This window comes from Heterodontus francisci, chromosome 14, assembly GCF_036365525.1.
Source record: "Heterodontus francisci isolate sHetFra1 chromosome 14, sHetFra1.hap1, whole genome shotgun sequence".
In the NCBI taxonomy this organism is placed as follows: domain Eukaryota; kingdom Metazoa; phylum Chordata; class Chondrichthyes; order Heterodontiformes; family Heterodontidae; genus Heterodontus; species Heterodontus francisci.
In genome coordinates this window covers 65,083,910-65,205,805 of record NC_090384.1, presented here as the reverse complement: position 1 = coordinate 65,205,805, position 121,896 = coordinate 65,083,910, and the positions used below count along the sequence as shown (strand labels likewise).

The following is a 121,896-nucleotide window of genomic DNA, read 5'->3' as shown; positions in this document are numbered from 1 at the left end:
GCCACACAAGTGCCAGGCAATGACCATCTCCAACAAGAGAGAATCTAACCATATCCCCTTGACATTCAACGGCATTACCATCGCTGAATCCCCCACTAACATCCTAGGGCCCACCATTGACCAGAAACTGAACTGGAGTAGCCATATAAATACCGTGGCTACAAGAGCAGGTCAGAGGCTAGGAATCCTGAGGCGAGTAACTCACCTCCTGACTACCCAAAGTCTGTCCACCATCTACAAGGCACAAGTCAGGAGTGTGATGAAATACTCTCCACTTGCCTGGATGGGTGCAGCTCCAACAACACTCAAGAAGCTCGACACCATCCAGGACAAAGCAGCCCGCTTGATTGGCACCCCATCCTCAAACATTCACTCCCTCCACCACCGACGCACAGTAACAGCAGTATGTACCATTTACAAGATGCACTGCAGCAATGCACCAAGGCTCCTTAGACAGCACCTTCTAAACCTGCGACCTCTACCAACTAGAAGGACAAGGGCAGCAAATACATGAGAACACCACCGCCTGCAAGTTCCCCTCCAAATCACACACCATCCTGACTTGGAACTGTATCGCCATTCCTTCACTGTCGCTGGGTCAAAATCCTGGAACTCCCTTCCTAACAGCACTGAGTATACCTACCCCAAATGGACTGCAGCGGTTCAAGAAGGCTGCTCACCACCACCTACTCAAGGGCAATTAGGGATGGGCAATAAATGCTGGTCTGGCCAGTGATGCCCACATACCATGAATGAATAAAAAAAAAGATTCTTTTTAAAGATGCAGAATATTGCTTGGTGGCTCCCAGGTCCTAGAGGCCGGTTCAGAAAACTAATGAGGCTCTCCTCCACCACCACCATGCCGAAGAACAAATAGAGTACTGGACAGTACTACTTCATGCAGCAGTGACTCAGTCCTATAGATATCTTAGTTGGTACTATATAGAATGAATGTATTCAGTGAGTGTGATTGGATGAAAATATGTCTATAAAGGGGTCAAAAATGGAAGGAATAGCAGCAAATTGGACAGGTATGGAGGATTATTGATCCAGTAGTGCTCATCTGTATCAAAACCAGAGTGCAGATACAACTGCATAGGTTTCTGCAACAAACTGTTACCGAGAGACCAGGGATCCAATTGGTGTCTCTCAAATTAACTTCCTAGCCATTATTGCTTGTTAGGCATTGTAATTAATAACCAGCTTATCATACAATATTCTCAGATAGTATTTAACCCAAAACATTCGAAGAGATATGATGCATCTAGTTGATTTAAATCAGGAGACTGTAATTAGCTTGAGCATACCAAGAGGCGAAGTGAAAAAGGGAAAGGAAAAGGGTAGCAGCAGTTGCCCATGGAATCTGCTGCAAATACAAAAGCAAACTACTACAGATGGTGGAAATCAGAAATAAAAACTGAAAATGCTGGAAATAACAGGTCTGGTAGCATTGAGAGAGAGAGAAAAAAAGTTAATGTTTAACGTCGATGACCTTTCATCAGAATTTGCAGCACATCACTATGCACTGAGCCTTCTGCATATATAGAGTAAGGGTAGAATCAAATTTGACTGAATGGTTTTAAAAGACAAGAGAACCTACCAAGTCATTATGCAGGCTCAGAAACAGTGGCTTTCTAGGATCTCACTGGGGTGGATTTGAAGGCGACCCAGAGGTGGAAAAGATGATGTGCTTATCTACATTACTCAGTTTCCAGAAGTCATTGCGTTTTGCTTTTAAAAAAACTTCCTTCATCTGAGGCGGGGGAAGGGTGGTTGGGTGGCAGTGGGGTAAGAGTTTCACATGCACCTTTTGATATCCTGTGGAAGAAGTGATCATTCATGTGAACCTGGAATACACTTATATATATCACAGCAATCCAAAGACTTCCAGCAGTCACAGGACGGTAATCACATGGTAGAGCCAAGGTCAATTTTATTGCTCTACCAAACTCAACAGTACTGAAGTGTCTAATAGTTAACAGATCTTAACAGCAACTCACCACAAACTAGTTGAATCAGTAGAACAGCTCCCTCATTTTTCTTCAGCTTATATTCTGTAGTTCTATCCTGACTTTATACAAAATGCTTTTCATTATCTACCTCTAAAAATTGGTTCAGAGAATATACGTACCTTAGCTTTTCTTTATAGTGCTCAATAATGAATAATGTCTTCATTATGGCTCAGAATTCAACTGTTCAGTAGTGGTGACATATAACAATGACAGTGATCTCAATGATATAGGCTAAGGCCCTAATAGTTAATAAACTAATCACTGCTAACCCAAAATATTCTCCTGCATTTTGCTTTGCTACATTGCTCACCAATTACTGTTCAACAGTCACGCAGGAATTCACGAAGTGAATTTGTTCAATTTAATGCATATTGTAATAGTCACATTCAAGATACACTTGTAGTGTATTCTGGCATCATCCTCAATTCAGCCTATTCCTTCTGATTGCATATAAAGTATAATTAATTTTCAAGTTTGGTCTTGAATGCTCAATTTTTTTTTATTAAAGTTCGGTAACAGAATAATCACCACAGGGTTACAGGAATCTGCAAAAATTATTAATGCTCTTCTGCAATATCACCACGTGGTTTTTATTGGTAGATACTCAAGGTCCCAACTTCATCATCCTTGGTTCTGAATTTTGCCAGTTTGTTTTTACAATAGCTTCTGTATCAATTTCAGCCAGTTTGGTGTTTCCATCCAATTCCCCAGCCTTCCAGCGTGATTTTCTGCACTCCAAACACCGCTCCTTCATTTTCCCATCTTTGTAGTCATCTGCCACACTACTGCAATGAAGTACAAAATCACCATTGCTCAACCATGACACTTCTTGATCACAACCTATGTTAAAAAAGTGCAGCATAATGCAATATTGATTTTCTGGAGCACATTAACTTAAAGGTTAACCTGTTCTCCAGGTAACGAAACAGAGTAGCCACAACTGTTTTGCAACCCAAGTGAACAGATGACCATTTCATTTTGAACACATCATTTTACACACAAGTCACACTGTGCATTTTATTAGTACAAGTACAACTGCGATCTGCACTGTTAACAGTGCACATTGCAATTCAAATTGTGTGTTGAGAATGATGAACTATTTACTCATGAGAAAACAACTGCCTGGAAAAGGATAACCAGTGTATTTTCTCCTAAACTTGAAGGCCCTTTTCAAGAGAAAGCTTAACATTACACAAGTTAAACAATGACAATTTTTTTTTTTAAACAGCAAAGTTCAAGCCAATTTTTTTTTTAAATAGTTTGTTGCATATACAGATAGCTCATCCATTCTCTCAACCAATTACACTACTTTGCTTTTCTGCTTGGATATTAGAGCTTTCTGTTCAAGTCCAATTTTACATGTTACTAGATTTTTGTTCTTACTGAATTAATCTCACCAATGCTTACAATTTCACTGTATCCAAATTTGTTTTTTTTTAAAAAGACATACATAGAGAGCTTAAAAAAGGGCACTGAGGGCATTGCCATTTTCAGCAGCAATGAAATATCATTGACTCTTGTATAGCCAAAATTCCAATCAAAACCAGTGGTGGTGGCTACAGGCAAGACACCTCAAATTTGAAACTTCATGTCTTCACTTATATTTAGATGATATATCCCTTGAATTTGTCGAACAGCAAATAAACTTGCTATTCAATACAGAAGGCTAGAAGGCTTTCATAATATCAAAGTGCAATTTATGCATTTACAAATACACATCTGCCATTATGTAGTGTTGCGTTCTGTGTTCGATAATCTTCACCTGAATACAATCATTTTTGACCTTGGCATGAACAGGAAAATTTGGAGATGATTTTGAGAGTTATCCATTTGCTGTCTTATTTACATTAAAAATGAACTTGAAATGTGGAAAACCAGACTAATACTAATGTTATTATGGATGTAAACACTGGAGGCACCTGCTAGCCTAAACTACAGACGTGCTGAAATTATCCCAGAAGCCAATGATTTCCTTGCCTGAAATCAAATCAAGGAATAAGCTGTCAACATGACATTTCCCCTCGCTTTTCAGGTTCCTATGGTTTGGAGATATTTATTTTTATTAACACTAGTCTCTCTCTCAGACCGATGCTCCTCTGAAACCTTCGTTTTTCTTTTCCAGAGGGCTCTCATGATCAAATTCCCACTCTCAGGTCATTGTGTCCATTCCATGTAGTAGGAAGTTGAGTGGATTTTGTGGATGATGAGAACTGTTTTTTTTTGTTTGGAACCACTACTGGAAGGAACAACACAAGCTTTCACTACAACCAGTCACACAGTACAATGAATCAAAAGTGAACTCAATTCATTCCTGGAGCAGAACCACCAAAATTAAATGAAGTTGGCACTACTGGAGCATTGAACTTGTATCCACCATGTTTTTCAATCATTTTGGACTCTGCAATAGAGGAAGAAAAGAAAAATTAAATAAGCTTTCCTTTGGAATTAACAGGCCCCCCAAGTTTTAATATTCAATTATAGAAGGGGGAATACGTATCAGATATTTTAAAACAGTATACTTTTTCAAAATTCCAATAACAAGGAATTAAAAGTACAGAAAGTTCAACAATTGCCACTATTTTTTATTGTACATCAGTTCAAACACATTTCCAACTGAAAGGTCATCATTGTGAAACAGTGATTCCGCTTACAAGGATCAAAAATTTCCAAGACATTTTCAATGGTAAAATGATAGGAAATATTAAAATGAGTGAAGAATCCCCTTAAGATCCGATTACATAAATACCTAGAGCAGCTCGTCTCTGATCTGCAAGAGTTCCAATGTCTTGCAACTGCTTCCTATGCTCGTCAGTAAGATTACACGTTAGGGCTTGGTACCAGGTTGGATCACAGTTTTGAATAGCTGAAAAAGAAAAATCAGACTGATGACGCTGTATACTGAGCTACTATATTATTAGAACTGTACCAATACTGTTGCAGTGATCACAAACAGTAATTAAAAGATTAAATTTCTTGCATGTAAATCCTAGTTGCCACCAATTTGTTCAAGCCTGTTCTATTCTCAATTAAGCAAACAGAAGTAAGACAGTACAATTTTACAGTAAGGATTCTTGGTTATAACAAGTCAAAGTAGCCAGGTGATAAATAGTAATTCAATTGTAAGTTTCAAGATTACAAAACAAAATCAAAATGGAATATCTAAATACACTCCGAAAGCACTTTTATTTATTTATTTCGAGATACAGCACTGAAACAGGCCGTTCGGCCCACCGAGTCTGTACTGACCAACAACCACCCATTTATACTAATCCTACAATAATCCCATATTCCTACCACATCCCCACCATTCTCCTATCACCTACCTACACTCGGGGCAATTTATAATGGCCAATCAACCTGCACGTCTTTGGCTGTGGGAGGAAACCAGAGCACCCGGCGGAAACCCACGCAGTCACAGGGAGAACTTGCAAACTCCGCACAGACAGTACCCAGAACTGAACCCGGGTCGCTGGAGCTGTGAGGCTGCGGTGCTAACCACTGCGCCACCCATACTAAAAACAAATCATAACGGTCACAGCACATGGATCCATTTTGTTCCTAAACCTCCACAACACTGAATGAACTAGGTCAGTGTCACAAGTTGATAAACACATTTTGTCTCTCCACATTCCAAGCTGAGAATGTGCCCACATGTCCTAACAGTCTCCAGTGCAGAGGCTTAGTGGGCCAACGTATCACTGGATCTGCTCTAGGGATACTAGTTGTTTTAAACCACGATGGCCAAACTTTTGTCTTTGTGGGCCATATCAGTGCTACCAAGGAACCTCAGCTGCCACATATAGTTCATTTCAGTGTCCCCATTAATTTGCATATCTCTCAAGTTGCTGGTATTACTTGGAATTGTAATTGAGTATTTATCCAATGAGCCAAGATACATTGCAGCTCTTTCCGAATCTCTAGGTCCACAAAATTTTAAAAAAAGGCAAATGGACAGGAAATATGTGCAGTTAGGACTGAGCTGCTTGAGCTTCAATGACCAGATTGCTAGTACTTGAAGGTCACAGGTTGGACTTCCCTAGCTGCAGGTATTTTGTTGAAATAAAAATAAGCATAAAACTTCAGGTAATGAACAATTAAAATGCGTTCTTGCACATTTGATATTTTTAAGTTGTAACTTTGATAAATTCCTATATTTAAGAGCATCAATAGTCTCAAAAAAGCAGTCTAAAAGTTTGAATTAAGATTATTTTATTCATACATATCAACAGAGACATCAATTAAGGTGCTACAACTCGCCTTAATGTCCCTATACGTATAGGCCGATAGAGCCAGTCATTAGTTCTGCTCATGATTATCCACCATCTCATACTGGAAAGTGAATTTGTGAGCACTGACTGATTACAGAACCAGGCTCTCTATCATAATCAAACAGCTGCCAGCATTTACCATCAAGGCTCACACATAGAAAATGAACAAATCAAATTGAAGAAAGTCAAAAGCAAAACCTGTTCATACTTTGTAGTACACTTTTGAATATCTGATATTCATCAATATTGCTGTCTTCATTATCAACAATGGTGCCGTATCCTTCAAGAGCAGTCTCCTCTGCATCGTCATCTTCCCATTCTTCATCATCACCATCCTCCCCAGCTTGTTTCGCTAACATTTCCAGATACTCTTGCCCATCTTCATCAATATCATCTTCATCACTGCCCAGCTCTGTCAAAAATAAAAGTTAGTGGTTTCTCCAACATCAGAAATGAAAATTGAAGGCATAAAATTAATGGATGAGTCAGGAAGAGAGGAAACAAAAGTTAGAAAATAAAGAGAGTTTGGCAGTGCTCAAAAGGTATCTATTTCAATGCAAGGAGTATAGCAAATAAAGCAGATGAGCTGAGGGCACAGATAGACACAAGGCAGTATGATATCATAGCTATTACAGAAAAATGGCTTAAGGAGACAGGAATGGCAGCTCAACATCCCTGGTTACAGGGTTTTCAGATGCGATAGGGAAGGGGATAAGAGGGGTGGGGGGAGTGGCAATTGTGGTCAAGGAAACTATTACAGCTGTGAGGGATGATATGTTGGAAATGAGGCCATATGGATTGAGCGAAGGAACAAAAAAAGGGGCAATCACACTGCTGGGAGTATACTCAGACCCCCAAACAGTCAGAGGGAGATAGAAGAGCAAATATATTGACAAATCTCCAAGAAGTGCAAGAACAATAGGACAGTAATAGTAGGGGATTTTAATGATCCTAATATTAACTGGGATAGTTTTAGTGTGAAAAAAATTTGAGGGAGCAGAATTCTAGAGGTGCATTAAGGAGAACTTTTTTGCCCAGTATGTTGCTAGTCCAAAAAATGAAGGCGCAGTTTTAGACTTAGTTTTAGGAAATGAAGATGGGCAGGTGGAAGGAGTGGTAGTCGGAGAGCATATTGGTGGTACTGATCATAATTCAGTCAGTCAGTTTTTAAACATAACTATGGAAAAGGACAGAGACAGAACAGGAGTTAGAGTTCTCAATTGGGGCAGGGCCAATTTTACTAAACTGAGGAGTGATTTAGCGAAAATGGACTGGAAACAGCTACTTGAAGGTGTCAAGAGCAGTGGGAAGCATTCAAAGGGGCGATTCAGGGGTTCAGAGTAAACATGTTCCCACAAAGAAAAAGGGTGAGATGGCCAAATATAGAGCCCCAAGGACGTCAAGGAGCTTACAAGATAAGGCAGAAAAGAAACGCTCATGTCCAACACAGAGAGCTCAATACTACAGAAAGCCGAGGAGTATAGAAGTGGAGGGGTGAAACCAAAAGGGAAATTAGGGAAGCTAAGAGAGGGCATGAAAGAATATTGGCAAGCAAAATCAAGGTGAACCAATGATGTTTTATCAATACATTAAGAGTAAGAGGATAACTAAGGAGACAGTCGGGCCCATAAAAGACCAAAAAGGTAACCTATGTGTAGGGGCGGAAGATGTCGGTATGGATCTTCATGAATACTTTGCGTCTGTCTTCACAATAGAGGGGGGCAGTGCAAATATTGTAGTTAAGGACGAGAAGTGTGAAGTATTGGATGTGATAAACATAGGGAGAGGAAGTATTAATGGGATTAGCATCCTTGAAAGTTGATAAATCACCAGGGCCAGATGAAATGTACCCTAGACTGTTAAAAGTGAGAGGAAACAGCAGAAGGTCTGTCCATCATTTTACAGTCCTCACTGGATACAGATGTGGTGCCGGAGGATCGGAGGACTGCTAACGTGTACCTCTGTCTAAAAAGGGAGCAAGGGATAGACCAAATAATTACAGGCCAGTCAGTCTAACCTCAGTAGCAGGCAAATTATTGGAATCTATTCTGAGAGACAGGATAAACTGTCACTTAGAAAGGCACAGGTTAATCAAGGAGAGTCAGCATGGATTTGTTAAGGTAAGATCTTGTTTGACCAACTTGATTGAATTTTTTTTGAACAAGATGTGGTCTACATGGATTTTAACAAGGCTTTTGACAAGGTCCCACATGGCAGACTGGTTAAAAAAATAAAATCCCATGGGATCCAAGGAAATGCAGCAAGGTGGATACAAAATTGGCTCAGTGGCAGGAAATAAAGGGTAATTGTTGATGAGTGTTTTAGCGACTGGTGGGCTGTTTCCAGTGGCATTCCGCAGGGCTCAGAACTAAGTCCCCCGCTTTTTGTGGTATATATTGATTTGGATGTAAATGCAGGGGGCATGATCAAGACGTTTGCAGACGACACAAAGATTGGCCGTGTGGTAGATAGCGAGGATAGCTGTAGGCTGCAGGAAGATATTGATGGTCTGGTCAGATGGGCAGAAAAGTGGCAAATGGAATTCAACCTGGAGAACTGTGAGCGATGCATTTGGGTAGGTCAAACAAGGCAAAGGAAAACACAATTAATGGGAAAATACTGAAGTGTAGAAGAAGTGAGGGGTCTTGGAGTACATGTCCACAGATCTCTGAAGGTAGCAGGACAGGTCAATAAGGTGGTTAAGAAAGTATATGGAATCCTTTCCTTTATTAGCTGAGGTATAGAATATAAGAGCAGGGAGGTTATGCTGGAACTGTTCAAGAAGGGAGGGAGACAAAAAGCAGGAAACTATAGGCCAGTCAACCTAACATCAGTCGTTGGGTAAGTGCTACAGGCCATTATTAATGAAGAAATAGCAGGACATTTAGAAAAGCTTAAAAGCAATCAAACAAACAGAGTCAACATAGTTTTTGTGAAAGGAAAATCATGTTTGACAAATTTGCTGGAGTTCTTTGATATAAGCAGAGTTGATAAAGGGGAACTGGTAGATATAGTGTATTTGGATCTCCAGAAGGCATTCGATAAGATGCCACATAAAAAAGATTATTGCACAAGATAGGAGCTCACAGCGTTGACGGAAATGCATTAACATGGATTGTGGACTTGTTAACTCACAGAAGACAGAGTCAGGATTAATGGGTCTTTTTCAGGTTGGAAAGATGTAACTTAGTGGAGTGCCATAAGGTTCAGTTCTAGGGCCTCAATTATTTACTATCTATATTAATGACTTGGAGGCGGCGGCAGAGTATAATATATCCAAATTTGGTGATACAAAAATAGGTGGGAGGGCATGTTGTGATGAGGACATAAGGAATCTGCAAGGGGATATAGACAGGTTGAGTGAGTGGGTAAAAACTTGGCAGATGGAGTTTAATGTAGGAAAGTGGGAGGTCATGCACTTTGGTAGGAAGAATCAAAAGGCAGACTATTATTTAAATGGAAAGAGACTCCAAAAAAGTGCAGTACAGAGGGATCTGGGTGTTCTTGTGCATGAAACACAAAACGTTAGCATGCAGGTGCAGCAAATAATTAAGGCGGGAAATGGAATTTTGGCCTTTATTGCTAGGGGTTGGAGTTTAAAAATAGGGAAGTCCTGTTACAACTGTACAGGGTGTTGGTGAGGCCGCAGCTGGAGTACTGTGTACAGTTTTGGTCCCCGTATTTAAGAAATGATCATACTGGCATTGGAGGCAGTTCAAAAAAAGAGATTCACAATCGGTTGATTTCTGGGATGAAGGGGTTGACTTATCAAGAACGGCTAAACAGATTTGTCCTTTATTCATTAGAGTTTAGAAGAATGAGAGGTGATCTTATTGAAACGTACAAGATTCTGAGGGGGCTTGACAGGGTAGGTGTTGAGAAGATGTTTCCACTACTGGGGGAATCTAGAACTAGGGGACATAGTTACAGAATAAGGGGGACACTCATTTCAAACTGAGATGCGAAGGTATTTCTTCTCTGAGGGTAGCGAATGTATGGAATTCTCTACCCCAGAGTGTTGTGGAGGCTAGATCACTGGAAGTATTTAAAGAGGAGGTAGAGAGATTTTTGAAATATCGGGGAGTTGAGGGCTATGAGGAGCTGGAACGAAAGAAGAGTTGAGGACTGGGGCAGATCAGCCATGATCTTATTGAATTGTGGGGCAAGCTTGAGGGGCCAAATGGCCTACTCCTGCTCCTATTTCTTATGCTCTTATGTATAACTCATTGGTTAGGCTACAACTTGAGTACGGTGTGCAGTTCTGGTCATCTCATTACAGAAAGGATGTAGCTGCACTAGAGAGGATACAGAGATTTACGAGGATGTTGCCAGGACTGGAAAAATGCAGCTACGAGGAAAGATTGGATAGACTGGGGTTGTTGTCCTTGGAACAGAATAGGCTAAGGGGAGATCTGATTGAAATGTACAAAATTTTGAGGGGCCTGGATAGAGTGGAGGTGAAGTGCCTATTCACCTTAGCAGGAAGGTCAGTGACGAGGGGGCACAGATTTAAAGTGATTGGTAGAAAAATTAGAGGGGAGATGAGGAAAAACATTTTCACCCAGAGGGTGGTGGGGATCTGGAACTCACTGCCTGAAAGAGTAGTTGAGGCAGAAACCCTCAACTCATTCAAAAGGAGTCTGGATATGCACCTCAAGTGCCGTAATCTGCAGGGCTACAGACCAACTGCTGGAAGGTGGGATTAGGATAGGTGGGTCATTTCTCAGTCGGCACAGACACGATGGGCCGAGTGGCCTCTTTCTGTGCCTTAAACTTTCTATGATTCTAAGAAATCAAGACCGTTCACACATTTTAAAAATCAATTTGTATCGTAACTAGCATGCTCAATAATAAAGGTTCAATTCATATTTTCTTTTACTTTTTGAAAAGTTATAATTGTAATTAGTGCATTAGGTGGAGTGGACTACCAAGCCAGGGAGACAGAGGCACCAAGATGACACATTAAGGGGATTCTTTCACAGTGAATCCATCACACACTGTTAGGAATTTGGGGACTGCTATGTCAACAGCTTGTTGAAATAATTTATTTTATTCTCTCCCCGCCACCTGCCCCTTCCAACAGATATAAGCTGACTGCACTGACAGGACTGAAGTGGTCGATGCTTGCTTATATTAACTGCACTTATACGGTGACCTCAAATCTGCAAAAACCTGTTTGAATCTGCGCACACAATCTCATTCTCTATTCTGCATTTGTTCACCTTTAACTTTTAGTTAGAACTGCTAACACCAATAAATATTTAAAATTATCCATGTTGCAATTAAGACTGAATGAATAAATTCAATACAGCCAAGTAGATCAACCCACAAGATTGTTCCAGAACTTAGTGTAGCAAGTTGAAGGAATACCCAACCCCAATAGGAACATCTTTTGTTTTTTGGATTCTTCCTGTAAAATCATTTCGTATGTTTCACCTTTGCCTTAAGTAATGCATCACGAGACATCTCCTCACCCCAGAGCAAGATTTGTGTGTGTGCACAGGTTTCACTGGGGAGAAGAGGTGATTGAGCAGATTGATAGGCTTTTCTTTCCAGGGGCAGATGCAGAAGAAAGTGGGGTTGAAGGGAGAAGTGGGATATGAATGTCAACGAATAAGGAAATGATCAATGATGACCGTGTCTGTGATTGAGACAATGGGAATAGAAACACTACGCAAGGTTGAAGGAATACAGTGTTTCTACAACTTAAACATTTTGTAACTTGCTTATGTCTGTATATTAATTGTTCAAATAAAATACTGGTAGGAGTAGTAAGGTATATATCGTGTGATGAAAACCACACCTACCAAGCATGAGGTATATTAATTTTGTCATATGGAACATTAATTTTTAAACTCTTACTGATCTGCACCTGCATTCTAACAGGACGGTGGCTGGAAACATTTGCATTCTAAGAGTCAGTTGCCTGTAGAAGACAATGGAACTGCTCCCTGATTCAATTAACCAAATGGATTTTGATCACAAGACGTTGACTGTGTGAAAGCCAGCATTCCAGCCCTCTACTGAGGATGTCTACTAAGATTGAAAGAATGCACAAAACTCACCGGGCAGCTGTCCTGAAAAAAAAAAGCTAGTCACATGACTGGCCCAGGTTTGGTTTGAATTGCGTTCACAGAACAGTTTGGTCAGACTGCAATTTGAAGAGAGAAGAGAAGGAAAGTCTCTCCCTCTCATGAAAATGAGACTACAACTGGATTTCCAGAAGACAGAAAACCATCGAAACAAGTTTGAAAGAGTGCACTGGGTCCCAATGAGATGGCAAGATTTAACTGCAACGCAAAGACTTTATATCGAACTCAAAGACAGTAAATGAACTCCAGCTATTGCTTCAAATCTTTCCCCTTTATTCTTTCTCCTTTTCGGTCTCTATCTACATGTGTGTTCATCGCATATGCATGCTAGCGTGGTCGCGTCACGTATTTTTAGTAGTTTTAACCAAATTAGTGTTTTAAGGTTAATAAACTTACACCTTTATTGTTTAAATCTAAGAAAACATGTCTGCTTCATTTCTTTGCCATTACAATTGGAGAGCAGTGAACAAGATTCACTGAGGGAAAGCCATAAACACGAAGTTTTAAAAATTAAACCCTGCTACGGCCAAACCAGGAACAGGCTGAGAGGGAACCCCTAGACCCCTTTCTCACCTGGTCATAAACAATTGATATACTGAAGTATAGAAGCTTGTTTTCGAGCTAGTTAGCAAATTTATTCAATGAGTAGCTGTGAGTCATACAAATCTCAAGTTCAATCCTTAACCTATGCTGATTTAGCGAAGACAAGAATACACACACTAGAACTATGCTTAGTGCCCCCCCAAAGAGAGTGGGAAATTCAGAAAAGAAATAAAAAGAAAAGCAGTTAAAGCTACCCATTCATGCTAGTAATGTGCTTTTAGGGACGATGACGCCAAGAGCGATTGGGATGCTCGGTCACTTATGGCCATACAGCCCACTAGTACCCACAAAACCAACTCATGCATAAACAATTGTCACTTGGCCAAGGTACCGGGGAAATCCAGCACCTTTGGATCCATGCTCAAGAAGTAGGGGATAAAAATTGGTGGAGAATTAAAAGTATATTTGGATTAATACACCAAATAATTGTAATACAAAAACTGCAATATTAACCTATAGTTATTTTTCAGTGAAATGCTTTCTGTCAGCTAATGATGTTACTATCCTCCAAAATGGCCATCATGTAACTCAAAACAGAGTTCTACAGCTATAATTAGGGGAAAAAATAAAGAACTTTATTAGAAAATATTAACCAGTAAGCCAGTGTGTAAAGTGCTGAATCACCAAGACTGTTTGCGCCATTCATAAAAATTTCTCAAGCTTGGCTTTCCTGTTTTATAACAACACCCAAACCTTGCATATTATAGCTTTAAACACACTCCAAGTATCTGTTATCTACGGGCCACAGAAACATTTCTATAATCCTCCCTTGTTAATACATTAATGCTATCAGAGGAAAGCAACCGCCTAAGCAAAACACTAGCTTTTTTGCATTAATAGTTCTTGAATTTAGAGGGTAACTAAATATCAGCATGAAGCTGCCACAGTTCGTGATATTGTCAGAATCACTAATTAGGTTAGCCTTACAACTCATTCCAAGGTATTTATTATTCTAAATAGATATGAAAATTCAGGCAGAAACTATAAATTCAGTCATAAATGATAATCGTACCATTCTCATCCTCATCTTCTCCATCATCATCATCATCACTGTCGTTTTCATGCTCTGCACGGCAAGCATACGCTCTCTTTAGTCCACCAAAGAGAAGTGTAAGAGCTGGTAGAATCTGTCCTGCAACCTGGTTCACAATTTGTGGTCTTTGTTCAAGTTCAATCAATGCACAGAGACCAAGGACACACATTTTCCGGTCATGTAAACTGGATAAAAAGAAACAGAATTTGTTGGATGTCGCTCATATTAAAAAAAAGATAGTTCACTATATTTAAATTAAATTAGGAGGGGTGAGTTGCAACTCCTTGAACAGGTGTAGGCTTTACACTCAATAAAAATGTTAATTTAGTTGTATTGTCAAGTCAATCGATGGAGTGCATGGATCTGAACCATTACACACCCCGAATGTAATTCAAAAGCACTATAACCCATTACAGTACTGAAATGTGAGGAAGTGACCTCGGCAAGTTATGCAACTTCATCTATTGAAGTTCAAAACTTCAACTTTTCACCTCCAATGCAGCTGATCTTCCACTATTCTGAGGAAATTTGTCAAACCCCACAAACCATGCTTCCATTAGCATTGACCTTCATTTCCCTGAATTAACTAAAAGCTATGACTCCAATGATAGTCAAATGGCAAGAGGAGTATCAAGTCACAACAGCTGAGGTTCCCAGGTTTATCCTGGATCACATCTCAGCTCAGGGTTCTATAATTTGGGCCATCAGGTAGGGGAAGGAAAAAGACATGGTTACCACTCTAATCACTATTAAGTGATCCTGGTATTATTTAAATGTGCATGAACAGAACTGTTCTTCGCTATAATGCCTCTCCATTGTCAACTGCAACAACAATGCAACAGGATGTGGACGGAGGTTCAGCCCCTTCCACTATGATGCTGCTGGTGTCAATGCACTGAGGCGCAGGAAAAATTTCACAATATATTGACACAAATCCACAGGTGACGCAGGGTGGCACTGCCAAAAGCCTGCTATAGGATTTAGTAAAAAAAAAAATTTTTTTTTAATTGCCATATCTACATAAATATTACTCTGAAGTAAATGATCAGCATAAGTATCATCAATTCTGTTCTGCTGTCCAATGCATTTTTAGTATCCTAGATTAATTTTCCTTGTTGAGTTACACTTTGCAATAAGGAAGGTCAAGAACAAAAGTCTAAACAAACCAAAATTGAGGAGCAAAAATATACAGACACCCAAACTTGCTCAACATGTTTGAGTTAAAGTCGGGACACTGTTTCTGTAAATGCTTCTAGTTAAGTGATTAGCTAATCATATCAACTGGGGTAAAGTGGGACACAAACATTTTTGTCAGTGTCCTCAGGTTTGGACAGATGTGGCCATAGAGCTCCTAATCATTACTATCTAGCAATTCGTACCTAAACTGTACCTGTTTTTGACATTAGAGTTCGTTGCAACCTCTCTTCCTCTTTCTTCCCCGCCTAAATACCACAGCCTAATTCCACCCACTTCCCCAGGTTGAAACTGACTGTGCACAACCTTAATGTCCACTCAATCCTGAATTAATTTTCAAACTCACAGCTGAATAGCTACCAAGATCACCTATTTTCACTTCCAGAACACCCTCACCACTGCTGAAACTTTGGCATCTACATAGTGAGTTTTGCAAAGTTCTTCTGGCCTCTCCTACAGACAAATTCTGATTCATCAAGAAGGCTGCCACCCTACAGCCTGTCAAGTCTCAGTCATCCATGCCCCAGATACACTGGCTTCTTGACCGCCAGCGCATTCACTTAATTTATAATTCCCTCCACAACTTTACTCCTGTTTTTGAAACCTCCAACTGTCTCGCACTGTGGTGTTTCGTTTCTGGACTACTGTACTTTTTCGATATGGTCCATTCACAGTACAACTTCCAGCTCTGCTACATGGAACTCTTCTGAATGTCCTCTTTTCCCCCCTCCACCCTCCTACTCTCCTCCCACTCTCAAAAGCTGAACGACTGAACTAACCTCTCAGTTCCCACTAGCTGCGTGATCAGTCCCTCTAGTTGTTTCCATAAGTTATTTTTCTATAAGCTCTTGCTTAGAGAAAGGGAAAGGAAAATAAACATGAATTGTAAAATGTAAATTTACAAGATCTATGTTTCACTACTTTGCAGACTTCATAACATTCACACCCAAAAAATATCAGTTATGGAAGACTCCCAGTACCACATTCCATCTATGCCTCGACTCTCATGAACTAAACACTATACACAAGTCATCGTGGCAAACCTTCCCTTTCACAGAAAAGCAGAGCACACCCAGAGTGATCTGGCAAATTTTGAAAACTCAACATGCTCCGTAATCCCAGGATACAAATCTAAACCACTTTAACCAAGTTGCACACAAGACCATTAAATCTCTAATTGTAGAGATTCTAATTGCACTATTGTGCAATATTTTCACAATTTTACAGCCTCAATAGAGAGCAAATTGGACACCCATCCTGTTTCCTCTAAACGTTATGGTACAGCAAGCCTTACCCTAAAAAGCAGTCTACATCATTCAGCCACTGGTTAACAAACTGTGTGGTGATTGGCTCGGTGTTGTTGGGAAAGTGGAGGTTTTCCAAGGTATTCAGCAACAGGAGTGGGTTGTAGTATAAAGCAGCAATGGCAACTTGCAGACACATAGTTCTTAGTTCACTGGTCTTGACTTCTCTGGTCAGCCTCTCAAGTGCAGCTTCCACAAACAGAGGTATGCACTAGAAAAAAATAAAAAACACTTTGAAAACCTCAATGATGAATATATTCAAAGGGAAAGAACAAAATTTGAGAAGATCCTACAACTTGACAAGATTGCAAAATATCAAGTTATTGGGGCAACAAATTACTTGAGTTGAGGAATTGGCAAATGGTGACCACTTAGAGCTGAACATGTGGAAATTACATGTCTCTTTAAAAAGAAAATCTCCCTCACACTACCCCACCTCACCAGCTTTCCCAAAGATGCAAACAACTTTGGTATTTTGCCTAAGTGGCCACTCTTTATATGTATACCTTGACAGTGAGCATAATAAGGGGGTAATCGGACTTTGGAGGACATCATCTGCATGGTCTCCAGCAGTCGTCTGCGGTAACAATGGGAGGTAACCAACCATAGAGTCACAAAAACAGCCGCAACATCGTTAATACAGCACAGGAAACAAACCTGGGACTTTGTTAGTCGTCCACACTAGATGCTTTTACCTACTAGAGCATCAGGGAGTTGAGCATGTTTATTTTCAACTGGAAACCAATCAAAATGACTATCCGAGGCAGTGATGCATTAATTTAAGGATTGGTAAAGCTTCTTCATTCTGCCACGATTAGCAGTTAAAAAAAAACTTTTCTTCTGCACCAAAATAACTATAAAAGGCTCATATTTAAATCTGTTTTGCACAAAAATATTAGTTTATTAGTGTTAAAACAAAACAGATTACCATAAATACCACTTCCAAAGTTTTTAACCAGATACCACAGTACAGAACATATTAAGTGGAATAAAGCGTCAGAGCATTTTGTTTTGGAGAAGGAAATAGTCTTCAGCAATGTTTGAAGTCAGATTTATTGAAGGGCTGTCTAAATTCAAATCAAAAATGTAATTTCCATTCTACTTTACTAACCTGGTCAATACCACGCCCTTTGCACTGTAGAATAATCACTTCTAGCATCTTGGCTGCATGGCTTTCTGCATCTTCTCCTGCATCTCCAGTTAATACCTAAAAGCAGAAATAAATTGGACTTTTCTCTGTATAAAATAGCGTAAGGGAGAGATATATTCTAGGATTAGTGCTGCAAAAAAATGATAGGGCACCAGAATGGTTGTCGCGCGGCAGAATGACTGAAGCTTCAAGACAGTCAACACCCAGCTTCACGTTTTGCCTTCCACACTACATATCTCAGTCTGCATACCATTCCTCAGTTAAGACTGCAGCCAGGCAACTTGCGTCCAGGAATTTGTCAAAGTTGCTTTTAAACACTAGGACATTCAGGACACGATGATCCACTCCTCACCCCCAATGCCTCAACTCTACTTCCTTCTGATAACACAGATAGAACTGGGAACTCAAATTTTTGGGAACAATCCATCACTCTGCTCTGTGGCACAACAAATTGGAACCCCAACATATCGGGACTAAAAACGGTCTTCAGCGGGTTGTATAAAATGGGGAACTATGAAACGGTAGCATACTTTACACTTTGCCAGATATCTATTCCCCACTGACTTTGAAGGGCTTGATAATCAGGGAGGATGTAAATGAACTTCTGATTCAATATCCTTCATTTTGCATTACTACTCGAGATCAATTTCAACCTCATTCTTGTTGTCAATGATGGTTTGATTATATCCGAAAGAAACATTTGCAGTGTTACACAAATAATGCTAAATGAGTAGCTATAATATTAATAGCTTTTTTCCCAAATCAAAACCAAAAATTAACACAAGTGTTCATTCCTTTAACCAACACCAGGGTGGGGGGGGGGGGGCACTAAGCCATGATTCCCCTTCAAGGAAAGTTATTCTACTACCTAAAACAGGTGGTTTTAATTTCTTTTGCAAGCTACCCAACTCATAGTATGAAAGCAAGCATCACTTCCCATTATGCTCTCACTGGCAAGTTTGCCCAAGGTGATAAAAAATACATTAAAAAAAAGTTAAGACAACTAAAATTTTTCTTTTTAAAAAAAAACAAATTCTGTCATACCAAGGGCACACTTTAGGGAGCAGTGCTATAGAGAAAACTAACTTGCACTTGCAGCGAGTTTAAGTTATGTGATGAACACATTTAATACAAAGCATGCAATATGAATTTACTTAATTTATGCATCAAGTCATTCTTTAGGCACGAGTTGAACTTCCCATAAAAGTAGACGACTTTTGGGACCAAACTTGATTTTGATCCAATGACAACTTTTAACTGTTAATTCCATGCATCCCTTCGCGTTCATGGCACAACAATGAATGGCAAATTTTCAAAACTGTTTTGAGAAGTTAAACATCCTGGCTAGAGCACCAAGATTAAAAAAAGGGCTTGTTACATTAAAGACCTGCAAATCGTGGAAAGTGGTAGTGGAAATCTGATGTCAGATTAGAAAGATAAGTAGGAACGTTATTGATTGCAGCAAAGCAGGATTGGGACAGAGGGGGAATAAGTGGAGAAAAGTGAATGGAGTTTCTAAAATATGTACAAAATTCCTTCAAGTAATATATTAGATGACCTACAAGATTAGGGGCATTACTGGATCGGATTGGTTGTAGTGACTACGAGAAGGTTTTAGATCCAGCTAGAAAGGGAAAATTAAAGCAGATTGGATTAGAGCAAAGTTGAGATTGATGAGGGGCAAGCCAGCTGAGTTGGAAAGAGAAATTGGCAGAACTCCAGAAAAACTTTTTTTTTCAAAAAAAGAGATGGCAAAGATATTGAATAGGCATATTCTATAAGAAAGGGATGCCATGATCCAATTATATTTGAAGAGAGTCTATGAGGTCTATAATACTAATGAAACAACTAAACAAGAATGAGAAAATAATGGGGTTGAGGAAAACTAAGAGGGAACACGAGAAAAAAAATGTAAAATCAAAAGCAACATAAAGTATTTAGGTTCATCAGTAAAATGAGAATTGTTACGCGAGATGGAACCGGAGAAGATTGCCAATTTGAAGATGGTCAAAAAGGGTGAAGGCATTTAAGTATTTCACACCTATCTCTACTGGAGAAGGATGTCAAAAAGGAGGCGAATCCTGACATGGCTAAGAGCAACATTATGATGGATAAAAGGGAAAATTTAGATAAGTTAGTTGTGCTAAAGGAAGACAAAAGTACCATGGCCTGACAGGATAAATCCTAGGACACTGCATGAAGTAGGAAGAAATTGTACAGACCCTACATATATTTTAGGGTTTTGTTTGAACATCTCTAATCAGGTTTTCACCTATGCCACAGTACCAAAACGGCTCTCAAAGTAAATTACATCCTATGCGACTTTGATAAAGGTGAACTATCCCTCCTCGTCATTCTCAACCTGTATGCAAGCCTTTGACACAGTTGAATACACCATCCTCCTCCAATGCCCCTCCACTGTTGTCCAGCTGGGTGGCACTGCTCTCACCTGGTTCCATTCTTATCTAGCTAATCGCATCCAGAGCATCACTTGAAATAGCTCTTCCTGCTCCTGCACTGTTACCTCTGGATCTAATTTTGGCAGCCTTTTATTATCCAAATGTTGCCTCTCGGCGATATTATCCGAAAGCAGAGCATTTGTTTTCACATGTATGTTGACAATATACCTACCTCTACCTCATCCTTCTCAACTCCTCCACTGTTGGTAAATTATCAGACTGCTCATCAGATACCCAATACTAGATGAGCAGAAATTTCCTCCGAGTAAATATTAGGAAGTTTAAAGCTATTGTTTTCAGTCCCCGCTCCAAACTCTGGTCCCTAGCTACTGACTCCAACCCTCTCCTCGGCAAATGTCTGAGACTAAACCAGACTGTGTGCAACCTTGGTGCCATATTTGACCCAGAGTTGAGCTACCGACCACATATTCGAACCATCACTAAGACAACCTCCATAACAGCACCCAACTTCACCCCTGCCTCAGCTCTTCTGCTGCTGAAACTCACATTCATGCCTTTGTTACCTCCAGACTTGACTACTCCAATGCACTCCTGGCTCCTCCCACATTCTACCCTCTGTGAAGCTTGGTCATCCAAAACTCTGTTGCCTGTGTCCTAACACACACAAAGTCCCCTTCACCTATCAACCCTGTGCTCACTGGCTCCAGGCCAAGCAACATCTTGATTTTAAAAATCTGATCCTCGTTTTCAAATCACTCCATGGCCTTGCCCCTAATTCTGTAATCCCCACTACCCTCAGATATCCGTGCTCATCTGACTTTGGCCACTTGAGCATTCTCGATATTAATCATTCCACCTTCAGTGGCTGTGCTTTCAATTGCCTCGGCCATAGCTCTGGAATTTCCTCCCAACACTCCACCACGCCTTCCTCCTTTAAGACGCTCCTTAAAACCTACCTCTGACCAAGCTTTTTGGTCAAATAACATATCTCCTTATGTAGCTTGGTGTCATACTTTGTTTAATAATGCTCTGTTGAGGTGAAAAACCTTAAGGCATTAAGTTAAAGGTTCTATATAAATATAAATTGTCGTCTTATTGAATATGGATGTGTTTGAAGGACTGGAGAGTATACCAATTTTTAAAAAAGGAGACAAAGCTAATCTTGGTATACTAGACAGTTAGTTAAGCATTTGCGGAAGGAAAAATTTTTAGTCATCAATTATGAAGTTACCAATTATCTAGCTGAAAAGAAAACAGAAGTTGCAAACATACTCTTCAAAAGAGTGCTCGACAAATACCAATTATTGGGGAAGTAATGGTGGAGGTGAAGGGGAAATCCCTCAATGGATGCAATGTACAAGATTCAGGGTAATGGAATTAGAAGTTAACAAACTGGATTAAAAATTGGTTAGGGGGGAGAAAACATTAGAAGCCAAGGGCAATTTTTCAGAATACTTCGAAGTAGGTAATGGTGTTGAAATGTGTAGATATCAAAATACTAGTTAGTTCCTTAGAAGACCAATGGAATCTGCAAAGTGTCATGGTCCTGTAGTTTTTTTCCCCCAGGAATATGCGGTTTGCCTTTAAGGTTTGCAAAGGATCAGTACTGCTTTATGAACCAGCAAGCCTCAGGAGTTATAGGAAGGTGCATTTTGGTTGCCTTAGAAACAGCCATTTGGAGACTGCGATTCAAAGGGTGCATTCACATTACCATAGATACAGCTACTGCAAGTGAGAATTAAGCGATACATTTGTTAAAATTCAATTTTGAACTAGCTTTTTAGTTGAAGACAGTTTGTTCCAACAGAGAGGACACAACTGTGAGGACAGCACCTGAAAAAAGAACTCTCAACCATTTAAGACTGAAGAGCATTTTAGTCTGTTTAATTATCTCTCAAAATTCTAAAAAAAAAGTCAAGCCAAAACGGAGTTCTCTGGTAATTTAAACTGAAGGAAGGGAAGTTAAGACTGTGACAATCTTTTATCCCTCAAAAACTCTAAAGTTAGATCGATTCTATTGAAAGTGTTTAATCTATTGAAAGTTGCAAGTCGTTAATTGTTGAAATTCGCTAGAGAAGGAAAGCATCACCGACTGAAGTTAAACTACGGACTGTTCTACTGTGGAAGAACCTTTCTTCCCGCATCGGACTGCGACGACCGAGCACCATTGGACTGTAAATTTGCAAGGACTCCAATGTTTTCTATTTTAAATGTTGTTTATATCTTCATAGTATTTAAGAATTTAGTTCTTCCAATTAAAGAGTTAATTTAGATTAGAATAGATTAGAGATACAGCACTGAAACAGGCCCTTCGGCCCACCGAGTCTGTGCCGAACATCAACCATTTATTTATACTAATCCTATATTCCTACCAAACATCCCCACCTGTCCCTATATTTTCCTACCACCTACCTATACTAGTGACAATTTATAATGGCCAATTTACCTGTCAACCTGCAAGTCTTTTGGCTTGTGGGAGGAAACCGGAGCACCCGGAGAAAACCCACACAGACACGGAGAACTTGCAAACTCCACACAGGCAGTACCCGGGTCCCTGGAGCTGTGAGGCTGCAGTGCTAACCACTGCGCCACTGTGCCGCCCATTTGTTGATTTAAAGACACCTGGTTTGGTTAGCCTCATTCGGGGATTAATAGATGGTACAATTTGGCTTGGTCTTATAATTTAGAAAGTTTAAATGATGTTAGGCGATCTGTGGAGCGACGGGATTGAATTATCAGTGCATTTCTCCCATCAATCATATATTTTGATTGGGGGCTTTGACTCGAGCGGTCAGTCGTAACAAAAGGAATATTAATAAGATTGTGGAATGGGGTAAACAAATGTGGCAAATAGAATTCAAAGTATGAGGTGATACATTTTGGTTGAAAAACAATTATATTCGGAATGGAAGTATGCGTTTTGCCATCGAAGAGCAGAAGGACTTGGAAGCACGGGTTCACAGGACATTAGATACACGCCTCAGGTTGATAAGATTAAATAATGTTAAACAAAACTGATGGAATTCTAGGGTTTATTACAAGCTAAAGAGTACAAACGAGGTAATGTTGAGCCTGTATGAAACCTTAGGATGTCAGCTGAGGTACTGGGTACAGTATTGGGGTTCACATTATGGGAAGGAGAGTGAGGCTTTAGAGGGTGTGTAATATAGATTCACTTTGATGCTGCTGGTATGAAATAGAAATAGAAATGAAGAATTTAAAAATTGGGGTCTTTATTAGACTGCAGAATATGGTGCAAAAGAGAAAAATTTTTCAATTTTAAAAGGGTGGGATGGGGTAGAAAGGGAGTAGACTATTCTCAGTAGTTCAGAAATCAAGATTGTGAGGTCATAGGTATACAGTTAAACGTGAGGGTTTTAGAACAGAGGGCAAGAGAAACTCCTTTACAGAGACTTGACAGGATGTGAAATTCATTTCCAGAGTTAATGGTTGAGGCAGAAACCATGTCAACATTCAAAAAGTACTGGAAGGAGTACAATCCTTGGAGATGAAATTCCATCTTCACACTGAGGATACCTTCCATCATGCTAAATGGGATAGATTCAGAACAGATCTACCAGCTCAAAACTGAACATCCATGAGGTGCTGTGGGCCTTCAGCAGCAGCAGAATTGTATTCAACCACAATCTGCAACCTCATGGCCTAGCCTCTCACTCTACCATTACGAGCAAGCCAGGGAACCAACCCTGGTTCAATGAGGAGTGTAGGAGAGCATGCCAGGAGCAGCACCAGGCATACCTAAAAATGAGGTGCTAAGCTGAAGATATAACATAGGACTACATGCATGCTAAACAGCGGATGCAGCATGCGATACACAGAGCTAAGTGATCCCACAACCAACAGATCAGATCAACGCTCTGCAGTCCTGCCACATCCAATTATAAATGGTGGTGGACAATTAATCAACTAACTGGAGGAGTAGGTTCCACAAACATTCCCATCCTCACTGATTTGGGGGGAGCACATCAGTGCAAAACAAAAGACTGAAGCATTTGCAACCATTTTCAGCCATAAGTGCCAAGTTAATGATCCATCTTGGCCTCCTCCTGAAGTCCCCAGCATCACAGAAGCCAGTCTTCAGCCAATTTAATGCACTCCACATAATAGAACAAAAGCCATGGAGCCTGACAACATTCCAGCTGCAGTACTAAAGACTTGTACTCCAGAACTAGCTACACCCCCTAGCCAAGCTGCTCCAATACAGCTATAACACTGTTTTTTACCGGGCAATGTGAAGAATTGCCCAGGTATTTCCTATCCCCAAAAAAGCAGGACAAATCCAATCTAGCCAATTACCATCCCATCAGTCTACTCAATCATCAAGTGATGGAAGGTAGAGAAACATAGAAAATATGAGAAGTAGACCATTCGGCCATTCGAGTCTGCACCGCCACTCAATACGATTACGGCTCATTGTCCAAGCTCAGTACCCTGTTCCCACTTTCTCCCCATATCCCTTGATTGCTTTAGCCCCAAGAACTATAGCTAACTATACATCACTGACAGTGCTATCAAGCAGAACTTACTCTGCAATAACCTGCTCACCGACGCACAATTGAGGTTCCACCAGGCCACTCGGCTCTAGACATCAATAAAGCCTCGGTCTAAACATGGACAGAAGAGCGAAATTCAAGAGGTGATGTGAGAGTGACTGCCCTTGACATCAAGGCAGCATTTGACCAAGTGTGGCATCAAGGAGCCCTAGCAAAATTCAAGTCAATGGGAATTGGGGGAAAACACTCCACTGGTTGGAGTCACAGCTTGTACAAAGGAAGATGGCTGCGGCTGTTACAGGACAACCATTTCAACCCCAGGGCATCACTGGAGGTGTTCCTGAGAAACTATAAATACTATGGCTACCAGAGCAGGTCAGATACTGGGAATTCTTTTTTTTTAATTCATTCATGGGATGTGGGCGTCACTGGCCAGGCCAGCATTTATAGCCCATCCCTAATTGCCCTTGAGAAGGTGGTGGTGAGCTGCCTTCTTGAACCGCTGCAGTCCATTTGGGGTAGGTATACCCACAGTGCTGTTAGGAAGGGAACATAGAACAGTACAGTACAGGCCCTTCGGCCCATGTTGTTGTGCAGAACCTTTAACCTACTCTAAGATCAAAGAGTTCCAGGATTTTGACCCAGTGACAGTGAAGGAACTGCGATACAGTTCCAAGTCAGGATGGTGTGTGACTTGGAGGGGAACTTGCAGGTGGTGGTGTTCCCATGTATTTGCTGCCTTTGTCCTTCCAGTTGGTAGAGGTCACGGGTTTGGAAAGTGCTGTCTAAGGAGCCTTGGTGCATTGCATCTTGTAGATGGTACACACTGCTGCCACTGTGCGTCGGTGGTGGAGGGAGTGAATGTTTGTGGATGGTGTGCCAATCAAGCGGGCTGCTTTGTCCTGGATGGGTGCACTCCAACAACACTCAAGAAGCTCGACACCATGTGGAGAGTATTCCATCACACTCCTGACTTGTGCCTTGTAAATGGTGGACAGGCTTTGGGGAGTCAGGTGGTGAGTTACTTGCCTCAGGATTCCTAGTCTCTGACCTGCTCTTGTAGCCACGGTATTTATATGGCTACCCCAGTTCAGTTTCTGGTCAATGGTAGCCCCTAGGATGTTGATAGTGGGGGATTCAGCGATGGTAATGCTGTTGAATGTCAAGGGGAGATGGTTAGATTCTCTCTTGTTGGAGATGGTCATTGCCTGGCACTTAAGTGGCAAATAACATTCGCGCCACACATCAGCCCAAGCCTGGATATTGTCCAGGTCTTGCTGCATTTCTACACAGACTGCTTCAGTATCTGAGGAGTCACGAATGGTGCCGAACATTGTGCAATAATCAGCGAACATCCCCACTTCTGACCTTATGTTTGAAGGAAGGTCATTGATGAAGCAGCTGAAGATGGTTGGGCCTAAGACACTACCCTGAGGAACTCCTGCGGTGATGTCCTGGAGCACAGATGATTGACCTCCAACAACCACAACCATTGTCCTTTGCGCTAGGAATGACTCCAGCCAGCGGAGGGTTTTCCCCGATTCCCATTGACCTCAGTTTTGCTAGGGCTCCTTGATGCCATACTCGGTCAAATGCTGCCTTGATGTCAAGGGCAGTCACTCTCACCTCACTTGTGGCGAGTAACCCACCTCTTTACTCCCCCAGGCCTGTCTACCACCTACAAGGCACAAGTCAGGAGTATGATGGAATACTCTCCACCTTCCTGGATCAGTGCAGCTCCAACACCACTCAAGACGTTCAACACCATTCAGGACAAAGCAGCCCGCCTGATCAGCACCCCATCCACCATCTTAAACAGCCACTCCCTTCACTATTGGCACACAGGGACAGCAGTGTGCACCATCTACAAGATGTACTACAACTCGCCAAGCCTCCTTCAATAGGACCTTCCAACCCTGTGACCTCTATCACTTAGAAAGACAAGGGCAGCAAATGCATGGGACCATCACCACCTGCAAGTTTCCCTCCAGGCCATACACCATCCTGCTTTGGAACCATATCACTGTTCCTTTACTGTCGCTGGGTCAAAATCTTGGAACTGCCTCCTTAACAGCACTGTGGATGTACCTTCACCACAAGGAGTGCAGCAGTTCAAGACGACAGTTCATCACCACCTTCTGAGAGGCAATTAGTGACGGGCAACAAATGCTGGCCTTGCCGGTGATGCACACATTCCATTATCAAATTTTTAAAAAAAAGGATATGTGGATGAAGGAAAAGGGGGTGAAGAGATATGGTAACAGAGTGGGTTAATGTGATTCAACCTATTTGTTCACATGCAAGGTAAACACTGCTATGAACTATTTCTGCTTAATGGCCTGTTTCCATGTTTATGCATTACTATGACAGGAAAAAACTTTACATAATTACAATGTCACAATGTATGAAACTGACTCACCTTTTTACACATACTGTAAATCATTTCCAAGTATTTGGTGTCAGACAGTAGTGTATCTGTGTCCACTGTTATATAATTGTGTAAGAGAGGCATCATATCTGCAAATTTAAAAAAAGCTTTGAACAATCAAATTCACTGAAGTTCATGAGGTTTTTTTTCCTCCTCCCTTGTCATTTAGCTACAAAAAATAAGGAACATTTTGAATAACTACTGAAGGGAAGGTAAGCAAATCAAAACAGAACATTCTGTAAATGCAGAGCAGGTTGATCAGTACCTGAAAGAGACTGATGCATCTGACTTTTATTTCATTTCATATTTCAATTTCTATCTTTAATTTTGAAAAAAAGCAGAATTCTAAAATACCATTGTCTGAATGAAGAAACTAAAAGTTGCATTTGACTTGTGTTTAACTTGTAATCATTCTAAATATTAGGATCTTTGCAGCCATTAGATTCCAAAGCAAAATATAGGATGTGAAAGTACTCAAGCAAGTATGAAGAGACATCTAATAGTTTTACCTCTCAATTCTACTCCCCTCCCCTAAGTAACTCAAGTATCTTGTAATAGGACAGCAGCACATTTGTAGGATTCTTTCAATTCAAAACTGCCCCAAAAGCTGCAAGCAAACATCCTATTAGACATGGTAGTGAGCTGCAGAGACCAGGAAGTGACAAAATAGCACAATGACCATTGATCCAAAGACAGCGCAGCAACTTCTAAAATTATAAACTAATAATGTTTAATACCCAATACTGAAAACATTGCTGTTATACCCACCCTCGTTGGCAATGTGCATTTTCTTTAACCTTTTAGCTCTTCATTCCCCGTTCACATTTTCCCCTCACCTTTAGAAGTTTGGTTATGCTAAGGTACAATTCCCACAGCTACTCAGTGCCCTTTGCTAAATGAGCATGTTATGTTTTTATTGAAAGACAGACTGACTGTGATACAGCCCACTATCGTCCCCATGTCCAATTTCCACATATATGCACTTTCCACAAGAGAAGACTCAGCAACTACCAGAAGAAGCCCGTCTGATTTTCTGCCAACTCTAGCAATCCTACCAAGAACACATATGACCACCCTCTTCTGGAAAGTTCAGTATGACTATCAATCAACATGAGCAGCCCTGGGATAGGTTTGCTTATACTGGTTATGTAACTTCACCCAGATAAAACTATTAAAGCTGCAAACTTCTCCACGGCTACAATCAGCTTACGCACAATTCCATGTTACAGGCTCCTGTAATTGATCATGATTAAGAATTAGCAAATGAAGGTAGGCAAGAATGATTGAGGATGAGAATTATGAACTCATAACTCCCTTGACTAGATGTCAACTGTTCTGAGTTAGTGGGTTATCATTACTCAAACTGATGGTAATTGCACAGATATGCATATCTATTTGCTATCTTTATTTTTTATCAAACTCACTCTGAAAGGCTGTTGAAGTCCCATATGTATTACAAATCTGAGCTGTGTTTTTTCTTACCAGTATAATAGTCAAAACCATCTTGTTGGAAGACCTCAAACACTAGAGGCAAGAGCTGCCACATTTGTAATGACACTTGTTGACAAGTCAGACTATGTGCCAAAGACAAAATTTCCTCATAAAATTCTGAAATAAAAGAACAAGGACTCAGTAATCCACAAATGCACAATCCAATTAACTGTACTACCACTGATGAAGCAAGACATTACATACCCAACACATGCTGCTGCAAGACCGTTCCAATAACCTGCAAACAGATGCCTTCCAGCTGTTGTGTGATCTAAAGTAAAATGCAAAATTTTGAAATCCTATTAGCTTGGTTTAGTAATTGATACCAATAGGGCCAAAACTGTACATCAGGGTGCAAAACTCTCTTTCAAGGGTTAAATACCACATAACCAACCTACTAATCTAACAAATGTTAGAGGTTCTAATAGAAATCCACCATCTGAAGAACTAACCTCCTTGTGATCTTCCACAACACTAAGGAGAGTATCGATCGTATTAAGGATTCCCATCGCAGTTACAGCCTTATCATCACTGCCCTCCTCATCTGGGCCCGTCTGTATGACTTGGTTAAAGGTCATCGCCTAAAATAAAAACAAAGGCTCTAATATTACTACAAATCGCTTTATATCAGCTTATGGAACTGCCTGCTTTTAGTTCAGTTTTATCACAATTGAAACTAACAACTGTCCAACTGAATACAGCAAAGTGAATTGAATAAGCAGTAATGCACTCAAGGTATGCAATATGCAGCAGAGGTGACGTTATCTGGAATTATGCAGTTGTCAGAGACACTATTATTTTATCTACAATCTTATCTAACAAAGTGCTTACCAAATGCTGAGTCATTTCCACTGCGATGGGGGTCACCTCTTCACTATATTCACAGATCATTTTCTGAATCACATTCGTTAAGTCATCATTCTCCGTCTCTCTCACAATGTGTAATAAGGCCTGCATCACAGGTCTAATAAAAGGCTTGATGTACTCCTTGGCTATAAAGGAAAATAATGTACAGTTTAGTTTTTCGCCTCAGAATGATTTATTACTTAGAGGTCAAAGACTTAGACATTTTCATTATTTGTTCCTATGCCTCACACCCTTTCACCTGACAAAATAAAGGTGGACAAGCTGGTTTTAACTCCTTAAACAACCCAGTAGCAGATGCATAATGCAGCTGGAGGTAATTCTACTGCTGCCTATTTTTCTCTCGAAGCAGAACTTAACCTCTTTTTAAAGCCCCAATATTCTCCAACGTATTGTCTGGCTATCTGCATGCTTCAAACTGTACAATTAAAGAAAATGCTCCAGTGCCACAATGGGACAGGTTACACATTTCCCCAAACACCTAGACAGTAATTTTAACTCAGTCTGCCAGGCAAGAAAGAGGTGGGTTCAGGTCAACTGCTTGTTTTACACCCCACCTGATTTAATACTCCATTGAAGCCCATTTCCTGTCTGGCAAGTTAGGTAAGATTACCCTCCTTGGCTAAGGACAGGAGAGGGGAAGGAAGTTGTGTTTTCTAGTATCTTCAACATCCTTGGAATGTCCTACGTCCTTCACAGCTGATGCATTACTTCTTGAAATGCAATCACTTAAGTAGGCAGCAGTCGATTTGCTCACAGCAAGGTTCCATGAACAGAAGAGATAAATAACCAGTTCATTTGTTGAATAGCAAATGTGAAACTCGAGAGAAAATCTGCACTTGCACTAACCACGTGAGCATTGTTGAAATGGTAAAAATTCAGTGTAGCGTTGAGTTAATTTAGAAATGTTAAGGACAACAATTTTAAGGATATTGTACCTGTTATGGCTGTTCACATTTCCCCTGGAAAAATTATAATTTTTTCCCAAGTCATATATGGAGCAGAACGGATAAATACCTCCTTCAATATAGCATTCACCTTAAAGTTCAAAACTGTTTATTACCTTTCTCCTGGTTACTGATGAGGACCTGAACAGCTATAGCAGCTTCCACTTTTACAGGCATTTCTTTATCTTCAATCAGGCATCTTCGGGTCAGCTCTAGTGCAGTCTGCAGGTTCTGGTCATTCTTAAATTTAACCTCACAGAATGAATGAAGGACCCAACAAGCCTGAAATGATAAAATCAGTGAGTTTTACTTTGTGTTATATTCCCTACCACTTACATTACCTGCTTTCAATGTGGCAAGCTGTTTATACTGGGCAACTAACATCAATGACGAGGCCATATTAGATGCTATAGCTATATCAGGCAGGCACAGCTGTTCAAACCTTGTTAAAGTGCAATTACTAGAACCATTATTCTGGTTCTTATAGAATTAGACAATGATTACTGCACAGAAGGAGTCCATTCAGCCCATTAAGTCCATGCCAGCTCTCTGCAAGAGAAACTCAGCTGGGCCCACTCCCCTACCCTTTTCTCGTAGCCCTGCAAATTCTCTCTCTTCAGATAATTATTCAATTCTTTTGAAAGCCATGGTTGAATCTGCCTCTCCCACACACTCCGGCAGTGCATTCCAGAAACTAACCAGACACTCCACAAAAAAGTTATTCTTCATGTCGCATTTGGCTCTCTTGCCACCATCTTAAGTTCATGTGCTCTGGTTCTCGACTCTTAAGCCAACAGGAACAGTTTTCCCCCATCTACTCTACCCAGACCCTTCATTATTTTCAGCACCTCTATCAAATCTCCTCTCAACCTTCTCTTCTCTCATGAGAACAAACCCAGCTTTGCCAATCTATTCAGGTAACTGAAGTTCTTCATCCCTGGAACCATTCTTGCGAATCTTTCCTGCACTGTCTCCAATGCCTTCGCCTCCTTCCTAAAGTGTGACCAGAATTGGACACAATACACAAGTTGAGGCTGAATCAGTGTTTTATACCATAACTTCCTTGCTTTTGTACTATATGCCCTTATGTATAAAGCCCAGGATCCTAAATGCTTTTTTAACCACTTTCTCAATCAGTCCTGCCATTTTCAACATGTATACATCTACCTCCAGGTCCCTCTACTCCAGCACCCTGTTTAGAATTGTATCCTTTATTTCATATTGCCTCTCCTTACCCTTGCTACCAAAATGTATCACTTCACACATAACTGCATTAAATTTCATCTGCCATGTGTCCACCCATTCCACTAGTCTATGTCCGCTTGAAGTCGATTACTATCCTCCTCACAGTTGACAAGACGTCCAAGTTTTTTGAAATTGTGTCCTGCAGACTCAAGTCTAGGTCATCAACATATATCAAGAAAAGCTGTGGTCCCAGCATCCCACTGTGTACCTTCCTCCAGTCTGAGAAACAACTGTTCACCAGTACAGTCACCTGTCATTCAGCCAACTCTGTATCCATGCTGCCACTACCACTTTTATTCCATGGGCTTTAACTTTGCTGATAACGTGGCACTTTATTTAAAGCCTTTTGGAACTCCATGTACACCACATCAACTCTGATACCCTCATCAACCATCTGTGTTATCTCATAAAAATTTAATCAAGTTAGGCTTTCCTTAATTAATCCATATTTTTCCAATTGACTGTTAGTTTGTCGCGGACTATTGTTTCTAAAAGTTTTTCCACCAACGAGGTTAAACTGACTGGCCTGCAGTTGCTGGGCTTATCCTTACACCCTTTTTTGAACAAGGGTGTAAACATTTGCGATTCTCTAGTCCTCTGGCACTGTCCCTATAACTAAGGAGAATTGGAGATATGGCCAGTGCCTTACTTCCCTCAGTCTCCTCAGCAGCATCTCATCCAGTCCCGGTGACTTAACTTTTAAGTCGAGACAGCCTTTCTAATAAACTTTGCTTTATCAATAGTTAGCTCATCCAGTGTCTCAACTACCTCCTCTTTCACTGTGACTTTGACATCATCTTCCTTGGTAAAGACAGATGCAAAGTACTCATTTAGTACCTCAGCCACGTCCTCTGCGTCCATGCGTAGTTCTCATTCAGTCCCCAATTGAACCCACTCCTCCTTTTACCACTTTTTTACCATTTATATGCCTATAGAAGACTTTTGGATTCCCCTTTATGTTAGCTGCCAGTCTCTTATACAATCTCTTTGCCACTGATTTCCTTTCTCACTTCCTTTCTAAACTTTCTGTATTCAGTCTGGTTCTCACTTGTTTCATCAACCTAGCATGCGTCATCCACCCTCTATCTCCTTCATCTCACTTTCTATCGCTGTCATCTGGGAGCTCTGACTTTGGTTACCCTACATTTCCCTCCCATGGTAATGTATCTCAACTGTACCAAACTATCTCCTCTTTAAAGACAGCCCCTTGTTCAACTACACTTTTGCCTGCCAATCTTGGATTTCAATTTAACTGGGACCTGGGTGCTGCTTTGTCAGGCGAACTTGCCTCCACCTAGCAGAGGCTGAATGCCAACTGACACCTTCTCCTAACTCCCCCTGGACCATGATCCCACCACTGAACATCAAGCCACTATATTCAGAACTGTCACTGACCTCATCTCCTCTGAAAGATCCTTCCTCCACAGATTCCAACCTCATTATCCCCCAACCTCGAACTTCTACCCACTTCCCACATCCACAAACAGGACTGCCCAGGTAGACTATCCTTTTAGCCAGTTCCTGCCCTAACGAATGGATTGCTTCCTATCTTGACTATTTTTTTCTCCCCACCTACATTCATGACTCTTCCGATGCCCTTCTTCAACAGTTTCCAATTTCCTGGCCCGAACCGTCTCCTCTTCACCATGGATGTCCACTCTCTCCACACCTCCATCCCCCACCAGGACAGTCTGAGGGCTCTCCACTTCTTCCTCAAACTGAGATCCAACCAGTTTCCATCTACCACCACCCTCCTCCGCCTGGCTGAACCCATTCTCATATTGAACAATTTCTTATTCAACTCCACTCATTTCCTCCAAATAAAATATGTTGCTCTGGGTACCCACATGGGTTCTAGCTATGCCTGCCTTTTAGTGGGATGCGTGAAACATTCCTGGTTCCAGTCCTACTCAGGTCCCCTCCCTCACTCTTTTTCCAGTACATGGATGACTGTATCGATGCAGTTTCCTGCTCTCACCAGGAACTGGAAAATTTCATCAAATTTGTTTCCAATTTCCACCCTTCTCTCACCTTCACATGGTCCATCTCCAACTCTTCCCTTCCTCGACTTCCCTGTCTCCATTTCTGGGGATAGGCTATCAACAAATATTCATTATAAGCCCAAAGACTCCCACTGCCACCTCAACTACACTTCCTTACACCCTGCCTCCTATAAGGACTTCATTCCATTTTCCCAGTTTCTCCATTGCATCTGTTCCGATGTTGCAACCTCCCACACCACGCTTCGGATAGGTCTTCCTTTTTCAACCAAGGATTTCACCCACCACAGTTGACAGGGCCCTTGATCAGGTTTGACCCATTTCCCATACTTCTGCTCTCACCCCTTCCCAGAACCATGATAGGGCTCCCCCTTGTCCTCCTCATCTACCCCACCAGCCTCCGCCATTTCTGCCACCTCCAGCATGATGCCAGCACCAAACACATCGCCCCACCCCTTTCAACATTCGGTAGGGACTGTTCCGTCCCCGACACCCTGGTTCACTCCTCTAACACCCCAACACCTCGCCCACTCCCCTTCCCATAGCACCTTTCCACGAAAGCATAAGAGATGCAACATCTGTCCGTTTATCTCCTCTCTCCTCACTGTACAAGGCCCCAAACATTTCTTCTAAGTGAAACATCAATTAATATGTAGTTCTTTCAATTTAATATCCTGTATGCAGCCTGTTCTACACTGGGGAGGCCAAACACAGATTGCCCTCCGTTCAGCCCTTAAGCATGATCCCGAGCTTTGATAGCCTGCCATTTTAATTCGCCATCTTGCTCTCATCTCTATCCTTGGCCTACTGCAGTGTTCCAATGAAGCTCAACACAAGTTCAAGGAACAGCATCTCAATTTTCAATAAGGCAATTTACAGCCATGTGAGCTGAGTTCAACAATTACAGACCATAATCCCATTTTGATTCCTTTTCTTTGCATGTTTCAGTCTCACTTTTCCCAGATCTGATGAGGTCATTGACCTGAAACTTGAACTCTGTTTTCTCTCCACAGATTGCTGCCAGACCTGCTGAGTATTTCCAGCATTTTCTATTGTTATACTTGGGACAGATCTGTTCTCAACCCACTGAAATTAGCCCCCTCCAATTAAGTATTTTTACTTTAGATTGCTCCTTGTCTTTTTCCATGGCTATTCTAAACATGAAGGCACTATGATCACTGTTCCCTAAATGCTCCCCTACTTACACTTGATCCACTTGACCCACCTCATTCCCCAGAATCAGACCCAACAATGTCTCCTTTCAAGTTGGGTTGGAAACACAAGTAGTTTTCTTGAACACACTTAAACTCTTTCTCCCTCGCTGCCTTTACACGATTACAAATTGACTATTGTGAAATTTATTCAAAATTATTTTCTAGTTTCTCCCCAAGGCTGCTTTTCATCAAAGCCTATATATTTACCATTCCCAGCCTTCACTGACCCACAATTATTTTATGGTCTTTGCCCATCAAGCTAGCCCTCTATTCCATAGTTTACACAACTATCATTCAATGCTGAAAACCAGCTACAAGCTAGCAATGATTCATTGAGAACTGAAAAACTCTGGGCGGCAAGAGGCAGAAGGATGTTGATCTGCCGCCACTTGATTCATGGCTCATCCCTTCCTAATACCAACAGATACCACCTCCTATATCTTTGGACTGCAAATGTAACACCTCTATTCAAGAAAGGAGGAGTGACAGAAAGCAGGAAACTATAAGCCGGTTGGCTAATATCTATCATTGGCGAAACTGCTAGAATCCATTATCGAGTAAGTAGTAGCAATACATTTAGATAATCATAATGCAATCAGGCAGAGTCATCATAGTTTTATTAATAAATTTGTCAAATGCGATTTCCATTTCGAGTTCTTTGAGGATGTAATAAGCTGGGTGGATTAAAGGGGAACCAGTAAATGCTGGAAAACTAACTAGTGGAGTGCCATAGGGATCAGTGCTAGGACCTGAACTATTTAAAATCCATACTAAATGACTTGGACGAAGGGACCAAGTATATTGTAGCCAAATTTGTGGATGATAGATAAGTGGGAAAGCACATTGTGAGGAGGACACAAAGTGCCTGCAAAGAGATACAGGTGGCTCAAGTGAATGGGCAAAATACGAAATGGTCCACCTTGACAGGAATAGAAAAGCAGATTATTTAAATGGAGAGACTGCAAAATGCTGCAGTACAGAGGGATGGGTGTGTTCTTGCACATGAATCACAAAAAGTTAGCGTGCAGGTAATGATTAATGATTAGGCTTGTATTCGCTAGAGTTTAGATGAATGAGAGGGGATCTCATAGAAATCTACAAAATTCTAACAGGACTGGACAGACTAGTTGCAGGAAGGATGGCCCCGATGGCAGGGGAGTCCAGGACCAGGGGGTCACAGTCTAAGGATAAGGGGTAAGCCATTTAGGACTGAGATGAGGAGGGATTTCTTCACCCAAAGAGTGGTGAATCTCTACCACAGAAAGCAGAGGCCAAATCATTAAATATATTCAAGTAAGAGTTAGACATAGTTCTTAGGGCTAAAGGGATGATACGGGGAGAAAGCGGGAACAGGGTACTGAGTTTGGATGATAGCCATGATCATATTGAATGGCAGTGCAGGCTCAAAGGGCCAAATGGCCTACTCCTGCTCCTATTTTTTCTATATTTCTAGGTACAGCAAGCAATTAGGAAGGCAGATGGAATGTAGACCTTTATTGCAAGGGGGACGGATTATAAATGTACAGAGGCCTTGCTACAAATACAGGGCATTGGTGAGACTGCATTTAGAGTACTGCATGCAGTTTTGGTCTCCTTACTTAAGGAGGGATATACTTGCATTGGAAGCAGTTCAGAGAAGGTTCACTTGGCTGATTCCTGGGATGAAGGGGTTGTCTTGAAGAAAGGTTGAGCCTATACTCATTGGAGTTTAGAAGAATGAGAGGTGACTTTGTTGAAACATATACAGTTCTGAGGGGGCTTCATAGGGTCGATGCTGAGAGGATATATTCCCTCATGGGGGAAATCTAGAACTGGGGGCACAGTTTCAAAATAATGGGTCTCCCTTTTAAGACTGAGATGGAGGAATTTCTTCTTTCAGAGGGTTGCTAATCTCCTGAATTCTTTACCCCAGAATTAAGTGAAAGCTGGGCAATTGAATACAATCAAGGCTGGGTTCAGACAGATTTGTGATCTACAAGGGAGTCAGGGGTTATGGGGGTCAAGCAGGCAAGTAGAGTTAAGATCAGCCATGATCTTATTAAATGGTGGAGCAGGCTCGAGGGGCCAAATGGCCTCCTCCTCCTATTTCCTATGTTCTCCATTGCTTCTAAACCCAGCGACCCCCTCTGCTCCCTCTCCCAAATAGAGATCAGGATGTTCCTCGCTAAAGGTCTGCAAAGGAAACCCGACCGAGCCCGAATGCCGGACCCGGAGGTGCGACCCGACCCCGACACGTCGTTGGCTCCGGGTGGGGTCGGACCACACTTCTGGGTCCAGCATTCGGGCTCGGTCAGGTTTCCTTTGCAGACCTTTACCGCACATATAAAGCTATCCAACAGGGCATTGAAGTGCTTTATTCCCCACCACCCCACCCAAGTCTGCCTAACTCCAGGACCCCTACTTCAATGCTGCCAAAGCTCAGCATCCTCCCCTAACACTGCCAAACACCCACCTTGAAACAGCTACATCTTGCCAAGTATAAAAGAAAAATACAATAAAGGCCACAATTAACAGTTTTCACAGAAAACTGACAATCGTGCAGGTTTATCCCTAAAATATTGTTAAAATTTCAAGAATATTCAGCAATAATACAATTGGACTTACTTCAGACCCTGTAAAGTACTGATTCTGATAATAGATCTCTGTCATTATTGATTAGCTTCAGCTGAGTAACCTTAGTCAGTTCTCACCTAAACAATTTGATGAAGCACGACATGGAAGCAAGAGGGGGAAAGATTAAACTTACATTCGCCAGAGTGATGATCAATTGCAAAGGGATGAAATGGGGAACAAAATGTACAAACGCTCACCCTTGCTCTCATGTAGCCCAGCTCACTGCTGAACAGTGGGAACACATGGTTCTGCAACATGAATTCCATCTGATCCTTGTAGATCTTTTTCTGTTTCAGGAACAAACATTGCTGGTTAAATAAATTTAAAATTGAGATTGCATATAGATCATCAATTGTGGACAAACATAAAATAAATATTTTTTTGTGTGAACCTATGCATTCTTAAAATTTGGTGCTCCCGCTCCAACAGCCTCCTTGGCCAGGGGATAGTAGTATAGTTTTAATGTTAATGGATAGTAACCCAGAGGGCCGGACTAATGCTCCAGAGACAGGAGTTTAAATCCCACCATGGCAATTGGAGGAAATTTAAATTCAATTAATTAATAAATCTGGAATTAAAAAGCTAGTTTCAGTAACGACAATCATGAAACTACCAGATTGTCGTAAAAACCCATCTGGATCACGAATGTCCTTCAGGGGAAGAAATCTGCTGTCCTTACCTATCTGGCCTACACGTGATTCCAGACCCTACAGCAATGTGGTAGAACTCTTAACTGCCCTCCGAAATGGCCTAACAAGCCACTCAGTTCTCAGCTCATCACCACCTTCTTAAGGGCAGTTAGGGATGGGCAATAAATGTGTCCTTGCCAGCAACAAAATTCCCAGGAAATAAAAACAAAACCACCAACTGCAATCAACAGATCCTTCACTTCCAGGATGCTGTCACGAGTCAACGTTTGGGAACCATGCAAAAGTGGCACAACGATGATCAGCCTTTCAACGCCTCCCTAGTTTACCCATACAAGTGGGGAAACAACTGATATCTGCTTGCCTCTTCCCCAATGCACATTAGCCAAGGTCATTTAATCTGTGACATGGAGGGCACCAGAGGTACAAACCCATTCCACTGTATCAAATTTGGAGTCACAACATACTGCAAAACACTACCTCACATTTGTAATGTTCAGCATTGAAGTCCACTCTCTTTCTGTCAGGGCGAGACAGCACACAGCAACTATGTAATTATTTAGAGCTTTCCATTATGTACCACTACATTAATCACCTTCAATAGTACTTCTGCTAAGGAGCCAATCATGTGCAAAGCTCCATCTTTCTTCCGGGGGTCAACAGTTGGTTCTGTGAGTATCTGGTAACAGAATCCCATTGTTTTTTGCAATACCTGATTTAAAAAAAAAGCCTTAATTATTGTACACAATATTGTAGCACGAACAATAAATGGAAATAACAAGGGGATAAATACATTTAATTTAAAAGACAAACACAGTGATAGTAGTAAATAGATAATGCACACATTAATTCAAACAATAAAGCAGAAACAAATGCTTTTTTGTGCAAAAGTATTTTGAAGATGAGACTTCCTTCCAAGACATGGCTTTGGAACAGTTTGCACACCTCCAGCTATGCTATGTTTAGTGTAATAGTCCAACAGTTAACTATATTTTCAGTTGGCCAGGAATTCAACAACTGGAAATTCTCGCAGAATTCCAATCCTCTTCGGTAGGGGTCCCCAAAGTATGGCCCGCAGGACAAACGTAGCCCAATTAATTTTTCTGACCAGCCGCGCGCGTGCGCCACCACACCCCCCCCCGACAAATGCTTAACAAAAAATCAACCGCATAAATCAACTTAATAAGCATTAAGGTACGGCTTATGGAAACGGGTATAAATCTGACCACACAGCAGAAAAACGCAAGCCCACGATGCATTGATGTCTCTCTACTCTCAATGGTTCAATTGTAAAGTGCACAACTATTGAGGCCAGCCAAAGGCAAGTAGCGAATAGGCCTATTAAACAGAATGCATTGCAACAGTGCCCACTCTACATCAGACTTCAATATTTTTGTTGACGCCATTTTAAAACACCACATCATTAAGCCATCATGTCAAAGAAATGAAAGATTGATGCAGAATGTCGCAAATTTAGTGAAAAGTGGTCAGGCGAATATTTGTGTCCCTCACATAGATAAAATTATTTGCTTGATATGCCAAGAAACCATTACAGTTTACAAGGAACATTAGAAGACATTACGAGACAAAACACCAGGACAGGTTCTCTCAATATACGGGTGAACGCAGGAAGGAAAATTTGAGCAGCTGAAAAAATCCCTCAAATGCCAGCAAAACCTCTTCAAAAGGAAATTTGAGGAAAACGCTGCCTCAGTTAGAGCTAGCTACCGACTGTCTCAGTTAATAGTAGCAGGCAGCAAGCCTTTTACAGTGGGAGTTTATCAAGCAGTGCATGCTATAAGTAGTCGAGGAAATACACCCAGAAAAGCGAAACCTCTTCAAAGAAGTGAGTCTGTCAGCTAGCAGAAGAATAGTTATTAGAAGAATAGAGGACTAAGGTGACGACCTGTTGATACAATTACAAGGTTATGCCCAAAATGTTGATGTTTTTTCTATTGCTTTGGACGAGGGTAATGACATTGTCGACACAGCTCAGTTGCTTGTATTCATTCGTGGTATTGACGAATCGTTCAACATTACCGAGGAACTGGCAGGGCTGCATAGTATGAAAGACAGTACTGCAGGGGCAGACATTTTTACGAATGCCTGCAGAACACTTGAGCATCTGGATTTGAAGTGGGAAAATCTGAAGTGTGTTACCGCTGACGGGACAAGGAACAAGATGGGGAGAAATGCCGGGCTGATGGGTAGACTTAACAGCCACATAGAATCAATGGGCATAGCAAAACCAATCGGATTACACTGCATTATCCATCAAGAGTCGCTTTGTGGAAAGGCACTAGACTTCGATGAGGCTATGAAAGTCATAGTGTCAACGGTAAATTTCATCTGTTCTCATGCACTCAACCACAGACAATTCCAAAGTTATCTGGAAGAAATTGATGCACTGTACAGCAACGCGCTCTACCACAGTAACATTCGGAGGCTCAGTCACAGCAGAGTGCTCGAAAGATTTTTGGAGCTGCGCATTGAAATCGACACATTCAAGACTGAAAAAGGCAGGCCTGTGAAAGAACTTTTCGATAGCCAGTGGCCATGGAAGCTCGATTTTCTAACTGATCTGACTCAGCACAAATGATCTCAGCATTAAATTGTAGGGCAAAGGGAAGCTTTGCTTCCAATTCATTCATTAAAATGAAATACTTTTAAAACAGAAAAAAGCTATGAATTGGAAACACTTATTACATCCTTGCCCCAGCCTCTTTCATAAGTCTAACAAAATTAAGTTACATACCATTTTAATTTTTATATCAATTCATTTTTCGGAAACTAGAATTATTCTGCTAATTCACAATCTCAAAACCTGTTACTGAACATGCAGAATGCTGGAAAAGCCAACAAGACATTTAGGTGGCCACCAATGCTCCTTCGAAGCTGCGTGGCCACCAGCAACCCAAAAGTTCCTGCGCAGGCAGCTCTAAGTTTCTGTGCAGGCAGCTCTAAGTTTCTGTGCACCTATGGCCACACTAAAAAATTTAAATTGCCCGTGCACTCCAAAATAAAAATTAAAGAGAACTTTGGTGGTCATAGCTACTTAGCTGATTGAATTGGAGGCTGGTGAACTAAGATTACCTTGCAATACTTCAAGACCATATTATGATCTTAAGTTTCCCTGTAGCCAACAGTCCTTGCAAGCTCTGCAATCCAGCTGCAATTAGAAAGCAGCACTCACAAACACAATGCAACCCAATCCATGGTAGAGACCTAAGCCAGCACAAAAAGCTTCACACTTATATTTTTAAATTAGTATACGTTTAAGTTAGCAAGTAAATAATTACAGCATTTCGTGTTGACATTTGCAAACTGTAGGACAAAAAAAAACAGCCAATAGCAACATCTGAAGATCACACTGAAATACTCACTTCTTTTCTCTTACTGCAGGCTGTGAACAATAATGTCTGAGCAGCTGTCGTTGGAGAGATGAAGTCTTCAAACACATCTACACATAAAATACAGCAATTAAAGTACTAGATTGCAATAATTATTAAATCCCCAATTGCAAACAGAACACCTTTTAAATAGTTAAGATTTAAATCAAAACACAGTACTGATCTCCCCATACCAAATTTAGCCTCAAGATAATATATCCCAAGCCATTATTAGATGACCCAAATTCAAGCTGAACTGTAATAACCTTAGAATTTGCACATCTTAGCTTTCTTTTTCAAAGACCGTGTCCAATGGTTAATCGTACCAGTATAAGAAGCTCACTGAAACATTTTCAAGTACATGGGGGAAACTTTTATAAAGCCAACTTAGAAGATTGAGACAGTTGTGGTGATTTGGAAGGAGAAAAAAATGGGCAGATCCCCACTCCTGGTCTTAAGAATCTATATCCAACAATTCCTGCTGCAAATGCATGTGTGGTCAGTGGAACTGGATTCAACTGTAATGCTCTGTGATTGGATAAAAGCTTGCTGCCACCTATTGTCTATGCTAAACATGAACAATGCCTACTTGGATGAAATATCCAAGACCAATATAGTGCATGTGGAACCATACCACAGCAAGGAGTTAATGCAGAAGGGAGCAGGACAAAAAGAACCAAAGTAGTATCGAGGTCATTACATGAGCGCCAGCTTTTTGCTCGAGTAATGAAAAACTAACCACAGAAATTTGGTGGGGAAGTCAAAAGACTGATTTTATTTATAAAAAGACAATTAAAATTTTTAATGAGACTGCTATATCTTCATAATTGAAATACACTTTTAAATCAATGATCCCATCTACGAGCCAAAGTAACAGCTCTTACCAAATTTCATTCGAATATACTCATATGGATCCTCCTGCCAGAGCTCCTCATCTGCATCAGTGTAGCACATCAAGGGGAAGACAACATCTTGGATAATGCCCTATGAACAGCAAACAAATTTGTTTAGATTGATAGTTTATCAGAATAAAATCAGCAGATTTTGCTTCAACTAGTACAAACTCTCTGCAGACTTTCCAACCTTGGGTGCCAACATTTTTTTTTATTCATTCGGGGATGTGGGCATCGCTGACTAGGCCAGCATTTATTGCCCATCATAGCCACTGTTCTCACTTCACATACTTTCCATCAGGAAATACTTGATTCCTTAGCTCAGGGACGTAAAAGTCAATGTAGCAGTTTCTGTTCCCTACCCCAAACCCTCAAGGTTAGCTAACTCAATCTCTAGTCTTCCCAGTTTACATGTTCAATACATTAAGTGATACTGTAACCCAAGATAGCAGGGGTGCCCAGGTTTTTTTTTTGCTAAATTATCCACTACTTTAATTCAAAGAAGTCCTTGCAATATTTCTTTCAAAATTAGTTATGCAATTTTCTGATTTTCCAAATACATGTGAAATCAAATGGAGAAAGTTATGAGCTATATCATTCAACTCAGGATTAATTAGGATTAACCAAAATCCTTCATTTATTTTATTACAACGACCAAATGTAAAGTAGCTGACCGTGATGGAATTGAATTTAAATTTTTCAAAGCTCCCCAATTGCTTAACTGATTAAAGCAGTTGGTACCTGAGCAATTCTCAGACTTTACAAATTAGCCACATGGTGACAGTAGGGAAATTACAATTAGCATCTCTGTCTCTAGGTTTATGGGGGTGGGAGGGCAAGGGGAGGAGGAAAGAGAAGATCTCTGAGTGTAGCATCACATTCCTTTTCATTATCTAACCTTTTGTGCTGTATGATTCCACATCAATTCCAAAACAGTGAAAAATATCTAGCGATATCACCGTAAAGACCCAACTTGGCTCAGCTGAGTTGCCTCAATCAGTTAAAAAGCTGACTGTAATCAATCTCTGGACACATCAAGAACAGTCAGTCATTCAGGTGAAGCATCAGATGACAATGGGCGCCTATGGAACAGCACATTTGCAAGGTGTCAACAGCTTCAAAACAGGCAATGGACAGGGGAGTTCCATTGATTAAGTAGCCTGAGTTTAGGTCTCTACTGATAAGCTCACAGACCATGAACTTGTATGAACATGATTCAAGAGACCTGGGCAGATCCTGATAACATTATTTAACCAACTAAACAACAGAAAAGCAGAACCGTTAATTGCAACAAATTCATTTTTTTGTGTTCTATATGAAAATACTGCGCAGAACTTTTTGGCAACACATGTTGAACTAGGGGGCAATACAAGCAGCCTCACCTGAAAATGAGGTTTAAGATTCTTCCATGTGACAGCATGAGCAACTCCCTGCTTAATGTAGTTCAGTGTTTGCTGCAATACTCGAGGAGCCACATATTGTTTTTCTTTGTATTGATACAAAATTTTCAACAGTAGCTGTAAAAAGATAGTGAGTAAAGGGCTAATTTATATATGTGCACTTAAGAAAATATCAAATACAAACATCTGAAATACAGGGTCTACACACAATCTAAAGATGTTTCAGCACAGTTCCATAGCGTTACTATAGTCAATTCTGGGCTTAAGGGCTCCGCAAGAGTAGTGCCTTCCCACTGGTATCTGTCCTCGCATCCCAGGGTGGTGGACTGGTTGTGGGTTTGCTCACAGCTTGTCCTTTCACCAAGACCGTCCCAAGATGAGCCTGCTACACTGATCTGGGCAGATCTAGAGGGATGACCCTCAAAAACACTTTTCAAGTCCTTAAGGGTGGAACAGGTGAATGAATGAGACGCATGTACATCAATAGCTGTGAAGGCAGATGCAAGCTGCAGTGGGATTGGCACTCACCAATTGTCATGGCTTGCCATGCCATTGTGTTAAGATTGCCATCAGGATTGTGCAGTTTTTGGCTGTGCACTGACTCCTCACTTTAACATGTACACGCCGTCCTCCACTAGGACACCGAAAAGCCTTAGGACGATGGACGAGTGGCACTGCAGACAGGGCTGTGAAACTGGAGGTCTCTCGTCACAAATCTGGCATTAGGCAGTGGTTGCCTGATGGTCACTGAGCTCTTTGTATTAGGACAGAAGGTATCTCTCTGGCAGCAGCATCTACAACTGAGTAGTCCTTTTTAGGGTCCCCTCTGCTCACTTCACTTGAGGAAGAGGCTAGAAAAGGTGCCCCAAACAGTCCTGATTAGGAAACCACATCTGGTGGGATCACCACCCTTGCAGTTGCAAACACACACAAGCAATGAAATGCATGAATTTCTGTACTTGGAATGTGTGCACCCTTATGGACAATCAAAACAATGAATACCTTGAAAGGAGAACTACCATAGTTTCTCAGCAGCTTGCGAGATATAACATTGATGTTGCAGCTCTCAGTGAAACTGGACTCCCTGCAGAAGGCCAGCTTAGAAATGGGGGAGGATACACTTTCTTCTGGAAGGGGAAACCAGAGGAGGATCATTCAGCCATTGGAGTTGGGCTTACCATCAAAAATAGAATTGCAGATATACTTACGAAACTTCCAAATGGAATTAACGAACAGCTCATGACCCTAAGCTTTCAAATCAGTGGCTACCAATTGGCCACAATCAGATTTTAATGCCAGAGTTGGGCACAACTATACCATCTGGAAGGACACCATTGGGAACGGAGGAGTGGGGAATTCAAATGCCAACGGTCTTCTCCTCCTCACCAACGAGGCTGAATACGGGCTCACCATTACAAACACTCTTTCGTCAGAAAGATGCATGTAAGACAATGAGGAAACACCCCCAATCCAAACACTGGCACCTCCTGGACTACGTCGTTATCTGAGCCCAGGATAGGAAAATGCGCACATCATCCGAGCCACGCAGGATGCAAACGACTGCTGGAATGATCACAGACTTGTACGCTCCATCGTGAACATACGCCTGACACCCAAACACTGAAGATCCTCAAAGAAATCCAAGAGAAGATTTAACACCCACATTCTCCAAAACAAGGAGAATTCCAGGTGTAACTTTCTTCCCATCTTGCTCTCACAGGTTCCAATGATGCCACTGTTGAAAGGCTTTGGAACAAAATCAAATCGGCAACCCAAGAGACATGCACCCAGGGATTGAATCTCGCAGCCAAGACTGGTTTGACGAGAATGATAAAGAAATACCCAAAATTCTAGATCAGATACGCCAAGCCTTCATTATGTGCCAAAATCACCCTACATCACAGCAGAAATGAGAATACTTACCACTCAAATCTAAAGCTGAGAATGATTCGCATCAACAATAAATAGTGGATAGAGAAGGCCAATGAAATCCAACGTTATTCAGAACTGCACGACATGCGCAGCTTCTTCCAGGCCACCAAGACGATCAATGGACCAAAAACAAATGGTCCCTCCCTGCTCCAAGCTGAGGAAGATATTCCCCTTCTCAAAGATGATACATTTATCTGAGACCTTTGGAAGGAGCACTACCAGAACCTTCTCAATCAGGAGTCAACAGTATCAGACAAAACCATTAAAACAATCCCTCAACAGCCTGAAAGCATACCCAAATACGATCTATCACCACTTGCTGAGATACAAAAGGCCATCAAACAAATGAAGAACAAGGAGTGTGGTCTAGACAACATTCCTGCAGAGATCCATAAGGCTGGCGGTCATTAACTCTTGCTCAAACTCTCACTTTTTTACTAAAATCTGAGAAGAGGTACTACCTCCTGACTTTCGCAATACCATCAGTTTCACTTTTTAAGAAGGGCGATATATCAATTTGTGGGAACTACAGAGGCATATCACTTCTGTCCACACTGGGGAAGATTGTCACATGAATTCTCCTGAATCGCCTCCTACCCATTAGCGAAGACATACTGCCGGAGACCCAATGCGATTTCCATCCATCCAGGGTAACCACAGATATGATCTTTGTTGCTTGACAAATCCAAGAAAAGTGTCTGGAACAACACAAAGAGCTCTACATGGCCGTTATTGATTTATCAAAGGTCTTTGATTCCATCAGCCATGCAACTCTTTCGAATGCCCAACAAAATATGTTACTATCCTGCAATTCTTGCATGACAGTATGACAGCAACCATCTTTTGTGACGGATTGTATCCGAAAGGGTGTCAAGCAAGGCTGTGTGATTGTGCCAACTCTCTTCACTATCTAACTCAGCCTGGTCATGGAACTCAATCAGGACCAACTTCCACAAGGGGTCATGACTGAGTTTCGACTCGACGGGAAGTTAATCGGCTGACAGCCGAGACTAAAGTGACTCTCCAACACATTCACAACTTACAATATGCCGACCACTGTGCAGCTGTGGCCCACACTTCAAGTGCCATTCAGACCACCCTCAACCTCTTCAATTCTGCATACAAAAAGGTTGGCCTCTCACTCAACATCAGCAAGACCAAAATCCTCCACCAGCCCTCCCCCAGACAAGCACCTATATTTCAAGCTATTGTTATTGATGGGGAGACTTTAGAAGTCATTGCACCCTTCCTGTATCACGGCAGCTACCTTTCTCAAAAGATCACCATTGAGGTGGAGATCCATCACAGAACCGGCTGTGCCAGTGGAGCCTTCCAAAAATTGTGTAACCATGCCTTCAACAACAGAGATCTCCATAAGAGAACAAAGCTTTAGTCTGCAATGTTGTTGTTGTCACCACTCTGATATGGCAGGAAGACTTGGGTCACCTACACTTCCCCCCCCCACAAGGCACCTCTGGTCACTGGAGAATTTCCACCAGTGGTGTTTCTACAGGATACTCAAAGTCATGTGGGAAGACAGGCAAACAAATTGCAGCATCCTCACCGAAGACAGTTCCTCCAGCATCACAACCATGATTATGCAAAATCAGTTCTACTGGTCTGGACATTGGATCAGCATGCCAAATAATCGGCTTTCGAAGCAGATGCTCGTTTCACAACTGAAGATGGTACCCGATCTCAATGAGGACACAGAAAATGCTTTAAGGACATGCTGAAGGCCTCATGAAAAATTGACATTGGTGTGTAGGAGGAACTTGCCGTTGACCAATGCCTCATCCAACAAGCCACAACACAGTCGGAAACTGACCACATAAGCTCTGCTGTAGAAGAGCATCGAAGGCGGACAGAGCGCGCGCAGGAACCTGGCTCGAGAACGCCCCTCCTTCAGTGCAACACTAGTCCTCTCTGCGCAAAGACCTGTGGTTCCAGGATTAGCCTGCTGAGTCAGCTGAGGACACACAAATCATAAACTCTGGCAAACGTCATCTTTGTTTCGAGGGACTGACGACGATGAGTCAATTACCTCTTATGGTCATCTGCTGGCAATAGCCAAGATGACTTGATACTGTTTACATAAATTTCTATTACATTGTAATAACTAGGTGCAGTTTGTTAATTTAATCAATAACCTATAAAAGTTTAAATTTCATTCCCATACCCAGTTTTACCGCAACAGAGAAGTTTTGGACAAAAATACATCCAATTCCATGCAAGTGGACTTTCCATCAAGTAACTAAGAGATATGACAAATCTGTAAACTAGACAATCCACTCCAGCCCACTTTCTTAGCTCAAGGCAAAAGCACAGATGACAAGGCAGTATGGTTCAAAAAGGACAAAAGCATATCGTTGATGAGAGTTTAAAAGAATTACATGGAAATGATACTGTACCTGCTGGATACTGACAGCATAACCTTTGAGGAATACTTCAGCAAATTCATTATATTCTTTGGAAACATTACCCGGACTTCCGTATCTGGTAGATACAAATATATTTCAGTTGCTATTCATTGAAGCATTTCAAGTTTTAGTTATGCATTTGAAAGTTTCACAATTGTGGCTCCCCTGAATGGGTAAGCAAGTAACAGATAGCCTCAATTTTGGCTCTTGAGCATTATCCAATGACTCCTGCTTGGAGTGCTTAAGCGTGGACACTGGGCAAGCTCAAATTGGTTCAGCTATAATAGCCCCATGGTTCAACAGCCAGTCAACACCCAACGTCCAAGCTCACACATGAATAATGGACAACTGAGCAAGGTGCTGGATGACATCTGTTGAACAAAGCTCCAGCTACGAGTAACACTTTCAGAAAGAGGGGAAAAATTGAGAAAAATAAAGTTGCATAACTTATTCTATAAATCTCAAACCACTGAACAACTCTCACCGTTCGAACAATCTGGCCAAGATGTGCAAAGCCCATTTTTTGCACTTCCACCAAGGGAGCTCAGGTCGATCATCTTCATCAACTTGAAGAGTTTCCTTAAAACCAGCACAAATTCAAATTATGAAAGTTTGCTGAACACACTCCTACTGGAGGAGTGCATACTTACAGCATTATGGGTTCACACAACCTCCATTATAGATATGGACAAAAGAATCTATGATGGAAATATTTGGCAGGAAATTGACACAAAATATATATACAGTTTTCATCAGGATCTCAAGCTAAGGGACTGGCAAATGGCCTGATTTGCATATATTGAACTGGTCATCGCTATGATGCAGGTGTGTTGCAATGCTCGGTCTCTTGACTGGGTTATGAAACAAAGCTTTAGAATCTTAAAAGCCAATAACAACAAGCTTATAATATATGCATGCACCAGCTCATTTTCAGAGGATGACAGAGGTAAGGAAATGCAGTTAGGAGCTCTGAAGTAAACTATAGCACTTAAAAAGCTGTTTAATAGTTAAGTATAAAAGAAATAAGAACACGCAGAACAAGAAAAAGTTAAACAAAACATTTAAAATTGCTACATTTTACTCGTATAAAACCAAGTAAAAATGCTATTCTAGAAACAGTATCACAAACTTAATACAGCAGTTGATGCTATTCACTTGGGAGGCAAAAATTTACAGTAGACTTTAAAAATGAATGTTTAATTTTTCTAGCAGTATTTCAAATAAGATTTTTAATGAATTGTAATATCACCTCCCACAAACTCTCATTTCAACTTCCACCTATTAAAAGAATCAATGGATCATAGAATGGTTACAGTACAGAAGGCAGCCATTCGGCCATCATGTCCACAAAGGCTCTCTGCAAAAGCTAGTTCCACACCCCTCCCTTTTCCCCATATTTCTACAAATTTTCCCTCTTCAAATGCTTATCCAATTCCCTTTGAAAGCCACAATTGAATCTGCCTCCACCACATTTAAGGGTGGCACAGTGGTTAGCACCGCAGCCTCACAGCTCCAGCGACCCGGGTTCGATTCTGGGTACTGCCTGTGCGGAGTTTGCAAGTTCTCCCTGTGACCGCATGGGTTTTTGCCGGGTGCTCCAGTTTCCTCCCACAGCCAAAGACTTGCAGGTTGATAGGTAGATTGGCCATTGTAAATTGCCCCTAGTATAGGTAGGTGGTAGAGGAATTGAGGGAAGGTGGGGATGTGGTAGGAATATGGGATTAATGTAGGATTAGTATAAATGGGTGGTTGATGGTCGGCACAGACTCAGTGGACGGAGGGCCTGTTTCAGTGCTGTATCTCTAAATAAATAAATAAATTCTCAGGCAGTGCATTCCAGATCCCAACCACTGGCTACATGAATGTTTTTCCTCATGCTGCCATTAGTTCTTTTGCCAATCACCTTAAATCAGTGTCCTTTGGTCCTCAACCTTCTACCAATGGGAACTGGGCTCTATCTACTCTGGCCAGATCACTCATGATTTTGAAAACCTCTATCAAATCTCCTCTCAACCTTCTCTTCTATAAGGAGAATAGCCCAAGCTTTTCCAATCTATCCACTTAACAGAAATCTTTCCAAGGGGCTTCCAAGTTTTCAATATAACTTAATTCCCCAATTTGTTGTGTCCGTAACGTGAAACAGAAACATTTAATTGTACTTCATCTTCGCTCATGTCCCACTCTCCTTGGTTAAGATGCAAATTTCCAATTCATATGTTTAGGCAATCAACAATGGTAAGAAAGGGAGGAGGCAAATAGTGAGAAAAACTTACAGGAGGAACATCCCTATCAACAACTGTTTTGAGTATTTCCATCCATTCCGTAAGGTTTTGTTGGCTTATCAGCTCCAATGGTAGAGCATACTGTAGGCAGGAAACAAAGTTCATTAAACAAAAAAAAAGTTCCGCCTACACTATTGATTTCATTCAAAATAAAATCTGTCTTAATAAATTAGCACAAAGTAAACAAGAATGCAGTAAAGTTAATTCATACAATAATTAAGATTGCCTAATTCCAATTGCAGTTACCATCAAGTATAGTACAATAACTGCAAACACAACTAAATGGGAGAGAAATTTGACCTTTTAATTGGTGCACTCCAATGTATGGAGCCACGTAATAGCAGATTCGTATAGGAACAATGTGCACACGCTATTTGAAGAATATATCAGGGATGTTGCTTCCTCTTTGCATGATGTGCCCTGTTCAAGATGCTCGTTATTAGTTTGGACATCCTTCTGCTGGCCTCTAGCAGTTAGTATGATTGGTCAAACTCACCACGATGACAGCTTCCCTGATTATACAATGTTGCTGAAGTCTAGAATTTTTTGCTAGTGTTAGAACAAAGAACAGTACAGCACAGGAACAGGCCATTCGGCCCTCCAAGCCTACGCCATGGTTACTCACCATTTAAGCAGATAATCAATAAGCAGTAATCAATTAAGTACATATTATGTAGAATTTTACAGCACATGGAAAGGCCATTCAACCCAACAGGTCCATGCCGATGTTTATGCTCCACATTAGCCTCCTCCAATCTGATTTCATCTCACCCTATCAACACATCCTTTTATCTCTTTTTCCATCATGTACTTATTTAGCTTCTCCTTAAATACATTTATGCGAATTGTTTCAAGCAAACATTAAAAATACCTGCACATAATCCTTGTCATCTTACCATCTTATCAACAAATGAGTAATATGGTTTCCATGTGAATGCAATGAGATCACGTTATCTATGCATTTTTGATTAGTTAATTAAAAAAATGAGTCAAACAGTCACAACTGAATTCCCAATTAGCCACATGCAGCTTGTAGTTAATGCATCAGACAACACCGACTTACATGACTTAAATTAACTTGAACCTTCCCTTGAAATTAAATAGATCCTTCTTGAGTTTAGATTCCATTGCATCTCCAAACATGCAATGGCATCAGCACCAGCTAGACTGACAACCTTCACTGCTCACATCAACCTCCCAAATAAGGAAAGGGCAAAGGCAAGGAGAAAGCAACAACTGACATTCGCCAAAAACACAGGAGATGCAATGTGATGCTCTTAGGAGACACCATTATGCAACATACTGATAGCCTGTGCTGATGCAAGGCTCTATTCAGAGCAGTTCTTCATTTCCGAGGAAACAGAGTTGCAGATCTCCAAAACTATGTGGACAACCTGATGCAAGACAGGGCATTATGGTTGGTATACATATTGGTAATGGCGACACGAATAAATGCTTTCTGTATTGCAGAACTCATATAAGAATCATGTATTTGACTTGCAAAACAAGCATGCAAGGATAGTCATATCACAGCCACTAACAGTTATGACCACATCACCGGAAAGGACCAGCAAGATCACTGGACTCGACACTTGGCTTCAGAATCATTACAAAAGGGAGAAGTAGCACTTTATAGACAACTGACAGATATTTGTCAGACATGAGGGTTGGCCTCCATGTAAACTCAAGGTTGGCGTTGAGCTTGCTTTTAGGCAACATGTAAACTACTTAAGCTTAGGGATAGCACAGCCATATTCAAAGACATAAAACCAAAAAGTGTTGGAAATACTGAGCAGGTCTGGCAGCATCGGTGGAGAGAGAAGCAAAGTTAACGTTTCATCAGAACTGGCAAAGGTTAGAAATGTAATAGGTTTTAAGCAAATAAAGTGGGGGTGGGGCAACAGAACAAATGGGAAGGTGTTGACAGGACAGAGGATCACAGAGAATAACTGACAAGGAGATCACGGGGCAAAGGCAAAGAGTGTGTTAATGGTGTGGTGAAGTACAAAGCGTTAATGCAGAGAGGGTGTTAAATGACAGAATAATGAAAGCCCGAGCTAAAAACAAAACACGAAAAAAAGTGGGCAGGCACATGGTTAAAAAAAAGTGTAATGATGAAACAAACTAAAATAAAATGGAAAAAAAAATACAAAGTAAAACTAAAAAAAGGATGGGGCAGTCATGCTCTGAAATTATTGAACTCAATGTTCAGTCCAGTAGGCTAAAGGCCTGCCACCCGACCCAAAAGGACCCAATGGCATGTGTCGGGTTCGGGTCGCTTTTCCAGGTCTGGCTTTAGGACTCGGGTCGGGTCAGGTCCAGGTCAGACACGCACAGTAAGTATTGCTCTGCTGGGAAGTTGAGTTTATTAAGTGTCAAAAGTTGAAAAGCCTACCTGAGCTGGGAGTCCAGGACGTCAAGGAGGGAAACTCTGAGTCTGCGCAGTGTCTCTATGACATCATCGCGCTCATGCTGCAGCTTCCTACAGATTTGGAATCGCAAAGTAGGTAAAGTGAACATTCCGGTGGTCGGTCAGGCGCCGGAAAAAATGGAGGGACTCGGGCCGGGTCCGATGTGGTTCTGTCGGGTTTGGGTGGTTTTTTTTTTCCTGACCTGAGCAGGCCTTTACAGTAGGCTGTAGCGTGCCTAATCAGTAAATGAGGTGCTGTGGCTAGAGCTTGTGTTGAGGTTCACTGGAACACAGTAGCAATCATAGGACATGAGAGCAGGGGGTTGCGTTGAAATGGCAAGCGGCAGGACAGGGAGCACTTTTTTTCATAGTTTGCTTTTGGCGAGGGTTTTCATTATTCTGTCATTTAACACCCTCTCTGCACAAACACTTTGTATTTCACCACACCATTAACACACTTTGCCCTCCTTGTCAATTATTCTCTGCGACTCTCTGTCCTATCAGCACCTTCCATTTTGTTCTGTTGCCCCACCCCAACTTTATTTGCTTAAAACCTATTACATTTCTAACCTTTGCCAGTTCTGATGAAAAGGTCACTGACCGGAAACGTTAACTTTGCTTCTCTCTCCACAGATGCTGCCAGACCAGCTGTGTATTTCCAGCACTTTCTGGTTTTCTTTCAGATTTCCAGCATCTGCAGTATTTTGCTTTTATGTCATGTTCAAAGACAACCTTACTGGGTAGGGAACCGGTGCATACAGAATTAATAACCTAAGCACGGAATAGAGAAGACACTTATCATGGGATGTGTCTCCTGGCTCTACAAACTCTAGCATTAAATGTGGCCATGTCTTTTGTTTCTAGCACTGTAGAGAAGATACCAAAAAACCTGTTTGTTCAATTTTCCACAGTTTATCGAGGTCAATTTTCCTCCCCTTTCCAAATCAGTCATATAATCTGATGTTTCAAAATCCTAACTCAGAGCCCCAAATTTATTACTTACGGTGTTAAGTGGTGTGGGTGGTTTCTACTTCTCACCTCCCAAGAAATTTCACCTAATGTGAGTCGATGTAAATTAAGAAGTCTGATGAAGGCTCAAGTAGTTTATCAGACCATGTTTTGGTGCAGGATCTGATTGGTTGGGACAAGTGCCAGGCCATTTGTGGATCCTGGTGTTTGCTTTGGACCCCCTGGAGATTTTTGTTTCGATTTGGGTGGTTTCTTAGGTGGCATTTTTAACTGATATCGCAATTTGATGGTTTACTTCTTTTAACAGAGAAACAGATTTGGGACCACTGCTTTTTTTGCTGTATATAGATGATTTGGATCCTGGAACAGAGAGTAGAATCTCAAAATTTGCCATGACACCAAACATAGAGATGTGGCAAACAGTGAGGATATAATGAACTGCCTGCAAAAGGCCATCAACGGGCTGGCATAATGAGCAGACAGGTGGCAGTTGGATTTAATACTGACAAGTGTGAGGTGCCACATTTTCGTAAAAGAATGGGGAAAGGCAATATATACTTAATGGCAAAGTTCTAAAGAGTTTACAGGAACAGTGGGACCTGGGGGTGCACGTGCATCGATCGTTGAAAGTGGCAGGACATGTCGAGAGAATGGTTAGTAAAGCATATGGGATCTTGGGCTTCATAAATAGAGGCACGGAGTACAGGGAAGTAATGCAGAATCTTTATAAAGCTCTGGTTAGGACCCAACTGGAGTACTGCGTCCAGTTCTGGTCACCACATTCCAGGAAGGATGTGAGGGTCCTTGAGAGGGTGCAGAGATCTACCAGAATGGTTCCAAGGATGGGGCGATTTTAGTTACAAGGTTAGGTTAGAGAAGCTGGAGTTGTTCTCCTTGGGACAAAGGTGATTGAAGGTTTTGGGCAAGAGATGCAGGGGGAATATGAGGAAGCATTCTTTTTTTTTAATGCAGCAGGTGGTAATGACTGCAACTCGCAGCCCACAAGGGTAGTGGAAGCGGAATCAATCAATAACTTCAAAACGAAATTGTATGGCCACATGAAGGAAATAAACTTGCAGGGCTACAGGGATCAAGCAGGGGAGTGGATTGACAGCATTGTTCCTTGACGAGCCCAGCATGGACTCGATGGGCCGAATGGCCTCCTTCTGTGCCATTAATGACTATGGCTCTATGACTTTATTTTGCATTTTAATACCTGTACAAGTGCATAGAAAATTTTGAAGATCTGTTTTTGGATGAGGACAGAGTGATCTGAAGGATCAGACAGTACTTGGACAAATCGATCTTTCACCATAGGCAAAAAGTGCTGCATAGCAGCCACCAATGGGCTACGTTCATCTGATTTCTTGTACCTGTGTATACAAAATATATAAAATTACAGGCAAAATATAAATGCAACACCAGAAAAATATTTCTACACTTGAAATGCATATTCCCTAATTGTTCACTGTGAAATATGTTGAACACAATCATATTAGTTTCCCTGGTTTGATTGTTTTCTGCATGGGTCTGAAGTTGCTGTCCTCCTTACAATTTATCAAACCACTTCAGGACACATAGGGCTCTACCCCATCAGTAACATCAGTGAACTACAGGCAAGGCACTGGCAAGATTGAACGCTTGCTTTTTTTAAATGTTAGAAATATTTTAGTGCTTTTACTTTCAATATGAAAATACTCCCCATATACATTCCTTCCCTGTAAATGTTATGCAGGCATGAATTACTACCCTCGATCAAAACATCCGTCTACAAGTGTGTGGTGAGAAGGAGGAAAGTGTTGGTGGTGGCAAAGAGAAGGAAGGGGAGTCTTCAGTACATCTTAAGTATACAGATTTTAAACAAAGAACTATTTGGCTTATTTAGGCTAATACACCCAAAAAATAGATAGGAAAACTATTCAAAACCAAAAATAACTTACTCATAGATCTTCACCAACTGGTAGAGACAGAGGAGGATTCCAAGCCAATAGGCACTGTTATCAGACTGCAAGTAGAATCCAATTTTATCGACAACTGCTGGCCACCTGCCTGGATAGTCATGCTTGATTATTTGCTGAATGCAAGTAGTAAGCTGCACCCTAGAAGAAAAAAACAATATTAATTCAAGATGTTGAGATAACACCAGCTACTCACAAAAATAAACTCCATTACATTTCTATAAATGAATATGCAACAAAATATCTCAAATGCTACTGAATTCTAAAATGTCAAACTTAAACAATTACAAGTTACATTCGAGTGTTAAACTCTCAAACAGTCACAATGCCAAGCCTAAATACAATAGCTTTACTACAGTATTTGCCCACCAGCTAAATGCAAATCATATCTTTTTGCGCTTCATTCCCCTTCCTTTATTCCCATAAGAATTTTTTCATAAAGTTACCCACTCAAATATGGCCTATTTTCTTCTCCTTTTGGTGCAAGTTATCCTAAATTGCCTAATTCAAGCAGTCACTATGCATGCATAGGCCTCAGTACATTGGCTGACTATTGTATCATTAGGTATCACAACCAAGCTCATTGTGCAGTCGAAAAATTTACACTTTCATCCATTAGGGGTTACTGCATAGTGTGGGGTGTGTGTGAATCCCAAAGTGATTTAATCCCTCTCCTAACCCAGGATCACTGTGCAATTTGAATAATGACATTTATATAGCTTATCGTCACCTTTGCAAAGATCAGCTAACACAGCACAGATCAGGGAACGAACCTAGGACCCTCCTTGTCTGTAATGCTCAGGTACCTGCTAGGCAGGTTTGCTTCTTTCCATCAACAGAGGATCAACTTAGCACATCCAAACAAGCTATTAATCAACAAAGGAAAATATCTTATTTCCCCACACTGCTGTTTACAAGACCCAGATTCCATGCAGCACCCAGTTATTTGCCCCAGAACAGGCCGCATCAGGACAGCAAAGCACTAATATACAACAATGTAAACAGCTACAAATATTTGAACAGTACGCCAGAAAGGAGTGCTGTATGAGGAGGCTAAAAAAGAAAATCACCATAGTAAGAAATAGATAATAGACTATTGGTATGAACTTGCCTGCCGGCAGTCAGAAAACCCATATTGTGACTGAACCACATAGAACAGGGTCCCACTTTCAATTATCTGAATGTACTGAGTAATTTGATTTTGTCAGAATGGCAACGGAACTAAAACTGGCCTCAAGGTCTTACTGCACACGCATGTGATACTGAAAGTGGAAGACACCAGTAACCTGGAGTAGAGAGAACAACACGATCACCATCCAGCTACTACTTCAAGGGTATGCACATGTCAACCGGTGATGGCAAGCTCCAGCCTGGCCCCTCACCAAGTAAAATACCCTACCAAAACTTGCTGCCAAAACACACCATATAAGCTCACACTTGGGAAATTTGGTCAGTGAGGGAATTTTACAGGTTGATCACTTTCTAAAATGTATCAAGTTTTGCATTTAACTTAGCTTTAACCTTAACTTGTTTCTTTCACAGTCTTTGTCAGTGCCAAACAAAGCTGCCTGCTAGTGGCAGCTGTATAGTTAGTTAATTAGGTGGCTAGTTAGAACTGATACCTGGTCAGCAGGGGCTGACTCAGGTCTTGGAATTTCTCATACCATAAACGCAGGTTTTTGCTCATGCACAAAGTCCAGTTTGATGGAGTACTGCTGCGACAGAGTATGTAACGTGGGGAATTAAGTCAGTGAGAGAATTCAGCGCAACGAGGGAAGAGGTGCTGTTCTGGTCTTTTACAAAACAAGGAACAGTCCAAGTGAAGGAGCAGGAGATAGCCAGACCTGGCAGAGCAGTGGCGGCTGATAAATCAGAGACTTTTCCAGAAAAAGCAAGGAGTGAGGTCAGAGGATAGCAGGTAGGTGATTGGTTGGTGAGTTTTTAAGGGTTTTTCCCCTCTCTGATCTAGGGTATCTGTTTAAACTAGCATCGGGAAACAATAAAGTACTGTATTAAATTTACAGCTTAGATTAATTAATAGAATTCCATCCAGGGTATGTATAACTAACTAGCTGAATTAATAAGAGTATCAGCAGAGAAAATCTAGAAACATTTTAATTCAAATTTAATAGCTTATGCAAGGTATAAATATAAATAGAATATAAAAGGTAAAATAAATATTTTTGAGATCATGGATGATCTGCTGAGACCTGTTGCTTGCAATTCCTGCACCACGTGTGAGAACTAGAGACTTCATGTGTCTTTTGGGGGGGGGGGGGAGACATGTGTAGAAAGTGCCTCTAGCTGCTTCAGCTCAGGATCTGCGAGCTCGAGGGGCAACTGGAGTCACTGCAGAGAACAGGAGATTCCAGTAGTTAGTCACCCCACAGGCAGTGAGTGTTCAGGATGGTAGATGGGGGGCCATCCAGAAGAGTAGGGAGAGGCAGGAAGTGCAGGCGTATTCGGGGTGTGAGCCACTCTCAAATCAGTACTCAGCTTTGGAGACTGCGGGGAGTGACTACACCTTGAAGGAGTGCAGTCCAGACCATGGCACCAATGGGCAAGAGACCGCACAGGGGGGAATAGCAAAGAGTAGCAATGCAGTCATTACGGGAGATTCCATAGTTAGGGGGACAGACAGGCATTACTGTAACTGCCATTGAGAGTCCCCTCCCTGGTGCCAGAGTAAAGGATATGAAGAGTGCATAATATTCTGCACGGGAAGGAAGCGAGCCAGAGGTGTGGTACACACTGGTACCAATGACAGACAGGGCAGGTATTGTGTTCCTACGGTCAGATTTTCATGAGCTATGGAGGAAGTTTAAAAAATAGGACTTCAAAAATAGTAATGTCTGGATTACTCCCAGTGTCATAGGCTAGCGAGAGGAATAGGAAGATAGGGAGGATCAAGTATGGCTTGAGGCATGGTGCAGGAGGGAGGACTTCAGATTCTTGGATCATTGGGACCAGTTCTGGGGCAGGAGGCATCTATTCAAAAGGAACAGGTTGCACCTCAACAGGACTGGGACCAATGTCCTCGCCTGGAGGTTCAGTATTCTGGCAGGTGGATGGGCGCCAGGATATAGCAGTAGAACCATATTAGGTAGGAGCAGACCAACAAGGACAAGAAGGAATTCAAAGACAGATTTACAATGCATGCAAATGCACAAAGTATGGTGAATAAGGTTGGCTTCAAGTACAAATAGCCACAGAGAAAATCTAGAGGTATTTTAATTAAAATGTAATAGCTTATGCAAGGTACTAACTAGATTATAAAAGGGAAAATAAATATTTTTGAGATCATGGATGAGCAGCTGTGACCTGCTGCTTGCAATTCATGCACCATGTGGGAACTTCAGGACACTTCATGTGTCTTTTCTTTGGGGGGGGGGGGGGGGGGGCGTGGTTTGGTGGGACATGCGTAGAAAGCGTCTCCAGCAGTGGCAACAGAAACATGGCTTAAAAATGGTGAGAACTGGGTGCTTAATACTCACAGATACAAAGTGTTCAGAAAAGATAGGGAAGGAAAAGGGAGGTGGGGTGGCAGTACTGATTAGGGAAGACTTTGCAGTGTTGGAAAGAAAGGGTGTGCTTGAAGGGGCAAAAACAGAATCCATTTGGTTAAAGATGAGAAGCAAAAAGGGAATGATCACACTACTGGGGGCTATTTCTATAGACCTCCAAATAGAGAGCGCAACAGAGGAGCAAATCTGCAGGGAAATAACAGGGGTTAATAAAACATATGGGATCCTGGGTTTAAGTAGAAGCATATAGTACAAATGCAAGGAAGTTATGATAAACCTGTATAAACCATGGTTTGGCCTCAACTAGAATATTCTGTCCAACTCTGGGCATCTCACTTTAGGAAGGATATGAAAGCTTTAGGGAGAGTGCCAAAAAGATTCACGAGAAAGGTTCCAGGGATGGGGAACTTCAGTTACGTAGATAGATTTGAGAAGCTGGGGCTGTGCTCCTTAGAAGAGGTCGAGAGGAGATTTGAAAGAGGTGCTCAAAATCATGAGGGTCTGAACCTGTCTGAGTAGACAGGCAGAAACTGTTCTCATTGGCAGAAGGATCGAGAACCAGAGGTCACTGATTTAAGGTGATTGACAAAAGCAGCAACATGAAAACATTTTTATGCAGTGAGTGGTTAGGATCTGGAATGCACAGCCTGAGTGTGTGATGGAGGCAGATTCAATAGTGGCTTTCAAAAGGGAATTCAACAATTATCTGAAGAGAAAAAATTTTCAGGGTTACGGATTAAGGTGGGGGAGTGGGACTCGGTGAGTTGCTCTTGGAGAGCTGGCACGGACGTAAAAGGTTGAATGGCCTCCTTCTGTGCTTTAATCATTCTGTGATTCTACATGTGGGTCTCTGTAGTGTAGTGGTGATCACATTCGCTTTACATGCAAAAGGTCCCCAGCTCGTAACTGGGCAGAAACATTTTCGACCACACAGACATGATGGGCCAAGTGGCCACTTCCTGTGCCAGAAACCTTCTATGATTCTATGTGCCAGAACCAGAGTGGTGATATTGGGGGACTTTAATTATCCAAATACCAATTGGGATAATGTTAGAGTAAAAGGAAAGGAGGGGGAGGAATTTCTGAAATATGTTTAGGAGAATTTCCTTGACTGCTATGTTCTCAGCCCAACTAGGAAGGAGGCTGGATCTGATGCTGGGGAATGAAGCAGGCCAAGTGGACCAAGAGTCTGTGGGGCAACACTTGGGTAAGAGTAATCATTGTATCATAAGGTTTAGAATAGCAATGGAGAAGATCAGGGAACAATCTAAAGTGAACTTCTAAATTGCAAGTGGGCTAAGTTCAATGAGAAGACAGGGGATCTAGCCAGGGCAAAATGGAACCAAAGATCGGCAGAAAAAACTGTAACGGAGCAATGGGCGATCTTTAAGTGGGGCCTATTAAGGATAAAAAGGGTGATCTATGCTTAGAAGGTAAAAAAATTGACTTAAGAACGGAAAACAGCGAGTCATGGTAAATGGTTGCTTTTCAGATTGCAGGATGGTAGACAGCAGTATTCCCGAAGGGTCAGTGCTAGGGTCACTGCTTTTTCTGATATACATAAATGACTTGGATATTGGAATACACAGAAAAATTTCAAAATTTGCCGATGATACCAAACTTGGAGGTGTGACAGACAGTGAGGATGATACCAATCCACTGCAACAGGACACAGGCTAGCAGAATGGCAGATGGAATTTAATATAGAGAAATGTGACGTGATGCTTTTGGCAAAAGGGATAGGGTGATAAAATATAGACTAAATGGTATAGTTCTAAAGAATGTACAGGGACAGAGGGACCGGGGAGTTCACGCACATAGATCTTTGAAGGTGACAGAACATATTGAGAGAGTAGTTAACAAAGCATATGGGATTTTGTGCTTCATAAATACAGATATTGAGTGCAGAAGTAGGGAGGTTATACTGAACCTTTATAAAGCTCTGGTTAGGCCCCAACTGGAATTTTTTATGGAGGTGGTAAGCGTCCTCGAGAAGGTGCAGAGGAGATTTACCAAACGTTTCCAGGGCTGAGGGATTTTTGCTGCACGGTTAGGTTGAAGAAACTAGGGTTGTTCTCCTTGGAGCAAAGGAGACTGAGGGGAGATATGATAGAAGAGTACAAGATTCTGACAGGTTTGGATAGGATAGACAAAGTAAAGCTATTCCCATTAGCTGATGGTACAAGGACGAAGGGACACAAATTTAAAGTTTTGGGCACGATATACAGGGGGGGATGTGAAAAAGAACTTTTTTAAATGCAGTGAATGGTAATGATGACCTGGAACTCGCTGCCTACTATGGTGGCGGAAGCAGAGACAATGAATAATTTCAAATAAAAATTGGATGGGCACTTGAGGGAAATGAACTTACAAGACTACGGGGATAGAGCCAGGGAATAGGACGAATTGAATTGCTCTGCAGAGTGCTGGCATGGAATCGATGGGCCGAATGGCCTCCTTCTGTGCCGTTATGACTCTCTGACTCAAGAGCGACCAGTTGCGTAAGGTTTCAGATTCAGGATTCAGCATCACTGATCCTCTGGAATGGGAGCAAATTGAAGAATAGGCAGAGGTAAAACAGTTATTAGGACTAGCAGCAACAACAAACTAAGGCTTTCTCCAAGCAAGGAAAAAAAAAATGCAAATTGGTCATAGCTGCTTTTGTAGACCATCATGCAACTGGTTACCAAGCATTAGCAAAGATTTGAAAGCAGGCCACCCATTTGCGTTCTTGCCCTTGGTGAAAAGGACCTCAACAAATCGAGGACAGAGATTGTAGAACTCAAGCATTTAGGGAACATTACAGCAAATTCACATTGGCTGGTAGCATTTGCTGTTCAAAGACATTGATTTTCATTTGCAGTATGGTATTTACCACTCTCTGCGGTAGTGTTTATAAGCAAAAAAGCCTTTCCTATTACAAACCTTATCAACTCAGGTGACTGAATAATAGCCTCTATTATGTTGTCACGGATGAACTGTTGATCTTCCTCTGGGATAGTAAATGGTGGCACATCACTTGAAGCAGCTTCAGGCTCAGCCCAGAACTGTGTAATTGTATTTTTCAAGTAAATTACACCTAAGAGAAAATTAAATCATTAGAACCTGTATCAAATTAGTTAGCAACATTGCTGCTGATTTACAATTCTGGAATTAAAATATATAATTTGGGAAAGATTTGCTGACTGTTATTAGCACAATCAGACCTTTCAGTTTCTGTAAAAAAAAAGGGCACTTTAAGCTCCAGTTGAAATCACTGTTCAATTTAATTGATTTTCAGACTTAGAAAGAGTTGCATTTATATAGTGTGCTTCATGATGTTCCGAAACGCTCTATATCCAATTAAATACTTTTGAAACAGTCACTGTTGGAATGTAGGAAATGTGGCAGCCAGTTTGCACACTGCAAGGTCCCATAATAGAGAAAGGAATAGAAGGACATGTTGACAGGAAGAGATGAAATAAAGTCAAAGGAGACTCACATGAAGCATAAACACTGGAGTTGGAGTTTAAAAATAGGCAAGTCTTGTTACAACTGTACAGGGCGTTAGTGAGGCTGTATTTAAGAAAGGATATACTGGCATTGGAGGCAGTTCAAATGAGATTCACTAGGCTGATTCCTGGGATGAAGGCATTGACTTATGAAGAATGGCTAAACAGGTTAGGCCTTTATTCATTCGTGTTTAGAAAAATGAGGGGTGATCTTATTGAAACGCACAAGATTCTGAGGGGGCTTGACAGGATAGATGTTGAGATGATGTTTCCACTAGTGGGGGAATCTCGAACTAGGAAACATACTTACAGAATAAGGGGAGAATCATTTCAAACTGAGATGCGAAGAAATTTCTTCTGAGGACAGTGAATGTCTGGAATTCTCTACCCCAGAGTGTTGTGGAGGCTAGATCACTGAAAGAGGAGGTAGATAGATTTTTGAAATATTGGAGAGTTGAGGGCTACAAGCTGGCACGAAAGAGGAATTGAGGTCTGGGTCAGATCAGCCATGATCTTATTGAACGGTGGGGCAGGCTTGAGGGGCCGAATGGCCCACTCCTGCTCCTATTTCTTAGGTTATAAACTTGTTGGGCCAAATGGCCTTTTTCAGTGCTGTAAAATTCTATGTAAAATTACCAAAACATCTGTTTTTACGTCTTGGATGAGGGATGAATAATGGTCAGGACCTCGGGAGCACTTCCCCGCTCTTCTTTGAATAGTACCAGGAGATCTTTACGTCCACCTGAGGGCAGTTTACCGTCTCATCCAAAGGACAGCACTAGACAGTGCAGCGCTGAAGTGCCAGCCTAGATTATATTGTCAAATCTTTGGAGTGGGGATTGAACCCACAACCTTCTGACTCCAAGGCAAGAGTGCCACCACCAAGTCACGGCTGACACCAGAGTTGATGGAGATGTGTGTGCGAGCATATTGACACATACATACAAATTTAAATGAAGCAGTCGCACTTCATTTAAAGTTACTCAGTTAAAGCAAATAGTTTCAGACACCCTGGACCAGATTTTATTCTGAGTAGCAAACGAATAGCACCAGCCATTCATTACACTTATCCACAGGCTTACGATGGCATTTTGCACTGGAACTTGTGATTAGAGAACAATTTCAGTGCAGCGCCCTCTACAGGGGATCTGGGACCTTTTTGAACATGGCAACCAACTGTGTCTCCTTAAACCATTCTTCAGTTTTATTGGTTATGTGTACAGAATCTGAACCAGGAAATGTCAGAACATTACATTTTAAATCAGGTACAGAAAGTGTAATAAAGAGAGCAAAAGATAGGTGGGATTAAGAGCAAGATGAAATAACCAGAAAGTTATTTTTTATTTTTGTAAATCTCCCAATAATTAAAATCCAGAAGAATGAGACTCCATCTTTTTAAAAGTTAATTTTCAGTGCCAGAGCAGTTGTTTTGCAGTAATTAAGACATCACAGGTCATTAAAAATTGACTGAAATTGGAATGAACCTTTTCTAGTGTGCTTAATGGGTATATCACGCAAGAACAGAAACTTCATACCATTCCATATACTTCAATGGCACGTCTCTCAGCAAAATACCATTATCACAAACCTTCTGGTAAAGCAGAGCAACTTCCTGACTTCTGTCATTAACTACGCATGTGTGGTCACTGGTGTCTGCAGATCATTTCAGACTTTAATAATGGTGAATGTTGCTAGTTTCACCATTAATTTTACAGTAAAATCCAGTCTCCTACATAATGCACCACTGTTCTAAACAGCTGGTATCAGAAGTTAGAGCATAAAGCTCCCAATAAGAAAATATACCTAGCCTTTGCTAGCAGCAAAATAATGAAAAAGGCTAGCACTTCCCTGCCTCAAATCAAATTTCACATACTGTAAATACCAAAAATAAAGTTTTTTTTTGCAACTTATCAAAAAAGGAAGTCTCAAAACATTCCCCAATTGAATCAGTCTGTTTGAGTTGAAAAATTCTATGTGCTTCTACAAAATAGAAATTCCTTAACTGCAGTCCACTACCAATCCTTAATTGAATAATAATCTAGGTAGTAAATACTTAAAATATTAACTCATTCAAAATACCATGCAACATTTGGCCTCTCTGCAACTGAACAGAAAGAAATGAACTTTTTAAAATTTAAAAACCAACCAACGGGAACAAATTTCTCAGTTGTCAGGTTGCCTCAACAGCTGTCAGTGACCAGCACAATCTTCAGTGACTACTTTGGAGGCCAGTTAGCCTTCAAGAATAACTTAAAACAGTCAGGCCAGAACATCTGCTGCACTGAAAACAAGACTATAGCTGCAAAAGTAAAAATGTACAAGAGAATCTTAAATGAGAGCACTGTGTCCTCACAAATTGCCTTGTGAAGGTCACTACCACTTGTAGTGAATTTTTTTTTGTCTTTAAAGCATTCTTTCTTTCCCCATCCCTTACAACTTTTCTTTCCCTGAAAGCAGCAATGATTCATGTTGAGTTACAGCTCTACTGGCAACTGCATCATTCTAATAGCTTGTTCATTCATGCGAGCCAAGACAGGTCAGCAGATTGTATGACAGTGGGGACATCATAGCTCAGCCCTATCTTGTCTTACCCAACACATACTCACATGCATGCATGTTTTCACAAGGATCATTACTCTCAAATCCACAAGTGCAGAGATCAGTTGTACTGGCCTGGATTTTGCAGTCAGCAGGGCAGCAAGGGTGCTCACTGCTGACCTTGAAGAAAGTTGCTCACAAAGATCTAGCAATCTGTGATGCGGAGTTCCCCTTGCCCAAAGTCAGTTTAAAACTGGTGCCAAGTCAAGGAGATCTCCGTGTGTGCCGAAACAGTGATGTCATCAAGCAGGTAAGCAACCAATCACATTGATATAGTCACACACAGCAAACCAGGAAGTTAAAAACACCTAATATCCTTCACTGGTAATTTAAATTTTCACATAAAATAATTAGTTTTTATTGTAATCCAAAATAAAGATAAACAACGTGTTTTTTTTTAAAAAGTGGAATTTATTATGGAGAAACTTGAGTCAACAAATATAAAATTCGTTTTTCGCCATAATTATTAAGTTCATACTCCGTTAAAAACCCAGTTTCTACTCATTCAACAAGGTGTAATTGATTTCAAGGGTTTTTACAGCACGACTAACAGCATAAAAGAGTGGAAGTTCTCATCAATTCTATTGATTTTTCCATTGAATGCAGTCTGGGGTGCCTCAACAGCACACCTTCTGGAGAAGTATAGAATTTCTCAATTTCACAGAATCACAGAATAATACAGTGCAGAAGAGGCCCTTCAGCCCATCAAATCTGCACCGATGCATTAAAGACACCTGACCCGTCTACCTAATCCCATTTGCCAGCACTTGGCCCATAGCCTTGAATGTTATGACATGCCAAATGCTCATCCAGGTGCTTTTTAAAAGGATGTGAGGCAACCCGCCTCTATCACCCTCCCAGGCAGTGCATTCCAGACTGTCACCACCCTCTGGGTAAAAAAGTTCTTCCTCAAATCCCCCTTAAACCTCCTGCCCCTCACCTTAACCTTGTGTCCCCTCGTAATTGGCCCTTCAACTAAAGGAAACAGCTGCTCCTTATCCACCCTTGTCCATGCCCCTCATAATCTTGTACACCTCGATCAGGTCACCCCTCAGTCTTCTCTGCTCCAGTGAAAACAAACTCAAGCCTATCCAACCTCTCTTCATAGCTTAAATGTTCCATCCCAGGCAACATCCTGGTGAATCGCCTCTGCACCCCCTCCAGTGCAATCACATCCTTCCTATAATGCGGTGACCAGAATTGCACACAGTACTCCAGCTGTGGCCTTACCAAAGTTCTATACAACTTCAACATGACCTCCCTGCTTTTGTAATCTATGCCTCGATTGATAAAGGCAAGTGTCCCATATGTCTTTTTCACCACCCTATTAACCTGCCCTTCCGCCTTCAGAGATCTATGGACAAACACACCAAGGTCCCCTTGTTCCTTGGAACTTTCCAGTGTCAGGCCATTCATTGAATACTTCCGTGTCACATTACTCCTTCCAAAGTACATCACCTCCCACTTTTCAGGGTTAAACTCCATCTGCCACTTTTCTGCCCATTTGACCATCCCGTCTATATCTTCCTGTAACCTAAGACACTCAACCCCACTGTTAACCACTCGGCCAATCTTTGTGTCATCCGTGAACTTACTGATCCTACCCCCACATAGTCATCTATGTCGTTTATATAAATAACGAAACATAGGGGACTCAGCACAGATTCCTGTGGTAAGCCACTGGCTTCCAGTCACTAAAACAGCCGTCTGTCATCACTTTGTGTCTCCTACAGCTAAGCCAATTTTGAATCCACCTTATCAAGTTACCTTGTATCCCATGTGCATTTGCTTTCTTGATAAGTCTCCCATGTGGGACCTTGTCAAAGGCATTGCTGAAATCCATGTAAACTACATCAACTGCACTACCCTCATCTACACACCTGGTCACATGCTCAAAAAATTCAATCAAATTTGTTAGGCATGACCTCCCTCTGACAAAGCCATGCTGACTATTCCTAATCAAATTTTGCCTCTCCAAGTGGTGATAGATTCTCTCCTTCAGAATTTTCTCCAATAGTTTCCCTACCACTGACGTGAGACTCACTGGTCTGGAGTTCCCTGGCTTATCTCTACAACCTTTCTTAAATAGTGGGACCACATTAGCTGTTCTCCAGTCCTCTGGCAGCTCCCCCGTGGCCGCATAGGAATTAAAAATTAGGGTCAGAGCCCCTGAAATCTCCACCCTCGCCTCCCACAGCATCCTGGGACACAAATCATCCAGACTTGGAGATTTGTCTACTTTTAAGCCTGCCAAAACCTCCAATACCTTGTCACTCCCGATGACAATTTGCTCAAGAACCTCACAGTCTCTCTGAGTTCCATATCTACATCCTCATTCTCTTGGGTGAAGGCAGATGTGAAGTATTCGCTCACCACCCTACCAATGTCCTCTGGCTCCACCCACAGATTTCCCTTTTGGTCCCACATTTCCACATTATTTTTCGCATGTATGGACTCCAGAAGTTGTCAATTTCAGTGGAGTAACGATGGCAGAAGCGGACAGCTTTGCTACCATTGCCACTGCAAAATCCAGGCCTGCGTCACCTCAAATCAATACTGAAGAGACAGATCAAACCAAAGGCTTGCATGCTTTACCTTGGTGTGATGCTAAGCCATGTAAAGATGAGCACTTATTGTACTACAAGTACAATAAGTACAATAAGTTCTATGCAATGATTGCTGAGACACAAGCTAGGAAGGTGTGAGGTTTGCCCCTCCATCCATTTTGAACCAGTTTTCAGCTGAGAGGGGAGCAAAGGTGCAATAATGGGCAGCAGTGTCCCAGGTTTGGGGGGAGAAGGAAAAAATGCCTGGGTTTCCACTCCTAAAAGTGAGAGGTGGCAGGTCAGGTAAAGCTATAATGACGCTCAAATTTCCTGCTCACACTCACCACCAAGGCTCCTGCATGCATAATGACCACTTGGTCAAGCACCAGACAAATTGGCACCAAAGAACAAAGATATGAATGTCATCTCTGGCCTAGGTAGCTTTGGATAAGGCAAATGCCAAATTTCCAATACAACACAACATTTGCAAATATTTGGAAATTGAGATCTTTCTGCCTGTACATAAATTTAAAAAAGGAATTAAATTAGTCAGAGCAAAAACTCAATCTAATTCTTTTTAATAAATGCATTAACTGCAAAGGAATGCTAGGGTACATCAATAAATTGTCATTAACAGGGAAGAAAAAAAATTATTTTCAAAAGCACTCTCAGTATCCCCAGGCTTGGTAATGCACAATCAGCAGTAACGGGGAATTCCTTTAAATTGATTTTTTGTCATGTTGTTACTTAGGTACATTTCCATATATAGTCATCACCTTTCAGTACCTTGCCCAAGTATCAATTATTCACTTGCAGTATGACTAGAAGAGAATCCAGATTATTCAATGCCAGGATATCAGACAAGCCCAATCACATCACCCAATGTCCACCAAAACAATCCAAGCAGGAATTGACAGGGGCAGAAACCGTGAATCAATTTTCTCCATCCTAAACCAGATCACTGAGAGCAACCGTATCACTGGTACCACCACCACAACCAAGAGCAGCTACCACAGCACAGACTAGAAACAAAATTGTACGACTCCTTGCATGCTTTACATTTTTCTTGAAAAAAAAGATTCTGATCTGATTAATCTTCCTTGCAGACAAAACATCTTCCTCTCAACAGGATAGAACCAAAGTAATTTCAAAGCAACTGTAACATTACAAATATTCACCATTTTATTTAGACATTTAAGTGGTATCACATTGGTTTTTACCATTCCTTTTAAGAGAGGCGTTGGAAAAAATTACTTTAACACTGGGTTTACAAAAGCATAGCACATTCACAGCATTGATATTTCCCCATAGACTATAAATAATACACAAGTCATTCAACTGTCTCAGCAATCGTAAAGTATTTCTTGCATTTTGATGGAAAGCCTTTAATGTCCTTAATGGTTGTGGACAGCGAGAGATATAACACACACACAAACAAACAGTCAGGAAGCAATGAACACAGGAATACAAAAGCAAACAGATCACGCCAGTACTTTATAATTCACTGGTTAAGACTCACCCTGGAGTACTGTGGACAAATCTGGCACCACACTTCAGGAACATTGCAAGGCCATTAGGAAGGGGACAGAGGAGGTTTAACTGGGATGAGGGACTTTGTTAGTTATGAGATTGGAAAAGTTAGGACTGTTCTCCTTGCAAAGGAGGTTAAGAGGTAACCTAATGAGTGTTTTTCAAGATGACGAGAGGCTTTGATGGAGTAAATAGGGAAAAAATAGCCCCTCTAGCGAGTGGGTCAATAACCAGAGATCATGGATTCAAAATCATTGGAAAAACAATAGAGGGGAAAGAGAGAAACTTTTGCATTCAGAGTTGTCAGAATCTGGAACGGTCTACTTGAAAAAGGTGGTGGGAGATGATTTCATAAATAATTTTAAAAGGAGTTGGACAGGTACTTGAGGATGGGGAACTTACAGGGTTATGGACAAAAAGCGAGGATGAGGGACAAAGCATGATTGCTCTTTCAAAACAGACAACATAGGCACAACAGGGCTAATGGCCTCCTACAGTCTTGTAAGTTTCTATGATTCGATCATTCTTATAAGTTTATAGGGTGCAAGAAAGCAGTCAGAAATTATCTTGTTTAAATCAAGGAAGACAAACCACTGATGTGGGAAAGTACAGTCTAATTTTAGTATTTTGTCAAGCTGTAACTTGTGAGAAAATAAGTCCCATCGTAGCTGCTGCTCTGTATATTCATCTGTGAGACAAAGCAGCTCATAATCAATTTGTATCATTTTTCATTTCGGCAAGTCTATCTGCAAAGGGATTGAGAAAACCACCATGCGAAAGATGTAAATGTCCAGTTCAAGGGGGAGGAGATACTACTCGTATGCCATAGGTAATGCAATCATGCCAACAGATAACAGGCAGTGCAAGATGCTCACATCGCTTGTGGGAATGTAGGGCACCACTGAACCAGAGAAGGCAGGTAGATCTGAATTTGTAACAGGACTGAAACTGATGATGCAATGACAATGGATATTAAATAGGTGCTAATGCCCAATTTTCTCACTATAGATGAAAACAAGAAATTTAATTTTATTTGCTCATGGGTTGGGGGTGTCGCTGGCTAGGGCAGCTTTTATTGCCCATCCCTAATTGCCCTCAAGAAGTCGGCAATGAGCCGCCTTCTTGAACTGCTGCAGTCCATGTGCGGTAGGTACACCCACAATGCTGTTAGGAAGTGAGTTCCAGGATTTTGAGCCAGCAACAATGAAAGAACGGTGATACAGTTCCAAGTCAGGATGGTGTGTGGCTTGGAGGGGAACTTGCAGGTAGTGGTGTTCCCATGTATCTGTTGCCCTTGTCCTTCTAGGTGGTAGAGGTCGTGGGTTTGGAAGGTGCTGTCTAAGGAACCTTGGTGCATTGCTGCAGTGCATCTTGTAGATAGTACACACTGCTGCCACTGTGCATTGGTGGGGGGGTGGGGGTGACTGTTGTGCATGTGGTGCCAATCAAGGGGGCTGCTTTGTCCTGGATGGTGTCGAGCTTCTTGCATGCTGTTGGAGCTGCACCCATCAAGGCAAGTGAGAGTATTCCATCACACTCCTGACTTGTGCCTTGTAGATGAACAGGCTTTGGTGAGTCAGGAAGTGATTCAGCATTCCTAGCCTCTGACCTGCTCTTCTAGCCATGGTATTTATTTGGCTACTCCAGTTCAGTTTCTGGTTGATGGTAACCCACCAGGAGGTTGATAGTGGGGGATTCTGTAATTGTAATGCCAATGAATGTCAAGAGATGGTTAGATTCTCTCTTGTTTGAGATGGTCATTGTCTGGCACTTGTGTGGTGCTAATGTTACTTGCAACTTATCAGCCCAAGCCTGGATATTGTCCAGGTCTTGCTGCTTTACTACACGGACTGCTTCAATATCTGAGGAGTTGCGAATGCTGCTGAACATTGTGCAATCATCAGCGAACATCCCCACTAGTGACCTGATGATTGAAGGAAGGTAGGTCATTGATGAAGCAGCTGAAGATGGATGCAGCTAGGACACTACCCTGACGAACTCCTGCAGTGATGTCCTGCAGCTGAGATGATTGACCAACAACTACAACCATCTTCCAACGAGCAGAGAGTTTTCCCCGATTCCCATTGACCTCAGTTTTGTTAGGGCTCCTTGATGCCATACTCGGTCAAATGCTGCCTTGATGTCAAGGGCAGTCACTCTCACCTCACCTCCAGCTCTTTCATCCATGTTTGGACCAAGGCTGTAATGAGGTCAGGAGCTGAGTGGCCCTGGCGGAACCCAAACTGAGCGTCACTGAGCAGGTTATTGCTAAGAAAGTGCCGCTTGATAGCACCGATGACACCTTCCATCACCTTACTGATGATTGAGAGCAGACTGAAGGGCAGTAATTGGTCGGGTTGGATTTCTCCTGCTTTGTGTGTGCAGGACTTACTTGGGCAATTTTCCACATTGCCTGGTAGATGCCAGTGTCGTAGCTGTACTGGAACAGCTTGGCTAGGGCCACAGCAAGTTCAGGAGCACAGGTCTTCAGTCATTTCTTGCTATCATGTGGAGTGAATCCACTTGGCTGAAACCGGCATCTGTGACGTTGGGGACTTCAAGAGGAGACCGAGATGGATCATCCGCTCAGCACTTCTGGCTGAACACTGTTGCAAATGCTTCAGCCTTATCTTTTGCACTAATGTGTTGGGCTCCCCCATCATTGAGGATAGGGATATTTATGGAGCCACCTCCTGCAGTTAGTTGTTTAATTGTCCGCCGCCATTCACAACTGGATGTAGCAGGACAGCAGAGCTTAGTTCTGATCCGTTGGTCGTGGGATCGCTTAGCTCTGTCTATTGCATGCTGCTTCCCCTGTTTGGCATGCAAGTAGTCCAGGATTGTAGCATCACCAGGTTGACACCTCATTTTGAGGTATGCCTGGTGGTGCTCCTGGCATGCACTCTTCATTGAACTAGAGTTGATCCCCTTGCTTGATGGGAATGGTAGAGTGGGGGATATGCCAGGCCATGAAGTTAAAGATTGCGGTTGAGTACAATTCTGCTGCTGATGGCCCACAGCGCCTCATGGATGTCTAGCTTTGCGCTGCTAGATCTGTTCGAAATTTATCCCATTTAGCACAGCAGTCATGCCAAACAACACGATGGAGGACATCCTCAATGTGAAGACGGGACTTCGTCTCCACCAGGACTATGAGGTGGTCACACCTACCAATACTGTCATGGACAGATGCATCTGCGACAGATAGATTGAGGATGAGGTCAAGTATGTTTTTCCCTCACCATCTGCTGCAGCTATGTCCTTTAGGCCTCTGCCAGCTTAGGCAGTAATGGTGTAACCGAGCCACTCTTGGTAATGGACATTGAAGTCCCCCACCCAGAGTGCTTGCTTCAAGTGGTGTTCAACATGGAGCAGTACTGATTCATCAACTGAAGGGGGGGGGGGGGGGAGGGGGCAGCAGTAGGTGGTAACCAGCAGGAGGTTTCCTTGCCCATGTTTGACCTGATGCCGTGAGACTTCATGAGGTCTGCAGGCGACGTTGAGAACTCCCAGGGCAACTCCCTCCCGACTGTATACCACTGTGCTGTCACCTCTACTGGGTCTGTCCTGCCAGTGGGACGGGGCATAACCAGGATTGGTCATGCAGTGTCTGGGACATTGTCTGCAAGGCATGATTCCATGAGTATGACTATGTCAGGCTACTGCCTGACTAGTCTGTGGGACAGTTCTCCTAACTTTGGCACAAGCCCCCAGATGGTAGTAAGGAGGACTTGTAGGATCGACAGGGCTGGGTTTGCTGTTGCATTTCTGGTACCTAGGTCGATGCCGGTTGGTCCGTCCAGTTTCATTCCTTATTGACTTTGTAGCAGTTTGATACAATTGTGTAGCTTGCTAGGCCATTTCAGAAGGCATTTAAGAGTCAAGCACATTTCTGTGGAGTCACATGTAGGCCAGACCAGGTAAGGACAGCAGGTTTCTGTCCCTAAAGGACATTAGTGAACCAGATGGGTTTTTACGACAATTGACAATGGTTTCATGGCCATCATTAGTCTAGCTTTAATTTCAGAATTATTAATTGAATTCTAATTCCACCTTCTGCCGTGGTGGGATGCGAACCCATATCCCCCGAGCAATCCCCTGGATCTCAGGGTTCCTCGTCCAGTGACAATACCACTCCGCCATCGCCTCCCGTTGCATAGCTGGACGTGCTTGCACACCATTTCCTAGGCCAAGACTAAAACCAGAAGGTGGCTGTGAACTCAACAGTTTCCACCCACAATTCCAACATTAGAAGTTTCCAATTTCTAGTTGGCCTCCAGGAATTCTCTCGATAAACCTGGTCACTTTCAGATCCCCAGAAGTGAACTGTGGTGCAACACAGCTTAGCTAATTAAATTCTATGTCTGCCTTGTGGATTTTCAAACTCTATTCAAGGAGGCAAAACAAACTATCCGCAATGTACAGGCACACATTTGTTTCTGTAACCTCACAACTGAACCATTCTGAACCAGGGGCTTGAGAATGGAAAAAATCAGTTAAAATACCGCTCCTGATCAGCACCCAGTGATCCCTGCTGGAAAGGCTATTCTGCTATCCTACAAGTAAGAGGTGAGTTTACTGCCCTATAATCAAATAGCCTTCTGACATTTAAGGTCTGAGCTCATACAAGAAGAGTAGCCATGTAGGTGAGGTACCAAGGGATGCCAGTGCTATGAACTTCACCTCTGCAAGAATGGACAGCTTTAGGAGAGTAAAGGGAGAAGATAGATTTTTTAAAATACCTGCTTAAATTACTATTCTGTATTAAAAAACAGAAAATAGCTATATTTCTGGTGATAGGAGTTTAAAAAAGTCATCTCTTACCTGCAACTACAAACATTGCAATAGTCATAGAACTGGAATCAAAATTTCTTAAAGCTCAACGTCAACAAACCCAAAAGCACTCTTCTCTACTTGTGCTTGGTTCTGGCTTTGGATTGGATCAAACTGACCAGTTGCTCCTGCAGAGCTTTGCAACTTCAATAGCTTGTTCATCCCAAATCTAATCTTCCAACTGCACAACTGGTTGGTTGCCAAGATTGCTTTCTTTCATACTGTCCACACATCCCTACTGTATCTCTAGTTTTCAAATCCTAACTCAGTCTTTCATTATTTCAATGCTCTCTGTTTTAGAGTGGACCTTTTTACAAACTACAACTTATTCAGAATTCAGCTTTGTCCTCCAGATTACCCTTACCCAGCTCCACTGATGCCCAGCATTTCAGGAAATCAGCATAATGTCATGTTGCTGCACCATGTTATAGGAGCTGTTTTTTTCAGCAATCCTTGCTTCTCTAATAAATTGCACTTGTCTAACGCACCCTATGGAATTATTTCCTCAAACAACTTGATCTTGCTATCCTTCCCTATCTTCAAAGGACTCCTTTTCTGTTTGACTATGCATTAAGTCTCCCCATCCAACCCCAGGTTTTCCTCTCTGCTTTTCTTCTTGGTATCTACCTTTATGCCTTTTAAAGCAGAGACTTTTATATATGCAAAGTGGTAGTTTATTAGATGGGGAGTGCTCTATAAATGAAAGTTGTTGTAAGTAAACAATTTATTCCAAATATCTTCAAATACAAAACAGGTCCCATTTTAGATGCCAGCACGCTCAAAATTACAGTTCTGAAGAAGGGCCACTGACCTGAAACGTTAACTCTACTTCTCTCTCCAAAGATGCTGTCAGACCATTTTTTTTGTTTTTATTTCAGATTTCCAGCATCTGCAGTATTTTGCTTTAATTTCAAACTTATAGTTATGTGGTTGCAACCAATCTGCCCCTACCCACTCCCATTAGGTTTTAAGACTCCTGCTCTCTTTCCTCAAAGCAAAGAAGTGTTAACATTATGTTCCATTAAAATCACATGCAGTACAGAACTACCCCTCTTCCTTTTGATGAAACAGATGGAATGATCTCACCAAAATAAGTTCCTCTCAATAGTTAGCACTATTCTAACTGCAGAATTCAGCATAAAACAGTAAAAATTGACCCAAAATACCAGATAATTTAAGTATGTCGAATAAGGAGCTACACATTAAATAAAACCAAACATGAGAAATTGTTTTGATGCCTTAGAATTTATTAGATGAGTAGTGAGGCCACACAAACAAGAAAATCCTAGGCTCGATCCCTCCACTACTGCTGCTTGTCCAATATCTAGTACCGGATGTCCAGAAATTTCCTCCGATTAAATATTAAGTAGACACAAGCCAATGTCTTTGGTCCCTGCCACGAACTCTGTTCCCCAGCTACCAACTCCATCCCTTGCCCTAGCAACTGTCTGAAGCTGAACAAGACTATATACAACCTTGGTGTCATACTGACTACGAGATACGCTTCTGACCACATATCCACTCCATTATCAAGTCAGCCTACTTCCACCTTTGTAACATTACCCAACTGCACCTCCGCTTCAGCTCATTTGCTGAACCCTCACCCATGCCTTTTTAACTCCACGCCCAACTATTCCAATAGTCGCCTGGCCAACCTCCCATCTTCCACCCAACATAAACCTAGGTTCACTCAAAACACTACTACCCACATCCTAATTCATGCCAAACCCTGTTCACCCATCACCCCTGTGCTCACTGAACTACATTGATTCCCAGTCCAACATCAATTTTAAAATTCTCATCCTTTTCAAATTCCTCCACGGCCTCGTCCTTTCCTATTCCTGTAACCTCCTCCAGCCATACAACCCGCTGAGATCTCTGTGCTCCTCTAATTCTGGCTTCTTGCCCATCCCCGATTTCAACTGCTCCACCATTGGCAGCTGTGCCCTTCAGCTGCCAAGACCCCAAGCTCTGGAATTCCCTCCCTCAACCTCTCCATCTCTCTCCCTCTCTATTCTCCTTTAAGAAACTCTTTAAAACTTCTCTCTTTGACCAAGCTTTTAGTCATCTGCTCTAATATCTCATGTGGCTCAGTGTCAAATTTTGTTTGATAATGCTCCTGCAAAGCACCTTGTGACATTTTCCTACTTTAAAGGCGCTATATAAATGCAAGTTGTTGCTGTTGTGCTCTCCTAATTCTCTGCTCAGTTAGCTGATCTGAGATAGGGCAGCAGTAATGATTATGATTAGATTAGAGATACAGCACTGAAACAGGCCCTTTGGCCCACCGAGTCTGTGCCGAACATCAACCACCCATTTATACTAATCCTACACTAATCCCATATTCCTACCAAACATCCCCACCTGTCCCTATATTTCCCTACCACCTACCTATACTAGCGACAATTTATAATGGCCAATTTACAAAGAACAAAGAACAAAGATAATTACAGCACAGGAACAGGCCCTTCGGCCCTCCAAGCCTGCGCCGATCCAGATCCTCTCTCTAAACATGTCGCCTATTTTCTAAGGTTCCGTATCTCTTCTCTTCCTGCCCATTCATGTATCTGTCTAGATACATCTTAAAAGACTCCATCGTGCCCGCATCTACCACCTCCGCTGGCAATGCGTTCCAGGTGCCCACCACCCTCTGCGTAAAGAACTTTCCACGCATATCCCCCCTAAACTTTTCCCCTTTCACTTTGAACTCGTGTCCTCTAGTAATTGAAACCCCCACTCTGGGAAAAAGCCTCTTGCTATCCACCCTGTCTATACCTCTCATGATTTTGTACACCTCAATCAGGTCCCCCCTCAACCTCCGTCTTTCTAATGAAAATAATCCTAATCTACTCAACCTCTCCTCATAGCTGGCGCCCTCCATACCAGGCAACATCCTGGTGAACCTCCTCTGCACCCTCTCCAAAGCATCCACATCCTTTTGATAATGTGGCGACCAGAACTGTACACAGTATTCCAAATGTGGCCGAACCAAAGTCCTATACAACTGTAACATGACCTGCCAACTCTTGTACTCAATGCCCCGTCCGATGAAGGAAAGCATGCCGTATGCCTTCTTGACCACTCTATTTACCTGCGTTGCCACCTTCAGGGAACAGTGGACCTGAACACCCAAATCTCTCTGGACATCAATTTTCCCCAGGACTTTTCCATTTACTGTATAGTTCACTCTTGAATTGGATCTTCCAAAATGCATCACCTCGCATTTGCCCTGATTGAACTCCATCTGCCATTTCTCTGCCCAACTCTTCTTTTCTTTCTTTTTTTCTTTCTTTCTTTTGGGCCTCCTTATCTCGAGAGACAATGGATACGCGCCTGGAGGTGGTCAGTGGTTTGTGAAGCAGCGCCTGGAGTGGCTATAAAGGCCAATTCTGGAGTGACAGGCTCTTCCACAGGTGCTGCAGAGAAATTTGTTTGTTGGGGCTGTTGCACAGTTGGCTCTCCCCTTGCGCCTCTGTCTTTTTTCCTGCCAACTACTAAGTCTCTTCGACTCGCCACAATTTAGCCCTGTCTTTATGGCTGCCCGCCAGCTCTGGCGAATGCTGGCAACTGACTCCCACGACTTGTGATCAATGTCACACGATTTCATGTCACGTTTGCAGACGTCTTTATAACGGAGACATGGACGGCCGGTGGGTCTGATACCAGTGGCGAGCTCGCTGTACAATGTGTCTTTGGGGATCCTGCCATCTTCCATGCGGCTCACATGGCCAAGCCATCTCAAGCGCCGCTGACTCAGTAGTGTGTATAAGCTGGGGGTGTTGGCCGCTTCAAGGACTTCTGTGTTGGAGATATAGTCCTGCCACCTGATGCCAAGTATTCTCCGAAGGCAGCGAAGATGGAATGAATCCAATCTATCTATATTCTGCTGTATTCTCTGACAGTCCCCTTCACTATCTGCTACTCCACCAATCTTAGTGTCGTCTGCAAACTTGCTAATCAGTCCACCTATACTTTCCTCCAAATCATTAATGTATATCACAAATCAACCTGCAAGTCTTTTGGCTTGTGGGAGGAAACTGGAGCACCCGGAGAAAACCCACGCAGACACAGGGAGAACTTGCAAACTCCACACAGGCAGTACCCGGAATCGAACCCGGGTCCCTGGAGCTGTGAGGCTGCGGTGCTAACCACTGCGCCGCCCTCTGATGATGCAATTGACCCCAGCTCAGCTCAACTCCCCTGAATTAGCAAGAGAGAAAATCAATGACAGCAGCAAAAATTTGAACAGAAGTAAAAAGCCTGGCCTAATTTACTCATTGCAAAACTGAAGCATCTGTTGCTACAACATTACTATTGCATCAAATACCAGAAAGGAGTAAGACTGCATACGTTTTTGCCAATACATAAACTTTCGCAAACAGACACAATGTGAACCAAATTTGTGGTGTTCTTTTCCATCCTCTGACAAATCCATTAACAGGACAACAACCAATTAAAAAATGAATATTTAAAAGTATAAATCTCATGCATTTCTGCTAGGGATTCATGAGACTAAGAACCAGAGTAAGTATAGTTTACTCGAATGCTTCAGATTTTGTTGACAACTCAATCTGGAGCCTAAACTTTTCCTACAATGCCCCCAAGGCAGGGGAATGGAAAGAGGGAAAATAAATAAAAAGGTTAACTAAATTAAGTACCCAAAATGGGGATATGCACAATATAGATTGTTAACCAGGTGCTAGATGTATTTTAATGGTTCCAGGTTTAATGACAGAAGGTGTTCCACAGGGATCGGTATAAAAATGATTTGGACTTGGGAATCCAAAGCACAATTTCAAAATTTGATGACACCAAATTGTAGAGTGCAGTTGATACAGAAGGGGACTGTGACAAAATTCAGAAAAACATTAATGCATTTGCAGAATGGGCATCTGATTGGCAAATGAACTTTAATATAGGTAAGTATATTTTGGTTGAAGAATTAAGGAGGCCATATGTTCTTTGGAAATTAAGTTTCCAAATAAGATAGAGAAACAGAGGGCTCTTGGGGTGCAGATCAAATCACAAAGTAGTGATGCAGATTAATAAGAGCATAAAACAGCAAACAAAGCACTGGGGTTAATTTCTAGAGGGATAGAACTGAAAAGCAGAGAAGTTCTCAGACTTGTATAGAACCTTAGGTAGACTTTGGAGTATTGTGAACAGCTCTCCTCCAGAGGATACAGAAGCGCTGTAGAAGGTACAAAAAAAGATTTACTAGAATGATACCAGAACTGAGAGGTTATATCAAGGAAGGTGAACACACTGGGGTTCTTTTCTCTAGAAAAGAGAAGACTGAAGGGGGAGCTGATGGAGATCGTTACCGTCATGAAAGAGTTTGATAGGGTAGTCAGGGGAGGACAGAACTAGGGCCCATAATATAAGTTAGTCACTAATAAATCCAATAGGAAATTCAGGAGAAACTTCTTTACCCAGAGACCAGTTAGAACGAGAAAAGCGCCATCACAATGGGTAGTTGAGGAGACTAGCACAGAGGCATTTAAGGGGAAGCTAAATCAACATGAGGGAGAAAGGCCTACAATGATATGTTGATGGGACTAAGAGGAGGAGGCTCATATGGAAGATAAACACAGGCATGGATCTGTTGGGCCGAATTTCACCCCACCTGAAACCAGCCAAACCAGAGGCTGGGAACCAAACTTGGTTTGTATCATTTAGTGCTACACTGGGCATTGCACGTACCCAGTCACAGCCATAGGAGTAAGTTTTCTTCCCTTCCTGTTTGAATCTCAGAAAAAAGTGCCCAAAGAATCACCTGCCTTTAATAGACTAAAAAGAGCCTTACCACCAAGCAAACTTTCTTTAAAAGTAGCTGCCACTTCCAAAATGGATACTGAGTCAGTGAGAAATTTAAATAAAGCAACTAGTATTTTCAAAGTAAAAATTGAGAAAAGAAGGATGAGAGAGAGAAAAAGTAAAATGACAATTAGGACAGGAAATGAAAAAATAAACGGGACATGGAAAACAGGGCCAAATTATAATACTTAAAATAATTTTGCAGTTTAATGGTTAAATAATAAAGCTGTAACTGATATTAGCTGAATTACTGTATTTATGCTTATTTCTACTTTCAAAGCTATTCATTTTTGGAGACAGTCCATTTCCCACACTTGCACTCTGACAGATAAAGAGCGAAACATTTTTTTTTTATAAAAGTAGCAGGACGTGGAATGGTTTAGAATCAACTTACTTGTCCACACATTTGGACATATTTTGAATATACAGTAAATTTAAAGCATTATACTTTTTAATATTTCCAAATTATTTCTCGCTATTGACCATACTATGATGCAACATGCAGAACTAAATGTAGCGAATAATCACATTAGATCAAAAAGGTATTACTCAGAAGCTATATACCAATATCTAGGAAAACATATACTCAATAATATGGAAGGGTCTAACTCAGCTGCTTTTGGCTCCATTGCACTTTTTTTTCTAGACAGTTAATCACTTACCTGCTTGCCTCACAGGCAAATCCAGTTGATCTGACATTGTAATTTGAAGCAGAGTTGATACAAAGGTAACAGCTTTGTTGGCCTGTAATGTACAAAGATAAAAATATATTAAACATGCATATTCAACTATTTAAAAGCACAAATGCAGATTGCAATTTCATATTAAGACAAGAGGAATTAGGGCTGAGAAACATTTCTGATTTGATCTGATGGCAAAGAGTGCTCCCACCATGCCTAGATGCAATGTAAAGCTACCTCTGCTCTACCCCATCCTACAATATGCCATAATCTCAATACACTTTAACCCCAATCTTAGATAAGCAGCCCCTACAACATCAGTATGAATCGTTTCCCTCCACTTCCCAACCAGTTATCATTTTGGCTAATATGACTGAGGCAGTTTACTGCTGAATGTTGGGCAGTTTTATGCTGCAAATTCCTTCTCAAGGACCAGACTGATATTGTTCAAACTTATTTCATGCAGGACTAACTTCTACAACCAAGAAGTTTATTTCATTCCATCAGTTTCTCTTGATATGATCCAAACTACAAGGGGTTAAAGAAGAGTGTGCAATATTCAATCTTCCAATTCAAATTTCTGATTTATCTCAATGGAGTGGCAACACTCTCCTGTACAAAATGCTAGGAGTATTGGTAGTCACGTTTCCAATTTTCTTCCTTTCCTAAAAGGTGCTAACTCTTTCCAGAGTACGCTTACAACAACCAGATCTCGTATATCGTCAAGTGGGTATTAGTTATGCATCAGCAATAGCAAACTATTCAACACTGGACAACACTATAGTTAAGTCCAAACCTTTCCTCATATGCTACCCACTTTCCAGTAGGAGTTACTGGAGAGCAACTGGGAACAAGGTCAACAATAGTCATTGCAACGGATATCTTTTTTTTTTGAGAGAAGCTGTATCAGCACAAACCCAGGACCAAAACAGTCAAAGTAAAAAGCAAAATACTATACGGACTGCAAATGAAACAAAACAGAAAATGCTAGAAACACAGATCAGCCAGCGCCTAAGCAGAGAACAAGCAAGTTAGCATTTCAGGAACAGATCTTTTCCAAAATGCAAAAATGGAGATGTGGATAAGCATATTAATACAAGTAGACACTAAAGAGACAAAGGATAAGTGAATAGTCGTGGATGTGTGGATCTTGGAGAAATGTCAGACATGGAAAACCTGAAAGTCATGTTGGAATTTATGCTGGCTTGAAAATAAAGACTTAGCTAAAGTTTGAGGTTATGGAAATCAATGTTCATACTAAATGTGTTCTTAAAATAATCTGGTAAAGTCTAATCCTTCAGAACATATTTCTTGCAAAATTTCTTTCAATACATCCAATAATCCAGGCTGACAACTGTTATATTACTGTTGATTACTAACTTACTTTACATTAGGAAGAAGTGAAGGGAGTGGGGAAGGGACTTGTCCTTTTCAACCTAAGGTGCAACTGCACTATGTCTGATTCCTAGAGTAGTCAGCTCCATCTCAGCCCCATATAGGTACAGTAATCATTAGTCCATTTGGCCAAAATATTTAATCTTTAATTGTAAAGTTAAAATTACTGTTATAGATAAAAATTAAAATAGAATTTCTAGTAGACTGCCAGAGCTAATTTGCAGCCACTGCAGGAATACTGCAATTACCAAGGTAAACGGTTCTTAGCAAGAGATGGAGAGGTTTGAGTTGCATCACAGCTTCCTTACAGAAAATACACTTTGGAAAAGGCAGAAATGAACACTATATGTTGTGTCAGATATTTCCACTAATGTTTTTACTGATTCACATTTTGACAAGACATGAAGATATTTCTTTTCCAATGACTGATTCTCAAATTTATATTTTATGCAATATATATTTTTTAAAACTGTGTTCCATTACACGTTTGAATTTGACTTGTTAATGGCGCTGTCATTGTAGCCATATAATCTGAAAATATTTTTCTGAAATCAGGTTAAAATTGTTCTGGAAGAGCCCAGTTTCCTGTAAGCAGTAAAGCAGCGGCACTCACTGCTGAGTGCACAAAAAAATCCGTACTTACCTGGTCTGGAAGCTGCAGCGAAAACTTCCTCTTCTTGTGCCAGCAGGGCCTAGTGTCAGGAGAAACAGCGAGGGCTTCTAACGTGGTGCATTGCTGGTGAAGCCACGCCCCCTAGTGATGTCATGAGCTGAAGACATACCCCTAGAGGTCAGTCCTCAGCTCAATGACAGGTGATTTTTTTTTAAATTTAGAACTTGACACTTTTTAAAATTGATTAACTTTTAAATAACTTTGAATACTTTGTCATAAAAGTAAGTTAAGCTAAAAGTCTGCCAGGGCTGTCCATCGCCATCCGGATGCTCGCCTTTACCCCACTCCTGCAGCTAAGCTATGGGAATCATAAAGAACATATTTATTGCCAATGATATCAAAACCTTAGATTTTATAGCTGATAATTTCATTTACCCTACCTGACATTTAGTTTCACTAACTTTGCTGACCTATGCCTGCGATTATGAGTCCTAACATTTTGCATGCAAAATAATCTGTGCAAGTTGTGGGCAAATAGGCCAAATTCTCAAATTAATGGCCCCTGTCACTTTAAGAATTGGAACGGCTGGACCATCAGCCCATAGAGGCACGCCACAACTTCTGGATTTGTGTAGGTCAGGTCGCTGGAAATTGCAGTGCCATTGCATCTTTCAATAGCAGTGAACTTCTCAGTGGTCGCTGCTATTGAAAAAAGAAAATCCGGGCCAGTTGCTCATGGCAAACTCAGACAAACTGGCCTGAAATCATAACTACTGTAAGTATCCAAACATATTTGAAATGAGCATGGATTCTGAAACTAGGACTCTGTGTTCCTAAGTTAAGTAAATCAAAACTAAACATTAATAACAGTTATGGCAACCAAGTGTACTTCCCAACAGATACCAGCAAATACTTTATTCAAAAATTGTGAAACACATTCTGGGGCCTTGTTTGATATTATAAATTAACTAATCAATTAATTCTACATAAACGAGATGCAAATCTTGGATCATGATGTGGTGGGGGAAGGGGCAAGAGGGCAAAGAGTAGAGATGAAAGAGAGAAAAAGAAAAACATTAGCCAGGATTCTTACTGATTGCTGTTTCCTGCTAGTCGACAAGCAAGTGTCAGGTGATGTCCCCCTGTGGTTCAAAAACCTAATACTCACTGCCAAGGTTCATATGAATACTGGACAAGTTTCCCATGCCTGATGGCTGGTCCCTATATGTATGTGGTATGTGGAGGTATGTGGGTGACAAGTGATACCCTATAGTACAATAATCTACCAGCATTCACTGCTAAAGCTCATATGTAGAATAGTTGCTTGGACAAGTACCACAGGGCGATAGCATCCATGAGCTGAACTCTGACAAAAGGATAAATGTGTTCAGGAAAGGAGGAGCGAAAAGTAACAAACAGGAAACAAATACATTATTCCCCAAATGCTCCAGCTTTCTTCATAAGTTTTTTAGAACTCAATGTATTGGTAGGAATTCCAAGCTAGATTTGCCCCAGTGCTGATCAGAATCAGGAGCACCAGAATGCTGTCCATCACATAGAATGTACCATCAGGTAGAACGTACCTTGCACTTATCCACCAGCTTGGTCATCAAGCTGTATTTTGCAGAAATTGATTTAATATCTAAATCCAGCTTGCTCAAATGTAACAGCAAGGCAGACAGGAAGTGTTTTGTGATGAGCTAATCCTTGTATTTTCATTTACATGTAGACGAGAGTTAACGAAGATACGGATCTTTCTGAAGGGTCACTGACCTGAAACGTTAACTCTGCTTCTCTCTCCACAGATGTTGCCAGACCTGCTGAGTATTTCCAGCATTTGTTTTTATTTCAGATTTCCAGCGCCCGCAATATTTTGCTTTTCTTATACTTCTCTTTTTCCCTTTCCCTGCCATAAAGTCTGCAACACTCAAGCCAACATTGTCGTTAAGTACTGGCGCATTCGTAATCAGTGCTACAGAGTAGGTTCCATTCTTCACTCATCCACAAAGTGAAGGCATCCCGCTCGACAGTCTAGTCAAGCAGGGCACTAGCAGACGACTGGGTAAAAGCCACATGTAGCAGGAGTTAAGTAAAAAGAAAATGGGGGCGCAGGGTGTGGAAGGGTGGACATGTAAACAAAACTAAAGCACCCTCAAAAAAGTTGGTTCTCAACTTTGACAAGAGAACTCCCTACTTGAACGTTTCAGCCATATTTTTATTTGGTTAACAAATTAGGAAAACGAGATGATTTCCAGCATCTACAGTATTTTGCTTTATTAGGAAAACAAAGGTTATCGCTCAGGGACGAATGCTGTATCCATATTCCAACTATATACGCAGAATAAAGTTCGTAATCCACTTGGTGCATGAAGAAAAACTCGATTGGCATAAATACAAACTCATTAGACATGTTAACTATTCGTCAGTTCATTGCGCCTAGTAAGGAGGAAGCAATAATCTGCATGTTAGAAATTAAGTCGACTCCAAGAACGTTGTGAACCGTTACGTGCGATTTTGGGCGTGAGAAACGCAAAATATTCGTAACATGGTTGCCGGCTGCGGGACACGGCACTGGGGCTAACGCCAACGCCGAGGCCTGGCTGGCAGTGGCCCCAAATCATGGATTTCACATTCGACGCACATCAACACTTGCAAAAAGCCGGCGCCTGGGCTGCAATTAATTGTTACCTCGTTGAGCTGTCGCTCGGCCGCCTCCCTCAGCGCGGGGTCCATGGTCCCCCTCAGGGCCTCGATGATTTTATTCGGATCCATTGGAAGTTTCTCTGTCGCGCTCTCGAAGAGAATCGACGTTCAATTTTTAAAAAAAATTAACAAGTCACGTCTTTTCTCCTTCGTTTTTTAAAAAATATATATAACCGTGTTCTGGCTGCTGAGCCGCCCCACTGCTTACTGCTACTACTATTACTACTACTACTATCGCGGCCTCTCACCGAGCCGCCGATGCGCACATGGAAGCTGCGCTTCAACAGCCGCCGGCGCCAAAGGAAGAACGTCGCGCGCCGAGCCCGGATACACGGGTGCGAGACCTCCCGTCAGCAGCCGGCCGCCCCCTCACCACCTTCCGCTTCCGCCAACAACCACCCACATCCTGCCGGCGCTCCCGCGGGGCCCAGGGAAATGTAGTCCTCACCTTGCGTACTATAGACAGGTGAGCGCAAACGCCCAGAAACGTTATTGAGGGGAAATTATTGGCTGCAGTTCAGGGCTGTTCGCTGACTTGTTACTTTTTGTAAAGAAAAATTGTCTGGACTGTTGTGCTGGAAACCACACTAGCCAAAAGTTCTCGGTTCAATTTCCCATTAGAATCACAGAATGGTTAAAGCACAAAGGAGGCCATTCGGCCCGTCGTGTCTGTGCCGGCTGTCCAGCAAAACCTAGACCTACTCCTCTGCCTTTTCCCCGTTGCCCTGCAAATGTTTCCCCTTCAGGTAGTTAACCAGTTCTCTTTTGAAAGCCACAGTTGAAACTGCCTTCACCACACTCTCAGACAGTGCTTTCCCGATCCTAAATACTCACTGCGTAAAAAAATTCTTCCTCATCTCGCCATTGTTTCTTTTACATATGACCTTCAAACGATGACCTCGGGTTCTCCTTAGTTCCACCACGGGAACATTTTCTCTCTATCTACTCTGTCCAGACCCCTCATGATTTTGAACACCTCCATCAAATCCCCTCTTAATCTTCTCTTCTAGCTTCTCCAAACAATGCACGTAACTGAAGTTCTTCATCCCCGGAACGATTCCGTGATTCTTTCTCGCACCCTCTCCAATACCTTCAGATCCTTCCTAACGCACGGGGCCCAGAATTGGACACAATACTAGAGTTGAAGCCGAACTAGTGTTTTATACATATTTATCATAACTTCCTTGTTTTTGTACTATATGGCTCAAATTATAAAGCTCAGGATCTCATATGCTTTATTAACTGCTTTCTCAACCTGCCCTGCCACTTTCAATGATTTGTGCACATACACCCCCAGCTCCCTCTGCTCCTGCACCCACTTTAGAATTGTACTCTTTATTTTATATTGCCTCTCCTCATTCTTCCTACCAAAATAGAGTCATAGAGTTATACAGCACAGAAACAGGCCCATCGTGTCTGTGCCGGCCATCAAGCACCTAACTATTCTAATCCCATTTTCCAGCACTTGTATGCTAAGACGTTTCAAGTGCTCATCTAAATACTTCTTAAATGTTGTGAGGGTTCCTGCCTCTACTATCCCTTCAGGCAGGACATTCCAGATTCACCTCTGGGTGAAATGAATCACTTCACACTTTTCTGCATTAAATTTCATCTGCCACTTCTGCATCCATTGCACCAGCCTGTCTACGTCCTCTTGATGTTTATCACTATCCTCCTCACAATTCACAATACTTCCAAGTTTTGTGTCATCTACAAATTTTGAAATGATGCCCTGTACACTCAAATATAGGTCATTAATATATATCAAGAAAAGCAGGGGTCCTTACACCAATCTTTGGGGAACCACACTATATATCTTCCTCCAATCCAGAAGACAACGGTTCACGACCACTCCATTTCCTGTCACTCAGCCAATTTTGTATCCGTGTTGCCACTGTCCCATTTATTCCATGGGCTCTAACTTTGCTGACAAGCTTGGTATGTGGCTCTTTATCAAATGCCTTTTGGAATTCCATGTACACATCAATCGCATTACCCTCATCAACCCTCTCAGTTATGTCATCAAAAAACTCAAGTACCCAGTTGTCTGACCTGTGGGCTGGTACAATTGGCCTCAGCACCTCTGATTTCTGTCAAGTGACTCCCGCTGAAAAATGTGTATGCATTGATCTTAACTCAGGACAGGATTAGATTCACCCATTGGTGAGCTTCAAAGTCAAATAAACTGGTATGGATTTATTTTATTCATTCGTGGGAATGTGGGCATTGTCAAAGCGAGCATCCACTACCTCTCTCCAATTGCCCCTGAGAAGATGGTGGTGAGCCACTCCCTTGAACCATTGCAGTTCTTGTGGTGAAGGTACTCCCACAGTGCTGTTTGGTAGGGAGTTCCAGGATTTTGACCCAGCAACGATTCAGCAAGTCTTCCAGCAATAGTACTGAAGACTTGTGCTCCAGAACTCGCTACGCCCCTAGCCAAGCTGTTCCAGTATAGCTACAACACTGCCATCTACCCGGAAATGTGGAAAATTGCCCAAGTATGTCATGTACACAAAAGGCAGGAGAAATCCAACCTGGCCAATTACCGCCCTATCTACTCTTGATCATCAGGAAAGTAACGTAAGGGATCGTCGACAGTGCTATCAAACGGCACTTACTCAGCAATAACCTCACTGAAGCTCATTTTGGGTTCCAGCAGGGACACTCCGCTCCTGACCTCAATACAGCCTTGGTCAAAACATGGGCAAAAGAGCGGAACTCAAGACAGCATTTGACCGAGTGTGGCATCAAGGAGCACTAGCAGTACTGGAGTCAATGGGAATCAGGGGCAAAACTCTCCATTGGTTGGAGTCATACCTAGCACAAAAGAAGATTGTTGTGGTTGTTAAAGGTTAATCTTCTCACTCCGGGGATGTCACTGCAGGAGTTCCTCAGGGTAGTGTCCTAGGCCCAACCATCTTCAGCTGCTTTATCAATGAACTTCCCTCCATCATAAGGTCAGAAGTGGTGATATTTGCTGATGATTGCACAATGTTCAGTACCATTTGAGACTCCTCGGATACTGAAGCAGTCCGTGTCCAGATGCAGCAAGACCCGCACAACATTCAGGCTTGAGCTGATAAGTGGCAAGTAACATTCGCGCCACATAAGTGCCAAGCAATGACCATTTCAAACAAGAGAGAATCTAACCATCTCCCCTTGATGTTCAATGGCATTACTATCACTGAATCCCCCACTATCAACATCCTGGGGGTTGCCATTGACCAGAAACTGAACTGGACTAGCCACATAAATACTGTGGCTACAAGAGCAGGTCAGAGGCTGGGAATTCTGCGACGGGTAACTTACCTTTTGTCTCCCCAATGCCTGTCCACCATCTACAAGGCACAAGTCTGGAGTGTGATGGAATACTCTCCTACTCTCCACTTGCCTGGAAGGGTACGGCTCTAACAACACGCAAGAAGCTCAACATCATCCAGGACAAAGCAGCCCACTGCATCCCATCCACCACCTTCAACAGTCATTCCCTTCACCAACGACGCACAGTGGCAGCAGTGTGTACCATCTACAAGCCGCGCTGCAGCAACTCACCAAGGCTCCTTCGACAGCACTTTCCAACCCCGCGACCTCTACCACCTAGAAGGACAAGGGCAGCAGATGCATGGAAACACCACAACCTGCAAGTTGCCCTCCAAGCCACACACCATCTTAACTTGGAACCATATCGCTGTTTCTTCACTGTCACTGGCTCAAAATTCTGGAACTCCCTTCCTAACAGCACTGCTGGTGTACCTATACCTCAAGGACTGCAGCAGTTCAAGAAGACAGCTCACCACCACCTTCTCAAGGGAAGTTAGGGATAGGCAATAATTGCTGGTCTTGCCAGCGATGCCCACATCCCATGAACGAATAAAAAAAAAAGGAATGGCAATATACTTCCAAGTTGGGATGGTGTGAGACTTGGAAGGGAACTTGGAGGTCATGGTATTTCCGCACACTTGGTCCCACTAGGTACTCGAGGTCACGGGTTTGAGAGGTGCTGACGAAGAAGCCTTGACAAATTGCTGCAGTGCAATGTGTAGATGGTGCACACTACAGCCGCAGTGCGCCAGTGGTGGAGGGAATGAATGTTTAGGGTTTGTTGCGTCAAATGGTCTGTATTTGAGCACAGGCAGCAGCCTTCCTAACAGCACTCCTGGTGTACCTATACCCAAGGACTGCAGCGGTTCAAGAAGGCAGCTTATCACCACCTTCTCAAGGGAAGTTAGGGATAGGCAATAAATGCTGGCCTAGCCAGAGAACCACCCAGAGAGTGGTGAACCTGTGAAATTGTCTACCACAGAAAGCAGTTGAGGCTAAATCATTAATTCAAGAAAGAGTTAGATATAGTTCTTAGGGCTAAAGGGATCAAGGGATATGGGGAGAAAGCGGGAACAGGGTACTGAGTTTGGTTGATCAGCCATGATCGTATTGAATTGTGGTGCAGGCTCGAAGGGCCGAATGGCCTACTCCTATTTTTCTATGTTTCTATTAATAAACAAGTCAGCTGCTGCTCATTGAAGCCATGGCTATAGCTTGACAATTGTTTTATTGGCCAGTTAGACAAAGGAATTATTTTAAAACTGCAGCAAGTGAAACCAATTCTTTAATTACGTTTACCCCGTCTACCTAAAGTTATGTAAAAATACAGATATTTGCCCATTTCACATCGGATGAAAACTGTGCATTTGTTACATGTATGTGTTATTTTCCAGATCCATTTGTGACGGCCTTGGCTCAGTGATAGCATTCTTGACTCTGAGTCAGGAAATTTATGGGTTCAAGCCTTACTCCAGGACTCCAGCACATAATCTAGGCTGGCACTTCATTGGAGTACTTAGGTAATGCTGCAGTGCTCGTTTTACAGATGAAACATTAAATTGCAACCCTGTTCATCCTGCCTTGTAGTAGTTGAAGGAGCAGGGTGAGAATTTCCTGGATAACATTTATATCCCAATGAGCACCAGCAAAAAGAAATTACATGGTCATTCATCTCATTGCTTTTTGGGAACCTTGCTGTACATAACTTAGCTGCCGTTTTTACAAACAAACTCATAGTCACTGCACTTCAAGAGTAATTCATTGGCTGAGAAATATCATGAAATATTGTTTGGAATATCATGAGATGTAAAATGGACTGTATAAATGCAGGTTCAATTTTTTTTATCTTGAATGTCACAAGTTCACACAGTTTACAGGCTAAAATTACTACAATATTTATTTAAGCATTAAAGAACTTAAAAAAGGATTGTGAATTCGCTAATGTCTGTGGTTCAACCTCAGTGAGCTCATGATTTCCTCAGAATTGGCTAACCACTGCCTGAAGGTTCAATGATTGGGAGAGATAACACTATCTTACATATTCTGTAAGTTTGCAAAATGTTGTAATGAAGTTAGATATTCTTGCACTGCAATTTAATCTCTATAGCTGCAGTTAAAATGATTCTCCTGGTGGGGTGCCAGAATGCTACATGCGTCTTTACATTACATTACAAACAGCAATGGTTATGCTTCATAGAAAATGTCATCTAAATGGAGTGAGTTTCAATACATTCTATACACCAAGTGCATCCCAAACAAAGCGGTGAATATGATGTGTGATCAGATGGATACAAAGCATTGGGAGGAGAGTTGATGGGATGAGTATCTCTTTCAACTTGCTTCCTACCAGTGTGGTGGGATGTGAGGGTGTTTTAATGAGCTGATTCCTCTTACGCATTCTCGCCACTCTTCCCAGAAACTGCAGTCTTCTGGTGTCCTGCTCTGCCCCTGCAGGAACCCTATACCCTTTAGGACCCTTTCCATCCTGGATTGGTAGTGGCCCAGCACTTCATTTCTCAACAAGCCTCACTGGAAGATAGAATTATCAACATGCTGAGCTGCACTGGACTCAGATTCAGAACGAACTGGATAGCGCTTTCAAACAGACAGACAGCACAAGCACAATGGGCCAAATGGTCTCCTATGCTGTAAAATTCTATGTTTTAAACTGTTCATTAAAATGCACCAACTATCTCCAGCTCAAATTTATTTGGAGACAACTATCTCTAATTGACACGTTTTATGAAAAAAGCAAGAAAGACTTGCATTTATGTAGAGGCTGTCACAGCCACAGGACATCCCAAAGTGTTTTACAGCCAATTAAGTACTTTCTGAAATGGAGTCACTATTGTAATGTGGAAAACACGGCAGCCAGTTTGCACACTACAAGGTCCCATTAACAGTAAGGTTATAATGACCAGATAATCTGTTCTTTTAGTGATAGGTTGAGGGATGAATATTGGCTAACAATCTCGGAAGAACTCCACTACCCTTCTTCAAAATAGTGACGTAGGATCATTTATGTGCACCTGAGAGGATGGGGCTTTGGTTTGACATCTCATCCAAAAGACGGCACCTTCAACAATGCAGCCCTGCCCGTAGTACTGCACTAGAGTGTCAGCCTAGATTACATGCTGAAATCTCTGGAGTGGAATTTGAACCCACAATCTTCTGACTCAGGCAAGAGTATTACTACTGAGCTATGGCTAACATCTAAAATAACAGTCTTACTTCAAGAAGCTGAAATTATTAGCTTTTGAGTACAAATTTAAAAGGAAACAGATATATTAGAAAATATATTAGAAAACAGAAAATATTAGAACCGAATATCAAAGACATATTATTTTGACATGTAACAATGATGCAGATCCTCAGAATATTACTTTAAAATTAAATTTTATATTATGATGACACCATAGAATATTGAAGAGGAGTTTTGATACACATTGTCCATAATTAAAAGGCAAGCTCTTTTTTTGAGGTAGAAAGTGGCATTCCTGACCTTCCAGCTCATTCTTTGATGGATCTAGTTGATAAATGTCCCAAACCTGAACTATGACCCAACTGATTAGCAGGTCTGTAGTAATCCAGGGGCAGGCTAGAGATTGAAGTCAAGTGAAATTTTCTTTGTATCCTCCCTCCCAGGATAATTGGAAGCATTTAGTGCTGATCTCCTTAAGCCGCCAGAATATCTGATCTTAGAGATCTCTAGCTGTGCTCTGTTTACCTCCCAATTTTTGGATGATTCAGCACCTAGAGTCTGGACCTTAGAAGAAAAAGGTGGACAGGTGTCTCCTCTCGGGTACAATGCATTGGGAAGCCAGAGAGGAAAATCTATGTTACAAAACCCTGAACAACATAAATATTTTAAAACATAATGATACAACCTTAACATTAATGACATACCATCGAGTGTTTCACATTGTTGCAGAAACCATTGGATATTGGGCAGTAAAAGGGGACTCTGGATCATAAGGGACTAGAGGTCTGCTTCCAGGAGTGATTCGTGTTGCCAAACCAAATAGAATGTCTAGTGCAAAATCTGAAAATTGTGACAATTTCTAACAGGCAAAAGGCATATTTCAGGGGTGATGCAACCATGATCTACAAGAGTTATCAGGATAACTATTAAATAATAGTAGAATTGAGTAAAGATGAAAACAAGTGGCAAAAATGAAGTCTAGGAAGGTTTCAGAAAGCAACAAGTCCAGAAAAATAACAGGATTGTCAAGAGGAAGTATGAAAAAAACTTCCAGATGGCCTCAAGAATTTTTGTAAGTACATCAAGAAAAATACACAGTCGTTAAGGAGCAAATTTGGATATTACTTTGGTAGAATATAAGGAATTAAATAATTCCTAAATGAATATTTTACTTCAGTTTTCACAATAAAAAAGGACAATACTCGCGACAGGAGGGACTAAGCATTTTAAGGGAACAACTTTAACATAAATAGAAAAGTTGCAATGGATAAATTAATGGAAGTAAAAACAAACTTATAGGTTCTGCCAGCTTCCTAAGCATATTCAAAGAAATGGGCAAGGAAGTGGGGGATGCATTAGTTATAACCTTCCAAAGATCTCTGGATCTGGGCTACTACCGGGGATTGGAAAACAGGATGCCCTGCACTATTCTTCATAAAGGAAAGGGGAGGGTTTAACCTAACTTGGCAGGGGTGTGGGAACCAGGAGGAAATATCAGAGAGGAATACCAAGGTGCATAGAATACTAGAGTAGAGCATAGTAAGTTATTAGGTGGGGTCAGAATAAGGGAGAAAGTAATAAAGTCTAAATCAGGCTTTATGTGAATGCACAGAGTGTTAATAAGATTGGTGAGTTACAGGCACAGATTGACATGTGGAAATATGATGTGGCTGTAACAGAGATCTGGCTCAAAGAAGGGCAAGACTGGGTATTCCTGGATACGAGGTGTTCAGAAAAGATAGGAAAGGGAAAAAAGGGGAAGGGGTGGCGGTATTGATGAGGGAGAGAATTGTAGTGCTGGAGAAATAGGATGTCCCAGAGGGATTGAGGACAGAACCAATTTCGCTAGAGCAAAGAAACAAAAAAGGTGCGGTTACATTGTTCGGTGTTGTCTATAGGCCAACAACCAGTGGGAAGGACCTGGAGGAACAAATTTGCAAAGAAATTACAGAGAGGTGCAAAAATTATCGGGTAGTTATAATGGGGGACTTTAATTATCAAAACATAGACTGGGATAGTAGTAGTTTAAAGGACAGTGAAGGACAAGAGTTCCTAGAGTGTGTTCAGAAAAATTTTCTACAGCAGTATGTTGCTAGTCCAATGAGAAAGGAGGCACTGCTAGACCTGGTTCTTGGGAATGTGGTGGGCCAAGTGGATCAAGTGTCAGTAGGAGATCATTTAGGGGACAGTGATCATTTTATCATAAGTTTTAGGCTGACTATGGAAAAGGGCAAAGAACAATCCAGAGTAAGAATAATTAACTGGGAGAACACCAACTTCAATGGGGTAAGAATGGAGCTGGAGCAAATAAATTGGAATCAAAGGTTGGCAGGAAAAACGGTAGCTGAACAATGGGCTACCTTCAAAGAAGAGATAGTGCGGGCGCAGTCAAGTTATATTCCCTCAAAGGGAAAAAGTAGGATAAACAAATCCAGAGCCCCTGGATGACAAAAGAGGTAGAGATTAAGATAAAGAAGATAAAGTGTGCTTATGATAGATGCCAGGTAGAAAATATTATTGAGAACCAGGCTGAACATAGAATTCCAGAGGGGAAGTGAAAAAGCAAATAAGAGAAGCAAAGAGAGATCATGAAAAGAGAGTAGCAGCTAACATTAAGGGAATCCCAATGTTTTCTATAAGTATATAAATAGTTAAAGGGTGGTAAAAGAAGTAGTGGGGCCAATTAGGGACCAAAAAGGGGATTTACACATGGAGGCAGAGGGCATCGCTGAGGTATTAAATGAATACTTTGCATCTGTCTTTTCCAAGAAAGAAGATGCAACCCAGGCAATGATGAAAGAAGAGGTAATTCAGATGCTAAAAGGGTTTAAAATTTATAAGGAGGCTGTATTAGATATACTGTCTGTAATTAAAGTGGATAAAGCACCAGGGCAGGATGAGATGCATGCAAGGATACTGAGGGAAGTGAGAATGGAAATCACAGAGGCACTGGCCATAATTTTTCGGTCTTCCTTAGGCTTGGCAGTGGTGTCAGAGGACTGGAAAATTGCAAACATTACACCCTTGTTCAAAAAAGGGTGTAAAGTGTGTTATGACCAAGGCAGGAGTAATGCACTGTTAATTCAGTCCCACTACTCCACAGGTCATAGCATATTAGTAAAATTTTCCATCTACCAGAAAAATAGCCAAATTAAATACTATATTTGTCCCTCAGAATAAAGCACACCAAACCAGGTTTCTGTAAACAACAACAAAATTAACTATTTATTAATAAACTAAGTCTTAAACAATAATGAGATAACGATATGTGAAAGGATCCTTTTCAAACTTCTTATTCTTCCTAGCCCTCGTGCTCACACACATACATTAAAAAGAAATGGTTAACTGGGAGAAAAGGATGTTTTAGTTTTCAACTGTTTCTTAGGAATAATAAAATAATTAGGTTGTCTCGTTCTGGTAGGATATTTCTGGGTCGGTGAGGTGTCCCAGAGTTGAATAGCCAGATGCCACTCGAAGTCTCTGCAGGCGAGGTTGATGAACAGTCTGTGATGGGCAGGCGTCCACAGCACTTCGTCTGCAGCAGGTGTCCCACAGATCTTTCAGCAAAGGGTGTAGTAACAGGTCTACTTGGGTTTTGAAATAGCAGTCTAGCAACAGAAACTTTTTTAAGCTTTCAGGATCTCCCAAAACATAAGAGGCAACAGGAATCACTCCTGAGGCAGAGATTTTTCAGAGGCTGGAGGCAATAAGAATCTGCTAACTTTAAAAAATGCAGGGCTTCCTCTCAGCAAAGCAGCCTTCCTCCACAGAGCAGTAACTCATATTTTCCTGGGTCTTTTCCTCTCTCCAGGCAGACCACCGCCACCACCTTAAATATAGAATTTCTTTTTACAAGAGAGGCAAACCGTCTTTTTTAGAGAGAGGTCTTTTTATCTGGTCTGCAAAAATAGGTTCCAGCTAGGTTGTTCTGCCTCCAGCCTGTCCAGTTCACTGGCCTTTCACAATGCAGAAATGAAACTGAAACACTAACAATCAAGTCATGTGACCTGTCGTTTCCCTTGCTGTTTGGAACAGGTGTCTTGCAGTCTGTCCTACTCAGTTCAAACACCAAGTTTCAGCATTCAATGTTTACAGAAAATCCTTTTTCTTACACGCAGAAACACACAGAATTCTAAGCTTTCAAACAAAAAAAACTCTTGTGACAAGATAAGCCCAGCAACTACAGGCCAGTCAGTTGAACTTCAGTGGTGGGGAAACTTCTAGAAAGAATAATTCGGGATAAAATTAATAGGCACATGGACAAATGTGGGTTAATTAAAGAAAGTCAGTATGGATTTCTTAAGGGAAAATCATGTTTAACTAACTTGATGGAGTTTTTTGAAGAGGTAACAGAGAGGGTTGATGAGGGCAATGCAGTTGATGTGGTGTACATCGAATTTCAAAAAGGGTTTGATACAGTGCCACATAACAGATTTGTGAGCAATGTTATAGCTCATGGACTAAGAGGGACGGTAGCAACATGGATACAGAATTGGCTGAGTGACAGGAAACAAAGAGTAGTGGTTAATGGGTGTTTTTCGGGCTGGAGGAAGGTTTGCAGCGGAATTTCCCAGGGGTCAGTGTTGGGACCATTGCTTTTTCTGATATTGTTACAAAAGTGCCTCTGTGTTTTGTTAAATATATTTTTTGAGGATTCATTTTGAGGGTTTTTGAAAGATTGAAGAAAAGTTAAACTTTGGGTTTTCAAAGGGGGTCATGTAAAGGTAACTTGACTTTGAAAAAACAGTCCCTTGAAATGTTTTTAAAAGAGGCACTGAGGGGTCTTGTGAGGAAAACAAGCCTTTCTGGGAAACCACTTGACTTCCAGCAACAACAAGCCTTTACGGGAAACCACCTGACTTCCAGCTCAATAAACAACAGAGAGCTTTGGACACCTGGAGAAGTTGTTTACAAAGAAGTGACAGGTCAAGATTGATGGAGGTCAAAAGGTTGACCTCCGGCTGTCGGTTTCACTTTTGAATTGTTTTGAGTTGGGGTTGAACTGTATAAAAACGGAGAGAAGTTCCAAGGAGAGAAGAAAAGTCCCAAGGAGGGAGGGAAGACCACAACCCAGCTCAGCTTTCTAGAACCTCACTAAAAGACCCTGAGAAGTTCCTTGTGTCAACTCATCTCGTCTCCTGTCTTTGAAGAAAAGCCTGCTAAATTAATTTTCAATGCCACCTAAAAAGGACTTTTCTAAAAGATCCCAGTGACCCGTCTACATATACTCGGAGGTCAGTATGCCAGTTTTGGAACACAACATATCTCATTTGTTGTTTCTTCAAGAATGAGCAAGTATTCAGCCCAAGTGGGTTTTTTTTTTGTCTGTAATAGAGCTGTAAAAACAAAAATCCTTTTATTTTTCTGATTAACTAGTGTATGTGTGCATGTGAGTGTGAGAAACTAAGGTAAAAAGGGAATTTTAATATTTCAATCTGTGTGTTTATGCTTTACTTCGTTACTGGTTAAGACTTGTTTTATAATAAACTGATAGTTTTGTTGTTTATTAAAAAAACCTAGTTGGTGTGTTTTATTCTATGATTGACCATATCAGTAAGTGGAAAAAACTTTAAATATATGTTGTGATCCATGGAGAAGTGGAACTAGAATAAACTGTGCACTCCTCCCGCCTCATTCATAACAATATATTTTAATGACCTAGACCTTGGCGTATATGGCACAATTTCAAAGTTTGCGAATGATACGAAACTTGGAAGCATTGTGAATTGTGAGGAGGATAGTGTAGAACTGCAAAAGGATATAGATAAGTTGGTGGAATGTGTGGGTAGGTGGTAGATGAAGCTCAATGCAGAGAAATGTGAAGTGATTCATTTTGGTGGGAAGAACATGGAGAGACAACATAAAATAAAGGGTACAATTCTAAAGGGGGTGCAGGAGCAGAGAGACCTGGCTGTATATGTGCATAAGTCATTGAAGGTGGCAGGACAGGTTGAGAGAGTGGTTAGTAAGGCATATAATGTCCTGGGCTTTATTAATACGGGTATAGAGTGCAAGAGCAAGGAGGTTATGTTGAACTTGTGTAAGACACGAGTTCAGCCTCAGCTCAGTTCTGGGCGCTGCACTTTAGGAAAGACATGAGGGCATTGGAGAGAGTACAGAAAAGATTCACGAGAATGATTCCAGGGATGAGGAACTTCAGTCATGAAGATCGATTGGAGAAGTTGGGACTGTTTTCCTTGGAGAAGAGAAGGCTGAGAGGTGATTTGATAGAGGTATTCAAAATCATGAGAGGTCTGGACAGAGTAGATAGGGGGAAACTGTTCCCACTCATGAAAGGATTGAGAACAAGAGAGCACAGATTTAAATTAATGGGTGAGAGAAGCAAAAGCGACATGAGGAAAAACTTTTTCACACAGCGAGTGGTTAAGGTCTGGAATGCGCTACCTGAGAGTGTGGTGGAGGCAGGTTCAATTGAAGCATTCAAAAGGGAATTAGACAGTTATCTGAAAAGGAAGAATGTGCAGCATTATGGGGAGAAGGCGAGGGAATGACACTAGGTGAATTGCTCTTTCGGAGAGCCAGAGAGGACACGATGGGCCAAATGGCCTCCTTCTGCGCTGTAACAATCCTGTGATTCAGTGAAGGCCAAGTTTAGTAACTACAGACCAGTGAGGTTAACATCACCAATGGGGAAATTGCTAGAATTAACTAAGAATATGTCAACACTTGGAAAAGTATATTAGGAAGAAATCTGCATGGTTTTGTAAAAGGCAGATCATGTCTGACAAACATAACAGAGTTCTTTGACATGGTTGAATGAAGAAGGATCAGGGAATGCCAGAAATGTTTTTGTTTTCTTCTTGGGATCTGACATTTTTTCACAATCCGTGGTTGCCTTCAGAAAGTGGAGGTGGTGTAGTCGTTTGGTGATGATGCTCCCAGGATGATAACTAAAGAATTCCATATCAACTCAGCAATAATGAAGGAAGGGCAGCATATGTCCAAGTTAGGATGGTATGTTACTTGGAAGGAAGCTTGGAGTTGATGATGTTTCCATGGCATTGCTGTTCTTGTCCTTCTCTGTGGTACAGGTTGTAAGCAGGGAGGTACTGTTGAAATAGCAGTTACTGCATTTTCAGATGGTATTTCATAAAGTTACTGGCTAAAATAGATTTACATGAAGTTGAATGCAATCTTGTATCATGGAAAGGAATTTGCTTGGAAGGTGGGAGACAGATAGCTGAGATAAAGGGAACAATCAAGATATTAGGATGGAAGGTATAGTATAGCCCACCCGGTCAAACTTTCTCTAAAGCCCCTCCCAGCCACCCTAGTCTTGAACTTGCATCTTTCTGTAGTTTCTCTCCTTTCTCCTATCAAGCCTACTCCAAGCTCGCCTTGTCCATGAGACCCACCTCCTGATTCCTTGACCCTATTCCCACTAAACTGCTGACCTCCCAATTTCCCCTTCTGGACTCCATGTTAGCTGATATTGTTCTCTCTCTGTCCCTCTCTCCTTTAAATCTGCCATCATCGCCCCTCTCCTCCTTGCAAACTAGCACCCTATATCCAACCTTCCCTTCCTCTCCAAAGTGCTTGAATGTGTTGTCACTTCCCAAATCCATGCCTATTTTTCTTGGAACTCCATGTTTGAATCCACACAATCAGTTTCCACCCCTACCACTGTACCAAAATGCTTTTGTCACAAAAGACATCTTATGTGACTGTGACAAAGGTAACTATCCCACCTTGTCCTTCTCGACCTGTCTGCAGCTTTTGACAAGGTTGACCACACCATAAAAATGCCTCTCCATTGTTGTCCAGCTGGCTGGGACTGCTCTCACCTGGTTCAATTCTTATCTATCTAATTGAACCCAGAGTATAATTCGCAATGGCTTCTCTTCCCACTCCTCTAGAGTTCCCCAAGGATCTATCCTGAACTCTCTCCGATTTCAAAGCTACATGCTGCCCCTCAGTGACATCATCTGAAAGCACAGCGTTAGCTTTCACATGGACGCTGACAGCAGTCAGCTTGTGCTATCTGACCACAATCTCTCTTGCTAAATTATCAGACTGCTTGACTGACATTCAATACTGGATGAGCAGAAATTTCCTCCAATTAAATATTGGGAAGACTGAAGCCATTGTCTTCAGTCCCTGCTCCAAACTCTGTTCCCTTACTACCAACTCCATTCCTCTCCCTGACAACTGTAAGGCTAAACCAGACCTTTCGCAGCCTTGGTGTCATATTTTACCCCAAGATGAGCTTCTGACCACATATTGCACCATCACTAAGACCACCTACTTCCACCTCTGTAACATTGACCGCCCCGCCTCAGCTCATCTGCTGCTGAAACCCTCATTCTTGCCTTTGTCACATCTAGACTTGACTATTCCAACACACTCTTAGCTGGTCTCCCACATTCTTCCCTTTTAAACTTGAGATCATCCTAAACCAGGGATCAGTAACCTGCAGCTCCAGAGCTGCATACGGCTCAATAAGGACTTGTGTGGCCCCCGACCTTGATCGATCGAATCCATTTTGATGGTAATTAAATGGCTCGTTTTGGTTTTTAAAACATTTATTAACATTGTACTCAGAAGAAAGTATCATTCAATTAACAATTTTTTTTTTACTTTTTAAAATGTTGTTGAAATGTGTATCCTGTTTTTCATTATTATTGGCATTTGAGTAACAGCATTGTGGCTCTTAAGATATGGCGTTTTTGACTAAATTTCAAAAATGGCTCTTTTTGTTATTAAGGTTGCCGACCCCAACCTAAACTCTGATGCCCGTGTCCTTATTAAGGCCCATTCACCTATCACCTCTGTGCTCGCTGAGCTACATTGGCTCCAGTCAAAGCAATGTCTTGATTTTAAAATTCACACCCTTGTTTTCAAAGCCCTCATTGGCCTCACCCCTCCTTATCTCTGTGCTCTCCTCCAGCCCACAACCCTCTGAGATATCTGTGCTCATCTAATTCTGGCCTCTTGAACATCCCTGATTTTAATCGCTGCACCATTGCTGGCTGTGCCTGCAGCTGTCTAGGCGTTAAGCTCTCCTGCCCTCTACCTTGCTTTGCCCCTTTATGAAACTTGTTAAAACCTACCTCTTTAACCAAGCTCTTGGTCATCTGACCTAATATCTCCTTCTGTGGCTCAGTATCATATTTTGTATTATAACGTGCCAGACTGGCAGATGGGAATACAGTCTAAAAAGGAAAGTAGTGTGGCAGATAAATGAACAAAGCAGAATTCAGCGACATATGCCATCAAAAGATAGCTTGCAAGTACACTAAGCAAGCAAAACAACTTTACAGAATTCTAGTCTTCACTTCTCTTCTTCTTTGGCCTCCTTGTCTCGGGAGACAATGGGTAAGCGCCTGGATGTGGTCAAAGGTTTATGGAGCAGTGCCTGAAGTGGCTATAAAGGCCAATACTCGAGTGACAGACTCTTCCACAGGTGCTGCAGATAGAATTGGTTGTCGGGGCTGTTACACAGTTGGCTCACCCCTTGTGCTTCTGTCTTTTCTCCTGCCAACTGCTAAGTCTCTTCGACTCGCCACACTTTAGCCCCACCTTTATGACTGCCTGCCAGCTCTGGTGATTGCTGGCAACTGACTTTTTTTTTACTTAGAGATACAGCACAGAAACAGGCCCTTCAGCCCACCGAGTCTGTGCCGACCATCAACCACCCATTTATACTAATCCTACACTAATCCCATATTCCTACCACCTCCCCACCTGTCCCTATATTCTCCTACCACCTACCTATACTAGGGGCAATTTATAATGGCCAATTTACCTATCAACCTGCAAGTCTTTTGGTGGTGGGAGGAAACCGGAGCACCCGGAGGAAACCCACGCAGACACAGGGAGAACTTGCAAACTCCACACAGGCAGTACCCAGAATTGAACCCGGGTCGCTGGAGCTGTGAGTCTTCACTATGAAGCACAAAATATAAAAACAAGGAGGTTTTATGCATTCATACAAAGCACTGGTCAGACATCACTTGGAATATTGATTTCAGTTTTATGTGTGCTACCTTAGGAAGGAAAAACTGGCTTTGGAGAAAGTCAGCGGTGCCTGAGATGGCTTGGCCATGTGAGCCGCATGGAAGATGGCAGGATCCCCAAAGACACATTGTACAGCGAGCTCGTCTCTGGTATCAGATCCACCGGCCGTCCTTGTCTCCGCTTTAAAAATGTCTGCAAACGCGACATGGAGTCCTGTGACATTGATCACAAGTCGTGGGAGTCAGTTGCCAGCGATCGCCAGAGCTGGCAGGCAACCATAAAGGCGGGGCTAAAGTGTGGCGAGTCGAAGAGACTTAGCAGTTGGCAGGAAAAAAGACAGAAGCGCAAGGAGAGAGCCAACTGTGTAACAGCCCCGACAACCAATTTTATCTGCAGCACCTGTGGAAGAGTCTGTCACTCTAGAATTGGCCTTTATAGCCACTCCAGGCGCTGTTTCACAAACCACTGACCACCTCCAGGCGCTTACCCATTGTCTCTCGAGACAAGGAGGCTAAAACTGGCTTTGGAGAAAGTCCAACAACAATTCATCAGCATGGTAACTTGGATGAAGAAACTTAGTTATGACGAGAGACTTAGTAAACTTGGGTTATATACCCTGTAGATAAGAGGGTTAAGGGGTGATCTGACTGAGGTGTTTAAAAATATTGAAAGAAATCAATAAGGTTAATTGGGAACAACTCTTCCCTCTCATACAGGAATCAGGAATGAGGAGACATATCTTAAAATTTAAATCAATATCAGTTACAAAGAAATCTTGAGAAAGGTTTTTTTTCTCACAAAGAATTATAAAATGCACTAGCCCAGAAGCTCAGAGATACAAGTTCAATTGAGGTGTTTAAAAGGGAGATCAATATTTTCTTGAGAAGTAGGGGTGTTAGGGGATATAAAGGATGGGGAATTTGGATTCACTAAATAGAACTGCTATGTAATCAAATGGTGGAGTGGCTCAATGTGCTAAGCAACCTACACCTGTTCTCATATACTAACATGTAACTATTCAGAAAAAAATTACACAGGTTAATTTCACAAGCATTTTCATTAAAAAAGATCCTTTATGTACAAATGAAAATGGAAAAGCATACATTAACTATTATAAAAACAAAGTGCTGGAAATACTCAGCAGGTCTGGCAGCATCTGCGGAGAGAAGCAGAGTTAACGTTTCAGGTCTGTGACCTTTCATCAGAACTGGAAAAGGTTAGAAATGCAATAGGTTTTAAGCGAGTGAAGGGCAGGAAAGAAAACAAAAGGGAAGGTGCTGCCAGATCTGCTGAGTATTTCCAGTACTTTCTGTGTCTATTTCAGATTTCCAGCATCTGCAGTATTTTGCTTTTATTTATTACAAAGTTATATACGTAATTCTTAATACAGATCCCACGCTTGGGACAAGTTCACAAGAAAAAGGAGAAACATTCAGTTCAAAGTTTGTGATTGGCTCTATGATCTTAAAGAGAATATATATATATATATATATGTATCGGAACTTGAGTTCTCACTTGCTCAAAACGGCCTTTTGCATGAAGCAGCCACATGTCATTTAACTGGCCACAGACAAATAGGGCCCATATTCATTCCTACCCATACACAAAAGATTTTTGATTTTTTGGCTCTCACCATCATGTTGGGAACAAACGTAGATGACTATAAAGTATTCTGGCCAATTGTAACAGCTAACTCGGCACAGATTAGCAATTGAACCTTGGATCTTTCCATCATTATGACTCAGTATCCCACTACACTGGAATATAATAAATTGTTATACTGTACTTTCACAAGGGAAATCTTTTTCACTTTCCTCGGCCACTGTTCTCCCCTCCTCTAGTGCAGGTGTGAATTTCTTGCTGGGTTCTACAGGTTCCCACTTATCTGGTATCTTGCTGAAGCAGATATTTTTCATGAGTGAGTCTTTACAGTGACTATGGATTTTAACTATTGAAGTGTTAAGAGCCCAATATATATAGCCTAGAAAAACTTAACAGGGATTTAGGGGTTTGCTTTGGGACCCAGAAGTTGAGTTATCACAAATCTTTCATTTACCCTTTGTGATATAACATATACCAATAAATAAACTATATAAATATATATATATTTAAAAGATAGTTGGTTGTTATGAAATCAAGTGAATTTTAAGGTTACGTTTGCTGACAACGCAACCACTAGGTTACGCAGTACTGCACATGCACAAATGTAGCCTCATCCACTGAAATCTCACTGTCTGCGACTTCTCTGACAGCTGCCAGTAATAGAGATGGCGCTGCTCAATTTGTCACAAAAAGTAAATGCAGCCTTAAACCCAAATCCCCACAGTGGCTGCGATCGCTGCCTCCATCCCACCACCATCAGTACCTGTGCTAGTACAGAACCAAATAATCTCATTGTAAGGCATCTTTCAATTCACTCTTTGTACGATGCTTGTTATTCTAACATATTGGTTTTGAAAATAGATTCATGTGGCTTATCCTCTTGCACAATTACAGCAGTGCAAATGGATTCTGGGCTATAATTCAGTTGAAAGCCAACACGCTTCTCTTCGCCTCTCCATCCCGTGCCCATTTGCTCGCCCCATCTCCCACCGCTCCTCCCCTCCCCCAGCCACTCGCTCCCGTCTTCGCCGCTTCCCCACTTGCTCCCCGTTTCAACCCCCGGCAACGGCCTCAACGCTTCCCTCTTCTTGGCCACTGGCTCCCGTATCACTCCGTCACCCCTCGGCCACTTGCTCCCCGCCTTGCCGCTTCGGCAGCTCGTTCCCTGTCCCCTGCCACTTCTTTGGCAGCGCGGCGGGGAGCGATCAGCTGAAGGTGGGAGCGATGAGGCCAGAAGCGAGTGGCTGGGGGGGGGGGGGGGGGGGCGAGTGGCCGAGTTTTGGGGGGGGGGGGGTTTGCGGGGAGAGGCAATGAGGCTGGGATCGAGTGGCCAAGGTGGGGGCATGGTGAGAGCAAGAGTAGCCGAGAGGGGAAGCGGCAAGGCCTGCAGCGAGCGTCTGGGAGGCGGGGTGGGGGGGGGAAGCAGCAATGGCGGGAACGAGTGGCTGAGGGGGAGAACCAATGAGGCGGGAAGCAGCGAAAGAGAGTGACTGAGGGAAGGAGGCAGGGAGTGAGTGGCCCCATTCCAGCATGCCATGACGTTTTAGAGCACATGCCCAATTAGTCCTGGCAAGTCAGGTGCTGAAGTAGGCTGGGCATGCATAGTCACCATACTGCAGGAAGAAACAGTTCTGCACATCCGCGCAGCTGGGAACGCGCTGATGACGTCGGCGCTTGGCTGCATTGTCAGGAGTCACTTTGGAATTTTAAAGCGTCATAAGCTTAATTTAATTGATGTTGCAAAAAGGAAGTCAAAATTTAAATGCTGGATTCGAGTGCATCGATGATGCAATAGTACTTCCAGCGCCAGGCCATAGTGGCGCTAGAGTTCTTGACACGTTGACTTTGCAGATGGTCGTCGTTCTTGTACACGCGCATTGTTGTGTGAAAGGTGAAAGGGCAGAAGTGTTGGACTGTGACCGGCTTGTTCCGATCTTTACAGCGCAGAAAAATGGCCAGAAAAAGTAGTAGTGAAGTTGTGAAGCGATCCAGCGTGATTTTGAATAATGCTGTCCAACAGGAAGCGGCGCCCCTAGGCGCCACGGCCGGCGGCGAGCCTGCGAAAAGTAATGGAGGTAAATGTGCGCCCGGGCAACGCGCGGCGATTACCGTCACTGTAGTAATGTGCTGGCATATGGGAGTTCAGCTCCGAGTTCGCAGAGGAAATGAGAAGATCTGTCTCTGTTTGGGTGGAGGATGGCAGAGAATTGGAATAGTCGAATCTGGTAATTACTCAGGTCCGGGTCAGTGTTTCAGCAGCAGATTGGCTGAGCTAAGCGCGAAATGGGCAAAGCTACGGCGCTGGAAACAGGTAGTTTTTCTGATGGAGAGCGTATGGTTCCAGAAGCTCAGCTTGGGGTCGAATGGGAAACAGTGACAAAGGTATGAAGTTAATGGTGATGGCTGAAGACGATGGCTTTGATTTTCCCGATGACTAGCAAGGGTGGATGTTAGAAAAGCAATCCGACAGTACCGTAGTCAAGAGACGTGGTGGCAATGTCGAGCTGGATGTCACTGGAGTCATGTGGGAACTGACACCATGACTCCGAATTACGTTGCCAAGGGGCAGTATGTAGCTGAGAAAGAAGAAAGACTGACTTGCCTTTATATAGTTCATTCAAGGTCCCACAAACAACATTGTGATAATAACCAGATTTGACATTGAAGACCACACCACCATCATGACAGTTTTAGCGGGGCAGATAATGGAAAGTATATCTAGGCAGGGAGATTTTCAGCTTCAGTCAAAGCCATAACGTCAATGTAATATCTGCAGTAAGGTTGTGAATTATACCCCTAAACCACTACAGAGCAGGTGGGATTGGCCACTGAACAAGAATTTGGGAGAAGATTTAAAAACAAATTTAGGGAAACATAATTGAGGTCCCAGAGGACTGGAGAATAGCCAATGTTGTTCTTTTGTTTAAGAAGGGTGGTAAGGATAATCCAGGAAATTATAGGCCGGTGAGCCTTACGTCAGTGGTAGGGAAACGATTAGAGAGGATTCTTCGGGACAGGATTTACTCCCATTTGGAAACAAACAAACTTATTAGCGAGAGACAGCATGGTTTTGTGAAGGGGAGGTCGTGTCTTACTAATTTGATTGAGTTTTTTGAGGAAGTGATGAAGATGATTGATGAGGGAAGGGCGGTGGATGTTGTCTATATGGACTTTAGTAAAGCCTTTGACAAGGTCCCGCATGGCAGACTGGTGCAAAATGTGAAGTCACACGGGATCAGAGGTGAGCTGGCAAGATGGATACAGAACTGGCTCAGTCACAGAAGACAGAGGGTAACAGTGGATGGGTGTTTTTCTGAATGGAGGGATGTGACTAGTGGTGTTCCGCAGGGATCAGTGCTGGGACCTTTGCTGTTTGTCGTATATATAAATGATTTGGAGGAAAATGTAGCTGGTCTGATTAGTAAGTTTGTGGACGAAACAAAGGTTGGTGGAGTTGCGGATAATGGTGAGGATTGTCAGAGGATACAGCAGGATATAGATCGGTTGGAGACTTGGGCGGGGAAATGGCAGATGGAGTTTAATCCGGACAAATGTGAGGTAATGCATTTTGGAAGGTCTAATGCAGGTGGGAGGTATACAGTAAATGGCAGAACCCTTAGGAGTAATGACAGGCAGAGAGATCTGGGCGTACAGGTCACTGAAAGTGGCAACGCAGGTGGATAAGGTTGTCAAGAAGGCATACGGCATGCTTGCCTTCATCGGTTGGGGCATAGAGTATAAAAATTGACAAGTCATGTTGCAGCTGTACAGAACCTTAGTTAGGCCACACTTAGAATATTGCGTACAATTCTGGTCACCACACTACCAGAAGGACGTGGAGGCTTTGGAGAGGTACAGAGGAGGTTTACCAGGATGTTGCCTGGACTGGAGGGCATTAGCTATGAGGAGAGGTTGGAAAAACTCGGATTGTTTTCACTGGAACGACGGAGGTGGAGGGGCGACATGATAGAGGTTTACAAAGTTATGAGCAGCATGGACAGAGTGGATAGTCAGAAGCTTTTTCCCAGGGTGGAAGAGTCAGTTACTAGGGGACATAGGTTTAAGGTACGAGGGGCAAAGTTTAGAGGGGATGTGCGAGGCAAGTTTTTTACACAGAGGGTGGTGAGTGCCTGGAACTTGCTGCCAGGGGAGGTGGTGGAAGCAGATACGATAGCGACGTTTAAGAGACATCTTGACAAATATATTGATAGGAAGGGAATAGAGGGATATGGGCCCCGGAAGTGCAGAAGGTGTTAATTTAGGCAGGCATCAAGATCGGCGCAAGCTTGGAGGGCCGAATGGCCTGTTCCTGTGCTGTACTGTTCTTTGTTCTTTTGTTCTTTGACACTTTTACCTATGATAGAATGACAGGAGGGAAGAAATACAAAGTAGTCTAAAATCAGAAGAGTGGAAGGTATGAACTACGATGTCCACACATTTGAAAAAAAGAACTTTAATTAATTACTTTCAGTGAAGCTGGCTCTGTTTAGTTGTGGTCACCTTTATTTGTGTTGATCTCCATGTGCTCCAGTACTGGCATGTTGAAGCTTTGCATTGGAAGTTGATCTAAACATGTCAACACCTACTTCAAGCTCGTTTTGAATGATTCTAATGATCGAGATGCATGACAGCAGCCTCTTTCTAGTATTGATGTTGTAAAATTTCCAGCAGTTTGAAATTTGTCCTAAATTTGAGAGTCTTACGATAATAGTCTCCTATGTTATCAGGCCAGTGTATAGGCAGAAATGTTCAAATTCAATTAATCTCAACAAAAGTCCTTGAGTTCTAGTTCCTCAAACTCCACATCAGAAAATTGGATTTTAATCAGACCTCTGTTTAGCAGTTTTTAGAAAAAGATACATTTTTTTTTTGCATTAGCTCACAAGTCCAAGGGTGCAGTCACAAAACTGCTCATCCCTGGGGTCTGCAGCTGTTTTAGTGGTAACGCAAGTGACTTGGGATATAAGGTGTAAGCACTGGAGTGTCAACCTAACATCATTATTTGCACAAGCGTCAATGAGAGCTAGTTCAGTCATCAGCATTTCAGTTCTGTTTAAAATGCCCATCTCAATTGATACCAAGGTACTAATTGTACAGGGAGCCTAGCCCTACTGACGAATTTCCTTGCTGATATTCTATATTGCTGTTCGGGCCGCTTTCCTTCCCTGAAGGATTTTTTATTCGTTCATGGGATGTAGGCTTTGCTGGCTAAGCCAGTATTTATTGCTCATCCCTAATTGTCCTTGAGAAGGTAGTGGTGAGCTTCCTTCTTGAACTGCTGCGATCCTTGGAATATAGGTACATCAGCACCAGCTAACCCCCAGGGTGTTGATAGTGGGGGATTCAAGTGATGGTAATGCCATTGCGCATCAAGGGAGATGGGTAGATTCTTTCTTATTTGAGGTGGTCATTGCCTGGCTCTTGTATGGCGCAATTGTTAATTGCCACTTATCAGCCCAAGCCTGTGTGTTGTCCAGGACTTGCTACATCTGGACACGGGCTGCTTCATTATCTGAGGAGTTGCGAATGGTGCTGAACATTGTGAAGTCATCAGCAAACATCTCCACTTCTGGCCTTATGATGGAGGGAAGGTCATTGATGAAGCAGTTGAACATGGTTGGGCTTAGGACACTACCCTGAGGAACCCCTGCAGTGATGTCCTAGGACTGAGATGATTGACTTCCAACAACCACAACCATCTTCCTTTGTGCTAGGTATGACTCCAACAAGGGGACAGTTTTCACCCTGATTCCCATTGACTCCAGTTTTGAGTATTGCTGAAAATAAAGACATGTTGTCGAAGCTTTTCATCTTGCCCTCATCAGGACAATCCACAAGAATAAAAATGTAAGGGAAAACAACAACTTTATGCTGTATGAGAAGAGTGCTGATTGGTTGACAAATGAACTCTATCTGGTAGAGGTGTTGCAATGGAGAATGCAGCAGTTTACGGTGAAAGGCAGTTAACTGCCAAGCTTTGTTTGAAATTTAAACCAGGCAACTTGACTCTGATCAAGGCATTGCCCTGAGGAATGAAACAGGGAATGGCTGTCACTTATTTTGTTTAGCTGAAACAGACGTAATGTTTGTACTCTAGTTTTGCTAGGGCTCCTTGATGCCATACTCTGTCAAATGCTCCTTTGATGTTAAGGGCAGTCACTCTCTCTTCACCCATACTAGTTGTACCAGTTGGACTTTTACAACAATCTGCCAGCTTCGTAGTTACTCTTAATGATATTAAATGATATTTATTTCCAGGTCTTTTCTAATAGAAACTGAATTCAAATTCTCAAACTGCCATGGTGGGATTTGAACTCACATTTTCTGGATTATTCATGCAGGCATCTGGATTATTAATTCAGTGATCTAACCACTGTACTTCTAAAATAATGCTGGATGTCTGTGCAACTTTTTCATTGTATATGAAGTTGCCCCAATTGTTTTTATCCATTCTACCTGTGTTATGCCAAACTCATGAATCAATCTGTAATGAACTTTTATTAAAGATTGTTAGGGCATCCACTGAACCAGTTTAACTGCTTTCACATTGCACTAGTTGTCTTGATTTATCAGATTAAGACACCTGGTGCTTCAGTGTTGCAGTGCTCAAGCTGGTATGCACATTTAGGAGAATTCCTTCTCCATACTTTGCACTATTTTGGTGTACACCTATTTGTATGCAATATTGAACAAAGAGGCAAGAATGTTAGATTTTCAACCACAACAGCAAAATATTGCATTTATATAGTGCCTTTAGCGTAGTAAAACAACCAAAGGTGCTTCGCAGGAGTGTTTGAAACAAAATTTGACTGAGCCACATAAGGAGATATTAGGACAGATGAACAAAAGTTTTGTCAATGATAGAGGTTTTAACGAGTGACTTAAAGGAGGAGATAGAGAGGTGGAGAGACTTGGGGAGAGAATTCCAGAGTTTGGGGCTTCGACAGCTGAAGGCGCAGTTGTCAATAGTGGAGTGATCAGGAATATGCATAAGGACATAATTGGAGGAGCTCAGAGATCTCGGAGGGTTGTAAGAGCTGGAGGAGATTAGAAATAGAGAAGGGTGAGGACATTTGGATTTGAGAACTTGGATGAGAATTTTAAATTTGAGGCATTGTTCAACTGGGAACCAACGTAGGTCAGTGAGCCCCGGAGTGATGATTGAATGAGATTTGGTGTGAGTTTGGAACGGGCACTAGTGTTTTGGATGAAATTAAGTTTACAAAGGGTGAAAGATAGAAGGCTGACCAGGAAACCGTTGGAGTATTCGAGTCAAGAAATAACAAAGGCATGGATGAGTGTTTCAGCAACAATAGAGCTGAATGTCAAATTGGAGGTATGGTCTTCCCCATTCCAGGAATGTAATTTAGCTCCCTCCATTTCTGTCCCTTGACTTCTGATTATGGTTACTTAAAAAGTTCCTTTTTTGTGCAGTTGTGTGTTTTCATTCAATATTATGGCCTCTATTACCTGTATCTGTCAACAGCTGAGATTCTTGATCACAAGACTCCATATATACAGACATGGGAATAACACCTCATGCAAGTGTGGCACAGAGCTTGCAAAAAGAACGTGTCCCTGATGGGTTTTGTTCATTCTATGAACGCAGCTTAACCCCACACAAAAATAAGTCATGCTTTGTCATCAATCCATTAGAATTTTAAACTTATTTTAATGTATGGTTATACTATATTAATTGAATGAGGAAAACTGTGACTGCTACAGGTAATCTAATTAATTATAAAGCAGTGTTTTTAAACTAAATTAGGTGAAACTATTCCAAGTGTCATACTAACTAGTGCTCAAGCCTCTGAGTGAGTAGCTTCAGGCTTTGAATGCATGATCTAGGCTTTCACTCTAATACTTGGGGAGCGCTGCATTGCCAGAGCTACCATCCTACAAATGTGTTGTTTAATGGGAGGCTATTTACTTATCATTATTCAGATGGATGTAAAAGGTTCCATAGCATTAGTTTGAAGAAGTGCAGATCTGGTTAACATTCCTCTATAAATGAACAGTAGATTCATCTCCTTTGCTGTTTGTGGGATCTTGCTGTGCATAAATGTCTGCCATAGTTATCCAGGTAATTGATGACACCTCAAAAAGGTAGTTCATTGGATGTGAGAATTTGGCAGGTCTGAGAGATGTGATAAGTTTCTTTCATTCCAGAGGAGGTTACAGAGCTGTGATGGGGAGAACCCATGGAGGGATTTGAAAACAAATAAAAGTACTTCAATATGGAGATGCCAATGTAGGTCAGCAAGCACAGATGATGGGTGAACGGGACTTGGTGTGAATTAGGATATGGACAACAGAGTTTTAGATGAGCTTCTGTTTATGGAGGGTGTAAGGTGGGAGGCTGGCCAGGAGAGCGATGAAATGGTCAGGTTTGGAGGTAACAATAGAATGGGTGAGAATTTCAGCAGCTGATGAATTGAGGTGGGGTGGAGATGGGCAATATAATGGAGGGTGTAAGTAGGAGAGGATGTGGGGTTGGACAATCAATTTGGTCATATGGGATGCTGAGGTTGTAAACAGTCTCAACCCCCAACCAGTGACCAGGATGAGGAATGGAGCAGTGGCTAGGGAAGGAGTTTGTGGCAGGGATGAAGACAATGATTTTGGCCTTACCAATAATTAATTGGAGGAAATATCTGTTCCTTGAATACTGGATGTTAGACAAGCAGCACGATAAATCAGAGGCAGTGGAGGAGTCAAGAGAGTTGATGGTGATGTAGAAATCGTTATCAGTGAAACCTGACAGTGATTTCAGGTGATTTTGCAGAGGTTGAAATCTTGAAAAGTGATAGTGCTTGTGTTTATCCAGGAGAGTAAGGGATCACATTTCAAACAGGTACACTAATAATATTCAGTCCTTCAGGTTAAATGTGATGCACACAAAACATCTTTCTCAGTACAAACCCAACTTGTCAGACCAAAACATCTGACACTGGTTATACTAAAGCTACGACTGAATGAAGGCAAAGAAATGATAGATAATGAGGTTATGGATTGTTTCAGGCATTGTTTTGGAATAATCTGTCTGGGAGAGTGAAGGTGTAACTGATAATACTTGTTCATTATAAGTCTTCTAAAAGTGTCTGGCTTGTGTTCTCTTTGGTTTTGACAAAACTGTGGAATTGGGGAAAAAACACACAGCTTTTTTTCTACTATAGCCATAACATGTGAAATATAATTCTGATGTTGAAAAATGAATAGAAAAAAAACTTACAATCATCATTAAAGCAAATCCTCTAAAGAAGATTTCTTGTTTGAAGAAATTTTACTGTTCTAAAAACAGTATTCACTATTTTTCCTAGTTAGGAAATCCAGCTAATGGTTGGTCATCCTTAATTGTCTGTGATTATGTTGAATATGTCAGACATGTCCTAGACTTCACTCGCACTGTAGCCAACCTGGCTTTGGTAGCAATTGAGGGATGATCCTCTGATTTTCAGAAATGGAGGACTGCAGTTTGGCAGCATAGGAGAAAAGAGAGAGAAAGTGAGAATAAAGTGGTGATCATTTTGGTTTGGTGTCTCTGTAGAAGTGAGATTTGGCAGAACTTTGAGGGCACCTAAGTTTGGTGAGTTGGGAAATTGAGTTTAAAGTTTGGTTCAGTGATGAATTCCTGGTGTTCCTGAACAGTGAGGGGAAGGGCACAGACCTGACAACATTATAGGGGAGCAAGTGAGTGTGTTTCAGATCTAGCATCAGTGGTTTGTAAGTTTCCAAGAGATCCCTTAAATTCAGTGTTTTATAGTTTTTCCTCTTTTCTCTATATGTCTCTCCTCTCTTTTCTGTTTCTCTTCTTCCTCTCCCATTTTCTCACTCTTTCCTCTCTTTTCTTGCTCCTTCCCTATCGGTGGGGTGGAGGCTGAACAACGAAAGGGTGAAGCCACGGCCAATATCTGGGGCAGGGAGAAATGCAGAAGTGCAACAAGCCATCTATTCTTAGGAATACAGTGCAAGGCAAGTAATGATTGTGTAGACATTTCAATTTTATAAGGTAAAGCATTGAGGCATTACCTAGGTGAGAGAGATTTGTTACACAGGACATGTCCAAATTGAGTCAGGACATTTAATATATTGATAGATATATATTTAGTCTCTGTATTGTCACAGAAAATATTTCTGCCATGCCAGTTAATTCTAATGGTTCTGAATTTTTCCATTAATTATCATAGTTTTGTATTTTTAGGGAAAACATCACTGGAAGGAGGATCAGCCCGGATGTCTCTCTTCATTCTTCTTTCTACCTTCCTCTCAGCTGCTTTTGTTATGTACCTAGTGTACAAGAATTTCCCAGAGCTTGATGAGTAAGTATCTGTATAATTGAAAGGAAACATATTGCCTCCAAATAAATTACACTTGCATTTATCATGTTAAAATGGCTTAAGCATGTCACAATTAATTACTTTTGTTATGCAGTGTCTGCTGTTTCCGGAAGCAAGTACAGCAGTCATTCTGTGCCACAAAAAGCCATGAAATAAATGACTGTAGACCTGCGTTTATTTTTGTTCTTTAATTGGTTGCGGCACAAATGGTCAATAGCACACCAAAATAATATCTTGCTCTTCGAGTAGTAGCATTGTATCTTTTAACATTCATCTACATCGGCAGTCAGGATCTCAGTTTAGCATCTCATCTGAAGGTTAGTACCTTTAACAGTGCAGCTCTCTATCAGTACTGAACTGGAATGTTGGCGTGGATTATTTGCTCAATTCCGGGTATGGAGGTCAAAGAGACATCCTTATGATCCAAAGATAAGAGTGTCCCAAACGTAGCCAAGCTTGAAAAGTAGTTCTCTCAAATATAAATGTATTTGATACAGAGCCTAACTTTTTATTCTTTCACGAGATGTGGGCATCGCTGGCAAGGCCAGCATTTATTGCCCATCTCTAATTGCCCTTGAGATATCCTATCCAAATTCAAACATTTTAAACAAAGAATACGGTTATGCTTCATAGACCAAGTGATTGTAGAACCATAGAAGCAGGCTGTGAAAAATACTAATATCAGTTGGAAATGAGGGATTACACAGAGTCAATACCTCTGGCTTATCTGAAGAGGACCAGAAAGACCCGCAAAGATATGTAAAGTGCTAGAAGAGCAGCTCCGGTTAAGAGCAAATTTTAGAATTCACCGCCTGGAATTGATGTCCTACAGGCAACAGCCACAGGAATCAATAGAGCAGTTTGTCAGCAGGTGCTGTAATAAGGGCAATGAATGCGAGTTTTTATTTCAGAAACTCAGCTGTCAGAGCAACTCATGGTGCTGTTGGTTGTCTTAACACCCATTGAAGCATTTCAAAAAGACCTCATGGGGTGGGGGGGTGGGTGGGGAGAGAAAGAAAGGTCACAGCATTGGTGCGCTGCTAGAAGATGGCAGGAAATACGAAGCCATTGTAGCTGGACAACAGCATCTGCAAGCATTAGTTGCAGCCAACAATATCAGCACAATAACCAGATCACAAAAGGCAAGCAAGCTGTGTGGTAAGTGTGGTTTGTCCCACTCACTGCTTGGCCAAAAAACTTACAAAACTATAAATATACATATAGGGCAGAACTCCCATCTAAATTAGAGGAGAACTTTGATTCAGATACTTGTCTGATTTATCAAGCAATTGCCACTTAAAATTATCCAGAATGTAAATGTTTGACAGGCAACCATTTGTTTTTTTTTGTGATAACCAGGACTGTAACATGGAAAGTAATCAGAATGTCTATTGATACTGATTGATTCAGCCTGTGCATTAGAGATGGAATGAAACTTAAGGCAGAATTCACAGCAGTGTGTTTAATACCAAACTAAGTCTATTTGTCTGTTTAAACAGTGCACTCCAGCAAACAGTCCACAGAATCTATTTAAAAAGAGTCTCTGCAAATTACAGCAAATAAAACTGCAGAAATGTCACCTGATTAAAAACCAGGTGATTTCTCGCACAAAATGCAGTGCATACACATTATCTACTTTAAAATCAATCTCTGTCATTTGTAGCTGTGCGTTTTCCAGCGCAGATTGATGGGGGAACTTGGCCAGAATGGAGAAGATTGATTGATAATAGTGGTATCACTATGCCATCGAAAGAGATGTAACTAAATAGTAATGATATGAGCATCTGTTGTTGGTGTTACGACCAAGGTGGGAGGAGTGCACTGTTAATTCAGTCCCACTTCTCCACAGGTCACAGCATATCAATAAATTTTCTCACTTACGAAACAGTCTATTTGTCCCTAAAATAAAGTACACCAACCAGGTTTCTTTAATCAACAACAAAATTAACTTTATTGGTTAAGACTTAGTTTTATAACAATGAGGTAAAGCTATATACGAATTGAGGTATTAAAGCTCGTTATTTCCGAGCACTCATGCACGCATACATCCAAACAACGGTTAACTGGGGGGGAAAAAAGGGATTTTTGGTTTACAGCTGTTTCATAGGAATAAATGGAATTTAAAAAAACTTAGACTGTCATGATCTAGAAGTAAGTTCTTTGGTTTGGCGAGGTGTCCCAAAGTCGATTAGTTGGATGCCACTCAAAGTCTTTCCAGGCGAGGTGGATGAACAGTCTGTGATGGGTAGACGTTCAAAGAAATTCAATTGTAGAATGCTTCACTTAGGTCTTCCATCAGGGGTATAGCAACAGGTGTCAGTTCTCACTTGCAATGCAAAAGTCCTTTTTTAAGGATGCAAGATTTCTGCAAATTCAGGGTTTCTTCGAAAATGCAGGAGGCAACAGGACCACCTCTTACAAGCTTTTGCTTTTCAAGAGCAAGAATTTTTTTGCAGAGAGGCAATACTTTTCTGGTTCTTCTGATCTCCGGGCAGGTCCAAATCAAATTCCAGTTGCCTGCTTTAGTCCAAATCCACTGGCTTTTAAACAGTTCAAACTGAAACCAAAACCTTCCAGAAACAAGTCACATGCCACGTCATAAATTCTCTTGTCACACAAAGGGTAGCTCTGAGGTCAAACCCCCTGCTGGTTTCCTTGAAATTACCTGGTTTCCAGTATTTGTTTACTGGTCAAAACCAGGAACCTCTTGTTGATGCTGTCTTCCTTCCAAAAGCATCCATAAAGTTCAGCTATCTCTAGATATCTCAATGTCCACTGAAATCTTTTTCAGTTTTTAAAAATATAGAATCCCAAGTTTTAATACAAAAGAATTGAAATCCTTATAACAGTGGCTAGAATGTGAAACCATTATTTAGATGCACCAGAATCCTTGAAAGAATATTCATGATGTTATGACCGACTGCTCCAGTCAAAGCCCCCAATCAAAATATATGATTCTGATTGTGATGGGAGAATCGCACAGTTAATTCAATCCCGACCCTCCACAGATCACTAAAATATCATTTTAAACTTTCCAAATTAAAGACCCAGCCAAGTTGTACCATCTATTAACCCCTGAATGAGGCTAACCAAATCAGGTGTCTTTAAATCAACAAATTAACTGTTTAATTAGAAGAACTAAATTCTTAAACACTACTAAGATATAAACAACATTTAAAAATAGAAAAATTAGAATCCTTGCATATTAACGCTCCTGTCGAAGTGAAATCTTCCAATGTGGGATAGTCCAAAGTTGCTTGAAGTCCTCAAAGCTGTCTGATGGGGAAAAAAGAAAAAGTTCTTCAACAGTAGACCAGTTCATAGTCTAATTCAGCAGTAAGTGATGCTTTCCATCTCCAGCGATGAATTTCAACAATTACAACTTGCAAACACTTTTTAATGAATCAATTTGTCTTTAGAAATTTTGAGGGATAAAAGATTGTCACAGTCTAACTTCCCTTCCTTCAGTTTAAATTATCAGAGATCTCTGTTCAGTTCCTGCTGGCCCAGCTGTCTGTCCGTGTCTGTGTGAGTTAGAACAGTCTGTTTCCACTATAAGCCAGTTCAAAATTAAATTGTAACATTGTGTCTCTCAATGCTCAGTCCGATTGGCTGTATCCCGGGCAATGAGAATGTATTCTTTGACTCAGTTTCTGGGGCTTGTTGCCTTAAAGGCACACCGCTTTCTTCCCGGAAAAAAAACCCCACAGGATCATGAGCATTTCTGATGTAACTTTATGCCAATATGTAGGTAATCTTAATAAAAGCAAAATACTGCGGATGCTGGAAATATAAAATAAAAACAAGAAATGCTGGAAATACTCAGCAGGTCTGGCAGCATCTGTGGAGAGAGAAGCAGAGTTAACATTTCAGGTCAGCGACCCTTCATCAGAACTGGCAAATATTAGAAATGTAAAAGGTTAGAAACAAGTAAAGCAGGGGTGTGGGGCAAGAGATAACAAAGGAGAAGGTGTAAATAGGACAAGGTCACAGAATAGCTGACCAGAAGGTCGTGGAGCAAAGGCAAAAAATATGTTAATGGTGTGTTGAAAGACAAAGCATTAGTACAGATAGGGTGTTTACAGACTGAAAATTGAACAGCCGCAAGTACAAACATGAAAAGAACAGTGGGTAAGCAAACTGAACAAACTAAGATGAAACAAAATAAACACAAAAAAAATATTAAAAAGGAAAAAGAAAAAAGTAACTGAAAATAAAAGTAAAATGGGGGGGCCCGTCATGCTCTGAAATGATTGAACTCAATGTTCAGTCCGGCAGGCTGTAGTGTACCTAATCGGTAAATGAGATGCTGTTCCTCGAGCTTGCATTGACGTAGGTAATCTTCGTGTTGAATCCTCTGGCAGCCTTCTGTCTCATGAGACGATGGGTTGTGCCTTGGTAGTCATTTCTGTGTTAAACGTCGCCTGGTATGGCTCCAGAGCCCCACTCTGGCATGACAGTCTCTGCTGCACTTGTTGCAGATGAAGTTAGTGAGCTGAGAAGGTGCAGGATTCACTGGCTTCTGTTTCTCCAGGCCCTTTTCTCAGCCAGCTAAGCTTTCAGTTTCTCCCGGTCTTTTCCGATGCCCCTCCGAGTAGTCAGCTTCCAGAGTTCCAGGCTGTCAGCAGCTGTCTCCCAGTTTTCTGTTGCTGTCTGTCGTCTTCATATCTTGCTTGCAGGTGTCCTTGTAGCAGAGGCATAGACGTCCAGCAGGTCATGACCTGGTAACCAGTTCACTGTACAGAAGGTCTTTTGGGTATACGACCATCATCCATCCGATTTAACACGGCTGAGCCATCGCAGACGTTGTTGGCTTAGTAGTGAGTGTATGCTGATGGAATTAGCATGCTCCAGGACCTTTAAGTTGGTGATCTTGTCCTGCCAAGAGATGCCAAGGATCTGAGACAGCAAAGGTGGAAACTGTTCAGCCTTTTCTCCTGCCTAGGATATGTTGTATAGGTCTTACTGCTGTAGAGGAGTGCACTGAAGGCACAAACTTGGTAGACTCACAGTTTGGTGTTCTCCATCTAGTTATTGTTATTCCATAACGAAATAATCAAGAGTGCCAAGCCTGCTATACTCTCAGCACTACATGAACTGCTTTGCCTGTGCTGGGGTGAGGGAGCAGTACCTCAGGACATGCGCGATGCCAATATCATCACCGTCTATAAAAACAAAGGTGACCGCGGTGACTGCAACACCTACCATGGAATCTCCCTGCTCAGCATAGTGGGGAAAGTCTTTGCTCGAGTCGCTTTAAACAGGCTCCAGAAGCTGGCCAAGCGTGTCGACCCTGAGGCACAGTGTGGCTTTCGTGCAGAAAGATCAACCATTGACATGCTGTTCTCCCTTCGTCAGATGCAGGAGAAATGCCGCGAACAACAGATGCCCCTCTGCATTGCTTTCATTGATCTCACCAAAGCCTTTGACCTCATCAGCAGACGTGGTCTCTTCAGACTCCGAGAAAAGATTGGATGTCCACCAAAGCTACTAAGTATCATCACCTCATTCCATGCCAATATGAAAGGCACAATTCAGCATAGCAGCACCTCATCAGACCCCTTTCCTATCCTGAGTGGCGTGAAACAGGGCTGTGTTCTCGCACCCACACTGCTTGGGGTTTTCTTCTCCCTGCTGCTCTCACATGCGTTCAAGTCTTCAGAAGAAGGAATTTTCCTCCACACAAGATCAGGGGGCAGGTTGTTCAACAAGAGCGAAGTCCAAAGTACGGAAAGTCCTCATCAGGGAACTCCTCTTTGCTGACGATGCTGCTTTAACATCTCACTGAAGAGTGTCTGCAGAGTCTCATCGACAGGTTTGCGGCTGCCTGCAACGAATTTGGCCTAACCATCAGCCTCAAGAAAACGAACATCATGGGACAGGAATTCAGAAATGCTCCATCCATCAATATTGGCGACCACGCTCTGGAAGTGTTTCAAGAGTTCACCTACCTAGGCTCAACTATCACCAGTAACCTGTCTCTAGATGCAGAAATCAACAAGCGCATGGGAAAGGCTTCCACTGCTATGTCCAGACTTGCCAAGAGAGTGTGGGAAAATGGCGCACTGACACGGAACACAAAAGTCCGAGTGTATCAAGCCTGTGTCCTCAGTACCTTGCTCTATGGCAGCAAGGCCTGGACAACGTATGTCAGCCAAGAGCGTCGTCTCAATTCATTCCATCTTCACTGCCTCCGGAGAATACTTGGCATCAGGTGGCAGGACCGTATCTCCAACACAGAAGTCCTCGAGGCAGCCAACATCCCCAGCTTATACACACTACTGAGTCAGCGGCGCTTGAGATGGCTTGGCCATGTGAGCTGCATGGAAGATGGCAGGATCCTCAAAGACACATTGTACAGCGAGCTCGCCACTGGTATCAGACCCACCGGCCGTCCATGTCTCCGCTATAAAGACGTCTGCAAACGCGACATGAAGTCCTGCGACATTGATCGCAAGTTGTGGGAGTCAGTTGCCAGCGTTCGCCAGAGCTGGCGGGCAGCCATAAAGGCGGAGCTAAAGTGTGGCGAGTCGAAGAGACTTAGCAGTTGGCAGGAAAAAAGGCAGAAGCGCAAGGGGAGAGCCAACTGTGTAACAGCTCCGACAAACACAACTTTCTGCAGCACCTGTGGAAGAGCCTGTCACTCTAGAATTGGCCTTTATAGTCACTCCAGGTGCTGCTCCGCACACCACTGACCACCTCCAGGCGCTTACCCATTGTCTCTCGAGATGAGGCCAAAGAAGAGAGTCATACTCTTTTTGTACATAACAGTTGCAGCCTTTGCAATGCACATGTTGATTTCAGCATCAAGTGACAGATTACTGGTGATTGTGGAGTCTAGATATGTGAAGCTATCAACAACCTCCAGCATCACATTATCAATGCTGATTGAGGGCTGTATAGCAACATCCTGGATCATGACATTCATCTTTCTGTTGCTGATGGTCAAACCAAACTCTTTACAAGCATGAGAGAGTCTGTCCATTTGCCGCTGAATGTGTTCCTCGGTATAGAATACTAGTGTGGCAGCATCGGCATAGAGCAACTCTCTGATGTGGACTTGCCGGACTTTTGTCTTGGATTGTGCTGAATACAGTGTGAACAAGATTAAAGGTGCATCACACAGAACAAAAACAATCTTTCCTCTCCAAGAATTGGTTATGATCAGATGATGAAGCTCCTTTGACAACTCAGTGGATATATACACCACCTTAGACTAATAATGTCTCAGTTTGGATTCTTGATATGTGCTGACTTAACCAATCTCCGGAGGCTCTGATTACTGCTGTCAACCCCAGTACCCCAAGGAGGATAAAAATCGACCTGGCATCCTGCTCCTGATTTCCATCCAATGATCCCTGCTGGCAAGGTTCCTTGAATTTTGGATGAGAACAAGCACACACAAGGTTATGATCCACAATTAAGTAGCTTATTGTTTAGGCTCACACATAAATAATGGTCACTAGGGGAGTTATCAGAGAGCTATCAGTTATGTTGGAATTGTACCCCAGCATGAAATGTTCAATAATGTCCAACTGTTTGTATACCCCTGCATTTTACTGCTCATCCTTTGTTTATTCTGATTCTTAAGTGATTAATTTTCAGTTACCCATATTCCCACCAATGTTCGCAGTGTGAATTTAGCACAATGTAGTATGTAAGTTTATGTTGAAAATTAAATTCTGAAAAGTCAAAATGTTAATTAAACTCCGTTAACTAATCCTACACTGTCTCTTTGTCCCCTAAGCGTTGACTTTAATTCCTTGTCCTCCTCTTCAAATCTCTCCATGACCTTGCACCACCCTATCTGTGGAAACTCCTCTAGTCTTGCATCCCTGTCCACAACCATCAGACCTCCAAATCTGTCTTTTTGCATAGTCGCTGCCCCTACACTTTTTCCTACCTTTGGTCACAGACCCTATCATCTTAAAACTCCTTTCCCCTCTCTTTATTTTTAAAAACTTTCCCAAAATCTTTATTTTTCAACCAAACTTTTGGCCACCTATCCTAATTCTCACACCCTGGCTCAATGTT

The 121,896-nt window shown here is 41.9% G+C and overlaps 2 protein-coding genes across 5 annotated transcripts in view; one reads left to right on the top strand and one right to left on the bottom strand.

Annotated features, from left to right (window-relative positions):
• Positions 1 to 2,678: 2,678 nt before the first annotated feature.
• Positions 2,679 to 85,747, bottom strand: ipo7 (importin 7). 3 transcript variants are annotated; one of them, XR_010976360.1, is made up of 26 exons: positions 85,408 to 85,747; positions 80,694 to 80,775; positions 62,142 to 62,295; positions 55,675 to 55,833; positions 54,951 to 55,122; positions 50,347 to 50,436; positions 48,558 to 48,652; positions 48,065 to 48,149; positions 43,704 to 43,838; positions 42,313 to 42,412; positions 41,423 to 41,499; positions 38,635 to 38,751; positions 37,590 to 37,679; positions 30,437 to 30,602; positions 29,341 to 29,501; positions 28,962 to 29,090; positions 28,714 to 28,780; positions 28,501 to 28,626; positions 27,010 to 27,107; positions 17,618 to 17,713; positions 16,497 to 16,717; positions 13,988 to 14,193; positions 6,489 to 6,692; positions 4,759 to 4,875; positions 3,990 to 4,410; positions 2,679 to 2,797 (listed from the first exon to the last, which is right to left on the bottom strand). XR_010976360.1 is itself a non-coding variant. In XM_068046373.1 (25 exons), the coding sequence occupies exons 1-25, from the start codon at positions 85,489 to 85,491 to the stop codon at positions 4,313 to 4,315; spliced, it is 3,129 nt and encodes a 1,042-aa protein (XP_067902474.1). In that variant the 5' UTR covers positions 85,492 to 85,747; the 3' UTR covers positions 2,679 to 4,312. The 3 variants fall into 3 exon arrangements, 2 of the variants coding, with proteins under 2 accessions (XP_067902474.1, XP_067902475.1); XM_068046373.1 differs by having other exon boundaries at positions 2,679 to 4,410; XM_068046374.1 differs by having other exon boundaries at positions 2,679 to 4,410; positions 54,951 to 55,107.
• A 19,642-nt stretch (positions 85,748 to 105,389) lies between these two features.
• The window catches only part of tmem41b (transmembrane protein 41B), a 50,031-nt gene continuing 33,524 nt past the window's right edge, over positions 105,390 to 121,896 (top strand). The window contains exons 1-2 of one of the 2 annotated variants that reach the window (XM_068046372.1): positions 105,390 to 105,600; positions 113,727 to 113,844. In XM_068046372.1, the coding sequence (XP_067902473.1) occupies positions 105,477 to 105,600; positions 113,727 to 113,844 (242 nt within the window). In that variant the 5' untranslated portion in view covers positions 105,390 to 105,476. The remainder of the gene's footprint in view (positions 105,601 to 113,726; positions 113,845 to 121,896) is intronic. The other variant, XM_068046371.1, reaches the window with a different exon arrangement.

Excerpts from the sequence above, each read along its gene's own strand:
- ipo7 (XM_068046373.1), bottom strand. The coding sequence starts at position 85,491 with ATGGATCCGAATAAAATCATCGAGGCCCTGAGGGGGACCATGGACCCC. Across the intron at positions 17,714-27,009 it reads TTTACAGTATGTGTAAAAAG|GTATTAACTGGAGATGCAGG; the intron begins GTGAGTCAGTTT and ends TTCTGCTTTTAG. Across the intron at positions 4,411-4,758 it reads TCAGAGACGAGCTGCTCTAG|AGTCCAAAATGATTGAAAAA; the intron begins GTATTTATGTAA and ends CCTCTATTGCAG.